This window comes from Sparus aurata, chromosome 24 (genome assembly GCF_900880675.1).
Source record: "Sparus aurata chromosome 24, fSpaAur1.1, whole genome shotgun sequence".
Lineage (NCBI taxonomy): Eukaryota > Metazoa > Chordata > Actinopteri > Spariformes > Sparidae > Sparus > Sparus aurata.
Window position 1 is genome coordinate 16,269,849 of NC_044210.1, and position 144,179 is coordinate 16,414,027.

Sequence of the window (144,179 nt, forward strand, 5' to 3'; positions counted from 1 at the left end):
GTGGACAAGGCCTTGCAGAGTTCAAATGGACATCTGGACTTGTTCCTTCGCTTCCTCCTGGGTCTTTCACTGCAGACCAATCAGTCTCTCCTGCAAGGTCTGCTGACACAGACAGGAAGTATCTCACAGACAAATCAGGAAACAGTCGGTTACATCAAGAAAAAGTTTGAAGAGACTCTGTCTCCTGAGAGAAGCATCAATCTGTTCCACTGCCTGAATGAACTGAACGATCGTTCTCTAGTGGAGGAGATCCAACAGTACCTGAGATCAGGACGTCTCTCCACAGATAAACTGTCTCCTGCTCAGTGGTCAGCTCTGGTCTTCATCTTACTGTCATCAGAAAAAGATCTGGATGTGTTTGACCTGAAGAAATACTCTGCTTCAGAGGAGGCTCTTCTGAGGCTGCTGCCAGTGGTCAAAGCCTCCAATAAAGTTCTGTAAGTGTTGAAGTTTCTTCAGAATGCAGTAAATGTGCTGTTATTGACCCAAATAGAAATAATTGTCTTGTTCTGCTGATTGTTCTTTATCCAGACTAAGTGACTGTAACCTCTCAGAGAGAAGCTGTGAAGCTTTGTCATCGGTTCTCAGCTCCCAGTCCTCTAGTCTGAGAGAGCTGGACCTGACTAACAACAACCTGCAGGATTCAGGATTGGAGCATTTGTCTGTTGGACTGGAGAGTCCACAATGTAGACTTGAAACTCTAAGGTCAGGTAGTTCACAGTTTGTCTCAAATTATGTTTGTATTTCTTTAATGTTTGAATTCAATTCTCTCTCTCATCTCAGAACTATTTTGTTTTGAAACCATACTACTTATTATTGTTTTATGTCTGTTTAATCCAGGTTTGTAAATGCTGTATCACATAATGTCTTTTTTCACTGTTCACGCTCCAGGCTGACTGTCTGTCACCTCTCAGAGAGAAGCTGTGAAGCTCTGTCCTCAGTTCTCAGCTCCCAGTCATCTAGTCTGAGAGAGCTGGACCTGAGTAACAACAACCTGAAGGATTCAGGAGTGAAGCATCTGTCTGTTGGCCTGGAGAGTCCACAATGTAGACTTGAAACTCTCAGGTCAGATAGTTCATAGTTGGTCTCAAATTATTTTTGTATTTCTTTAATGTTTGAATTCAATTCTCTCTCTCATATCAGAACTCTTATGTTTTGAAACCATGCTACTTATTATTGTTTCATGTCTGTTTAATCCAGATATAGTCTTGATTTTTCATATCTCCGACATATCAGAGCAAAACAGAAAGTAAGTTCACATGTGCTACAATGATATTATTAATAATGTTAATGTCTACTTTTACTGTTCATGCTTCAGGCTGAGTGTCTGTAACCTCTCAGAGAGAAGCTGTGGAGCTCTGTCCTCAGTTCTCAGCTCCCAGTCATCTAGTGTGAGAGAGCTGGACCTGAGTAACAACAACCTGCAGGATTCAGGAGTGAAGTTACTTTCTGCTGAACTGAAGAGTCCACACTGTGTCCTTGAAACTATCAGGTCAGGATTCATCATTTTATTTCATTATTTTATGTAACTTTACAATTGGAGCAGGTATTGATCATACTCCTTATATAATTCAATTGATTTAAGAGACCCGACATTTCCCCCATGAACAAGCAGTCAACACAGTGTTGAGAAAATACTGCCTTTTAACAGACAGAAACCTTGAGCAGAACCAGACTAAGTGGTTGGCCGCCATCTGACTCAACTGGATGGGTTGGGGGGGAGAGACAGAAGCCCCACTACACTGCCTCTTCAAAGCAGGAATCTTGTGTCAATATTCCACCTCACTGTAGGTGTGAAAGTAACAAAGGTGGAATGGGGGAACAGTTCCTTCCGCCTCTTATAATTATGTGATAAACGTTAAACACAGGTGTTCACTGAATTATCAGGACCCTCAGCTGATCTGTAATGTGTGTTGTTTTGTGTGTCTGCAGGCTGTCAGGCTGTCTGATCACAGAGGAAGGCTGTACTTCTCTGGCCTCAGCTCTGGACTCCAACCCCTCCCATCTGAGAGAGCTGGACCTGAGCTATAATCATCCAGGAGACTCAGGAGTGAAGCAGCTTTCTGCTCAACTGGAGGATCCAGGCTGGAGACTGGACACTCTCAGGTATGAAGAGTCCTGCTGCAGCCACAGACAGTCAGTAGCTCCATTCACAGTGCTGCGCCTCCACCTCTGTGAGAATTTTTCGGAGGCGGTGAGGGGTGAAATTTCGCTCCGGTGCTGATCAGCGCGTGGCGGTCCTTAGGACTGGGCGATAAACCGAAAGTTTACCGATACCGAAATGTACAACAATAACCGATGTCATTTTGGCCATGATTGTATATTCGGTGTCATAGGCATAACATCCACTAGGGACAGGGGACATGTTAGGTCCACTTGATTAATGTACCCCGGCGTTTACCGATGTGTTTATTTTACATTAATTTGATGGCAAACTCCGCCCGCTGATGCAACACCAGCTATGCCAGGTTACCCACTCTCGCTGAGAGTCGCGGACAGTTTGTGTAATGATGCTGCGTTCAAAGGCTGCAACAGGCCACTGTCTTCGGCCGGGCCGGTCCATTGATCAAACATTTGTGTTTTGTTTTTTATTCACTCCAAATAATGACTGTATTACCAGCTAGAAAACTCGCATCTCTCTCCTCCCTCCATTGTTGTTTGCATTTGTGTCTCTGCGCGGTCTGACACGTGAGTGTCCTCACGCTGGAAAATGTGACTTCTTGCGTACGTGACGTCACTCCCCGTGATGCAAGAAGAAAGCAAAAATATAATTTTTTTTACTAAGGAAAATGACAAAACTAGTAACACGTTACCGGCATCACTGATTGTGTAGCTTAAGTGCAACATGGAGCATGAAGATGTAAAGAAAAAAATAAAAACAGTAGAATTAACTTTGAGCAAGTTCGGAGGAAAGTCGTAGGCGTGAACCCATTTTAAACAAGTCGTGGACCGTGATGATAACATTTGTCCGCTTTGTCGAGTGCATTAAGTGCGGCACTTGTTGCATTATTCATTAAGATTTCTGTAGTTCAAACAACTCGCAATTGTAGTCGAGAACGTCAGTTATAACAGCCCACGTATTAAACTGTTGTCGGGTTTAAATCGGGCTCATAATTACATTCAGTGTGTCGGGCCGGGCTCGGGTCGGGCTTGATTCTAAGCTCTACTCGGGTCCAGCCGCGACTTTACTGAGGTTCACCCAGTGTGAGCAGCAGGAGGACGGTTAGCTCACCTTCCAGAGCTGCACTGAAGCACTGGAAACTGATTTAGGGACAAAATAATTGCAGTTCTTTCAATATCTTCCATGTCATGGGGCCCAGTGACTCCAGCAGCAGATTGTATTAGTAAACTGGACGAATGAGACACAGTTTTGTTTATTGTACTTTAGTGCTTCCTCTATTTTATATGAATATTAATATGCAGAAATCTTGATTTTTTCTTTTCTCAAAAGCTTCCATGTCATGTGACCCACTGACTTCTGAAACAGATTCTGTGTCTATCAAAAATATATAATGATAAAGAAAATAATGGTAAAAAAAGTTCTCTAATGCTCAAGAGGTTAACATATTATTAAGCAGCAATGTCAGCTTCTCCACTATTTTGTCTCATGTCTTAGATTCTGATTCTGAAGTCCTCAAAATGTTTATTTATTTACATCCAACCTCTTCCACCACCTGCAGTACAACAACGTGATTCAATTTGAAGAAATAAAAAAAGCGAGAAGCTTAGAATTTGTTTATAAGGGACTGTATATTTTAAACTTTTAAACTTGTTCAGTTGTTGTCATTTAAAGTAATCTGTGCTTTTCAGCTGTTCAATCGTGTGCTTATCAGTTGTTCTTAACTACTAAATAAATAATATAAATCTTAACTACAATGTGTGTGGGGGGGGGGTTACTTATTGTTCATTTATCGTTATCGAGGTGAGTTGCTCAATATATCGTGATATTGATTTGAGGCCATATCGCCCAGCCCTAGCGGTCCTTCACTCAACTAAATCAGGTCATTCATTCAACTAAATTAAGAGAAATGCCCACAAAGCAACGTTACAGGACCAAACAAAAGTAACGCAGTAACTGTAACTGTCTTTGGCAGCTTACATGAGGAAAAAAATACTGCAGTTATCCTCCCGTTTGTCTTCTCGTTCGTCCTCCCGGCTCTAAATCACAGTTCTGCCTGAAAACAGCGTTTGTCACTGTCAAAAATCTTAAACTCACCAAGTGTTTGTGTTGAAAAATAAATCTCTGCGGCAGTCAGCCCTCCAGACCGAGACTCAAGTGAACTTTCCCCCAGAAAACAGCCAACATCCCTGCTAGTGACAGAGTCTGGCAGCGTTGAGTTGACTGATGGTAATTACCTAATTATGTAGAGCGGAAAACTTAACTTTGTCACTTTCAAGGAAGTTTGATGGGTCATGATCTCAATCACTACACATTATAACAGCACCCATATGATTACAAGCTATCCGTGGGTTTAGATTGACAGAAGAACATTGTGGAAACACCTTGAAAACACACAGACGTCATCATCACGATGTGTTCCGTCACGCCTCTTTAGAAGCCGCAGCGTCGACTTTCTGTGTGAATTACACGTCAGTTCGTCTTTAAGGCGGAACTGCTTTACTCTCTGTGAACAACCAACAGCAGAGAATTGGTGAACCGCTGCTGTGGCGTTAATGCGTCTTCTCTGAGTGAAAGGGGCTAGTTTGAGACGCTGTATCTCGATTGTAGATGGTTCAGTATCGGAAAGTCTGCTTCGTTTACTCCACCTCCAGTTGTTCAGTTCAGTTCAGGAGAAAAGGCAGCATAGCTTGAAGCAAAGAGTTTTGATTGAAGAGAGGAAGATAATGAAAATAAATAGGGTTATCAAAACATTCACATTAAATCTACTTTCCACAACATCACTGCTGTGTTGTGATATTAATAATAACAATAGACCCTCTGTGTCAGATGTCTGATCAGAAAATACTGAACCTCAAATTCTGAATTTGAAAAAAAAATGTTGAACTTAAAGTGGTTCTGACATGGATCTGTATCAACACTGGAGTAATTATATTCTAGATCATCACTGACAAAACGATTTACAGACTGTAACAGTGACTGTGGCAGTAATCACTCTGAGCAGAGCAAGCTACTCAGAGCTTCTCCCAATGTTGCCCAACGACAACATAGTTTTTTTCGGGAGTACTGAAATACTCAGAGTCTCTCCCTATGTTGCCTGACGACAACATGGTTTGGTATAGAGAGACAGAGGCAGGGCGCAGGCCGTCGCATGTTAGTCCCCATCCCACCACCCACTTGCTTGCATGACCCATGACAGAGGAGAGGAGAACAGATAGAGGAAGAGTGTCCCCCAGGCACTCCTGTTACACCTTAATCCCTCCCATCAGCTAAGACACCAGGGTCACACCCAGCCCCCACTGGGGATTTGGCTGCATGCGTCTGGTGTGCAGAGCCCCAGGAGAGTCAGTTTAAAGTCAACAGAAGATATAAAACAGTCCAATAACAACGTTATATGACACGAGGTGGAACATTCCTGTCACATTACCATAACAGCAGCAGTGCATAGATTAATTTAAGATGGGCTCAGTGGTGCCGTCTTGGCTCCTGTCATGAGGAAACTGCTGCTCCAGCTGAGTTTGGGCTGTTTTGGGTAGTTATCATTATAACAGCCTGCAGGGGCAGGAAAGTTTCAGAGTTTTGCACCGCCTGCATAATCAAATGACAGAAGGTAAGAAAACATTCAGTGATCAATCATCTGCTCCATTGATTAACATGATATGTGACCTGTGCAGAGCTGCAGCTCTCTACAGTAGTTGGTGGACTTCTGGTTTAATGCTGTTGTAATTTACTTCAGCCTGGCTCGTAGCTGCTGACTCAGTTTCACTCTCAGCTGTTCTGGAGTCTGTCAAGATACTGCTGGTGGAAATCCAATCTTTCACGATGAGTTTTTGTTAAAATAAAAGTTTAAAAATAACTGCATCATGCAAGACTTTTGTTGTGAATAGTTTATAGGAAGTGTTAAATGCAGGAAGATGCCAAGACAACATTGCATGAGTGGACTTTTAATTTCTCTTCTGTGACAGCAAACAACACATTGTTTCAGTTACTAACTGAGTCTATCCACACACTTTATGTCCGACTAATAACAGTAGCACTTTACTGTGACTGCAGCAACGTAACAGATCTTATGAACTTGCTGTAAAGCTCAAACTGGACGAGACTTCTGCCTCACAACAATCACTGATCACGTTGGTCATTTCCTCCTGAAGCTAACGTCTGCAGCCATGAATAATAACTGTTACAGTAGCTAATCAGCCGAGATCTGAGGAGCTGCTGTCAACTCTGCTGTCCAACTCTGAGAGAGGTGTGTGCAGCAGAGTCAGTAAATGTTGGATCTTAAAGCTGCCATGTGAAAACTAGATTGTTGTAGACAAACGTGAAAGACGCTGCAGGATGGATACAGGTTTTGTTTGATGATGGAAAAGATGCAGCTTTTATTTTGCAGACTGCTGTAGTCTGATTATTGGAAGTACTTTCAGAGTAAAAGGGGAATTTAAATGATGAACAGTATACATATATATCCGTGTGCAGTGATATAGATCATTGAGGATGACGAACACTGAGATGCATCAAGAATCATTGACAGCTGAATCGTAATGGAATCATGAGGCCGGTGAATATTCACACCTCTAAAATGTTTGTTACATGAAGAATGCAAAAGTAAAATATAGTTTGTTTTCTAAAGTGCACATAGCACTCCTTCATCCTCCACCATTGATAGTGGCCTCATGTGTGTTAGCAGCATACTGAGGATACCATCAGTCAGAACAGCTGCTGGCTGTGGTGTCATGGGGCGTCCTTCCTCACAACGTAGTCACCATGTTGACTTGTTTCTTTGTCAAGTGACAGACACAATATTATATAATATCAGTTTGCATAGTAGCACAATTGACATGAAGCTCAGTGAACTCAGTACACGCCTTGTTGTTTTAGTTCATATCTGCTGATGTAAAGCGCAAATACAGATCAGGCCTGTACAGTAAAACACAAAAACAGAGCAGCACTTCCTCACAACATGTGAAAAGTAGAAACATATCAGAGAAACACATGTTAAACATGTAATAGATTACATGTTAAACATGTAATAGGTTACAAAGGGTTTGTTGAGCCAGTAGATGAAGAAACATGAACAGTCCTAGGGGAGAACCCAAAGAGCTGTGATCCAGCAGCAGTCTGTGTTCTGCTGCCACAAACTGAGGGACAGTGAGTGACAGTCAGCTGACAGTTGTTCATCTTATATGTGATGACACTTATTATTTAGTGTTGTGCTGTTATTGTCAGCTTTGGTTACAGTTATATCTATGTTGTGTTTCATCTACTGTACTAGTCTTTACACTACAATGTTCTTCTTCTTTTCTTGCTTTGGCCACATGTTTGTGTGACATTGTGCCAATAAAAACATTTTTGAATTTGGATTTCAATTAAACAAATGAAATGAAAGATAAATGTACATTGTGAATGCAGCCTGAGCCATGCACTGAGAATAAAAAGACATGTAATATATATTTTAACAGAACAGATGTGCTCAAGTTTGTATTGTTAAGAAATAAAGACTTCACTTCAGACGATCTCTGACTACGACATGAAATATTCTAAAACCTCCTCTGATGTCCTCCAGTGTCTCTGTCTGTACTGCAGCTAATTACCCACCAGGGGGCGACACTGATCCATCACAGACCTGAGAGCACAGACGGAAGCTGTTTCTGTCTTAAACGTTGGTTGTTAAATTGAAACCTGTAATATAGCCGGGCCCTAATCTTGTGTTTGCAGGAACAACAGGTTTACTAATGGATGAAGTTGATCAGATCAAAAAGTTAATCCTGTCCAAACTTTTGTCAGTCAGCCTGTCCAACAAACAAATCCTGCTGCTCATTAAAACACTGAACAATAAGTGACTAAAGGGACAGACACTACAGATCAGTGGAGACAGGTTCTGGGTTTGAAACCTTTACTAAGTCACCATGCCGAGTCTCCTTCACCTGTAGTGGCTCTGACCTGCTTTCTCTTCAGGCCTCAGTGATGTGGTGCTACCGGGCCATGTGAGATCAGCTCTGCACATCTTGGAGCTGTTTTCTTTGAAGACTTTAATATAAAGTGCTGTCACACTTTTGATGACTTGGCTCATACACTTTTCTTTTCTGTAACATTTGTAGTTTCTGTTGCCTCTGCACATTGTAACGTAAACCAGCTAATTCACGATGAAACTGGTCGGCAACCTTTTTTATAATTGATTTATTGGGTTAGTTGTTGTAGCCCTAAAACATTCTGTCATTGAATTCAAATTGACCACTGCACTTCTTTGAGTCCTCAACAACAAACCTGCCAAGTATTAAGTAGATTGGATGAACGGTTCTGGAGACATGTCAACCACAGACAGACAGAAAGAAAGACAGATTCCTGGCTTCATAGTCAGATGTTCCTCTGGTCACATCTTTTAATGGCATCAAACATGACATGAAGTTCTCCTCACAGTAACTATTACTGCTGTAATATACATCAGATATCAATCCAGCACCAAACTATAGTAACATAAACATGTCAACACATGAAACCATGAAACTGTTTCTATCACAAACAGGTTCAGTGACACTTGTGAGGTTCTGGAGGGAAACAGTCTGGGAGTCTCTGTCACTTGGTTCTGTGGCAGAGGTCGGGAACCAACGTCCAATGTTTTCTGATTGATTTATTACATATAAATTGTATTTGTTTCTTTGCACAGTAAAACAAAGCAGCAGAAACACAGCAAGAACAAAAAGCAGACTGTGCAGCTGAGATTCAGAAAAGCCCTCCAAGCTTCAAACAGGAATCGGACCTCAAAAGTTCTGGCGTCCAAATACAAAAGTCCTATAATATAGAAACATAAGCACAAGTTGACATTGGATCAAACAGCAAGCGTAAGGTCGCCCACAGGAAACAGCAACAACATCCAATAAAATAAAGATGAAGTGATAAATCCAACAGGAGGTTTGTGTGTGTTCTCAGATGTTGTCGTCCTCTTTCACACACACCAACATCCTGTGGCTCACTCTCAGTGTGTGAGGAGAGTGGCAGAGGTGAAGAGGTTCAGGGAGAACAGGGAGAAGCAGCCTGATGGACAGATTGTGTTTCTGTGTATGAGAGTCATGTCATGTCCATGTTTGCATGCTGAAAGAGGATGTGCTGCTCTGACCCCCCTCCTCCTTTCAGGGTGGAGCCTGCTGGAGTCCGATGGTTGACACCAGGTCTGTGGAGATGTGAGTGTCTTTTTACTGTCATTCATGAAAACACTGTGACATCACTCATTCACATCTGTGATGTCATCATCACACTGATGACACATTAATAACTGCAGCTGTGTTGTGTCTTTTTCTCTTCATCAGATTCCTGTGAGCTCACAGTCGACACAAACACAGTCAACAGAAGGATCAAACTGTCTGACAACAACAGGAAGATGACACTTGTGAAGGAGGATCAGTCATATCCTGATCATCCAGAGAGGTTTGACTGGTCTCAGCTGCTGTGTAGAACTGGTCTGACTGGTCGCTGTTACTGGGAGGTCGAGTGGAGAGGAGATGTTTCTATATCAGTGAGTTACAGAAGAATCAGAAGGAAAGGAAACAGTAAAGACTGTGTGTTTGGATACAATGATCAGTCCTGGCGTCTGAGGTGCTTTGATGATGGTCGTTACTCTGTCTGGCACAATAACAGAGAAACAGACATCTCCTCCTCCTCCTCCTCCTCTTCCTCCTCCTCCTCCTCCTCTGGTAGAGTAGCAGTGTATGTGGACTGTCCTGCTGGCACTCTGTCCTTCTACAGAGTCTCCTCTGACTCACTGATCCACCTCCACACCTTCAACACCACATTCACTGAACCTCTTTATCCTGGATTTGGGTTCTGGTCCAGTTCTGGTTCCTCAGTGCGTCTGTGTGGTGTTTAGTGTGCAGAGTCTCCTCCTGTCACAGAAACATTGTCAGTGCTGAACAGTTGAGTCTGTACAGGATCACAGTCACATCAATCTTTCAGCTTCTTGTCATAAATTCATCAGTCAACTTTGTACAAAATGATTCAAACTGATTGAAAAGATTCTTCATTTACATTTTAAACTTCTTCCATTAAATTGTGTAAATTGCGTTGACTTGTACTTTCTGTCATGTGTTGTTTTGAATTCTGGCTCTTGTTCCAATAAAATCCAGAACTATTAGTGAAATGTAAGAAACAGAAAACATTGACTCGTCTGCAGCTTTAATTGTAAAGAATCATTGTGAACAAAGTTGTAAATGGACAGTAAAATCTGATCAAATGTACTCGACACTCCACCTGAAACACTCTGACTTGTTTCATGTGTTTCTAATGATGAAACTAAAAGTTTGATGGTGTTGGTTAACACATGTAATTATGTCTGTAGTGACGTGATAAACTGCACAACATCTGTTCATTTCTGTCTGATTATTATATGAGAAGAAAACACATTTAAGTGACATTCATTGTGTTTCTCTCAGTGTTTTGTGGCTGTTGAAGTCCGGCTGTATTTTCAGGATGTTTGTTGGATTTGAATCTGGTCCGTCAAACTAAACAGCTGTGAGAAAAGTCTTTCTCTGACCCGGTTGGCTGAAGATGTTTGGAAGTCTGAGAGCCGGATGAAATACTGAAAAACTTTCAGAGATCACAAACTAAACTGTCCTGATGACGTTTTTAAACAAGTGCTGAAGAGATTTGAGCTCATGTTTGATGCTTCTGAACGTTGATGCTCAGAGCAAAGAGTCCAAAACTTGTACAAATTGTTCCTTTCTGTTTAAATCTGACTGTTTGTGAAACGATCAGCTGACGAGTTTATAATCAGACTGAAAGATGTCGCACAGCATCACTGAAATGTTTCTCCTCTGATAAAGTAGCTCAATATAAGAACATCAAATATTTACAATATTAATGAGGTAATAAGACAATTTTTTTTCCAACAGAACACTGTTTGAAGCCAGAGAGGTGGCAGGGTCCGCCACATATAAACACAGTGAAACAGTATAAAGTTTGTTTCTTTAGTTTATTGATCAGCTGATGAAGATCTTTGTCTGCTCGTTGTTGTTTCTTCCACTAAACTACAGACTGCTCCTTTAAACTTTCTTTCCTGGCATCAGAAATCCAGTGAAGAACAAAAACTTTGACTTGATTGTAGAAAATATCTGAAACAAGTATTATTCTGTCTGATTGCAGCACAGCGAGCACAACTTAAACTCCTCTTTTTATTTCATTATTCTGACTTGTTTCAGGATAAAAGACGTTTTTTTAAAACAGATTTTTAATATTCTTAAAGCTTAAACATGTTTTCTTTTAGAGAAGGAACAAATAAATAATAAAACCAAAACAGAATGAGTGTAAAAGTTTGCTGAGACATGAATTGATGGTGAAATGAAAGCAGGTGGCAGCACAGAATCAGTGGGACTCAGAGATCTTCTGTCCTGACGACTCTCATCAATCTGTATGTGACTCATTTGTTTAACACTCACATTCAATCATTCATTTTCTCTTCATTTCTTTTGTTAAACGCTTTAAGTTCTCACCAAATATGTTCAATGCTTCAATATGTGTGTGAATCAATAAGTCATGTAGTGATTATGGGTCGTTCCAACCAGCCAACTCACCCACAATCCAGAACTTTTCCTGCTTCTCCAGAACACTTCATGTAGAAACTTAAATGAACTGAATGTGATCGTGCAGCTGAACTCCAAATACTTTTTAACTTGTGGATTTTTTAACTTGGACTCTCTAAACTCAATTTCAGGATTTTGGTGAAATTTGAGACAAAACAACTATTTGGATTTTACAAGTTGTCATGAATTGAACAAAAGTTTCAACACAAATGTCTTTAAAAAGAATGTGTGACATGAGCTGGCAGGTCCTGGGTCAGTCGGTGTGGAGCGACCCGTATCTACAGAACATCTAAATATCTTATTTTACTCTGTCCTTTACTGATGTTCTGAAAATAACACGTGTCAACTTCAGTTTTTATATTTAAACACTTTCACCTGAAAAACATTCAGGACGTAAAATCAAACGTCTCTGAAGCTTTATTTAACAAGATGTGTGTCACTCAGATGTTGATGTTTCTGGTTGTTTTATGTGTTTTTATTATGATGAGAAGAAAAAAAAACCTGTGATCGTGTTCATGAACTCATCTGATGGTTTCCATGGTGACATAATAAACAGATGGATGTAAAAACAGGTTGTTTATCAGGATGTTTTATTACAGAAACAGAATATTAACAGCTGATTAGAATACAAAACAAACAAACAAGTCTGTATTATTATGTATATATTCATTAAACTGTCTCATTGTGCTGAAGTGGTGTTTTTCTACTGTTAACTTCATGTTATTTATTGTTTGAAGTGTTTTTTACCGTTCTGACAACAGATGTGACATGTTTAACCAGAGTTTGATCACTTTTACTTAGAAAATACTCAGGATGGAATGAAAGAGGTGGAAACCTTTTAGAAACAGGTGAGAATCATCAAAGATTGTATAGTCTGAGGGTCTCAGCAGGAAGTAGACGGAGCCGGAATGATCTCCTCTGTCAGTAGAAACACCTGGTTTCACCTTTTGGAAACAGGTGAGCATCATCAAAGATTGTCTAGAGTCTAGATGATCTTTGATGATGCTCACCTGTTTCTAAAAGGTTTCCATCTTTTCCCAGAGATGATAAAGAGCTCTGTGAGGAGCTGTTGTCTGTAACACCACTGAGACACATCGAGAGGAGAGGACATATATGCAGCAATAAAGGAGATGTTGAGACAGAGAGGTGTCGATCTGAACCAGGTGGTCTCATCACCACAGATGGAGCCCCTGCCATGGTGGGAAGAGAGAAGACGACCCTGATCTCAGAGCTCACCACCGTCTCATCCATCACACTGTTCTGTGCGCTGAAGTCATGAACAAGAGCAGCTCAAGAGTCAGACAGCAACACAGATTTCACTGTTTCTGCAAGATGAGCACAACATGGAGACGGTTGCTGTGTCGGCTGACATCACATCACACCTTCATGAGCTCAAGTTAAAGCTGCAGGACCGGAAACATTCAGTGGTTCATTGGATGACAGCTGCTGGATGTTTCCACAGGAAGCTGCACGTTTTCACAGCAGATGTTGAAGGAGAGTGAACACACTTCCCAAAGCTGCAGAACACACTCAGTCTGAGAGAGATGTTCCTCCCCGTGTTGACTTCATACACAAGCTGAGTGGAAACTTCAGTAAAAGCTTTGACAGCTTCAGCCTCGGGCAGCAGCTCCTCCTGCTGACCCACAATCCTCTCCTCATCACAGAACTTTTCACAGGAGGTGACACAGACGTTGAGGTGGGCTCATGTGGGATCTCTGCAGCTGGAGCTCATTGATCTGTGAGGAAGTGATGCATGAAGAGCATTTAGAGGCCACTGACCTGCTGCTTTCTGGCTGCTGCACACTGTTTTCATGGTCTAACCAAAGCAGCACTGCACACCTGGACCACGTTTGGACCCACTGACGGCTGTGAGTCGGCTTTTTCCACCGTCAACAATATGAAGAACAAGTCTGGTTCCAGGCTCACAGGTGAACACCTACAGATCTGCATGAGATCGGCAGCGACTCCATTCAGCCAAGATTGAAATCAGTGGCAGGACCATCACATGCCCATTCCTCTCAGGAAGACAAGTCAAAGAAAAGAAGCAGATATTCAAAGAGAAAAGGCTGTTTGCACTTTTTATTGACTGTTTTCTGAATATGTTGACGTGTTTTCACTTGAAATGTCTAATTGAAGTGTAAAAAAGGTTATTCTGAGCTCTGTTTTCACTTTTTATTGCTTTTATACTGAGGCCTCTGTTTTCTTTAACTTGAAATAAAGGCCTTAAATTCATTCGCCTGGAACGACTTCTATTTCTGGTAAAATATCTGGTTGATGACTGTACAAGTGTTGAACACTGAATGTGGGGAAGACTGTAAGACACAAGCTGGACTTTGTGAGGTTCAGACCTTTTACTGGGAGGAAATTTTAGTAACTTTAAAATCTTTGATTGATTGATTGAATCAATGAATTGAGGCATTGGAACTGGATTTGTTCAAAGAGAATCAGACTCCCCCACAGAAATGGTACATTCCGGGGGCGGGGCCACTGCAGTGCACCTGATCAGCCACCTGTAGCCTATAAAGCTGAGCTGCTGCCACACAGACAGTCTTTTGTTCCTCAGTGTGGCATTCGTAGTGATGTGTCTTCTGTGTCGAGTAGTCCAGGAAGATATTTGTGAAGCGCGTATCGAGGTTTGTTCGAAGCCTCACGAGCCGGCCGTACCACGTGACTGATTCAGGAACTGTTTCGTGGTTTTGGCGTTCAATTCGAAATTTAAGGGGCAACGAAATGCAATGGAGGTCCCCCGTTACCTCACATTTTGTGTACTTTCTGTTTTTTCTTTGCGATCTATTCGAGTGTCATTTGACTTTACGATGGAACCTGCGAGAAAGAAAAGATTTTCCCTGTCTGGGAACAATTTGAGCTGATCTCCCATAATAATGTATACACAGTAATGACTAAATGTGGCAACACAGCATATCCCTTGTTCTGATTTCTTTCTTCTCATGTCTGGTATTTTAAAAGGTGAAGTGTCTGTGTTCCAAAGAACTTGGATACAACAACACCTCCTCTATGCTGAGGCATTATGGGGTCTTACATGGGAACAAGGAGACCAACCAAGGTGGACCAAGCTCAGGTAAGACATTTTAGGATGCAATGATAAGACAGCATACAAACATACAACTACAACATTAATCTATATTTTAAATGTGACTAATGGCAACTGTAATTGAATACTGCATTTTTTGTCATCAGGAGTGAAGACTGATATGGATGAGGCATGGTCACCATGGTTACTGAGGATTCCCAGCCCTTCACTAATGTGGAGGACAAATGGTTCAGAAATCTTTGAACTGCTTGCCTCAGAAACTTCACATTTTTAAGTTTCCATCAGTATGAAAGTAATCTGGTGACAGTAGCGTGTATATCCACAGGCACACTGCAAACAGGAAGTTCTGATAACTAATTCAGCAAAGTTTAATTGAGCTCCTGAGATGTTCTGTGGACTACGACACTTCACCTGACTCTCCATCAGCACAGAGTTGAAAAGACGAGGACTGAATTCCTATTTAGTTGAATTTACCCTTTAATATCTGACAGCAGCTCTGGGTAGATACAGATGAGGATCATTTTAAACTCAGAAAAATAAGAACATGAACAAAAAGGAGAAAAATTAAAGCTTTCAACCCCCCTGATGATAATTCATGGAGCACTTTCCGAATCAAATCACACATAAAAAGAAAATATAAACGAGTAAAGTGACAGAAAACAGTGAAACAGGTCAAAGACATTTATTAAAGTGTGTTTTTGTGGGGGGCGCTAGTGAGCAGCGCATGGAGAAGACGTGCTTTCAGGGGCTCTTCCCTGCCAATATGTAAAATTATTATTCTGACAGTCTCGTACATAATTCTATCAGCCTCGGGAACAACTGTACACAGTAGTGGCCTAACCAGTTAAGTTTATGCAACGACATGCCGAGGAAGTCGTCAAAAAACGCCGAGCGGCCTCCACCATCCTCTGCTTCGTCTAGCGCTAATGCTAACAATGCTAGCGCTAATGCTAACAATGCTAGCGCTAGCCAGCCAGTTCATGACTCCAGCGACAGCGACACGGAGCTGTTGCCGTCAATATGGGAGAAAGTTTCCGACAAGATCCTGGGACACATGAACGGCAGGTTTGATAAACTAGAGCAAACACTTCAAGTAGTGCAGAGCTCTCAAAGGGAACTATTGGAGAAGGTTGAAACAGTGGAAGAACGAGTGCTGGACCATGAGAGCCGCATAACCTGCTTGGAGAAGGCAGTCTCTGGCCTGAAGGATGAAAACAACGTGCTCAGGCTAAAGGTGGAGGACCTCGAAGGCCGGTCGCGTCGCAACAATATCAAGATTATCGGCATTCCTGAACAGGAAGAGGGCGGTAAACCAACCGAATTCATCGAGGCATTAATCCCGAAGCTTTTTGGCAAAGACAGTTTTCAGTCACCGGTGGTTATCGACCGGGCGCACCGGACCCTGCGGCCGCCGCCCACAGCTGGAGCTAAGCCTCGCGCCATCATCGCCAGGGTCCACTTCTATCGGGAGAAGGAGCTCATACTTCGCCTCCGGAGGGAACGACAACTAGAGTACAAAGGCAACAAGGTGCTAATGTTCCCGGATTACACGCCTGAGGTGATGCGGCAGCGGCGTGAGTACACCGAGGCCCAGCGGATGCTACGGGAGCTAAAGGTGGAGCACAGCCTACTTTTCCCAGCGAGGCTCCGGATAAAGCACAAGGAGCGGTTCAAGGTCTTCAGAACACCGAGTGAGGCAATGACTTTTATCAACACTGACTTAGGCTGCGTTCACACTGCAGTTACAAGTGACCTGAATCCGATTTTTTCGCTCATATGTGACCCATATCTGATTTGCTTTTGACAGTGTGAACAGCACAAGTCACATTGAATCTGATATATTCTAATCAGATTCAGGCCACATTTAAATGTGGTACTGAATCGGATACGTATCGGATTTTTTTGAATGCGACCGCAATCTGAACAGCCAGGTCGCATTTAATGCGACTTTGACGTCATTCTGACCCGCGCTGCACTGTTTTGTAAATGAATGACAAATAAAGTTGATTACTTCCTACATCAGAGACTGCCGTCCGCACACCGGCCGCACTCACACAACTCATTGCTTTTTATTGCTAATAGGCCTATGTCACTATCTTCATTTATTATGAAGTATATTTTCGCTTGCAGCAAACACATTTAATCGTTTGTCTGATCTTTTTACACGCACTATCTGTGGTGCTGGAATCCCCACTTCCAGCCGCACTCTCACAACTCTGAAATAAACTGTGGCCCATGGGTGCGATCTGCCGGGGAATATACCTATGTATTTTTGATTCAATAAACATGAAATTGATTGTGTATCCATCTCTTAAAGCCATAGACGGATGATCATGACCACGGGCCTACACACGCAAACTGTGCGCACGCAAAGGCGCCGAAAGGCAAGGGCGCAAAGGCTGTTACATAATTACATTGAATGTAATAATGTCCGCAAACGTAATAAACCTCAAACACCTAATAATACTGACCGTGCGTGCAAAATCCAACTGCTGACCCTCCGCTCCGCTGTCACACAACGGATCCCCGTCCGCGCTCCCTCTCTCTTGCCCGAAAAATAATTTCCATGAAGAAAACATCGCCTGACATTTAAATTTAAATACCCCTTGACAGTACAAATCTCAAGAAATCTGGATGTTTTGCTCATTTGTAAACACAGCACTTAGAATCTAAAGGTTTATTAATTCAATTCATTTCAAATTCGCTTTATTGGCATGAATGCCACAACAACAATATTGCTCCAAGCACCAAGAACCACGAAAAGTATACCTAGCACAGCAAATAATAATAATAACAATAATAATAACAATAACAATAATAATAATAATAATAAAAATAATAATAATAATGGTAACTTTGAACATTATCACAATTAAGTTATCAATCTGCGATATAAACAAAATGCAAACATTACAGACTTCTAACCATTTTTCTAAAAGTGTCTGTTTTTTAATTGAGAATAGTTTTTATATAAATTACACAAAAGGAAAAGAAAATGTGATTTGTTTTACCTATTTCAGCCATAAGCGGTCATATTGACCGCACATAATTTCGCGGGATATCATTCATTGTCTCTCTTGTCTCTAACTTTGTTAGCGGTCTCCAGCTGTGCGACTGTAACACAACTTTATATGAGGAAGGACTAACACTAATACCCTTATTGATTGTTATTTCTTACACTTACAGAACTGTTTACGACTCGAAACAATGTTATTATATATGACGTTTCTGACCAAATTTCGCGGCTTCAAATGCATCAAATTCCCACATCCAGTTACGCAGGCAGCTGTCCAGGGTGCTGAACCAGGTGACAGACAAAGGCTGCACTCTGCATTCTGATGTTTGCTGGGCAGATCTGTCCCCCTTGCTTTCTCATCCACTCTGTTGTGGGAGATCTCCCACAGAGCAAAAGTAATACACATTTTTTCTCTCCCCGCTCGGCTCGAGCGCGGCTGAACTCTGGCTTGAGCCCACTTCACCCAGGCGCGAGCCTGCAGCCCCGCTCCTGCTGACAACAGACCGGGGGAGAAAACAGACATTCCTTTGCTCAGAACCCATATCAGGCTGTGTCTGAATATGTCCGAAGATCGGTATAACGCATTGGAGCAATTTTCATACAATTTCGGATATTTAGCATGATAAAGTAATTTCAATTCAACATAGCCATTTGTCCAGCTGAAGCATAATGAGCGTTATGTCATTAATATGAAGTAGGCTTGTTTTGCGGTTAATCAGCCACATGATCAGTTCGAACCCACAAAGGAAAAAAGGATAAATGCGCAGCCTCCGTTTCCTTTCTGAATGAGTCCGTTTGGAGTGTGGCGGGGTCTTTGAAAAAAGGGAAACACCGCCATTACGATGAATTTAAGTCTATGTTCGGAACAGCGGGGTTTCGGAAAGGCGGGGTGTAACCCTTACCGGTTGCCGTTGCCATGTTCGCTTCCATAAACAGCTGTTCTAGTAAAGTAAAGGCCACTGAAGCAGATTTCTGTAACTTTTTAGCTAATTTAAATGTTCCCCAATTACATAGTGCGGCGAGAGATGACTTAGATGCCCCATTTTCTGAAACTGACCTCTTGAATGCTATTCGAGCCTTCCCCTCTGGAAAAACATCCGGCCCAGATGGCTTTGGCTGTGAATTTTATAAACCATTTCGTGACAAAATAGTTCCACTCATGCAGAGAATGGTGAAAGATTCTATGAGAAATAAGACGCTCCCCAGTTCATTATATGAGGCAAATATCTCCTTGCTTTTGAAAGGGGGAAGGGAAGCGGTGGATCCTGCAAGTTACAGACCGGTTGCTCTCTTAAATTGTGATCTGAAAATAATAACTAAAGTTTTGGCTACAAAATTAGGTAGGCATATTTCCACAATTATACACCCTAATCAGACTGGATTTGTCCCAGGTCGGTTTTCTTTTAGTAACGTCCGTCTGCTTTTGAATACAATATATTCAGTACATGGGGAAAATACACAGGCTGCTATTTTATCTCTTGATGCCCAGAAGGCATTCGATCAGATCGAATGGCCTTACATGCTGAAGACTCTAAAGCAATTTGGATTTGGGGAAAGTTTTATTGAATGGGTGAAAATGATTTATCTTAAACCAGTATCCTCTATTCTCACTAATTCAGATAGGTCCCAACCCTTTGAGTTACAGCGGGGTGTAAGGCAGGGCGACCCTCTTTCTCCTCTTCTCTTTGATATTACCTTGGAACCACTTGCAATAGGTATAAGGGGTCACCCAGATATTCATGGTGTAAAGTTTGGTAATGTCGAAAGCCTTGTTAATCTGTATGCTGATGATTTATTGATCTGTTTATCAGACCCAGTGGTCTCAGTTCCCAACCTCCTGAATTATATAGAATCATTTGGTAAATTGTCTGGGTACACAATTAACTGGGACAAATGTGAGTTCATGCCATTGACTAACATGTGCCCTATTTTGGTGAAATCTTTGCCATTTAAATTGGTTTCTACCCATATTAATTACCTTGGCCTTAAGATTTCCAGAAACCCCAAACTCTTACTGAAATTGAATTTTTTGGATATGGTGGATAAACTAAAAGCTAATATTAAGAACTGGAAACTGCTCCCTCTCTCAATGATTGGCCGTATAAATGCCATTAAAATGGTTGCACTTCCAAGGTTCTTGTATCTTTTTCAAAACCTCCCTATTTATTTGCCATTACATTTTTTTAAACAACTAGATTCAGTTGTCCTGTCATTTGTTTGGGCAGATAAACCCCCTCGCATTTCTAAAGCCCATCTGCAGAAGAACGTAAAAAGCGGGGGTCTTGGTCTCCCGATTTTTAGGCATTATTACTGGGCTGCAAATGCAAGGGCTCTCATTTTCTGGCAGGGGGGTTCTCCTCATGATGACTGTTCCTCTCCGCTCTGGTTAAAAATTGAATCCATGTCTGTATCACAAACTTCGCTCCCAGCGTTGCTCTTTGCAATTGCACAGCCATCCCACAAGTTATTTGGTAACAATTTTGTTCTTAGCAATTCTTTGAAGATATTGAGTCAAATAAGAAAAGCCCTTGGATTACCAAATGTTTCATTAAATGCACCAATAGCGGGTAATCATTTGTTTAAACCAGGCTTGACGGATGGGGTGTTTCTGGACTGGAGAAAGAGAGGCCTACGTTGCATTTCTGATTTTTACATAGATAACAATTTTGCTTCTTTCCCTCTGCTCCAGGCTAGATATCACCTCCCTCAGTCACATTTTTATCGATATTTACAGGTCAGACATTTTGTAAGAGAACATGTTTCGGATTTCCCATTAAGACCACATAATTATAATTTTTATGATACATTTCTCTTACAACCAAACTCCAGGCATTTGATTTCCCGCTTTGTTACTGCTTTTGAGATGCCAGTGAGTACCAGTCATCTCAGGGATATATGGTCAAAAGAACTGGGAGTTCCACTGTCAGAGGAACTATGGGAGGAGGGCCTGTCCAGTATACAGAAGTGTTCTATAAACTCAAGATATCGCCTAATTCAATTTAAAGTCGTATATAGACTGCATTACTCCAAAACTAAACTTAATAGAATATTTGAATCAGTGTCTCCCATGTGTGATAGATGTAACAGAGCCGAAGGTTCACTCTCACATTTATTTTGGTATTGCCCAGTGCTGGACAGCTTTTGGAGCGACATATTCAATTGGTTCTCTACGCAATATAAAATAATTATTCAACCAGACTGTAACCTTGCTATTTTTGGTTCCTCTGAAAGGACATCGACCCTCCCTTCCCACTGTAAGCAGGCTCTCAAAACAGGCATGGTAGCAGCCAAAACATTAATTTTACTTAACTGGAAATCTCCATCATCCCCTTGCTTTAAGAGGTGGCTTAACGAAATGGTTTTTGTTTCAAGGATGGAACAGATTCGCCTTAGTAGAGGGAATGCACCTAAGCATTATGAGAAAACATGGAAACCATTTTTGGCCTTACTTGATGAGACCTAAATGACCAATAATATGAATCAGGCTGCTATGTGGTATTTGTAATTCATTCAGTTTCCTGTATTGTTTCTGTACTGACCAAGGCTTTGATTTTCCTCTCAGGGTAACAATGTCAGGTGTTGTATGTCCATTTTGTATGTAGGTTTTTGGTTTTTTTGGTTTTTTGTTTCCTTTCTCTGTCCTTTGTTTTTTGTAAAGAATTAAAAAAGTATAAATAAAATATTCAAAAAAAAAGTATGTTTTTGTGTCTTGTGGTGCTTCTCCTCTGCTCTGCTGCCCTTTAGCTCCCTCTTGTGGTGAATCTCGTGTCCTGCGCTCTCAGTCTGACAGCTCTGACTCTTCATCCAGCCCTGAACTGATCTTATAACAAAGCTGCTTTTATATTCAACATGACTAAGAAGTAGCTCATATTACAGTAGTTACTGTTTAATGTAGGCTGGTGCAAACTGACACGTTTTACAAGGAAATAAACATCCTAATGTTTTGCATTTTAAAGCCGAATTTACAAGAAGTCACCAGTGATTAAGGATTTGTCAAAATTATATTCAAGGATATTCATTGAAATGTGCCGTATTTAATAATGAATGGTGTCCACATCAGCTGTGAAAACATTCTGACCAACACATTCTACTCTTAATTGGAACTTCAATACCCAGAAATCCTCTGTGGTGACGTCACTAACAGTTTGACCATGTCAACCCCCAGACTCCCTTATGAAATCTCTCCATTTAGTGAGTTTTTGAGTTAGGAGACACTTTCTAACCTCCTGAAACGCTGTTTGTGACTGATTCTTCATTATTTGGGCCTTCTTGTAAATTCGGCATGTGTTAGCTCGTTGTGGGTCGTGCTGCAGCCCCCTCAGTCTAACAGGAAGACTCCCAGTCAGTCACACGCCTCTCTGGCTGTTTCCTCCTCACAGTTTACTTTCACTTTCTCTGACAGGTGTGTTGCAGATAGTTTTCTCCGTCTGATCCTCCAGCTGAAGGTAATGTAATGAATCTGACATGTTCGACTCGCTAACACAAGCTCTACTTTTCATTGTTACACCGGAAACAGCACAAAAAGTGAAGCTCGGTTGTTTATTTCTCGACGAACTCGTTTAAGTTTAAACTCGGGACGACGGAGGAGAAACAACAGCCGATAAGAATATCCGCCATTTTGTGCCGATACCTGCTTCGTTACTGAAACACAGCCAACACAGACTGACGACAGTTTAACTACCTTGGTTAAACATCTTTGAGTATTTAGAGTTTCACTGTAGAAGCTTAACTTCTTCTCATTATTCATATTATTACTCCGCGGTGTGTTACGTCATGTGACCTCAGACCTCAGCTACGTCACACAGGTGAAGCACACTCGCAACCATAAAGTAAACACGTGTTATGTTCGTGACATAGGTCTATATTATATATTATGGTATATTGTTGAGCTTGTAACACATTTAGTCACACATGAGGTTAAACTCAGATCGCTGCTCTTTGTATCAGAGTAAGATGACGAGCAGAATCTGTAAAAGATTCACTACATAAAAAACATGTTGGAAAACTCTTTTCTTACAAGCATTAATATTTTATTGATCACATATATGTATATATATAATATATTTTCACATAAACAAGAAATAATTTTTAGGCTCGACGTCGAGACATTTTTCTCCCTGAACTCAAAATGAATGCAGTTAATTTATCACATGCAGGTAAAATCATGTTAGATGTAATAACAGAAGCACACTAGCAAAGTATTGGTTGTCTATTAACAATAATAATAATAATAATAATAATAATAATAATAATAATGATAATAATAAAACATCAGTGTCTTTATTTTTCTTGATGTTTTTCTGACATTAGATACATTCAAGTGAAATATTTATGAACAAACTCAGATAGTTAATATGTTAATAAATAGAAACTATTAGAGTTTTAAATGATAGTTATCAGCAGAGGGGGATTGAAACTTAGTACATTTACTCAAATACTGTATTTAGGCTCTAATATTTCTTTTTATGCAACTTTATATTTCTACTCCACGACATTTTAAAGGCAAATATTTGTCTGACAGACTTTAATTCATAGTTAGTTTTCAGTTTCTCCCTCCTGTCCTGCCAAGTGAAGACTCTGTGTCGTTTGGTCTTTAAGATGTCAAAAGTTGTGGAGAACACTTGACAGTTTCTTAGAGCCAAACGTTGTTTAGAATAATAATTTAATTGGTGTGTGTGTTGCTGTGTAATCTTTGCTTCACACCTCTTGAATTTAGTCCATTAAACCACTGATAACCACTGACCAATCAGGAGCTGCGCTGTGTAATTCTGCAGCTCATCTTAGTTTTTAACATTTTCATTTTATTTGTTGAATGTTTCAAACATTTTGTCCTTTCTCTCTTTTTCAAAGGTCACTTTATACTTCTTCTTGTGAAATAATTGTTTTATGTTCAAATTTTCATGGTTGAAATGAATAATAGTCAATTAATGTTCAGTTGATGTGCAGATGAATGATTTGTGTTTCCTCTCCAGATGAAAGTGTGTGTGAGATGAGCAGCATGAATCAGTGTGAGGACAGAGAGGAGGGAGGCCCTCCCTCTAAAACCACTGGACCTGGACCTGGACCTGGAACTGAACCTGGACCTGAGCCCAGCTGTGTTTCCTTCAAGAGTGACCGGTCAAATCCTCGTCTCATTGATTTTAAAGATCAACCAGCTCCTGCTCTAAAGAGGTGAGCTGTTAATAACATTAATATGTGACTGATTCATGTTTTAACTGTGGAGAAAGATGTTTTTTGAAACCTGATGTTTATTTTCAGCTTCGTTCTTCTTCACTTAAATTTATCTTCTCACTTTAGAAAGCTGCCCAATAGAACCAGTCTTCAACTCTTCATTTCACTTTATTGAATTAGTTTGGTCCAATATTCTCTGAAGGTTTATTCCTGATGTTTTCCACTATTTTATGGACAGAAGCCTCTGTGTCTGAAGACTAGAAAGTGAATTAACATCTCTGGTGGTCTTCTTCTCTTTTCAACAGGGGACCAGCCTCTACTGGACCTGGACCTGGACCTGGACCTGGACCTGGACCTGGACCTGAGCCCAGCTGTGTTTCCTTCAAGAGTGACCAGTCAAAGGAGATTATTATTGGATTCAAACAAGAACATTCCTCAGACAGACAGTAAGTTGTTGTCATGTTGCTCTCTGTTGATGTTTGTCCTCATTAAATCCAGTCTGACCAGTTGTCCTGATTGTCTTCATGTTCTCAGAGTGATGATGGAGGTCAGAGCAGGATTAGTATTAAAGGACAGGTTCACATTTCTTCATGTCCGTCCCTAAACAACTCTGACAGGACAGTGTTCCTCCTGTGGACAAACAGCAGTGACTCACCTCCTGCTGAAATCTGAGTCCTGCTGCTGAGGAGAGGAAGGGCTGTGTGTTATATCTGACGTTACAAGGGCCCGACCCATCCGGACTTCATGGGCCCGGGACCGAAACCAATATGAAGAGTAAAAAACTCTGATAACTGATATATCGGCCGATTAGATATAAAGTATATAAAAACAAATAACCTATTTTCTGATCTCTTAGATATAGTTCGGACACTTGAGAAAAAGTTATGAATGAAGGCAGAACATTTTACTGTTTTACAATATTTATCAGATAACCAAAATAATAAACTGTTACGAATGTCTAAAGTTACGTGGAGCATTTTTAAACTCAGACATAAGTACTACAAGTCATGTCTACATTAATATAGCTTATTTTTACAAACTATGAATTCATTATTATCTTTATAATAAGGTCATTGTGTCGTTAATCTCCATAAAGCAACACACAAAATAGTCAAAATCAAGTTTGTACGACAGTCAGATTCAAATTTATTGCAGAAACAATTTAAACGAAAACAAAAAGACATAATGAATCATATTTTCATTCTCCAATGTTGGACTCTAGATTGAATACAAGTTTATTGAGACTCTTCACCAATTTGCACTGGGCAGTTAGCATCCAGCTAGCTTGTGTTAGCTGTGTGTTGCTGTCCTCAGTAATCGGACTGACTCTTGATTCACAGTGGGATCAGCAGTACGACCAACACTTTGATGTCAGAGGAAACCATCTGATTCAATGATGTCATCAACACTTTAACTCAAAGGACCTTCAGCTTGTGTCTCTGAGTGGACAGACACAATGTGACTTATTCTTCATGATTCCTCCACAGAGTCGACCAGGAGAGCTCAGAGGTTCCCAGAGGTCCGTCTGTCCAGCAGCATCAGACACACCTGGACTCCATATTTATGGTCTGTACATGAACAACAACTACTTTTACATCCAGTCTGGTCACAATAATCTCCATGCTGCACTTTACAGACCAGTGGTGAATCTGTCCAACATGGATTTGATGTTAAATGTTGTCATTCACATAATATTCTGTTTCAGCTGCTGGAGGAGAACATTGTGACTTTTGTGAAGAACGAGCTGAGGAAGATCCAGAAGGTTCTGAGGTCAAATTACCCAGAATGCTTAGAGAGTCAGAGGGAGGATGAGGAGGTGTTGGACGGTGAGGATGAAGAGCAGAGGAGGAGCAGCAGAGAGGCATTTCTGAAGATCACACTTCACTTCCTGAGGAGAATGAAGCAGGAGGAACTGGCTGACTGTCTGCAGAGCAGTAAGAGGATTTCTCTAAAGATTTAACATGATGGATCAATGAGACAATTTTTCTCAACAGATGGAGGACAAACATGGAAAATGTGTTTATATGTGCTACTTTAGGGGAAGGAAATTGTCATATTTCCTATAAATAACTTACTGAACTTTTTTTTTGTGTTTACTTAGGAAGTTATTCTGGAATTTGTCAGCGTAAGCTTAAATCTAACCTTCAGAAGAAGTTCCAGTGTGTGTTTGAGGGGATCGCTAAAGCAGGAAACCCAACCCTCCTGAATCAGATCTACACAGAGCTCTACATCACAGAGGGAGGGACTGCAGAGGTCAATGATGAACATGAGGTCAGACAGATTGAAACAGCATCCAGGAAACCACACAGACCAGAAACAACAGTCAGACAAGAAGACATCTTTAAACCCTCACCTGGAAGAGATGAACCAATCAGAACAGTGATGACAAAGGGAGTGGCTGGCATCGGGAAAACTGTCTTAACACAGAAGTTCACTCTGGACTGGGCTGAAGACAAAGACAACCAGGACATACAGTTCACATTTCCATTCACTTTCAGAGAGCTGAATGTGCTGAAAGAGAAAAAGTTCAGCTTGGTGGAACTTGTTCATCACTTCTTCACTGAAACCAAAGAAATCTGCCGGTTTGAAGAGTTCCAGGTTGTGTTCATCTTCGACGGTCTGGATGAGTGTCGACTTCCTCTGGACTTCCACAACACTGAGATCCTGACTGATGTTAGAGAGTCCACCTCAGTGGATGTGCTGCTGACAAACCTCATCAGGGGGAAACTGCTTCCCTCTGCTCGCCTCTGGATAACCACACGACCTGCAGCAGCCAATCAGATCCCTCCAGGGTGTGTTGACATGGTGACAGAGGTCAGAGGGTTCACTGACCCACAGAAGGAGGAGTACTTCAGGAAGAGATTCAGAGATTCAGAGCAGGCCAGCAGAATCATCTCCCATATCAAGACATCACGAAGCCTCCACATCATGTGCCACATCCCAGTCTTCTGCTGGATCACTGCTACAGTTCTGGAGGATGTGTTGAAGACCAGAGAGGGAGGAGAGCTGCCCAAGACCCTGACTGAGATGTACATCCACTTCCTGGTGGTTCAGGCCAAAGTGAAGAAGGTCAAGTTTGATGGAGGAGCTGAGATAGATCCACACTGGACTCCAGAGAGCAGGGAGATGATTGAGTCTCTGGGAAAACTGGCTTTTGATCAGCTGCAGAAAGGAAACCTGATCTTCTATGAATCAGACCTGACAGAGTGTGGAATCGATATCAGAGCAGCTTCAGTGTACTCAGGAGTGTTCACACAGATCTTTAAAGAGGAGAGAGGACTGTACCAGGACAAGGTGTTCTGCTTCATCCATCTGAGTGTTCAGGAGTTTCTGGCTGCTCTTCATGTCCATCTGACATTCATCAACTCTGGAGTCAATCTGCTCTCAGATGAAGAGCAGTCAACATCCTGGTGGTCTGAGGTTTTCACAGGAAAATCAACACGTTTCTACCAGAGTGCTGTGGACAAGGCCTTACAGAGTGCAAATGGACATCTGGACTTGTTCCTCCGCTTCCTCCTCGGTCTTTCACTACAGACCAATCAGTCTCTTCTACGAGGTCTGCAGACACAGACAGGAAGTAGCTCAAAAAACAATCAGGAAACACTCAAGTACATGAAGAAGAAGATCAGTGAGAATCTGTCTCCAGAGAGAAACATCAATCTGTTCCACTGTCTGAATGAACTGAACGATCGTTCTCTAGTGGAGGAGATCCAACAGCACCTGAGATCAGGAAGTCTTTCAACAGATAAACTGTCTCCTGCTCAGTGGTCAGCTCTGGGCTTCATCTTACTGTCATCAGATGAAGATCTGGACGTGTTTGACCTGAATAAATACTCTGCTTCAGAGGAGGCTCTTCTGAGGCTGCTGCCAGTGGTCAAAGCCTCCAACAAAGCTCTGTAAGTGTGGGGAAGTTTTTTCATAATGCAGTAAATGTGCTGTTATTGATCCAAATAGAAATAATTTTCTTGTTCCGCTCATTATTCTTTATCCAGACTGAGGGACTGTGACCTCTCAGAGAGAAGCTGTGATGCTCTGTCCTCAGTACTCAGCTCCCAGTCCTCTAGTCTGAGAGAGCTGGACCTGAGTAACAACAACCTGCAGGATTCAGGAGTAAAGCTACTTTCTGCTGAGCTGAAGAGTCCACACTGTGTCCTTGAAACTCTCAGGTAAGAATTCATTATTTTATGCCATTAGTTCATGTAACTTTACAGTTGGAGCAGGTCTTGATCATACTCATCATACTAATTCAATTTATTTAAGAGACCCAATATTTTCCTCATGAGTAAGCAGTTGTTACAGTGGCATGAAAAAACAGACTTTTAACAGGCATAAATCTCAAGCACAACCGGACTAAGTAGTGAGACGCCAGCTGTCTAAAGCCTGGTTCATGCTTCTGCGTCGCGGCGACGGCATAGCTACGTCGTCGACCCTACGCCGCCATTGAGCATTCGAAGTTCTGCGTCGAGGGAACGCGTTGTTCTGCAATTCACCGCCAAGCCACTAGGGGGGTGTGGCTGTGTCTTTGTTTGGTTTCGGGGGGTTCATATCGGATTCCTTGGATTTCTTCCGGTCAGACAGTAAACAATGGCAACTGAGATGGAGCGGGTGTTTTTGGAGTCTGCCTGGTCCATTTTTTCCGTGCTGCTCGTACCACAAAAACTTTAAAAATGGCGGTGTTGTTATACTGTTGACTGGAAAAGCAACTGCCGGAAATGACGTTCTGAGCGGACCAATCACAGTCCTTGCCGTTCGTGTCTCGACGCGTCGACGTGACGCATAGTCAGGATTTTTTGGAGGCGCATGAATATAATAAATATTAAACCCTTAAACACAGATGTGCACTGAATTATCAGGACTCTCAGCTGATCTGTGATGTGTGTTGTTTTGTGTGTCTGCAGGCTGTCAGGCTGTCTGATCACAGAGGAAGGCTGTACTTCTCTGGCCTCAGCTCTGGACTCCAACCCCTCCCATCTGAGAGAGCTGGACCTGAGCTACAATCATCCAGGAGACTCAGGAGTGAAGCAGCTTTCTGCTCGACTGGAGGATCCAGGCTGCAGACTGGACACTCTCAGGTATGAAGAGTCCTGCTGCAGCCACAGATAGTCAGTAGCCCAATTCACACTGCTGCGCTAATTCTCTGCCTCCGCCTCTGTGTGAATTTCTCAGAGGCGGCGAGGGGTGAAATTTTGCTCCGGCGCTGATCCGCCTCTGGAGGTAGTATCAGGGGCGCTTTATTGACAGACTGAACCAGTGTGAATAAGCCAGCTGTGCATATCGAGGGCGTGTCGGTCTGACAGTCTGATAACAACACAGGTCCTTCACTCAACTAAGTAAAGAGAAATGTCCCACAAACCAAAGTTACAGGACCAAACAAAAGCTGAGCAAGAAAATACAGCAGATACACGTGACTTCAGTGAATTGTCCCCCAGAAAACAGCCTCCGTCTCCGTTAGTGAGTCAGACAGCGTCGAGTTTACTGATGGAAATTATTTACTTATGTAATTGAGATCCTGACCCACCAAACATCCTTGAAAGTGACAAAGTTACGTCTTTCGCTCTAAATCACTACACGTTATAACAGCATCCATATGATTATAAACTATTCGTGGGTTTAGATTGACAGAATGAAAACGGGGAAACACCTTAAAAACACACAGACGTCATCATCATGATGTGTAGGTCACGCCTCTATAGGAGCCGCAGCGTCGGCTTTCTGTGTGAATTACACGTCAGTTTGTAATCAAGGCGGAGCTGCTTCACTCTGTGTGAGCGACCAACGGCAGAGAATTGGTGAACCGCTGCTGAGTTTGGGTAGTTATCATTATAACAGCCTGCAGGGGCAGGAAAGTTTCAGTGTTTTGCACCACCAGCTAAATAAAATGACAGAAGAAGACATTCTGTGATCAATCATCTGCTTCATTGATTAACATGATATGTGACCTGTGCAGAGCTGCAGCTCTCTACAGTAGTTGGTGGACCTCTGGTTTAATGCTGTTGTAATTTACTTCAGCCTGGCTCGTAGCTGCAGACTCAGTTTCACTCTCAGCTGTTCTGGAGTCTGTTAAAGTGCAGCTGGTGGAAATCCAATGTTTCCTGGTTTTGCTGCTTCAAAATAAAAAAGCTTTCAAATAACTACATAATGCAGGACCTTCATTTTGAAAGATTTATAGGAAGTGTTAAATGCAGGAAGATCGCGTGACAACGTTGCATGAATGGACTTTTAATTTATCTTCTGTGGCAGCAAACAACACATGGTTTCAGTCACTAACTGAGTCTATCCACACACTTTATGTCTGACTACAGTAATAACAGCAGCACTTTACTGTGACTGCAGCAACGTGCTCGTAGCTCTGTCACATACCAGAGAGACTCACTCCCTACCAACACAACACAGAGTAGTGTTTGTTGTTACAAGTTATAGAGCTGCAACTAACAACTATTTTCATAACCCATTAATCACATAAAATCACAAAAGCAGATGTTTTTGTTTTTTTTACATGTCCAGCATTTTATTAAAAGAATAAAACATTGCTGTTACATTTTCCTCTTTAGTCTTGTTCAGTTCACTTTCAAACAACTTACAAATTATAAAAGCAACATTAATGTATTAGAGGTGATGAAATGTCTCCATTATAAGATGCATCACGATGCAGAGACAGAGCATCATCAAGAGTCTGCAGCTCATGTTGATTGTTGATTGTTCGGCCCCAGTGTTGTATCTTAAAGCTGCCATGTGAAAACTAGATTATTGCAGACAAACGTGAAAGACGCTGCAGATGGATACAGCTTTGATTGAAAAGATGCAGCTTTTATTTTGTAGACTGCTGTAGTCTGATTATTGGAAGGACTTTCAGAATAAAAGATCATTAAGGTTTAGAGCCCGACAGATAAAGGATTTTTAAGGCCGATACCGATACAAATATTTGGTGATTTAAAATCCGATATTCCAATATATCGGCCAACATATATATATTTATATTTTTTAAAAATCCAGAAACACGTCACAAAACATAAACACATTTCTGTAACATTAGTTATTTGTAGTTACTTATGAGTCCTCACTGAAATAATATGATAATGCAGTTTAAAAATAAACTTGTTTGTTTTATTGTCACAACAGAACAGAGGACCATCAAAATATATTATAGGGTTTGTGACGTTGTAGAGCAGGGTGCACACACTGTTTTAACTTGTGATCTACTTTCAAAATGACCAGGTCGAAATGACCTACCTACATAAAAAATACTAAACATCTCTTTATTTATACATACACTGAGTATACTTTATATAACACAATGCATAACTGATATTGAGAGAGTAATGTTACCCTTGGTGCTGCACATAAACATTGACAGCAGTAATGCACATAGGTGACAAACAGCCGTCAATACTGCACAGTTTACACACCAGGAGCTGCTGCTGGTTTTCTCCTGAAAGTTTTTGAATGACTGAAAAATGTCCTCTCCCCACGTGTGTTCTTTCATGAGCAGTAATGTTAACAGCTCCTCTTTTACAGTCATATCTGTAAACATCATCTGAATAAAAATGCACATCAGGGCTGTATCGCTGGTGTCTGTAGACTCTATGCTATGCTAACAGCTGATCGACAAGGCTAATGGCTAATCAGCGGAGAGTCAGTGTCTTACTTTTTAACGGTTCGAAAGTGCCTCTCAACATTCTCCTCCTTCGGAATAGCGATGGTAGTTTGACAAATACGCATTTTTTTATATCCCTTCTTTTGTTGATATCAGTTCAAGCCGCTAACCAGGACACTTAGCTCGCTTGTGTTTTGCAGTAGCTAGCTCATTTGCATATACATAGTGACCCATGACCCGTGACGCGTGACCCTACAAGAAGAGATCTCAGATTGGCCGTCCTGTACGTCAATCAGGTGGCAAAGACTCGACCTGTTGTAGAGCGCCCTCTGGTGGATGTTAACACTCATTACATGGTTGGAGGGTGTTTCAACCGTTTATATTTTATTTTTCAAATATTAATTTATCTGCCATTATAAATGCCGAAACCGATAGTTTGGAAAATGCCCAATATGGGCCAATAATATCTGCCCGCTGATAAATTGGTCGGGCTCTATTGAGGATGACGAACAAGGAGATGCATCGAGAATCATCGACAGCTGAATCGTAATGGAATCTTGAGGCCACTGAAGATTCACGCCTCCAAACTGTTTGTTACATGAAGTTAGATATAGTTTTTTTTCTAAAGTGCACATAGCACTCCTTCATCCTCCACCATTGATAGTGGCCTCATGTGTGTTAGCAGCATACTGAGGATACCATCAGTCAGAACAGCTGCTGGCTGTGGTGTCACGGGGCGTCCTTCCTCACAACGTAGTCATCATGTCCCTTACACAACAAAAATATATTTCTCAATATATTATCTGACAGGATATTTCATGTGTATGCATATATTGTGAAATTTAGATATTAATATACCATAGCATATTATATAATGATATATTATATATATGTAATTCATATATTGCAATTTATGGGAAAATACTGCAATTATTGCCGTTTCCACATATTGAATAAATACATAGTTATACTATATAATATATTGTTATATATATTGAAATATGTCCCAAATTAGATATGAGATTATATATTGGAAGAGACATCGTAAATATATGTAAATATATATGTACAATTATATGAGATAATATACCTCAATGTACAAGATAATATAATCAGATCTATATGGGAACATGTCTCAGGGTTCGTACGGGTGCTTGAAATCCGTGAAAGTGCTTGAATTTAAATGTTGTGTTTTCAAGGTCTGAAAAGTGCTTGGATTTTAGTTTAGGTGCTTGAAAGTGCTTAAAACTCTGTTTCTTTCACAAAATTGAGATCAGATTTGATAGTTTGCTTATAACAAGGAGAAATAAAATCAGTAAGAGATCCGTATGTGGAGATGTTTCCTCCTGGGCTCCGCTGGGCCTCTCTGCTCCTCTCTGCGACCTGCCGGTCTGTGTGTGACCCCGCCCCGCCCCCTTCGAAGAGAGACGGCAGGAGATGACAAAATGCCGGGAGGCTCATGTGTTAACGAGCGTTGGCTTGAAAATGATAACTACAAACTATGGTTAAGATAAGGACCGAATAAAAGAGTGGCCTCATGCAAAGTCTGCAAAAGCGATTTGATGATTTGTGCAATGGGAGAGTCTGCGCTCCAGTCACATGAAATGTAAGTTAACTTAAGACTTTGAGTAACTAAGGCCAACGCTGCACGTTAACACTTTGTTTATGTTAACCGCTAACGTTTGCTAAATTAGCGTTTTTACAGACTAAATTATATAAAATGTAGGGTTGTCAAAGTTAACATGTTAATTATAGACATAAACTACTAAACTATAGAAAAAACGTACGCGTTAACGCATGTGATTAATATATTAATATGGGAACCATAATATGCTAAAGAATAATTAACGCACCATTAATCACGTTACGTGACCTCGTTAGGTTAGTGCTTGATTGTCTGTATGCAGTCTGTGGCCTGTGTGTCGTCACACATGCAGCCTGGTAGCAATAGAGAAGTATGGCTGAGGAGAAGGAGTGGAAGTGTGAAAAGGGAATGTTCACTTTTCTCAACTTTTCATTACTTACTTCTGTTAAAGTAAAATTAGATGGAAGCCAAGACTTCTTACAGATAGGTGACACATTTTGACAGTGTTGGGCAAGTTACTCCAAACATGTAATGCATTATTTATTTATTACTTGTTACTGTCATTTCAGTAACCTTATTACATTATAATATTACTGTGTAAACATTTGCACAGATTTTTCCTCCCCTGCTAATCTGGCGGTGTTGGCAAATTTGTATAAAAACAACACACCACTTAATTTTGGGTTTAAAATGCACTGTAACGTGCGTTACTGAGATTTGTACAGAGGAAAATATTACCTTTTTTTTTTTTTTGTAATGCCTTACATTACTGCGTTACAGCAAAAAGTTATGCACTTCAGTAATTGCATTACTTTTGTAACGTGTTACTCCCAACACTGCATTTTGAACATAAAAATGTATGTTAAAAAAGGAAATTACTGGGTGCTCTCAGGTCTCTCTTTGTCTCTGTGCAAGTGTGCCTGAAGAACGCCAAGTGGCTTCCCTCTTTTTTGGATAAAACTTTGTGTTCACCTTTAATTTCTAAACTTTTTGCTGTTATGAAACATAATTTTAGATGTTTTCAGCATAATACAATGTACATAATTGTGATTAAAAAGTGAAAAAAAATAAGTATGAGTTTATATGTTCCTGTAGATATGTATTTTACCCCAGCGATAAGGTGCTGGAAAAATGTGAAAATGACCCTTAAAAGTGCTTGAAAAGTGCTTGAATTTGACCTCTAAAAATGTGTACGAACTCTGATGTCTTAAATGTGTTGAAAAATATATTGATTTACATTAAATATATACATAATTATATTATATACTTTATACATGGTAAATATGAAATAATCTCATGTACAATGTCTATCATATATTTTAAAATGAAAATAATATATTGAATAATACATCAATATAGTTTACATCAACTGAATGAAGTTTATTTCAAAAGCAGCAGCTGAAAGGACATTTCCTCGAAAACACACAGAATATCATATCATAGTTCCAGGCAATAAAATCATTTTTTTTAAACATATTATATTTTTATGATATCCAATCGATGGCAACACAACAATAAATTAACAAAAACACTTCCAATAACATTTGCAATAGGACAACTGTCCATTATAATAAAACAGTCATCAGTGGAAAAAACAGGACAACAGTCCTTTAGTGCAGTGTCATGGACACATGCTAACATCAAGACCCGCTCTGATTGGCCAGCCTTGGCCAGTCCTTCACAGTTGTCCTTGGACTTTTTCTTCTCTTAGTGTCTTAACTCACAGATCCTTTTGTTTATGGCCGTCCGTATGTCTGGAATCTTCTTCCCTGGGTGTTGTTGAACAACTGCATCTGAAAAAGATAATAAAGTAAGAGAGACATCCACAATGTTAGCCTCTGATTGTTGCAAAAGTAAAGATGAGGTGGATACCAATACTGGTAATATTTTTCTTGTATGCCGAGTCCTCGCTCCTCAGTCGGTTTCCTGTAAATAGTTCAGTCTGAAATCAGAACTGGCTTCTCAAGGAACCAAAGTTCTCCAAGGGGCTTTTAGAGCGAGGAGGTTATACTTCTGTATCCACTTTAAGTTTTCCAGGAAGCATTGTGGTCAGTGAGAGCAGCTGTACTTTGCTATAGCCAAGCGTCTGCCTATGGGAGGTGAATTGGTGCTGGGATTTTAAAGGTACTACAGGGGATCCATTTTAATGCTGATAAGATATTTGATGGATTCTAACTAGATAGAGAAATTGCTTTATATCTAAAAGAATATCAAAGCTGTTAAAGCTTTTTATTCATCCATCTGTTTTGCTATTAGTTGTGTACATTTCAGTCCTACGGTGTTTGTTACCCTTTACCATTTACAGTAACTTAAGCAAAATATATTAATCCATTAAACATTTTTTTTACTGTCTTACTGAGTAAAGCTTTAAGCTTCTTGGGGTCCAGAGGCTGCGTCTCTCTGCAGATGGACCGACCTTGTTGACCCCTCCCGTCAGGTTGGACTTCAGTAGGACATCAGTGCTGAACAGGCCCAGCAGAAGGGTGCGGGCCTTTCCTTTCACTGTGGGTTGTGCTTTTGCAGTCTCCCAGCAATGAGCAGACACTCCGGTGGAGTCTCATTCCCTAGTTGCACTTAATTAATTGTAGGAAGGAAAGAAACACAGGAATAAAAACAAAGAAAATCACCAATGACAGAATGTTTTATGTTATTAATTGATCATTTCAAAACTGTACTTACTGATGTTGGTTTGGGAGATGTGGGTTAAGGAGGTGGTGATTGTAGAGCAACACTGGCCTCACATTCACTTTCACCTTGAAATGAGGGTCTTCACAGCTGCAAATAGTGATGGAATTTCTGGAAAATATGGCCCACCGAATTTACCACAACAGGACTCCAAACAAGTTGTAAACACATAACATGTAAACAAAAATAAACAAAATACACCTGCGCTCATTTTTGGTGTCTCAAAGTGTAACAAAATGTGTGAGGGGTTCTGAAGCTAGCTAGCTAATAGCTGTTAGTCACTTGGGTCCTGCTTCATTAGCTAACACTAACGTCAGCTGGCTAGCTAGAAGTTCGAATGAAGGACTCATGTGACTGATGGTCGCTAGCCAGCTAACATTAGCGGCCGTTAGCGCGCTAGCTAACGGCCACTAACGTAGCTAACGTTAGCAAACGTTAGCTAACAGCCGTTAGTCACGCTAGTCCTGCTTCATTTGAACTTTTAGCTAGCTAGCTAGCTAACGTTAGCTAACATGTCTGGAGACATGTGAACCACAGACGGACAGAAAGAAAGAGATTCCTGGCTTCATAGTCAGATGTTCCTCTGGTCACATCTGGACACATCATGTTCACCACAGCAGATTTCAGACTGAGAGACATTTTCTGTCATTGTTTCTGCTTTTAATGGCATCAAACATGACATGAAGTTCTCCTCACAGTAACTATTACTGCTGTAATATACATCAGATATCAATCCAGCACCAAACTATAGTAACATGAACATGTCAACACATGAAACCATGAAACTGTTTCTATCACAAACAGGTTCAGTGACACTTGTGAGGTTCTGGAGGGAAACAGTCTGGGAGTCTCTGTCACTTGGTTTTGTGGCAAAGGTCGGGAACCAACGTCCAATGTTTTCTGATTGATTTATTACGTATAAATTGTATTTGTTTCTTTGCTCAGTAAAACAAAGCAGCAGAAACACAGCAAGAACAAAAAGCAGACTGTGCAGCTGAGATTCAGAAAAGCCCTCCAAGCTTCAAACAGGAATCGGACCTCAAAAGTTCTGACGTCCAAATACAAAAGTCCTATAATATAGAAACATAAGCACAAGTTGACATTGGATCAAACAGCAAGCGTAAGGTCGCCCACAGGAAACAGCAACAAAATCCAATAAAATAAAGATGAAGTGATAAATCCAACAGGAGGTTTGTGTGTGTTCTCAGATGTTGTCATCCTCTTTCACACACACCAACATCCTGTGGCTCACTCTCAGTGTGTGAGGAGAGTGGCAGAGGTGAAGAGGTTCAGGGAGAACAGGGAGAAGCAGCCTGATGGACAGATTGTGTTTCTGTGTATGAGAGTCATGTCATGTCCATGTTTGCATGCTGAAAGAGGATGTGCTGCTCTGACCCCCCTCCTCCTTTCAGGGTGGAGCCTGCTGGAGTCCGATGGTTGACACCAGGTCTGAGGAAGTGTGAGTGTCTTTTTACTTTCAGTCATGAAAACACTGTGACATCACTCATTCACATCTGTGATGTCATCATCACACTGATGACACATTAATAACTGCAGCTGTGTTGTGTCTTTTTCTCTCCATCAGATTCCTGTGAGCTCACAGTCGACACAAACACAGTCGACAGATACATCAAACTGTCTGACAACAACAGGAAGATGATATATGTGAAGGAGGAGGTTCAGTCATATCCCGATCATCCAGAGAGGTTTGAGTCCTACTGGTGTCCTCAGCTGCTGTGTGGAACTGGTCTGACTGGTCGCTGTTACTGGGAGGTCGAGTGGAGAGGAGATGTTTCTATATCAGTGAGTTACAGAAGAATCAGAAGGAAAGGAGACAGTGAAGACTGTGTGTTTGGATTCAATGATCAGTCCTGGAGACTGTGGTGCTTTGATGATGGTAGTTACTCTGTCAGGCACAATAACAGAAGAACAGTCATCTCCTCCTCCTCCTCCTCCTCCTCCTCCTCCTCCTCCTCTGGTAGAGTAGCAGTGTATGTGGACTGTCCTGCTGGCACTCTGTCCTTCTACAGAGTCTCCTCTGACTCACTGATCCACCTCCACACCTTCAACAACACATTCACTGAACCTCTTTATCCTGGATTTGGACTCTACTGGTCTGGTTCCTCAGTGAGTCTGTGTGGTGTTTAGTGTGCAGAGTCTCCTCCTGTCACAGAAACATTGTCAGTGCTGAACAGTTGAGTCTGTACAGGATCACAGTCACATCAATCTTTCAGCTTCTTGTAATAAATTCATCAGTCAACTTTGTACAAAATGATTCAAACTGATTGAAAAGATTCTTCATTTACATTTTAAACTTCTTCCATTAAATTGTGTAAATTGTGTTGACTTGTACTTTCTGTCATGTGTTGTTTTGAATTCTGGCTCTTGTTCCAATAAAATCCAGAACTATTAGTGAAATGTAAGAAACAGAAAACATTGACTCGTCTGCAGCTTTAATTGTAAAGAATCATTGTGAACAAAGTTGTGAATGGACAGTAAAATCTGATCAAATGTACTCGACACTCCACCTGAAACACTCTGACTTGTTTCATGTGTTTCTAATAATGAAACTAAAAGTTTGATGGTGTTGGTTAACACATGTAATTATGTCTGTAGTGACGTGATAAACTGCACAACATCTGTTCATTTCTGTGTGATTATTATATGAGAAAAAAACACATTTTAAAAACAATCATTGTGTTTCTCTCAGTGTTTTGTGGCTGTTGAAGTCCGGCTGTATTTTCAGGACGTTTGTTGGATTTGAATCTCATCTGTGAAACTAAACAGCTGTGAGAAAAGTCTTTCTCTGTCTGACCCGGTGGCTCCACTTGTTACAGACCAGTTTTAAAGTCCAACAAGAACCACTTGATTATCAGTATATAGAGGGTTTTGTAGGTAAAGAGGAATAAAGTAGAGCAGGTATAGAAGATCCCCTACAGGATGATAGTTCCAATTTACACCAAGAGGATTCAGGAGATTTGAACCAGTAGCAAAGTTTACTGATGTGAGCAGCCCAATAGTAAGTTAGAAAATGAGGTAATGCAAGTCCTCCACTAAGTCTGCATCTCTGCAGTAAAGTTTAACGAACCCTCGGTGATTTCCCACCACAAATAAAAGAACAAATGATCTTATCCAGTGAGTCAGAGAAATATTTTGGCACAAAAGAGGAACTGACTGGAATAAAAATAGAAATGTTGGTAAAATATTCATTTTAACAACATTGATCTTGCCAATTAATGAAAGGGGGAGGTTACCCCATCTTTGAATATCAGATGTAATCTTTGAGATAATGGGAGTGAAATTAGCAGATGCAAGGCTCGACAAAGAACGAGTCACGTTAATCCCTCAGTTAGGGCTCTATGAAATCCGTTTTATTTTTTCCCAAATTCCGTTTTATTTTTTCCCAAATTCCGTTTTTTCCGTTTTAATTTTTGGGAATTCCGTTTTTTCCGTTTTAATTTTTGTGAATCCTGATTTACTCTTATTGTACTACCAAAAACAGTGTGTTTTTAATGTAAATAACTCAAATGTACACAAATTAAATAGAAATTACCTTAAATTAATTGAGGGGACAAACATATTTCCTCAATACTGTACCATACAGTACAGTAAAGTGCATCAAAAATATTTTGACTTCATCATGTCTTCATACAGTAGTATATTTTGTGTTTGTATGGGTTTCATTGAATAAAAACATGGTCAGCTCTCAGGCAGATCCAGAAAAGCCTCCCAGCCCAGGCAGAGTCAGCTAAGAAGGCTGTGGCTAACAGGGCCAGCTAGCTAACAGCAGCTACTGTTAGCAGCAGTTAACAGTCACTCTGGTATTATATGCCAATAATATGAATCGGACAGTGGCTAACAGTGGGGGGGGGGGGTGCGCGACCGCTCGTCAACGTCAGTCCGGGGGGGGGGGGGGAGAACCGCTCGTCAACGTCAGTCCGGGGGGGGGAGACACGGACGTACAGACAGCCGGTCATCAACTCCGTCAGCCGGGGGACGGACGGACGCTCATCGCCGTCAGCCGGGAGCTCCTAGCCGTCAACCGGGGGACGGACGGACGGACGGACGGACGGACGCTCGACACTGTCACGCGCGGAGTATAGCGGCGCTGACCGAGCGGTATAGCGGCGCAGCGCCGCTGTTCCACCGTCTGGGGAGAACCCTGGTTCACCTGACACATACAAGTCGTTCGGGAACTGCTCGGCTCTGTACTGAGGGGTAAATGTCAAGTTTCTCAGCTTTTTCGTGCAGTTTTCCCCAGACAAAAGTTCCTCTTCCACACGAGAACAACATTTCAGTGAAATTATGTCAAATTCCGCGATATTCCGTGTTAAAAAGCAGATTCCGTTTTAATCGGCCAATTCCGCGATTCCGTCCGCAATTCCGTGATCGCGGAAATCATAGGGCCCTACTCAGTATTTAAACCCTGATGGACTAAATTGAAAAGGTGAATCTGACTGTTGAAGATGACGTGCTGCAGTATTAATGGGAAAACACTCACTTTTCCCCAAATGTAATTTATAACCTGAAAAGGTGCCGAAGTTCTCCAGAAAACTTAAAAGAAATACTTAAAGCTGAGGCTTCACACAAATATATGATTTTTACTACAATAAACTTTATTTATACAGCAGCTTTAAACACAGAGTTTACAAAGTGCTCTGACAATCAAGCAGAATCAAGAACATTACAGAATAAACACTGAACAGAAAAAGGTAATGCAAATAAAGAGATGAATAAAAGAATGAGATCAATAAAGGACGATAAGACGACGACATCACATCACAGAAATGAAGAGCAGATTAAAAGATTCAGAGCAGTGTTGGGACCAGCAGATGAAGTCGTTCATTGTGGATTTCAAAATAGACTCTAATACACACATAAAGGAGTTGTTAAGGCTTTGGGTCAGAACGTCTTTCCCCACCACAGTCGTTGAGCCGATGTGATTCTGGTTCCTCTGGTTCACACTCCTCCCTTGATGGAAGGTTAACTCCCTCTCCACTCAGACCATGTGAACACTTCCTGACTGACCTCCTTAGTCCTTGGGAATGAAGTCAGCTCCTCAACCTCCATCCAGACACAGAGATAAGTTACATGACTTCCATCTTTCTGAAACACACAGTGAGGTCACAGGTAGTTTTTCCCCAGAAGATATTCTAGCCACTGTTCCCAGTCTCTGATGCATGACACCTTCATCAGTGCCCATCCCTCTGAAAGGGAGACCAGATCAGTCCAGGAGTGCCCCGCCTCCTCTCTGCACCTCCATGACAGTGATAACAGCTGTCCTGCCCCTGACACATTTGTGACGCCCTTCAGCAGCAAAACCTGCCTGAAGGACCAAATTTTAAATCTGCCAAAATAAGTCTGACTACCACTTAATGAGCATTGTAATCCAAGGAGTGAACACAAACACTGCTGGACACTCCAGAAATGACTCTATCATTGTAGGTGCCACTCTCTGCATCTCACCCTAACAAACTGATATCACTAACTTTCCTGTTCTCACTAACCCAGAGATTAACTGAGAAACAGGTATTTAGTGAATTCAGTGTCATAACTATAGTGTTTATCTGGGTTTTCCTTTTCTTTGTGTAACTTCTGATCTTGATGTTCTGTTCATGATTGTTGCTGAGCCAAGATGGAGACTAAGCCGATGCCCAGCTGGTTACTGAACTGCCCAGATGTTACCAATATTAATGAACTGACAGATGAACTCCTTAAAACTCTGGATTATACAAGTAGATTTGTGCTCTCAGGATCACATGTGAAGCAACATCCTGAGACCTGAGGGGGGATTTGTGGACTTCAAAAATGTGACTGACCAGGTCGTCAAAACTCAGAGAACTTCTCCTCACAGCAGCGATGCAAGATCCTGCTAGTATTCCAGATCAGTCAGCGGCAGAGCTGCGACGCAGAGCTGACCAGCTAACTACACAATCCAAAGAACAAGTTAGCACCGAGCTGCTATCCCTGCAAAGGAAAGGACGGCCAGTTTCCTCCACCTGCTGTTTTTCATCAGACTGCTGCTTTATCTTCACTGTTTCACTTCAGTTTCAGCACAAATGAACAATAAATGATAAATATTACAAATATGACTCGTTGTTTGCCAAATGATGAATCAAAACAGTCATTAAAGGATTAGAAGTGTTTCTCAGTAACTTCACATGTTGACACTGTAGTTCTATAAATCAGAAACACATTGAATGGACTCAGTTATGCCTGTTATTGAGCGACACAAACATTTTCTGAAAACAAATGAAAAGATGTAGAATTTGTGAGATTCTGACCAGTTTAGTGTAAAATCAACATTTGTTTCAAAAATCTCCTCAGAATGAGTTTTTGTCCTGAAACAGTCAGAAGAAGGCAGGTCGCTGTTTAAAATCAGGAAAAAATAAAGTCTCAATATTATTAATTCATTTTGTAATAGAAACAAAACACAGACTGTTTACAATCCCAGAGGGTTCACCCTGTTATAAGTCAGTGTAGCATCACAGTGGTTTTGAAGCTGTTATCTGAAGGTAAAGCAGTGACATGAAGTTACTTTAAGGCCTGAATTGCTTTCACACACAAACATCAGCTGGGAAACTGCCTGGTCTTTGAGCCAAGATGGCTGCCTGTGTGAGCAGGCAGAGAGAAGCTGTGGTTTGTCCTGGTGCTTTGAATGATGACACTGTGATAAGAAGGTGAGTTCAGTCTGATCTGAGGTCTGATGTGTTTCACAACAGTCAGGACTGTTATTAATGTGGAGGGGAAGGCAGCACAGGGTTGAGCACTAGGACCCAGCAGGCATCAGGGCGTGTACACAGAGTGTGAGAGCTCACCTGGGCTCCTCCTCCTGTGATGAAGCACACCTGAGAGACCGTCAGCAGCTGAGGACGGACTGTGTTTGCTCTCACCTGCTGCTTTCAGTCCTTTAAAGGTAAGATATGATTTAACTTTACAATAACATTCAGCTAACCAGCTAACATTCAGCTAACCAGCTAACATTCAGCTAACCAGCTAACATTGTGAGCAGAGTGAAGAACAACAGTGTTGACGTCCTGTCAAAGACGTCTCTGTGTGTCCGTCCTGTCTCCTAACTGCACTCTGTCGCTCAGAGGTGACAGTCTGACAGCCTGTAGCTTCAGCTGGAGATGGAAAAGCAGCCAGTTCACTACTGAGTCTAATAAGTCAACAACATAAACTCACTAAATGTCAAGAAAGGAAATATTTTGACTCCTACTTTCTATATAAACAGAAAAATCCAACCGTCCACCATCTGAACTCAAGTTTGTGTCTCTGACTGAACTGAGATCAGTTTAATCTGCTCGTTAACTCGTCGTCAAACTCACTTCATTGAAACTGGACCTGAACTGAATCACAGTCACAAACACTAACATGTAACTTTACTGTGTGGTTGATGAAGAGCTCAGGTGGATCAACAGCACAGCTCCATGTGTTGTTAGCTGATGAACACTGTTTACATATAACTTTGACTGTGACTTCATAGGATTGGATGTAAAATGACAGATGAGCTGTTTGGACATGTTGTTAATTTGGTTTAAAGGGTCAAGTGAATGTAAATCTTGTGAGAAATTACATAATTTTCCATTCAATGTGCTGTAAAGAACAGGAGCAGGATGTGAGAGGAGGAGGGGAGAACCCCGTTTAGGTGGAGTGTCATAAAGTCACATGATGGGCATTTCTCTCTACATGAGGTGTTACAGGAAGGTAGATAAGATGACATTTACTGTCCTAATAAAAGGGTCACTGTCCTGGGAACGACATGATCAACCCAAACCTCAGGTTGTTTTGGGAAGAGATGATGGATGACTGTTGTGAATGCAGGTAGCCCCCTCTGTGTTTTGTACTTAAGTCAGTAACATTCGGAGGACGGCAGAGAACACTCTTGTCTTCCCTCCATGCAGCATTTATTAAAGAGATTCATCACGCTGAGTCTAAAATAGAGACTTAGCAACTCTCTACCTCACAATAGAGAATGTCCACTACAAACTGCACTTTCACTGTAACAGCAGCCGTTCAAAGAATAAGATTCAACAGGATTTATGAACCTTTTTAAATTTTTTTCCAAAAATCAAACATTCAAATTAACTGTCCGACTTGTTTCTTATTCTCTTCAGAGGAGCTGAGCAGCACTGACGCCATTTTGAATGTCTGTTCCCTCGACCGTCACTGTGAAAACAACTGAAGTCAGAAGTGAAGTCGTGCAAACAAACCAAGGTAACAAGTTTTGTTTTGTGTCGTCTCTTGATCTGTTTGTTCTCCTGCCTGGTGACTCATTCAGGTGTTCTTTAATAACAATATTTTAGCTGGCGCCCTGTTGCATCGCAGTCAATTTCATAATCAACTTTCATACACTCACACAGAAACTGCATGTATGTATTCAAAATTGTATTTCTTTTAAGTCAAAAATATCACACCAAATAAAAACTGAAGAAAGAAAGTGATGAATTAAAAATACAATATGAATAAGGTATTGCACAAACATGTTAGATAATATTCTATGCTGAGGTAGAGGGACAGAAGCACCTGGTGCTGTGTCACTGGGCTGGAGGTGAAATATTTTAAAACTGCATCTGATCGTATATGTGACCACTGCATGTTACATTTTAATAACAAAAACAGATGCTTGGTGTGTGCTATACATAAGACAAATATTGACTAATAATTAAAATTTGATGAGATCCATTCAACTTCTTTGTCATTGTAATGAAATTCAGACTAACCAGAGTGCAAAAAGCAGTAAAGTACAGTGAAATGTATATATTTATAATGTTTACAACTACCCTATTACTTATAAAGGGGATGGAAAACTAATAGCATTTTAACTGACATACAAGCAGGAAAACAGCCAACAGGTTAAAATAACACCTGAACAGGCCTGACGTTAACTTTCCAAATGTCCCTGAAGAATTTAAGATGGAGTCAAATTAACTAATGTCGACTCGAGCTATTTACTGATTATTAAACAATGCTACCATCGTCCAAAGTAAGCTAGCAAGTTAGTGTGTTTCAGTGTTTTGGACCTTGTGATTCCACTACAGTATCAATAAATCTCTCTGTTGGTCTTGGGGTCAGCTCGCCTCTCGACCCCCTCACAGAGGGCAGGAACCCAGAAAAAACATCTGTCCATAAATTAATAGGCTCTGCTATGAAGTTATGTTGCTGTGGGTTATATAATATTTCAAAATAATAGTAGTAATAGCACTGGTAAAATGTTTTATTTATTATTATTTGCATTTTTTTCTCCCCCCGTTTGTGGAATTATTGAATACCTTCAGAATGTAAAAAGAACATTAATTCTGGTAGATATCTAGTTAAAAAACTCCAAACTCACAGAGTATTTGCAGTGTAGCTGTAGGACTTTACAGGCTCCTTCAGTTTAATTCTAGTTTTTACTTGTATTTTCTTTTTTCATTAAAATCCAAGAAACAAGTGAAGAAACAACAGTGTTGTTTTTGAGTCTCTGAGTCGACCGTCACTGTTAAATGTGAAGTGAAGTGAAGTCGTGCCAACAAACCAAGTCGACCTGTTTGTTGACTTGTCATCAGATGTGGAGGGCAGAGAACTTAAAACTATTCCAGCCTCTCCTCTTTGTTTAAACACTTCCTTCACTCAAACACAAACTGAAAGCAGGACGCCATTTTGTTTAAAGTCCACAAAAGTTCTTTCTCATGAAAACTGATTCTTTCCATCCAAACTTTACACACAGCTGTCATATATGTAGCAGGTAGATGGCAGCCGTTGGGTAAAATGTCCCTCGCCCATAGCCATACTTTACTTCCGGGTCTTAATTGACCAGCTGGGCATCATACATAAGCTGTGGCATGTCGATGCTCTCCCTCTCTTTTCCTCCTTGGTCCGTGACTGTGTCAGCGTGCGTCTGCGGTCCTTGTCCAGCGTGGTGCCGGCTTCTCCCCTCATCTCTGACGGTGTCGACGTGTGTGAGTCTGCGGTCCCTGTCCAGTTTGGTGCCGGCTTCTCCCCTCATCTCTGACGGTGTCGACGTGTGTGAGTCTGCGGTCCCTGTCCAGTTTGGTGCCGGCTTCTCCCCTCATCTCTGACGGTGTCGGCGTGTGTGTCTGCTGTCCTGGTCCAGCGTGGTGCCGGCTTCTCCCCTCATCTCTGACGGTGTCGACGTGTTTTGGTGTCGGCTTCTCCCCTCATCTCTGACGGTGTCGGCGTGTGTGTCTGCTGTCCTGGTCCAGCCTGCTGTCCTGGTCCAGCCTGCTGTCCTGGTCCAGCCTGCTGTCCTGGTCCAGCGTGGTGCGGGCTTCTCCCTTCGTCTCTGACGGTGACGGCGTGTGTGAGTCTGCTGTCCTGGTTCAGCGTGGTGCCAGCTTGTATGAAAAACTTTGCGGACGCTGTGAGTAGTGTATGGGGATTGCCACTGCTGTTTTGTTTTGCTTAGGTTTTGTTGAATTTAGTTTGTTTTGTGTGACTTGGTTGTGTAGTTTCTATGTAGGTTTTTCTTATTTGTTCTTTTTTTTGTATAAAGTTAATTCTTCTGGGTAGGGTTTATTTCTGCTTTTGTCCCAATTAATTTATTTCCTACCAAGGAGGAAAAGAAACTAACAGAGCTGCAATGTCTATTTGTGTTTTTATTGTATGAAGATTTAATGTGTTTCTCCGTCTGTGTGAGTGCTGTAGGGGCAGCGGCAAATGAGGCCGGCCGATGGTGGAGGGATTGGTGACAGTCTCTCACCTGTACTTCACACTCCTTCTGATTTTGTGTGCTTGATTTGCACGTCCCTCACGATTTATAGTTGATCCCTTTTTCTTGTTTGGTTTTGCTGTGTGCATGTGTGTAGGACACTGGAGTGGGGTGAGTACTCTGTCCCAGTGTAAATTGTCCCCCTGCTGTCTGCGGCCTCGGCCGCCCATCCTCAGTACACTCCTAGTCATTTCTTTTAACCGCTAGCTCTAATAAATTGTCTCTTAATATTGATGTGGGCAGCTCTGTAAATAAAATTGTAAATCTTGGTGGGAAACACCCTTGCCTCGGTCCATCATTTTTGTCGATCTGTATCAGTAAAAGAATCTGTGGCTTAATTGGGTGATTGAAGTATTTACAGTGCTGATAAGATTTTTAAGTAGATGGTGAAATCGCGGGCCTTGCCACGGTCCGGTCACATTCTGGCGTTGTTGGCAGGATACAGTGACTGTTTTGGTGGATTTTGAGACAAGGGTTTTGTGTTTTGTTTTTTTTTTTTTTTGGTTTTTGTTTACTTTCCCTCTCTCTTCTGCCTCTTGAGTTACACCAACTTAGTTTTTGATTTATTATATATATATATATTTTTTTTTTAGTTCAAAGCAAAACAGCAGTGTGCACATCGAGGGACCTGCCTGTTGCTGCCTCCCTGTGGGTCTTCCCAATCAAGTTTGAGTGCTCAAAGTGACTGTGTACCCTGACTCTTTTTTATCCTGGCCATGGCCACTGAGCTGCAGGAACTGAGGGACCTCGTCCAGCAGCTGCGGGCTGAAAAGGAGCAGCTATTGCAGGAGCAATTAGCAGCCGACTCTCTCCCTTCGGACTCCGACCCAGGTCGTCCCACTGATTCACAAAACTCTGTTTCCAATAACCCCCTCCCTATTGAACGGTTGTTTTATATACCTAGGGAGCGAAAATGTCCTACCTTTAGGGGAACGTCTGGTATCCCAGTAGAGGACTGGAATGAGGAGATGAGGGCGACCTTAAGGGCGAGACAGTTAAGACCAATTGATCAAGCTTATTTCATATATGACCATCTAGAGGGTGAGGCTAAAGATGAAATTAGATACCGGCCTAAGGCAGAGAGGGAGGACCCAGAGCGAATCTTTGCTATCCTCCAAGATCTGTATGGCTGCCCTAAATCTTATGTGTCTCTGCAGCAGAGTTTCTTTTCAAGAAGGCAGCTAGATGGAGAGTCACTCCAAGAGTTTTCCCATGCCTTGTGTTGCCTTGTTGAGAAAGTTGACCGTTGTGCCCCTAGAGGAATGCGTGTCTCCCCCACTCTGCTTAGAGACCAGTTTGTAGAGCATGTGTTTGACACTGATCTTCGACGGGAATTAAAGCGAGTCGTGCGTCAGCACCCAGATTACACCCTCTTAGATGTAAGAGCAGAGGCCATACGCTGGGAGCGGGAGGGCAGACCTGATGAGCCTCGGGGTAGGAGTTTTTCAGTCCCCTCTTTTAGCTCCATGCAGGTGTCTGAGAGCAGACCACCTAGTTCAAGTAATTTGGAGATGATGGAGTTGAAACAGATGCTACAAAAGCAACAAGAGCAGCTTAACCAGTTGACCCAGGGCCTTATGGCATTACAAGCATCTTCCAGACATCCTGTTAATCACAAACATCTAGACTCTGTTATATGTAGGCGTTGTCGTAAACCAGGTCACTATGCTCGAGAGTGCCATAGCCAACGTGTTGTTTCCCAAGTAGCCCAGCAGCCCAGGCCCCCACATCCCACCTCAGCAACCTCAGTGGCTCAGGATGTGGGAAACTTCTCCCCCCTGATGTGAAGAGCCAACCATCAGGAGGGGAGGATGCAGGCTCAGATGCACAAAAGTTAGATACTAAGACTATGGCCCTTAATCTAGTAGCCCCCTGCCCCAGGGTAAGAGTTAGCCTTGGAGGTGTACCTACTAGCCTTCTTCTAGACACAGGGTCTATGGTTACGACCATTTTTGAAAGTTTCTTCACGCAGCATTTTCAAAATGCTCCAAAGTCATGCTGCTGGCTTCAATTGCGTGCTGCTAACGGCCTTGAAATTCCCTATGTAGGCTATGTGGAGCTGGATGTTACTGTGCTTGGTAAGGTTGTACCACAGCGAGGTATTCTAGTCGTCAAAGATCCCCCAGGCCAAGCACCACCCTCAAACTTTCCTGGTGTTTTGGGCATGAATGTGATAAGGGAGTGCTACCACCAGTTGTTTAGTCAACATGGCTCTGAACTTTTTGATCTCCCGCTTGTGCAGCAGGCTCCCCCATCATGGCAGCAGGCTCTACAGCACTGCCACCAGACCCAGGCTCACGCAGCTCGAGTCACGAAAGGGTTGGTGCGGGTGAGAGGTAGGCGTCCCGTGACTATACCAGGGGGTACGGTTAAGTGGGTGACTGCTACGTGTGCTTCTCATTTTAGTGAGTCCTCAGGTGCTGCCTTGATTGAGCCCTTGGATGACAGTCAGTCCCTCCCTGAGTGTGTGCTCATCTCTCCAGCCATGGTCACCATCACTAATGGCACAGTGTATGTGCCAGTAGTAAATGTAGGAGAGGTAGATGTCCTGTTATACCCCCGCCACCCCATAGGGCTTTTGAGTCAGGCTCAGGTCATTAGCTTGCCAGAGGGAGTCTCCACTGTAAAGCAAAATGTGGGTGGGGTCATAGCTATGGTTTCAGCCCAAGAAGCCCAAGCCAGCTCAGTTAGACAGCACATTGAGTCAATAGATTTATCGACACTTTCGGAGGCCGATCAGGGAAAGGTTAGGTCCATGCTTCTTGAACATGAGACTGTGTTTGCAGCTTCTGACCTGGACCTTGGTTGCACTAATCTGGTGACGCATGACATCCCCCTGCTTGACAGTGTTCCCATTAGGCAGAGGTACAGGCGTATTCCCCCCTCTGACTATGATGAAGTTAGGGCCCACATACGTCAGTTGTTGGATAGTCAGGTCATAAGGGAAAGTTGTAGCCCCTATGCCTCCCCCATTGTCCTGGTGAGGAAAAAGGATGGCACCTTGAGATTGTGTGTAGACTACAGACTGTTGAATGGCAAAACACGAAAAGATGCCTTCCCCCTCCCACGGATTGAAGAGTCACTGGACGCCCTTTCAGGAGCACAGTGGTTCTCCACTATAGATTTGGCTAGTGGCTACCATCAGGTTCCAGTCACTGAGCAGGATAAAGTGAAGACTGCCTTTTGCACCCCTTTTGGCCTTTTTGAGTTTCAGAGGATGCCATTTGGTCTGTGTAATGCACCCAGCACGTTTCAACGACTGATGGAGCGAATGTTCGGAGACCAACACTGCCAGTCCCTGTTGCTCTATCTGGATGATGTCATTGTCTTTTCCTCCTCAGTAGATGAACACCTCAGTCGCCTGGATTTGGTTCTTGGGCGGTTCCAGAAGGAAGGATTAAAGGTCAAGCTCGAGAAATGCAACTTCCTCCGGCAGCAGGTGCAGTATTTGGGGCATGTAGTTGCTGCCTCAGGTGTCTCCACAGACCCCAGGAAGATTGCTGCGGTGGCTGACTGGGCCACCCCAGAAACTGTTGCAGACCTTAGGTCTTTTCTTGGGTTTGCCAGTTACTACAGACGTTTTGTCCAGGGTTTCGCCAAGCTGGCTGCTCCTCTCCACAAGGTGGTCGCTGAACTGGTTGGGAAGAAGAACCGTCGAGGAAAGGGGATTGCTCTGATGGATGCCTGGACCTCCCGATGTGAAGACAGTTTCAGAGAGCTCAAAGAAAGGTTGGTGTCATCACCCGTGCTTGCCTATGCTAACTTCAAACTGCCTTTTATTTTAGAGGTGGATGCCAGCCATGAAGGTCTGGGGGCAGTCCTTTCCCAGGAGCAGGATGGCCAGGTCCGACCCATTGCTTACGCCAGCCGGAGCCTCCACCCTGCTGAGAAGAATTACAGCTCTATGAAGCTTGAGTTCTTAGGCATGAAGTGGGCAATGACTCAAAAGTTTCGTGAGTATTTGCTGGGGCATAAGTGTGTGGTCTGGACAGACAACAATCCCCTCAGCCATCTGACCACAGCTAAATTGGGCGCTACTGAACAACGCTGGGTGGCAGAACTGGCAGTCTTTGACTACACTGTGCGATACCGTTCTGGGCGGAGCAACCAGAATGCAGACGCTTTGTCGAGGCAGCATCCACCGGGGGATGACACAGTAGCCAGTCTAGCGCGCCCTGGGACTCCGGTGCCAGAGATGGTCCACAAATGTGTTGTGGAAATTGATGTACCTGTCCAACATGCCATCTCTGCTGTCCCAGAACGTTCAACTGATGACCTGAAAGCACTGCAAGGAGCTGATCCAACTATAAGTGCCGTCCTCCCTTTCTTCCACCAACAGCGAATGCCAGGCAGAGCAGAAAGGCAGAGACTCCATCCTGCAGCACTGGGGTTGCTACGGCAGTGGGACCGACTCACTTCAAGTAATGGACTCCTGTACAGAGTTTTCCAACGACCTGATGGTGGGGAGTGTATCTACCAGCTTTTGCTTCCAGAGAGCCTGAGGGAAGAAGTATTCCAGCAACTGCACACTCACCACGGCCACCAGGGTGTCGAGCGCACTACAGAGCTGATCCGACAGAGGTGTTACTGGCCAGGTATGGGGGACATGATTAAAGTCTGGTGCCAGAAATGTGAGAGATGCAGTGTTGCTAAAAATACACAACCACGGGTTCGGGCTCCCATGGGCCATTTGCTGGCCTCTAGACCAAATGAGATTTTGGCTATTGACTTTTCATACTTGGAGCCTGCTCAAGACGGGAGGGAGCAAGTGTTGGTGCTGACTGATGTTTTCTCCAAGTTTACGCAGGTTTTTCCCACTAGAGATCAGCGGGCCTCAACGGTGGCAGAGATCCTGACCAAAGAGTGGTTCTATAAATATGGTGTCCCGACTCGGCTGCACTCTGATCAAGGCCGCAGTTTTGAGAGCAAAATAATTCACCAGTTGTGTCATCTGTATAGTATCACGAAGTCCAGGACCACCCCATATCACCCTCAAGGAAATGGCCAATGTGAGCGGTTCAACAGAACACTTCATGACCTCCTTCGCACACTGTCAGTTGAGCAGAAACATAGATGGCCAACATGTCTCCCACAGGTACTGTTTAGCTACAATACCACACCTCACCAAACTACAGGCCAGTCTCCCTTTTTGTTGATGTTTGGTCGGGAGCCCCAGCTGCCAATAGATTTTCTCTTAGGTCGTGTGGAAGAGCCCACCGCAGGGGACGTGTGTGACTGGGTTCGGGAGCATCAGCGGCGCCTGCAGGTGGCAGTGGGAAATGCCCGGGAACGGATGAGGCAAGCTGCTGCTCAACGAAAGGAGAGAGCAGACAGACAGGCCGAAGACAAGGTGTTACCGGTTGGACAACATGTCTACCTCCGCAATCATTCCCGAGGGCGGAATAAAATCCAGGATGCCTGGGCCCCTGAAGTCTTCCAGGTGGTGAAAGCTCCTGAGCCAGGAGGTGTAGTATATGCTGTTGCCCCAAAATGCAGACCAACAGAGGCACGTCATGTTCACCGTTCCCAGCTCAAACCCGTGCTTGGCCCTGGATCCCCTCCTGCCCTTGTAGTTAGGCCAAATACTCCAGCGACTAACTCGGACACAGAGGAGTGCCCCCGGTGGATGGTGGTCAGACATCTCCCTGAGTTAAGTAATCCTCAGCAAGCCAGAAGGCAGACTCCACCTGATGTTGGCCAACAGTTACCAGGAGCAGCCCAACCTGTGGCTTCTCCCAGTACCAGTTCCTGCCCAGTCTCTGGCCCTCCGGTGGTAAGGCGTACAGCTCGTGAAACGGCTGGTACACACTCAAATCCTCACAATCTGCCAGTGTCAATGGGGGGTAGGGCTAATGGGGTTGCAAGTTCCCAGGTAGTCGGTGCTAGTTCTGCTATAGCCATTTTTAGACCTTGGTCTTAATTGTCGGGTCGCCAATAAAAAAAACCTGGGGTAGAATGTAGCAGGTAGATGGCAGCCGTTGGGTAAAATGTCCCTCGCCCATAGCCATACTTTACTTCCGGGTCTTAATTGACCAGCTGGGCATCATACATAAGCTGTGGCATGTCGATGCTCTCCCTCTCTTTTCCTCCTTGGTCCGTGACTGTGTCAGCGTGCGTCTGCGGTCCTTGTCCAGCGTGGTGCCGGCTTCTCCCCTCATCTCTGACGGTGTCGACGTGTGTGAGTCTGCGGTCCCTGTCCAGTTTGGTGCCGGCTTCTCCCCTCATCTCTGACGGTGTCGACGTGTGTGAGTCTGCGGTCCCTGTCCAGTTTGGTGCCGGCTTCTCCCCTCATCTCTGACGGTGTCGGCGTGTGTGTCTGCTGTCCTGGTCCAGCGTGGTGCCGGCTTCTCCCCTCATCTCTGACGGTGTCGACGTGTTTTGGTGTCGGCTTCTCCCCTCATCTCTGACGGTGTCGGCGTGTGTGTCTGCTGTCCTGGTCCAGCGTGGTGCCGGCTTCTCCCCTCATCTCTGACGGTGTCGGCGTGTGTGGGCCTGCTGTCCTGGTCCAGCCTGCTGTCCTGGTCCAGCCTGCTGTCCTGGTCCAGCCTGCTGTCCTGGTCCAGCGTGGTGCGGGCTTCTCCCTTCGTCTCTGACGGTGACGGCGTGTGTGAGTCTGCTGTCCTGGTTCAGCGTGGTGCCAGCTTGTATGAAAAACTTTGCGGACGCTGTGAGTAGTGTATGGGGATTGCCACTGCTGTTTTGTTTTGCTTAGGTTTTGTTGAATTTAGTTTGTTTTGTGTGACTTGGTTGTGTAGTTTCTATGTAGGTTTTTCTTATTTGTTCTTTTTTTTGTATAAAGTTAATTCTTCTGGGTAGGGTTTATTTCTGCTTTTGTCCCAATTAATTTATTTCCTACCAAGGAGGAAAAGAAACTAACAGAGCTGCAATGTCTATTTGTGTTTTTATTGTATGAAGATTTAATGTGTTTCTCCGTCTGTGTGAGTGCTGTAGGGGCAGCGGCAAATGAGGCCGGCCGATGGTGGAGGGATTGGTGACAGTCTCTCACCTGTACTTCACACTCCTTCTGATTTTGTGTGCTTGATTTGCACGTCCCTCACGATTTATAGTTGATCCCTTTTTCTTGTTTGGTTTTGCTGTGTGCATGTGTGTAGGACACTGGAGTGGGGTGAGTACTCTGTCCCAGTGTAAATTGTCCCCCTGCTGTCTGCGGCCTCGGCCGCCCATCCTCAGTACACTCCTAGTCATTTCTTTTAACCGCTAGCTCTAATAAATTGTCTCTTAATATTGATGTGGGCAGCTCTGTAAATAAAATTGTAAATCTTGGTGGGAAACACCCTTGCCTCGGTCCATCATTTTTGTCGATCTGTATCAGTAAAAGAATCTGTGGCTTAATTGGGTGATTGAAGTATTTACAGTGCTGATAAGATTTTTAAGTAGATGGTGAAATCGCGGGCCTTGCCACGGTCCGGTCACATATAAATATGTGACAGCATAATTTAGACTCTGGTGTGATGGATTTTAAACAGCAACATCAAAATACTTGTGGCTTCATGAGGTCATGTCACATATTCACCTGTATAAAAACTAGGGATGTCCCGATCCGATCTGTAGGATCGGGATCGGAGCCGATCTGGGCATTTTTCCGCTGATCGGAATCGGCAGTTTTGAACGCGGACCCAAGCCCGATGTTTTTTTTTTTTTTTAACGTCAGAGCACAATTTGTGGCGGAACACAGACGCGCGCGTGGTGTTACTCTGTGAAAACCTGTGAATAAAGTGTCTGCCGTGTGGAAATAACGTCAATTAGAAAGCGAAAGCAGTCCAACGGCGACATGTAACATCTGCCATACGGCCGTTTCGCGGAGCTGCATTTTACTACTCATTTGATACAGCATATACAAAACAAAAACTCAAAGAATACAACGTGTTCACTCGAGAGTACAGGCAAGGAGACCAAAGCAGCAAACAGTCGCGGATACTTTCAGTTATGAGAAATATCCTCAGCGACATGTCCACAAATGTTACAGAGAGGGTCATCAAATTAATCGCTCTGGAAAACCAGCTCATCTCCGTAATAGGGGATCAGGGTTTTCTTCGTCACCTGGAGTTTTTGAATCCCCGGTATGCCCTACCATCTCTGCATTACATTTATTCCACTTTCGAGTTACAACGTGCCGGTATATGCGCACTAGTTTCGTGGGTCTCATACAGCAGAGCATGTAAAGCAGGCAATCCAGGAGATGCTGAACGCGTTAATAGACAAGCAACGTGTCCACGTCATTTTATGTGACAACGTAAAGTACATGAAATAAGCAAAGGATTATATGGAGGTACCAAGCGTGAGCTGCGTCTCACACACACTTCAGCTGGCTGTACACGAGGGTCTGCTGTCACAGTGCAGCATCACACACTCACCTGCTAACACAAGGAAGGTGGAGGCCAATGTTGTAATAGCATATGCAGAATAATTAAGAGCTATATTAAAGTATATACTTTGTTTCAACAAAATAATAAAAACCTATTAAGGAACAGCTTGGATGCAGGTACTTTTTTTCTTAATACAGCTGTATTATCTAGGAAAATATTAGTTAAGGCCAAGTATCGGATCGGGACTCGGTATCGGCAGATACTAAATATTAAAGGACTCGGATCGGGATCGGGGTAAAAAAAACCTGATCGGGACATCCCTAATAAAAACTGAGCTGCTGTTTTATTGTCACAGTCACTGTAGGTTTGTTTTGTCTCTAAATAGGCGACAGGGAGTGGACATTTGCATATTAGCTAAATATTTAGTTTCACCTGTGACATTTAGATTTAACATTTAGATTTAGATTTAACATTGACATTTTGTTTTTAGAAGAGAAGTTAATATAACAAAGTTCACCGTGTTTACTTAATCACTTTGTCCTTGTGTGCTTCGATTCGATCGTCACTGTGAAAACAGCCAGTTAAAACTGAACTGGTGCCAACAAACCAACCCAACCTGTTTGTTCAGATGAAGGTTTATTAATTTCTTAGTCTCTGTGTGCTGCCAGCTGCTGGTTTGAGGCGGTGTTGTTGAACGTAGCCTCCTCTTCTCTTCTTCCTCTGCCTGTCTGCTCTGATGCATCATTTAATCTGTCATGTGACTAAAGATATCACCAAGATGTAGTTGAGTAAAAAGTAGAATATTTGACTCCAAAATGTGGTAGACAGTCTATAAAGTGTTGATGAACGTATTGATCCTTATTTTACTGGATGACCTACATGTGATGACACGTGAAGTTCTGACTGCTGAAACAAAGACAGCAGAACTTCACATGTATCTGTAACCATGGCAACTGCTCAGCATCACTCTCATGTTTACTGCATTTTCTCCTTTTTAGCTCCTCGTCATGTTTCACATCAACTTTGTGCTGCGTTTAAAACAAAAATTTAAAATTAATGTTCATCAGCTTTTAACATTTAATCACACTTTTAACATATTGTTTTTTAAACATTTTTCTTCACAACTTTAACATATTTGTAAGATTTATTAATTTTTTTTTAAACATATGTCACTTTTTTCAAAATGTTTTTAACATGTTAGATTTATTAACATCTTTTAACATTTATGATTTTTTTAATATCATCTCAGATTTTTAACATGTTCATCAATTTTTTACACATTAATCAGATTTGTTTTTAATTTTTAGGATTTTTCTAAGATTTTGAACATTGTTTAACATTTAATCAGACTTTTAACATATTCATTAGTTGTTTTTCTTATTAATTTTTCTTTACAACTTTGTCATATTTGTAATTTGTAAGAACATATGTGACTTTTTTTAACATGTTAGATTTATTTACATCTTTTTTCTTCATTTATGAGTTTTTTTGAACATTTTCTCAGATTTTTAACTTACTTGTAAGATTTTGATTTTTTTTTACTTTAATCAGACTTTTAACATATTTCTGAGTTCTTTTGAACATTTGAGTTTTTTCAACATATTTATCAGATTTGTTACATTTATTTTAACATGTCAGATTTATCGAACATGTTTTTTAAGGTGCAATCTTCTTAACAAACTGCACATCGTCTTTTACTAAATAGATCAGTAATTAACCATCCTCATTGTTTCAGCACGTTTATGAGCAGCAGTGAACCAGCATGTACTTTAAAAGCTTCAATTTAGCCAGCAGGTTGAATGAGTCTGTTGCTGAAGCTGCTCTTTAGCATCCTGTCCTCCACCACCTCCTCCAGGGTGACAAGCTCAAGGCCAACAACAGACTCTGCCTTCTTAATGAGTTTATTCAGTCTATTTGCATCCTTTGCATTGATGCCCAAACCCCAGGTCACCACAGCGAAGAAGATGGTGCTCGCAAAAACAGACTGTTGAACATCTGGAGCATCTGGTTGCAGACTGTGACGGAACAGACGGATCAGGAGCTTCAGTGTTCAGCTTAGCAGGACTGACTGGTGAGAGAGAAGTTGCAGGCTGGAACATGAACTAATGTTTACTGCTCACTGTCATGGTGCTTCATCCTCTTCTGGTGACCAGATGTTCCTGATGAGATTAGACGACGAAGCAAAACCTCCATCAAAGTTTTAAACAATTACACCTGCATTCACATGAGGGGAAGATGTGTTGCATCATTTCTGGGGCCCAACACAACTTGAATAGTCAGAATGCAGCGTCGTTATTAGATCGCTGTGGGAGTGTAGCCGGTGAAATGAGAGTAGAAGTGGAGTTAGTTGGTCAGTGTTTGAACACAGAGTGGTTGTCACTGTGTAGCTCCACTTACTGATGACTGAAGGCAGCTTCTCCTGCCTGAATCAGCCTGTGGAGGAGGCCGAGACGAGCCGCCGCTCTCCTGCTGTGTGACGCACTAAACGCGGCTGCAGAGCAGCTGTTGGTGTCGGTGAATAATCTGTGGTTGTATTTACAGTCCAGGACTGATGAGGAGGCAGTAAGAGGACATCCAGGAGTCTGAAGCTTTATTTAATTAATACAAATATAACTTCATCACTGAGCAACAGTCAGCAGGAACACGTCGGCTCTCAGTGTTAGTACTTAAAGTGCCCGTTACGTTACTCGAGTATTTCTGCTCCTGATTACTTCTCAGAGGAAGAGATTCTAATTTTTACTTTGCAGATAAATGTTTTAAATAAACAACAGATGACCAGATTGACTCTTTTAGATTAAAAGATATCAGAGAAACGTGTGTGTTGACTCCACCACAGCGTCATGACATCATCTAGTGGACTGATCCAAGTCCAGCAGCTGATGTTCTGACAGGAGACGTGACGTCAGTGAGAGACGTCATAGCCTCTACAGACAAAACCCACCTGAACACACCTGAGACTTTCATATTTTATAATAACACAACAGGTTATTAGAACAATTTCGGCCTCTTGGTTAAATCAACTTGTCAGTATTTGTTTTTAATCAGATATTTAACACTCCAAGCTCCACAGAAAGTCTCCACAGTCATGTACAGAAAGAAAGTGACTGTTTTTATACCCTTTAAAATGTGATAATGTTTATGTAGAAATGACATCAATAAAATTAAAAGTAAATATTATAAAACATTATGAGAGATCGTTCTCTGGAGTCACTGGTGTTACTGTGTGACAAAAGTATTTTATTTTGAAATAAAACTCACACTGATGACATCACTTTCCTTCCTGCAGAGTTTAAATGTTAGAAGAGGAAGTCGACTTTCAGACAGTTTGGCCTTCAAGAGTGTTTCTGACCCAAAGGCTGATTTCAGTTGATGTGCAGATGAATGATTTGTGTTTCCTCTCCAGATGAAAGTGTGTATGAGATGAGCAGCATGAATCAGTGTGAGGACAGAGAGGAGGGAGGCCCTCCCTCTAAAACCACTGGACCTGGACCTGGACCTGGACCTGAACCTGGACCTGAGCCCAGCTATGTTTCAGTCAAGAGTCTCATTAATTTGTTTGATGGACAACCACCCCCTGCTGTAAAGAGGTGAGCTGTTAATAACATTAATATGTGACTGATTCCTGAAACCTGATGTTTATTTTCAGCTTCGTTCTTCTTCACTTAAATTTATATTCTCACTTTAGAAAGCTGCCCAATAGAACCAGTCTTCAACTCTTCTCTCTGGTGGTCTTCTTCTCTGTCCAACAGGAGACCAGCCTCTACTGGACCTGGACCTGGACCTGGACCTGGACCTGGACCTGGACCTGAGCCCAGCTGTGTGTCCTTCAAGAGTGACCGGTCAAAGAGTCATTTCACTGATTTTAAAGGACAACCAGCTCCTGCTGTAAAGAGGTGAGCTGTTAATAACATTAATATGTGACTGATTGATGTTTTAACTGTGGAGAAAGATGTTTTTTAAAACCTGATGCTTATTTTCTGCTTCGTTCTTCTTCACTTAAATTTAGAAAGCTGCCCAATAGAACCAGTCTTCAACTCTTCATTTCACTTTATTGAATTAGTTTGGTCCAATATTCTCTGAAGGTTTATTCCTGATGTTTTCCACTATTTTATGAACAGAAGCTTCTGTGTCTGAAGACTAGGGAAGTGAATTAACATCTCTGGTGGTCTTCTTCTCTGTCCAACAGGAGACCAGCCTCTACTGGACCTGGACCTGGACCTGGACCTGAACCTGGACCTGGTCCTGAGCCCAGCTGTGTGTCCTTCAAGAGTGACTGGTCAAAAGGTTGTCTCACTGATTTTAAAGGACAACCAGCTCCTACTGTAAAGAGGTGAGCTGTTACATTTGAATATACCTGATTCATGCTTTTAACACCAGATCCTGCTTGTCCCGATCAATGGGATTTTCCAAGTTGTTGTCATGTTGCTCTCTGTTGATGTTTGTCCTCATTAAATCCAGTCTGACCAGTTGTCCTGATGGTCTTCATGTTCTCAGAGTGATGATGGAGGTCAGAGCAGGATTAGTATTAAAGGACAGGTTCACATTTCTTCATGTCCGTCCCTAAACAACTCTGACAGGACAGAGTTCCCCCTGTGGACAAACAGCAGTGACTCACCTCCTACTGAAATCTGACCCTGCTGCTGAGGAGAGGAAGGGCTGTGTGTTATATCTGACGTTACAAAGGCTCGACCAATCCGGACTTCATGGGGCCGGTACTGAAACCCATTTGAAGGAGTAAAAAACTGTGATTACTGAAACATTGGTCGATTAGATATGAAAAATATGAAACCAAATAACGTATTTTCTGATCTCTTAGATATAGTTCAAACACTTGAGACAAAGATATGAAATGAAGACAGAACATTTTATTGTTTTAGAATATTTATTAAATATGCATAAATATTAAAGTTATACAAACAGGTCTAAAGTTACATGGAGCATTTTGAAACTCAGACTTTAAGTATATTTTCTTAGTGCAAGTCATGTCTGCATGAATATAGCTTATATTTACAAATGATGAATTTATTTAATTTCAGGTCACAAATCAGACAAATTAAATATCAAAATCAAGTTTGTACGAAAAACAAACCAGTAATTTAGTTTTTTGTTATCAGATTCAAAGTTTTGCAGACGCAGTGTCACTGATTCTTCATGATTCCTCCACAGAGTCGACCAGGAGAGCTCAGAGGTTCCCAGAGGTCCGTCTGTCCAGCAGCATCAGACACACCAGGACTCCATATTTATGGTCTGTGCATGAACAACAACTACTTTTACATCCAGTCTGTTCACAATAATCTCCATGCTGCACTTTACAGACCAGTGGTGAATCTGTCCAACATGGATCTGATGTTTGGCTCCATGATGTTAAACGTTGTCATTCACATAATATTCTGTTTCAGCTGCTGGAGGAGAACATTGTCACTTTTGTGAAGAACGAGCTGAAGAAGGTCCAAAAGTTTCTGAGTTCAGATTGCTCTGAATACTTAGAGAGTCAGAGTGAGGACGAGGAGGTGTTGGACGGTGAGGATGAAGAGCAGAGGAGGAGCAGCAGAGAGGCATTTCTGAAGATCACACTTCACTTCCTGAGGAGAATGAAGCAGGATGAGCTGGCTGACTGTCTGCAAAGCAGTAAGAGGATTTCTCTAAAGATTTAACACGATGGATCAATGAGACAATTTGTAATGTCTCAACAGATGGAGGAAAACATGGAAAACATGTTTATATGTGCTACTTTAGGGGAAGGAAATTGTCATATTTTCTTCATAAGTAACTTACTGAACTTTGTTGTTTTGTTCGTTTAGGAAGTTATTCCGGAATTTGTCAACATAAACTCAAATCTAACCTGCAGAAGAAGTTCCAGTGTGTGTTTGAGGGGATCGCTAAAGCAGGAACCCCAACCCTTCTGAATCAGATCTACACAGAGCTCTACATCACAGAGGGAGGGACTGCAGAGGTCAATGATGAACATGAGGTCAGACAGATTGAAACAGCATCCAGGAAACCAGACAGACCAGAAACAACAGTTGGACAAGAAGACATCTTTAAAGCCTCACCTGGAAGAGACGAACCAATCAGAACAGTGATGACGACGGGAGTGGCTGGCATCGGGAAAACAGTCTTAACACAGAAGTTCACTCTGGACTGGGGTGAAGACAAAGCCAACCAGGACATACAGTTCACATTCCCATTCACTTTCAGAGAGCTGAATGTGCTGAAAGAGAGAAAGTTCAGCTTGGTGGAACTTGTTCATCACTTCTTCACTGAAACCAAAGAAATCTGCAGGTTTGAAAATTTCCAGGTTGTGTTAATCTTTGACGGTCTGGAGGAGTGTCGACCTCCTCTGGACTTCCACAACACTGAGATCCTGACTGATGTTAGAGAGTCCACCTCAGTGGATGTGCTGCTGACAAACCTCATCAGGGGGAAACTGCTTCCCTCTGCTCGCCTCTGGATAACCACACGACCTGCAGCAGCCAATCAGATCCCTCCTTGGTTTGTTGACATGGTGACAGAGGTCAGAGGGTTGACTGACCCACAGAAGGAGGAGTACTTCAGGAAGAGATTCAGAGATGAGGAGCAGGCCAGCAGAATCATCTCCCACATGAAGACATCACGAAGCCTCCACATCATGTGCCACATCCCAGTCTTCTGCTGGATCACTGCTACAGTTCTGGAGGATGTGTTGAAGACCAGAGAGGGAGGAGAGCTGCCCAAGACCCTGACTGAGATGTACATCCACTTCCTGGTGGTTCAGGCCAAAGTGAAGAAGGTCAAGTATGATGGAGGAGCTGAGACAGACCCACACTGGACTCCAGGGAGCAGGGAGATGATCGAGTCTCTGGGAAAACTGGCTTTTGAGCAGCTGCAGGAAGGAAACCTGATCTTCTATGAATCAGACCTGACAGAGTGTGGCATCGATATCAGAGCAGCCTCAGTGTACTCAGGAGTGTTCACACAGATCTTTAAAGAGGAGGAAGTACTGTACCAGGACAAGGTGTTCTGCTTCATCCATCTGAGTGTTCAGGAGTTTCTGGCTGCTCTCCATGTCCATCTGACATTCATCAACTCTGGAGTCAATCTGTTGGTAGAAGAAAAAACAGCAGACCATCAATCTGCAGACACACATCTCTACCAGCGTGCTGTGGACGACGCCTTACAGAGTTCAAATGGACACCTGGACTTGTTCCTCCGCTTCCTCCTCGGTCTTTCGCTGCAGACCAATCAGTCTCTCCTACGAGGTCTGCAGACACAGACAGGTAGAAGCTCAAACAACAATCAGGAAACAGTCAAGTACATCAAGAAGAAGTTCAAAGAGACTCTGTCTCCTGAGAGAAGCATCAATCTGTTCCACTGTCTGAATGAACTGAACGATCGTTCTCTAGTGGAGGAGATCCAACAGTACCTGAGATCAGGATGTCTCTCCACAGATAAACTGTCTCCTGCTCAGTGGTCAGCTCTGGTCATCATCTTGCTGTCATCAGAAAAAGATCTTGACATGTTTGACCTAAAGAAATACTCTGCTTCAGATGAGGCTCTTCTGAGGCTGCTGCCAGTGGTCAAAGCCTCCAACAAAGCTCTGTAAGTGTCGATAAGTTTCTTCAGAATGCAGTAAATGTGCTGTTATTGACCCAAATAGAAATATTTTTCTTGTTCTGCTCATTATTCTTTATCCAGACTGAGTGGCTGTGACCTCTCAGAGAAAAGCTGTGAAGCTCTGTCCTCAGTTCTCAGCTCCCAGTCCTCTAGTCTGAGAGAGCTGGACCTGAGTAACAACAACCTGCAGGATTCAGGAGTGAAGCATCTGTCTGTTGGACTGAAGAGTCCACAATGTAAACTTGAAACTCTAAGGTGAGATAGTTCATAGTTTTTCTCAAGTGATTTTTGTATTTCTTTAATGTTTGAATTAAATTCTCTCTCTCATGTCAGAACTCGTATGTTTTGAAACCAGGCTACTTATTATTCTTTCATGTCTGTTTAAATCAGACTTAGTCTTGTTGATTTTTTTATGTCTCCGACGTATTAGAGTAAAACATAAAGCAAGTTCACATGTGCTACAATGTTATTATAAATAATGCAAATGTCTTTTTTTACTGTTCACGCTCCAGGCTGAGTGGCTGTAACCTCTCAGAGAGAAGCTGTGAAGCTATGTCCTCAGTTCTCAGCTCCCAGTCCTCTAGTCTGAGAGAGCTGGACCTGAGTAACAACAACCTGCAGGATTCAGGAGTGAAGCTACTTTCTGCTGAACTGAGGAGATCACACTGTGTCCTTGAAACTCTCAGGTCAGGATTCTTTATTTTGTTTCATTATTTTATTTAACTTAACTGTTGGAGCAGGTCTTGTTCATAAACCTAATATAATTCAATTGATTTAAGAGACCCAACATTTCCCCCATAAGCACGCACTCATCACACTGCCTTTTAACAGACAGAAACCTCGAGCAGAACCAGACTAAGTGGTGGACCACCATCTGTCTTAACTGGTTGGGTTGAGAGAGAGAGACAGAAGCCCCATTCACACTGCCTCTTCAAGGCAGGAGTCTTGAGTTGATATTCCACCAGTGTAGGTGTGAAAGTTACAAAGGTGGAATTGGGGGGGAGGTTTCATTCCGCTTCTGACAATAATTTTTTAAACGTTAAACCCTTAAACACAGATGTGCACTGAATTATCAGGACCCTCAGCTGATCTGTGTTGTGTGTTGTTTTGTGTGTCTGCAGGCTATCAGGCTGTCTGATCACAGAGGAAGGCTGTACTTCTCTGGCCTCAGCTCTGGACTCCAACCCCTCCCATCTGAGAGAGCTGGACCTGAGCTACAATCATCCAGGAGACTTGGGAGTGAAGCAGCTTTCTGCTCGACTGCAGGATCCAGGCTGGAGACTGGACACTCTCAGGTATGTAGAGTCCTGCTACAGCCACGGACAGTCATTAGCCCCATTCACAGTGCTGTGCCAATTCTCCGCCTCTGTGTGAATTTTTCGGAGGCTGTGAGGGGTGAAATTTAACTTCGGTGCTGATCGGCGCGTGTCGGTCCTTCACTCAACTAACTCAGGTCCTTCACTCAACTAAATAAAGAGAAATGTCCCATAAAGCAACGTTACAAGACCAAACAAAAGTTACGTACGGTAACCATCTCTGGCAGCTTATATGAGGAAAAAAATACTGCAGTTATACATGGAGAAGCATCTGTCCTCCTGTCTGTCGTATTGTCGTCCTCCCGGACTCTAAATCACATTTCTGCCTGAAAAACAGCGTCTGTCACCGACAAAAATCTTTAAAAAAAGTCGGTCAGCCCTCCAGACCGAGACTTAAGTGAACTTTCCTCCAGAAAACAGCCTCTGTCTCCGCGAGTGACAGAATCAGACAGCATCGAGTTTACTGATGGTAATTATCTTATCATGTAATTAAGAGCGAAAAATGTAACTTTGTCACTTTCAAGGATGTTTGGTGGGTCAGGATCTCAATCACTACACATTATAACAGCATCCAGATGATTATAAACTATCCACGGGTTTAGATTGACAGAAGGACATCGGGGAAACACCTTGAAAACACACAGACATCATCATCATGACGTGTACCGTCATGCCTTTTTAGAAGACGCAGCGCCAGCTTATGTGTGAGTTTTTAAGGCGGAGCTGCTTTACTCTCTGTGAACAACCAACAGCGGAGAATTGGCGAACCGCTGCTGTGGCGTTCATGCGTCTTCTCTGTGGGAAAGGGACTAGCGTGAGACTCTGTATCTCGATTGTAGATGGTTCAGGGTCTGGAGGTCTGCTTCGTTTACTCCACCTCCCGTTGTTCAGTTCAGTTCAGGAGAAAAGGCAGCATAGCTTGAAGCCAAGAGTTACAATTGAAGAGAGGAAAATAATAAAAACATATAAAGATCAGCAGAGGGTCATCAAAATATTAACATTAAATCTAATTTGCACCACGTCACTGCTGTGTTATGATATTAATAATAACAATAGACCCTCTGTGTCAGATGTCTGATCAGAAAATACTGAACCTCAAATTCAAAAGATTTCTGTGACACATAAATTAATTTAATCACTTAATGTAATAGAAACTGTAATCAGTGTTTTAGCCAGAGTGCTTGACTTTGAATTTAACATGGTTCTGATATGGATCTGTATCAACACTGGAGTAATTACATTCTAGATCATCACTGACAGTTTATTTGTGCCTCAGTGTGAAACGATTTATAGACTGTAACAACTGTCTGTTGCGTCAGTTTAAAGTGAACAGAATATATAAAACAGTCAATAATGTTCGATGACTCGGTGGAACCTTCCTGTCACATTACCATAACAGCAGCAGTGCATTGATTAATTTAAGATGGGCTCAGTGGTGACGTCTTGGCTCCTGTCATGAGGAAACTGCTGCTCCAGCTGAGTTTGGGCTGTTTTGGTAGTTATCATTATCACAGTCTGCAGGGGCAGGAAAGTTACAGTGTTCTGCACCGCCAGCAAAATCAAATGACAAAAGAAAAGAAACATCACAAGGTTTGCTGCATGATCAAACAACTGCTTGGGTGACACAAAACATGGGAGCCACCTGAAGAAAATCCATCAACTTCTTCCCAAGTATGTGGACGTACAGGGGCCGGTAATGATCGGTGCATTCTCTCCATTGTCCCAGTGCAGGTCAAATTTACAAAAGGAAATGAAATCATTCAGACATATGCAATTCTTTTGAAAACGATGGGACAGGAAAAGGTTGTTCCCACTTTTGCTGTGTCTGGAATTGAGGTTGCAGATCTTGCAGGAAAAAGTTTTTACCCTTTGCCTGAAGTTCTCACACAGAGGGAGATGCCAGTCACTCCAGACAACATTGTCACTGCTGCTGATTTGGAAAGGTGGCCTTATTTGTCCAAGGTTCACATCTATTCCATAAAGGCCAATGTGGACCTGCTGATAGGAACCAATGCTCCCAGGTTACTGCAACCATGGGAAGTGGTGAACAGTTGTGGATACAGTCCATACGCTATAAGAACAGTGTTGGGCTGGGTTATCAATGGGCCTTTAAATGGAGACTGCAGTAATAATGAAATGAAGCTTTCCTCTGTTGTGGTGAATCGGATTTCAGTGTCTAATTTGGAAATCATGCTGAACAATCAGTATAAGCATGATTTTAATGAACGGCCTTCAGAGGACAAAGAGATGTCTAGAGAAGACATGAAGTTCATGGAGATTTTGGAAACCTTTGCAACTCTACAGGAAGGAAGATACTGCCTTAAGTTGCCCTTCAAGAGACCAGATGCTCATCTGCCAAACAGCTTTAAGGTAGCAAAGAAAAGGATACTTGGACTCAGGAAAAGGTTTGTGAGTAACCCGGAATTTCATAGGGAATATTCAAGTTGTCTAAATGATGTCATTGAAAAGGGCTATGCAGAAAAGGTGCCTCTGTCACAAGGCAGACCAGGAAAAGTGTGGTACATACCCCACCACGGTGTCTATCATCTCAAAAAAGGTTATCTTCGAGTGGTGTTTGATAGTGGAGCCACATATCAAGGCACGTCATTGAACAGTGAACCATTGCAAGGGCCAAATCTTACCAGTTCACTGCTTGGAGTCCTCACTTGTTTCAGGCAGGAACCTGTGGCATGTATGGGTGACATCCAGGCGATGTTTTATCAGGTGAAGGTGGCAGAAGAAGACAGAGACTTCCTTGCGCTTTCTCTGGTGGCTGGATGGAGACCTCAGCAAAGAACTAGCAGGCTACAGGATGACAGTGAACATGTTTGGGGCCGTGTCCTCACCCAGTTGTGCTAGCTATGCGCTAAGGAAAACTGCTGATGATAATAGCTCTAATTTTTTCTGCAGAAACTGTTCAAGCTGTTAAACAAAACTTTTATGTGGATGACTGCCGAGTTTGAGCTCCAAGAAGGCAGCAAAGCAACGAGTCAAAGATCTCAGTTCTCTCTGTAAGAAAGGTGGATTTGTCGTGGGTGAGTAACAGTCGTTCAGTGCTCCAGAGCATTGCTGAAGATCAGAGGGCAAAGGATCTAAAAGAGCTTGATTTGGACAGAGACAAATTTCCCATTGAGAGAGCTTTGTGTCGAGTCAGACTCATTTAAGTTCAAGATGGAAGTCAAACAGCAGTCTCATACCCAGCTCTGTATATGATCCTCTGGGATTTCTGTCGCCAGTAACTCTGTCTGCTAAGATGCTAACAGGAGCTCTGCAGAAGAAATTGTAGGTGGGATGATGCAATACCACCAGACATCTTGCAGCAATGGGAAGTGTGGTTACAGGAGGCCAAGCTATTGTCATCATTTAAACCTGAATGCTGTTTAAAGCCAGAAAACTTTGGTGACCCCGTATGTAGCCAACTGCATCAGGCTGAAGAACTCCAGAGGTGAGGATCATGTTACATTCCTTTTGGGCAAAGCCAGAGTCACACCTTTAAAGGCTGTAACAATCCCAAAATTCGAATTGACTGCTGCCGTCCTAGCTGCCAGAGTGGATGCCATGCTAAAGGCTGAGCTTCAAATCCAGCTAGATGAGTCTGTGTTTTGGACGGACAGTACGTCAGTGTTGAAATACATCAATAATGAAGATAGGCGTTCCACACGTTTGTGGCAAATAGGATCTCAGCCATACAAGAAATCTCAAGCCCTGCTCAATGGAGGCACATGGGCACCAAAGACAATCCGGCCAATGCTGCATCGCGGGGGATGAAGGTGTCGGATTTTCTAAAAAATCAAAGCTGGCTGGAGGGACCCAGTTTTCTCTGGAAGTCTGAGGCAGATTGGCCAGTAAGTAATCATGATGTCAGGATGGATTCTGAGGATCCAGAGGTCAGGAAGGATGCCTATGTGAATGCCACTGTTTATGATGCACTGAATGCGACTGACCATCTCATTACTTTTCATGTTGGAGAAGACTTAAAGTGGCAGTGGCTTGGTTCCTGAGGTTGAAAGGTCATCTGTTGGAGCTCAGTCGTCAACGAAAGGCCTCTGGACCACAGACTGGTCAAGTGGGAGGAAAAAAGGCTAATGTTGAACAGCAGAGCAGTGTCCTGACACCAAAGGATTTGGAGGAGGCTGAACTAGCTGTCATTGGCTACTGTCAGCAGCAAAGGTTTGCAACTGAAATTTCCTCACTGTTGTCTGAGAAGCGTACAGTAAGCAGACAAAGTTCCATTTGCAAGCTGGATCCCATTGTGGAAAATTGACTCTTAAGAGTCGGAGGGAGATTAAGCAAAGGAGCGATGCCGTCAGAGGAAAAACATCCCCTCATCCTTTCTAAGGAGCAGCATATCTCCAAGCTTCTTCTCAGGAACATGCACCAACTGCTGGGACACAGTGGGCGAAATCATACACTATCTACACTCAGGAGGAAATACTGGATAACTAATGCCAATGCAGCTGTGAGGAAGATCATATCCCTGTGCAGTTATTGCAGACGCCTTAATGGCAGGGCCATGGAACAGAAGATGGCGGATCTTCCTAAGGAGAGAATTGTTCGAGATCTGCCTCCATTCACAAACATCGGAGTTGATTATTTTGGACCTGTGGGGATAAAAGACTTGCAAGAGGTGTGGAGTGTTATTTACCTGTATGGCAAGCCGAGCAGTTCATCTAGAGGTGGCAAACTCATTGGAAACAGATGCTTGCATTAATGCAATAAGACGCTTTATCAGCAGGAGAGGTCAAGTCATTCACATCAGATCAGACAATAAAACACATTTTATTGGCACTGAGAGAGAACTACGTGCGGCTGTTGGTGAGCTGAATCATGAGCGCATTCAAGGAGCTTTCATTTCAGCAGGAGTTAGATAGAGCTTCAATCCTCCAGCCGGGTCTCATCATGGCGTCATGGAGTTTGGGAACGCATGATACGCATAGTCAGGCGTGTTCTCAACTCAGTTTTACACCAGCAGACACTTGATGATGACGGGCTTCACACTGTTATGTGTGAGGTTGAAGCTATTCTTAATGATCATCCTATCACACAGCTGTCTGACGACCCAAACGACTTGGAAGCGCTCACTCCCAACCATCTTCTTCTTTTGAAGGGAAAACCAGCCTTACCACCGGGACTTTTCAAGTCTTCTGACATGTATGTGAAGTGGCGCTGGAGACAAGCGCAGTACATTTCAGATTTGTTTTGGAAGCGTTGGATCCGGGAATATCTTCTGTGAAGAAAGACAGAAGTGGAATCAGAGGTAACAGAGTCTGGCTGTTGGAGATGTTGTTGTCATTGTGGATCCCTCAGCCCCTCGTGGTTCCTGGTTTCTTGGGAAAGTGTTGGAGATTTTTCCTGATGCAAAAGGCATGGTGCGTTCTGTGAAGCTACAGACTTAAAATAGTGTTATTGAGAGACCTTTGACTAAACATTGTCTGATACAAGAAGTGTAAATTTAGCATTTTCATATACTCATATCATGCTCTTATTATTATTATCTATGTTGAATTGCCATGTCTGCCGGCCATGACAATTAGGGGCCGGAGTGTAAGAGCAGATTTATGTTAATTGTTGTGTGTCATGGTCTGACTGTGATTGGCGGGTCAGCCCATATAGTGTAGGAATCTTTGGGGGCTCGTCAGGTGTTTCCAACCGGAACAGGAAAAACAGTTTTTGACCGCTACGCTGCGCTGTGCAGTATGCTCCGTGCGGATGTGTGTGTGTAGGATTGTGTGATTTAAAGCATGAGATGTGAAATAAATGGACTTGTTTGCATCTTAACAGAAAGGCAGGACTCTTATTCATCCGTCATGGTAAAGTAAAAGCGCGTCAATTAGGTTTCCTGTTGAAATGCCTCAGTGGCTTAAAGCATTGGCTTAGCTTCTATAAGAGTCATGTCATGTCCATGTTTGCATGCTGAAAGAGGATGTGCTGCTCTGACCCCCCTCCTCCTTTCAGGGTGGAGCCTGCTGGAGTCCGATGGTTGACACCAGGTCTGAGGAAGTGTGAGTGTCTTTTTACTGTCATTCATCAAAACGCTGTGACATCACTCATCCACATCTGTGATGTCATCATCACACTGATGACACATTAATAACTGCAGCTGTGTTGTGTCTTTTTCTCTCCATCAGATTCCTGTGAGCTCACAGTCGACACAAACACAGTCAGCAGAAACATCAAACTGTCTGACAACAACAGGAAGATGACACATGTGAAGGAGGATCAGTCATATCCTGAACTGATCATCCAGAGAGGTTTGAGTCCTGGTGGCCTCAGCTGCTGTGTAGAACTGGTCTGACTGGTCGCTGTTACTGGGAGGTCGAGTGGAGAGGAGATGTTTATATATCAGTGAGTTACAGAAGAATCAGAAGGAAAGGAGGCAGTGAATCCTGTGCGTTTGGATTCAATGATCAGTCCTGGAGTCTGAGATGCTCTGATGATGGTCGTTACTCTGTCTGGCACAATAACAGAAGAACAGACATCTCCTCCTCCTCCTCCTCCTCCTCCTCCTCCTCCTCTGGTAGAGTAGCAGTGTATGTGGACTGTCCTGCTGGCACTCTGTCCTTCTACAGAGTCTCCTCTGACTCACTGATCCGCCTCCACACCTTCAACACCACATTCACTGAACCTCTTTATCCTGGATTTGGGCTCTTGTGGCCCAGTTCTGGTTCCTCCTCAGTGTGTCTGTGTGGTGTTTAGTGTGCAGAGTCTCCTCCTGTCACAGAAACATTGTCAGTGCTGAACAGTTGAGTCTGTACAGGATCACAGTCACATCAATCTTTCAGCTTCTTGTAATAAATTCATCAATCAACTTTGTACAAAATGATTCAAACTGATTGAAAAGATTCTTCATTTACATTCGAAACTTCTTCCATTAAATTGTGGATTAAATTGTGTTGACTTGTACTTTCTGTCATGTGTTGTTTTGAATTCTGGCTCTTGTTCCAATAAAATCCACAACTAATAGTGAAATGTAAGAAACAGAAAACATTGACTCGTCTGCAGCTTTAATTGTATCCAACCCATTAGCTGCTTTGAAGACTGAAGGTTGTAAGTTCAAACCTTGACTTAAAGTTGAAGGTGTCCACCTGTCTGATCAGCAGCTCAGGTAGACACTCTACAGCTCAGAGTTTGATCTCATGACACTCAGTGACTTTTGAAGTACAACACTTAGAAATGAAAACTTAAAAGTGCTCAGAGAAGAGATGTGTCAAATAAAAGTGTCTAAAACTCCTGACTCTTTATGAAGTTACAGCTCAGAAGAAGGGACTCTTTGGTTGTTCCATCCTGTTAGCTCAGCAGGTGAAACCAGGGTCGAAGTATACAGGTCATGGGTTCAAGTCTTGAATCATTTTCGGGTGTTGAGGTTCAAAAGAATGAAATCTGAAAGAAACAACGAGCAGCAGTGAGATCCAACTGCTCAGGCTGATAGAAGCCTGGTTTGAGTCTTGATTGAGTTTGGGGTTCGATTCTCTTAATCTTAGCTGTAGTCTTACTTGCCTGCTTAAATAGGGAGAATGAACAACAAAGGAAAAAGTAGAATTATACAAGTACCTCATCTCTCTATAAAAGCAAGGAATCTCTGTCTGTCTGTGTGTCTGTCTGTGTGTGTGTGTGTGTGTGTGTGTGTGTGTGTGTGTGTATTCCTCAAATATCTCTGCGGATCAGGATCAGACTGACCTGAGACTTACAACATGGCTGCTGTGTGGTTCAATGGTGTGCGACTTCGCATTTGTTTGGACTGCAATGATACTGTTAATAAATTATTTCATAAATGCTTTACAAATTCGTGAGCATTGTCCACCGGAGCCACCACAGTCACGTGCGCACCAGAGCCAATCACTGCAGAGCTCAAGCCCACAACATACCTGAAGAAACAAGCGGATTTATACCTGCAGCGGCGCGAGCTGGACCGGGATTTTGCCGGCGGTTCGGTCCCGTTCTGTTCTGTGCATCTAAACTGACTGCTGTGGATTAATGAGACTAAACGTGTCCGGACCGAGTCTGTTCGGGTCTGAGGAGATCCGGAGATGCGTGGACAACAAAGTGGAATCGGAATCTGTGGATGTTCGTGTGTAGCTAGCTGCTAGCCGCTAGCCAACCCTACATGAAAGTGTCCAAGCAGCAAGATTTGTAAAATTTGGCGTGTTTGGAGTGTGTAGTTAGTGTGTTATGTAGTGTTTGGTGTAGTGTGTTTGTAGTGGAGTCGTTTTTTTGTTTAATGAGTCAGAACAATGAGGAGACGGCTGAATGTGGAGCAGGCAGTGCAGCTCTTCATTCAGCTGGAAGGAGCACAGGCAGACCTGAGCATTGCCTGCATTTAAATGTAAATAGTTACATATAAATTGTTGTTTGCTAAAAATGTGCAAACATTTTAAAAATTTACGAAGTTATATTTGCATTATAAGTAATAAAAAATGTTTTTTAAACATATTTGTGCTTTTCAGAGTAAAAAAATCTAACTTTTTCCTACTCGGATTTTATGTTTTTTTGTGATTTTAGGTCCATTGTGTTAATACAGTATGTCAAAATGAAAAAAGAACTGTACAGTCACACATGTGAGGTTGGGCTGAAAATAATGACACCAAGTAAATAGCTTTTAAGGTGAAATATAATGGCAAAATCAAAAATAGTCAAAAACAGCCAATTATACCCTGGAATATCGGATTTCACAACAAACCTAAATATTCCTGATGTCCCACCTTCAAACACAGCCTCATTTGGCCATCCATAAAAAGCTACTTAACCTCCCACTTTTCTATAGGAACACATATTTCCTACGGGCAATGCACTAGTTTCCAATAATTCACAGGAGGCTTTGAACCTGTCCGGCTGGTGATCAGATCCCATCTGACTGTCCTCGCCGCTATCAGTCTGTCTCTGCAGTCCTTCTGATTCTCTCTGTTGTCGCCAAAGGAAATTGAGGGTTTTTTGACTCCAGCTTAACGAAGCATATCTCTCATCAGCAGCTCCAGCATCTTGGTGGCCCTCGGTCTTCCACTGTGGGGACTTTAATTGAATTTAAAGTGGGGACTTTAATTGAATTCAACCAAACTCTCACAAGGTAGATGTCCAGGTAGCTCAGTGGATTAGTGCACTGTCATGAAGTTCTGAGAGGGTTTGGTTCTTGGGTCAGTCTTAGTTTTGAATACCGCTCTTCAAATAAAACAGTCAAAAGCTCCTGACTCTTGCTGCTCAGAAGAACGAGTGAAAATCTCAAACATGAAAACATTCCCACAGCTCAGCCTGGATTTGATCCCTGGACTGTAGGTATCAACAGTAGTAGCATTTCATCCTGCTGAGCTATTTCTCTGCACAGTTGCATCAGTTCACAGAAGTTATAACATGAATAAATGTGCAGGAGAGCAATAATTTGTCTTTTTTACAATATAAAGATTAACAGAGGATTGAACCCAAAACCTCACAGTCTGAAGGCTGCAGTGTAACAAACATTTACAATCATGAAAACATAATTTCAGCCGTTGATCTTAAATTCTGCTTCCGTCTAGTGGTTTGTTGCTCCTGTGTAAAAAGGTGGAAACCTGGGCCCGTATTCACAAAGACTTTTATCTTAACGTTAGGAGTCCTCCTAAATCAGACTAAAAGTTTTTATGTAGGAGTCGTTTCTTAAAAGTAATTCACAAAGCCGCTCAGACCTACTTTTAGTTATGAAAACAGTGAACTCCTAAACTAGAAGTAACTCTCTGTTGCTATGGATGACGTCATTTTATAAGGACGCACTTAGAAGCGGTGACAACGGTGATTGGCTGTTGAGTGACAGGGCAGCCCATTGAAAAGTCATTTAGGCTACGCAATGCATGAAGTGAAAATAAGGAAGAAGCCTGCAAGCCCATGACAAAGCCTATGGAAAGATATTGGATAAAGAAATGTGTTTATGATGACAATGAAGTGCAACCCCCCCCCCCCCCCCCCCCCCCCCCCGAACAAAAACGCTTCAGACAAAAACTACAAATTAGAAGATTGCGATGAAAAACGTGAATTGCCAATAAAAGCGGAATTTGCCCGAAAAGCTGCGTCAAACCACTCTCCATTAACATTCGGGAATCGTGAGTTGATCCGGGCCATTTCGCAACAATGTCCAGTATATTGTAACATGCGTCAAAGACAATTTGTGTATTGATGGAATGCAACTTTTTCCCATTGACAAAAGCCCTATTCACATGGGACTAGTATAACCTGGGGACCGCCAGTAATTTGTAATAATTGCGGAGGTCATCTGTGCTCTTAATCCCGTGTGAATCTGCCATGTCCATAATTTGTAAAGTAAAAATTCCACTGCAAATTACCTATTATATTTCACCAAACAGGTCATGTGATAATATCAGTCCCGTGCGAATCGGCATCTCTGTGATTTGGGGTCGTTTTTTGTTTTTCTTACGGTTTTTTGTGTTTCCACCTTTTTTCTGCCTTTTTCCCGGTCCAGAATTATGGAGGCTGAGTTGGGAATTATAAATGAAAGTTTTGACAGCATTTTGGGTGCAAATTCAGGAGGCTCATCAGAAGAGCGAAATTTCGAAAGATGATTAGATGGATTACATGCATTGCAGCATGCGGTAAGGAACATTTTTCCATCTTTCAACAGGCTCACCAGTTATTATATTAAAAATATCCATATATAACAGTTGTGCTGCTCCAGCAAGGGTTTCGGTGCGATCGACCCGGGGGGATAATGTCAGTAAAACACAGACTTTGCTTATCCTGTGCGAATGCGCCGCACGAAACACGGACGTGGTGGGATAAATTCTAAATCACTTGAGGTCCCCAGGTAATACTAGTCCCGTGCGAAGAGCTGCATTTTCCCCGTAGCCAAATACCGGTGTGTATTTTAACTCTGGCGTTATTGGATTGTTTCGGTTGGTTGGGAACGTTATTGCGTCCCTCACCAACTCAACCACAACTTCAGACCCTTCACGGTCCATCCGACATCGTTTTAATAATTCCCTGTCACTTAGCATCTCCAAAACATTCGGCTGGGACCAGGTCTTAGCGAGTTAGGAGTCCTCTGGACTACTTCTAAGGTCTCCCAGACTTAGGTGCTACTTTTAGGCTTAAAATGTTTTGTGAATAACTCTTATTTTCAAAAATTAGGAGTCCTAAAGTTACGACTGACACGCCCATTATTTTTAGGAGTTGCTCCTAAATTCGCCTGTTAGGAGCTACTTTTAGCCTTAAGATTCTTTGTGAATATGGGCCCAGGTGTTTCTAAAAGGTTTCCACCTTCCACCACCTTTTCAGTGAAAGACAACCCTAAGACTATACAATCTTTGATGATGCTCACCTGTTTCTAAAAGGTGGGACTGTGCGTTTATTGTGTTTGTGTTGTTGATCCTGGAGAGACATGATCTCATTTTGGTTGTACTTCTCTTGTTGGTATAACTAAATGACAATAAAGCTTTGATTGATTGAAGCAAAGTGTCCAGAATGAAGAGCTAGATTTGTTCAAAGATAATCAAACCCCCCCGCCACACAAACACAGAAATGGTACATTTATTGGATGTGCAGCCAATCAAGCCACCTGTAGCCTATAAAGCCGAGCTGCTGCCACACAGACAGTCTGTTGTTCCTCAGTCTGGTGTGCGTACCTGCTCAGGTGAGTGATGTCGTGACTTGGTGTTGGTTGACGTGATGCTACTTTTAGGTTTGGACAAGTTCTGGGAGCTGCTGTTGGGTTGTGGATCACATGTGTTGCTCTATTTAATGATAATTATGGTAGACTGTCACTTATGATGCTGCTAAAGAGAACTTTGGTTAAATCAAATATAATTTACCATCATGAATTTCCTTTGTAAAGTCACCAGTCTGAGTTTGTTACTAAACATTTCTGTTTTCTTTTATAGGAAACCTAATGAACCATTTCCAAATCATCACGCTCAATCTTCAATAAAATAACTGAACAGAAACTTAAATCCTGAACTTTTGATTATAATAGTTCATCTATGGTGGTTAGTTTATCTGCACCGGCAAGTTTTTCAGGAGAGCTGAAGTCAGCCGATCCTCCTTTACAAGATTTCTTAGAAAAAAAAATCTTCTGAAAGTAGTTTCCTGACCTTTGACCTTATATCAAATCAACTCATTCATAGCTTAGTTCCTCGTTGTCTTTGCATCTTCTTCCTGATGCCTCATTCACCTCAAGATTATATATTCATGAGTTTTTTTAATACCAGACATCAACTGGACAGTCAACTCTAGTTGTGAACCATGTTTACAACTTTTTTGACCTTTATTTCACAATAATACACGCCTCACCTGTAGGGAGTGTTTTTCCTCTATAACAGGCTGACAGACGATTTAGTGTTAAATATATCTTTAATGTTTCCAAAATATCAATTTACATGTCAGTTTATGAATGATTAAGGTACAGACGGATGGCAGCAGTCCAGGGACAACTTTAATATAAATATAGAAAAAGATAACAATAGTTTTGCGTGTCGCTCCTCTTTGTCCTCACAGAACCTCAGATGAGTCAATTTCTTCTTCTGGTCCAGCAGCTTGTTGCTGTAGATCTGCCAGGTGTGCACCTGCACAGCAGAGAAGCCGAAGATGAGGCGATGCAGACAGCCAGGTCGCTGATGTTGTTGCGAGGCAGCGCCAAGAAGCAGAAGACTGTGGGGATGATGCTGAGCAGGTAAGGGTACACCCACTGGTAGGGAGAGGCTACCAGCTTGTGGGACACCAGGCTCAGCTGGCTTACTGTCACCTGAGAATGAAAAGACAACAGTCACAACAAGTACAAAATAAACTGTTTCAAGGTTTATGTCAATGTCTAAGGCCTGTGGTGTGCCGTCTGATTCTGTCTGCATTTAATTTGAGATGTTCAGGCGAAACACAGCCCTGCACGATGAAAAGAGGGGCGGACCCCGGGACCAGGAACTTTAAAACAAACTGCCCAGCTGACGCCTGAAGCAGTCCACTGGTGAAAAGGTAGAAGGTGTGAACAGATGAGGTGTTTGAAAACCATCCTTTAATGGGAACTAAGTTTTTATTTGCTAATTCTAGTTGTATAACAGTAAACTAACTTTGTTTCTTCTTCCAGGTGCATCAGATCCAGAAAGAATTCACCGTTATGTCTTTTTACACTAAAAACTTCATACCCATTAAACAATATTAACATTTAAACATGCTTAAAATGTAGAATGTCTAGAAGATGACACAGCTGCCTTTTTACAATAAAATGTAGTTCATCTGTGTTTGAACCCCTCGTCTTCTACGTGAACTATGACGAAGACTACTTGTCTGAAAAAAGCCTTTTTTCTTAATGTCATCTTGTGATTCTTTTTAAGCATGTTTAAATGTTTATTTTGTTTGCTTAATGGGTATGGAAGTTATTTGGTACTTGCAATGTCCAAAAACAGAAAACCTTTTTTCACATTTTACTAGAAGTCTTTGTTTTCCTGTGTTTGTGTTAGATTATAAATTGTTCATGAGCGTGTTCACACCAGACAAACTTTATTTGACTTCCTCTTAACAAAATATTACAATATTTTTGGATCACATTAAGCTAATTTTTTATTTCCATGAAATGCATCATACAAACTGCACAAACATTTCTGCTCAAAATCTGACTCAATTATTTTATTTCATGGATCTAAGACAGATACTAGTACTGGATGCTAAATCAAAGCAAAGGACAAACACTCATCTGCATTTCACTTGAGACACTTTTTAGGTTACAAAATTGGCAATCTGAAGATGTCAATTTGGGCTCTCCGAAACTGTAATGAGAGCATTTGTTGAGGGATGACACTGTAACAGCAAAAAGAACGGACGGTGCTGGAAGTTGCTGCCATCTGTGCCCGTCGCTCTCGGACCCGCTCCAGAAGCCATAGTGGGAATCTGAAAGCAGAACGCGACAAGTTTAACACAAATGTTACATGTTCAGACAAAAAGCAGCAGGAAAACTACTACAGACAAACAAGTGGTTCAAAGTTGGAAGCAAAGTGTGATAATGAAAATCAAGTCAAGGCAAATGTTTCTAACGATTTAATGCTTTGCATTCCATCGTCCAAAGTACAGCAAAAAAAGTAAAGAAAAAAACCCCCACAAAATTGCATGTCCACAGTTTGGAGAAATAAAGCACAAAATAATACACAAACTAAAGTTCAGGTCCAGACACCTGACATCCAGGTAGCTCAGTGTGTTGGAGGACTGTCATGAAGTTCTGAGATTGTGAGTTTGATCCTTGAGTCAGTCTGAGTTTTGAAGACACATCTTCAGATAAAAGAGTCAAAAGCAGGACCTTCAGGTCTCTGATGAGCTGGTCTGGAGGTTGTGAGTTGCAATCCTGAGTCTTTATAAAGTTGCTGCTCAGAAGAACGAGTGGGTTTGATTCTTGATTAATTATGTGAGTGTTGAGGTTTAAAAGAGTGAAATCCAACAGAAACACAGAGCTTCTATCAGCTTTGTTAGCTCAGGCTGGTAGAAGCCTGGTCAGCTTTTCTGAAGTTGTGGGTTCAATCCCTGGGTAATTCAGCTGATTTTTAAACCTGATGTCCACAAGAATAAAAAAGGGACAAACTTATTCAGGCCCACATCTGTTTGTTAAGAAAAAAGAGTGGTAGAAATACCCACAATCCTTTGCTGCAGTAAATAAAGAGCTGCCACACAGTTAAAGTAGTCAGTACAACAGCACAACTTCAGCAAACCTGTTTCTTCAACACGTATGAATGTATTGATTTGTTATTGGATCAGCACACACGAGATCAGATCAGATGAGATGATTGAAAACACGACACACGATCACTGAAATGTTTCTCCTCTGCTAAAGTAGCTGAATATAAAATTCTACTTGTATCATCATCATGTTGTCTCTGTCAGTGCGCTGGTGGAAAGTAATTGAGTACTTTTACTACAATTAGTCATCAAATGAATTTCTGTATTTTTAGAAATCTTCTAATATGTGTCCAGGTGAAATTGCAAATAATTAATATTGTTTTCATGCTGTATTAAAAGGAACCAGAACACATGAACTGACATGTAGTCTGTTGATTTGAGATGTGGACCTCCAGAACCTCGTTAGATTGTCCCGAACACATTTTAGATGCTTCCTGTGGTTGTTAACAATCATTTACAACAATCTGAGAACGTTTTTTTTACGACAGCAGAGGACAAACACGAACACCAACATGTTACAAGTCACATCAACAGCCAGGAGGCTAAGAGGGAGAGACAACCCCCAGACTCCTTTATGAAATCTCTCCATTTAGTGAGTTTTTGAGTTAGGAGACACTTTACAAACTCTGTGAAGCTGTTTGTGACTGATTCTTCATTATTTGGGCCTTCATGTAAATTCGGCATGTGTTAGCTCGTTGTGGGTCGTGCTGCAGCCCCCTCAGTCTAACAGGAAGACTCCCAGTCAGTCACACGCCTCTCTGGGTGTTTCCTCCTCAAAGTTTAGTTTCACTTTCTCTGACAGGTGTGTTGCAGATAGTTTTCTCCGTCTGAACCTCCAGCTGAAGGTAATGTAATGAATCTGACATGTTCGACTCGCTAACACAACCTCTACGTTTCATTGTTACACCGGCAACAGCACAAAAAGTAAAGCTTGGTTGTTTATTTTTCCAATCTCACGAGTTTAAACTCGGAGCGTCCGGACACACATCCGCCATTTTGTGTCTGCCTGAATCAGCCTGTGGAGGAGGCCGAGACGAGCCGCCGCTCTCCCGCTGTGTGACGCACTAAACGCGGCTGGAGAGCAGCTGTTGGTGTCGGTGAATAATCTGTGGTTGCATTTACAGTCCAGGACTGATGAGGAGGCAGTAAGAGGACATCCAGGAGTCTGAAGGTTTATTTAATTTATACAAATATAACTTCATCACTGAGCAACAGTCAGCAGGAACACGTCGGCTCTCAGTGTCAGTACTTAAAGTGCCCGTTACGTTACTATTTCTGCTCCTGATTACTTCTCAGAGGAAGAGATTCTAATTTTTACTTTGCAGATAAATGTTTTAAATAAACAACAGATGACCAGATTGACTCTTTTAGATTCAAAGATATCAGAGAAACGTGTGTGTTGACTCCGCCACAGCGTCATGACGTCATCTATTGGACTGATCCAAGTCCAGCAGCTGATGTTCTGACAGGAGAAGTGACGTCAGTGAGAGACGTCATAGCCTCTACAGACAAAACCCACCTGAACACACCTGAGACTTTCATATTTTATAATAACACAACAGGTTATTAGAACAATTTCTGCCTCTTGGTTAAATCAACTTGTCAGTATTTGTTTTTGATCAGTTATTTAACACTCCAAGCTCCACAGAAAGTCTCCAAAGTCATGTACAGAAGCAAAGTGACTGTTTTTATACCCTTTAAAATGTGATCATGTTTATGTAGAAATGGCATCAATAAAATTCAAAGTAAATATTATAAAACATATAATGAGAGATCGTCCTCTGGAGTCACTGGTGTTACTGTGTGACACAAGTCTTTCATTTTGAAATAAAACTCACACTGATGACATCATTTTCCTTCCTTCAGATCTGTGAAGACAGGTCCTGGATCAGTCCACTGTCTCTTTTCTGTCAGAAGACATTTTCACATTTGTCTCCAGATTTCACGTCACTGCTGTGAGCGACTTTATTAGTAGAGAACAGTAAAAAAACGGAATACAAATGATTTAATGATATGATTTAGTTTTGGTTTGATGTCCTGTAGCAGCCATTTAGTGAAATATGTATTAATAGAGTCAGTGAGTTGTGGAATAATGTGCTCTGAGTTTAAATGTTAAAAGAGGAAGTCGACTTTCAGACATTTTGTCCTTCAAGAGTGTTTCTGACCCAAAGGCTGATTTCAGTTGATGTGCAGATGAATGATTTGTGTTTCCTCTCCAGATGAAAGTGTGTGTGAGATGAGCAGCATGAATCAGTGTGAGGACAGAGAGGAGGGAGGCCCTCCCTCTAAAACCACTGGACCTGGACCTGGACCTGAACCTGGACCTGGACCTGGACCTGGACCTGGACCTGGACCTGGACCTGAGCCCAGCTGTGTTTCCTTCAAAAGTGACCGGTCAAAAGATCAGTTCATTAATTTTAAAGGACAACCAGCTCCTGCTGTAAAGAGGTGAGCTGTTAATAACATTAATATGTGACTGATTCATGTTTTAACTGTGGAGAAAGATGTTTTTTGAAACCTGATGTTTATTTTCAGCTTCGTTCTTCTTCACTTAAATTTATATTCTCACTTTAGAAAGCTGCCCAATAGAACCAGTCTTCAACTCTTAATTTCACTTTATTGAATTAGTTTGGTCCAATATTCTCTGAAGGTTTATTCCTGATGTTTTCCACTATTTTATGGACAGAAGCTTCTGTGTCTGAAGACTAGAAAGTGAATTAACATCTCTGGTGGTCTTCTTCTCTGTCCAACAGGAGACCAGCCTCTACTGGACCTGGACCTGGACCTGGACCTGGACCTGAACCTGGACCTGAGCCCAGCTGTGTTTCCCTCAAGAGTGACCGGTCAAAGGATGCAGTCATTAATTTTAAACAAGCACATTCCTCAGACAGACAGTAAGTTGTTGTCATGTTGCTCTCTGTTGATGTTTGTCCTCATTAAATCCAGTCTGACCAGTTGTCCTGATGGTCTTCATGTTCTCAGAGTGATGATGGAGGTCAGAGCAGGATTAGTATTAAAGGACAGGTTCACATTTCTTCATGTCCGTCCCTAAACAACTCTGACAGGACAGTGTCCCTCCTGTGAACACACAGCAGTGACTCACCTCCTGCTGAAATCTGACCCTGCTGCTGAGGAGAGGAAGGGCTGTGTGTTATATCTGATGTTACAAAGGCCCGACCCATCCGGACTTCATGGGGCCGGTACCAAAACCCATATTACGGAGTAAAAAACTCTGATAACTGATATATCCGCTGATTGGATATAAAATGTAAAAAAACAAATAACTCATTTTCTGATCTCTTAAATATAGTTCAAACACTTGAGACAAAGATATGAACTGAAGATGGAACATTTTACAGTTTTACAATATTTATTATATATGCAAAAATAATAAAGTTATACAAACAGGTCTAAAGTTACATGGAGCATTTTTAAACTCAGACTTTAAGTATTTTTTCTTACTACAAGTCGTGTTGACATGAATATTGCTTATATTTACAAATGATGAATTCATTAGTCTTTTTATATTTAGGCGGTTGTGTCATTAATCACCCAAAATCAACACACAAAATAGTCAATAAATGACTTTCGGGTCATAAATCAGACAAATTAAATATCAAAATCAAGTTTGTACGAAAAACAAACCAGTAATTTAGTTTTTTGGTATCTGATTCAAAGTTTTGCAGACGCAGTGTCATTGATTCTTCATGATTCCTCCACAGAGTCGACCAGGAGAGCTCAGAGGTTCCCAGAGGTCCGTCTGTCCAGCAGCATCAGACACACCTGGACTCCATATTTATGGTCTGTGCATGAACAACAACTACTTTTACATCCAGTCTGTTCACAATAATCTCCATGCTGCACTTTACAGACCAGTGGTGAATCTGTCCAACATGGATCTGATGTTAAATGTTGTCATTCACACAATATTCTGTTTCAGCTGCTGGAGGAGAACATTGTGACTTTTGTGAAGAACGAGCTGAAGAAGGTCCGGAAGGTTCTGAGTTCAGATTACCCAGAATGCTCAGAGAGTCAAAGTGATGATGAGGAGGTGTTGGACGGTGAGGATGAAGAGCAGAGGAGGAACAGCAGAGAGGCATTTCTGAAGATTACACTTCGCTTCCTGAGGAGAATGAAGCAGGAGGAGCTGGCTGACTGTCTGCAGAGCAGTAAGAGGATTTCTCTAAAGATTTAACATGTTGGATCAATGAGACAGTTTGTCTAAACAGATGGAGGAAAAACATGGAAAACATGTTTATATGTGCTACTTTAGGGGAAGGAAATTGTCATATGTTCTTCATAGATAACTTACTGAACTTTCTGTTGTGTTTATTTAGGAAGTTATTCTGGAATTTGTCAAGTTAAACTCAAATCTAACCTTCAGAAGAAGTTCCAGTGTGTGTTTGAGGGGATCGCTAAAGCAGGAAACCCAACCCTTCTGAATCAGATCTACACAGAGCTCTACATCACAGAGGGAGGGACTGCAGAGGTCAATGATGAACATGAGGTCAGACAGATTGAAACAGCATCCAGAAAACCACACAGACCAGAAACAACAGTCAGACAAGAGGACATCTTTAAAGCCTCACCTGGAAGAGATGAACCAATCAGAACAAGTGATGACAAAGGGAGTGGCTGGCATCGGGAAAACAGTCTTAACACAGAAGTTCACTCTGGACTGGGCTGAAGACAAAGACAACCAGGACATACAGTTCACATTTCCATTCACTTTCAGAGAGCTGAATGTGCTGAAAGAGAAAAAGTTCAGCTTGGTGGAACTTGTTCATCACTTCTTCATTGAAACCAAACAAGCAGGAATCTGCAGCTTTGAAGAGTTCCAGGTTGTGTTCATCTTTGACGGTCTGGATGAGTGTCGACTTCCTCTGGACTTCCACAACACTAAAATCCTGGCCGATGCCACAAAATCCACCTCAGTTAATGTGCTGCTGACAAACCTCATCAGAGGAAACCTGCTTCCCTCTGCTCGCATCTGGATAACCACACGACCTGCAGCAGCCAATCAGATCCCTCCTGGGTGTGTTGACATGGTGACAGAGGTCAGAGGGTTCACTGACCCACAGAAGGAGGAGTACTTCAGGAAGAGATTCAGAGATAAGGAGCAGACCAGCAGAATCATCTCCCACATCAAGACATCACGAAGCCTCCACATCATGTGCCACATCCCAGTCTTCTGCTGGATCACTGCTACAGTTCTGGAGGACGTGTTGAAGACCAGAGAGGGAGGAGAGCTGCCCAAGACCCTGACTGAGATGTACATCCACTTCCTGGTGGTTCAGGCCAAAGTGAAGAAGGTCAAGTATGATGGAGGAGCTGAGACAGATTCACACTGGACTCCAGAGAGCAGGAAGATGATTGAGTCTCTGGGAAAACTGGCTTTTGATCAGTTGCAGAAAGGAAACCTGATCTTCTATGAATCAGACCTGACAGAGTGTGGCATCGATATCAGAGCAGCCTCAGTGTACTCAGGAGTGTTCACACAGATCTTTAAAGAGGAGAGAGGACTGTACCAGGACAAGGTGTTCTGCTTCATCCATCTGAGTGTTCAGGAGTTTCTGGCTGCTCTTCATGTCCATCTGACGTTCATCAATTCTGGAGTCAATCTGCTGGCAGAGAACCAAACAACAGACCGTCAATCTGCAGAGACACATCTCTATCAGAGTGCTGTGGATGAGGCCTTACAGAGTACAAATGGACACCTTGACTTGTTCCTCCGCTTCCTCCTGGGTCTTTCACTGCAGACCAATCAGTCTCTTCTGCAAGGTCTGCAGACACAGACAGGAAATATCTCAGAGATAAATCAGGAAACAGTCAGTTACATCAAGAAGAAGTTCGAAGAGACTCTGTCTCCTGAGAGAAGCATCAATCTGTTCCACTGTCTGAATGAACTGAACGATCGTTCTCTAGTGGAGGAGATCCAACAGTCCCTGAGTTCAGGAAATCTCTCCACAGATAAACTGTCTCCTGCTCAGTGGTCAGCTCTGGTCTTCATCTTACTGTCATCAGAAAAAGATCTGGACGTGTTTGACCTGAAGAAATACTCTGCTTCAGAGGAGGCTCTTCTGAGGCTGCTGCCAGTGGTCAAAACCTCCAACAAAGCTCTGTAATTGTGGAGAAGTTGCTTTAGAATGCAGTAAATTTGCTGTTATTGACCCACATAGAAATAATTTTTTTGTTCTGCTCATTGTTCTTTATCCAGACTGAGTGGCTGTAACCTCTCAGAGAGAAGCTGTGAAGCTCTGTCCTCAGTTCTCAGCTCCCAGTCCTCTAGTCTGAGAGAGCTGGACCTGAGTAACAACAACCTGCAGGATTCAGGAGTGAAGCATCTGTCTGTTGGACTGAAGAGTCCACACTGTGGACTTGAAACTCTCAGGTCAGGATTCTTTATTTTATTTCATTATTTTATGTAACTTAACAATTGGAGCAGGTCTTGGTCACACTCCTAATATAATTCAATTTATTTAAAAGACCCAACATTTCCTCCATGGGTAAGCACTTGACACAGAGGTCAGAAAAAAAAAGCCTTTTAACAGGTAGAAACCTCGAGCAGAACCGGACAGAAGCCCCACTACACTGCCTCTTCAAGGCAGGAATCTTGCGTCCATATTCCACCTCACTGTAGGTGTGAAAGTTACGAAGGTGGAATGGGGGAACAGTTTCATTCTGCCTCTGATCCTACCGAGGTTGTAACAGAGCCACAACAGAGGTGAGACGACATCTGTGTGGACAGGAATGTGATGTTCTGACAGTGTTCAGAGTCTGACAACTTTTCAGATCCTTCACTCATCAAAGTAATAATACAAAACCAATGACACCGCTAATCTATATATATATTTAAAATGTGGGTCAGTCAGTCTATTCTGCACTAATCCTGACTTGCATATCTCAACAACCATTGGATGGGTTGTCATGTGGGTTTTGACATTCATGCTCCCCTCAGGATGAACTGTAATTACTTTGGTGATTGTCTCACTTTTCATCATCATTATTTTATGTACAATATGTTGGTTCATGACCAAATATTTGCAAACCTAATGGAATTTCCATCAGCTTCAGTTAGACTCTGTGTTCATTGCTGATTAGTAAATTATTGAAAACTAAGATGATGAATATAATAAATATTAAACCCTTAAACACAGATGTACACTGAATCATCAGGACCGTCAGCTGATGTGTGATGTGTGTTGTTTTGTGTGTCTGCAGGCTGTCAGGCTGTCTGATCTCAGAGGAAGGCTGTACTTCTCTGGCCTCAGCTCTGGACTCCAACCCCTCCCATCTGAGAGAGCTGGACCTGAGCTACAATCATCCAGGAGACTCAGGAGTGAAGCAGCTATCTGCTCGACTGAAGGATCCAGGCTGGAGACTGGACACTCTCAGGTATGTAGAGTCCTGCTGCAGCCACAGACAGTCAGTAGCCACATTCACACTGCACACTGCCAATTCTCCGCCGGAGGCTGAGAGGGGTGAAATTTAGCTCTGGCGCTGATCCGCCTCTGGAGGTAGTATCAGGGGCACTTTATTGACGAACTGAACCAGTGTGAATGAATAAGCCAGCTGTGCATATCGAGGGCGTGTCGGTCTGACAGTCTGATAACAACACAGGTCCTTCACTCAACTCAGTAAAGAGAAATGTCCCACAAACCAAAGTTACAGGACCAAACAAAAGCTGAGCAAGAAAATACAGCAGATCCACGTGACTTCAGTGAATTGTCCCCCAGAAAACAGCCTCCGTCCCCGTTAGTGAGTCAGACAGCGTCGAGTTTACTGATGGAAATTATTTACTTATGTAATTGAGATCCTGACCCACCAAACATCCTTGAAAGTGACAAAGTTAAGTTTTTCACTCTAAATCACTACACATTATAACAGCATCCATATAATTATAAACTATTCGTGGGTTTAGATTGACAGAATGAAAACGGGGAAACACCTTAAACACACACTGACGTCATCATCATGATGTGTAGGTCACGCCTCTATAGGAGCCGCAACGTCGGCTTTCTGTGTGAATTACACGTCAGTTTGTAATCGAGGCGGAGCTGCTTCACTCTGTGTGAGCGACCAACGGCAGAGAATTGGTGAACCGCTGCTGCGTTTGGGTAGTTATCATTATAACAGCCTGCAGGGGCAGGAAAGTTTCAGTGTTTTGCACCACCAGCTAAATCAAATGACAGAAGAAGACATTCAGTGATGAATCATCTGCTTCATTGATTAACATGATATGTGACCTGTGCAGAGCTGCAGCTCTCTACAGTAGTTGGTGGACCTCTGGTTTAATGCTGTTGTCATTTACTTCAGCCTGGCTCGTAGCTGCTGACTCAGTTTCACTCTCAGCTGTTCTGGAGTCTGTTAAAGTGCAGCTGGTGGAAATCCAATGTTTCCTGATTTTGCTGCTTCAAAATAAAAGCTTTCAAATAACTACATAATGCAGGACCTTCATTTTGAAAGATTTATAGGAAGTGTTGAATGCAGGAAGATGGCGTGACAACGTTGCATGAATGGACTTTTAATTTCTCTTCTGTGGCAGCAAACAACACATGGTTTCAGTCACTAACTGAGTCTATCCACACACTTTATGTCCGACTACAGTAATAACAGCAGCACTTTACTGTGACTGCAGCAACGTGCTCGTAGCTCTGTCACATACCAGGGGCCTGTTGCACAAAACTAGGATAAGGGATTAAGCCGGGATATCTTGGTTATCCTGGCTTAATTTATCCGTGATCCAGTTGCACAAAAGCGGGATGGGGTCCTACTGCTAGAGAAAGAAAAAAAATTCACAGACTTTGAGAATAAAGTCATAATATTGTAACCCGTTGTTTTAGAGGAGGAGAGTTGTTAAAATGAGGGCTGTGGAGCATTTAGTGGAATTGTGCTTCAGTATAGGTTTCACAAACAAGGAGATACTTAATCTTTTGGCACATCAGCATCACATTGTCATAAGTATCAGGACTTTAGAAAGAATATACAAGAAAATGCATCTTTTCCACAGAAAGAACCAGTCTCAAATGTATAACTTTTTCTTTCTTCCTCAGTGTGGCCCTAATACTCCGTCGTATAAAATACACATCTCATATAAATATAAATACACATCAAAGTGTAACATCATGTTCCTTTATTGAATTAGGATAAAGCAAAACAGGTAAACCATCAGCTCCTTTCAAAACTGAAGTCACACAGTGACTCTACAAGATGGAAAGCACAGAATCAAAGCATATTATACAACACAAGGATAAATACACATTCAAAGGTCTGTTTATAATACACCCCGCATGTCTGCACACTGAAATAAATGCACGACAAATCCATACACATCAAATGAACAGACAAATGAATGGATGCAGTAGCCTCCCTGCAAGCTTGTATTCACACAGTATACAGCAGAAATATAAGAGGCCAAATCAATTTAAATTAAATAAAAAAATTAAAAAAATACACAAATTCCTCTACCACTGCAGGACATATTTAACTTAAATTTAAAGCATGCCTACATGCCTTGTAGCAGAAAGGAACTTTTCTTTACGATGTGTCATCTTCTTGGAGCTGGGGGAGGAAAGGAGAATAATGATTAATACATTTGTGTTACAGTTAGCATACAGTGTGCATTGAAGGTATAACTCACCTCCCGCTCAAGTTTTTTTATTTCAAGGTCCAATTTTTCTAATTGTTCTTGTTTTTATTTCGGACTCCAGTGTAAGGTTTTCCATCTTTTTCTTCTTGTACTGCATGTCGCTTTGGTGTTGGGTGGTTGGCATACAACCCTCTGATAGCTTGTGAGTTCTGTAAAAACATGACAATAAGCACAGCGGGAATTTTGCACGATGGAGTGTCCTTCCATTAATACTCACTATGTTGCCAGGCTGGCTTACCCCCTGTTCAGCATCTGGGTTCTGTTACAGAAATGAGGTTGTGATTTTGTGTGGGCTCCAAATGATGACTCCTCACCATTGTAGACTGAATAGTACTTTCACAGGCTTGACATGATACCTCATGCCTTCTGGAATCCAGAGAGATGGTCTCCTCATCATCCTCATCGCCGTCATCTGCTGTTGCTGCTGCACTGGTACCTTCACCCGATCACATTTAATCAGATTCATATTGAAGCTAGTAGACAAGACATGCCAGGCCTACAGTAGCCTTTGATGGAGTACTCACTGGATCAGCATCGTCTGCTGCTTGTGCTGGTGGCTCTAACAGTGAGACAGTGCAGCCAGAAACTGCAAGGCAATAGGCAAACCAAAGTCAGACAGTCCAAATGGATTCAATATGAATGTGGTTGTGTCCCATGTAGAGATGGAAGAATATACCTTGTATGAAGCGTGTGGCATCTTGGGAGGGACATACGCTTGTCTCTGTCCCCCCAGGGATCCACTCCAGCACGGGCCTGCCTTTATTTAGTTCCAAGGCAATTTCCTCTGCTGGGGTGAGGTCAGCTTTTGGTGGCCCACCACCCGTGCCTTGTCTGTGGGTTTTCTTTTTCACAAAACCGTACAAACAATGTGTGAGCAAGCACCCTCTGGGTAAAATATATGCTTGTGCATTGTTAAGTGTTAGTCAGGGCCCTTACCGTTCTGCAGAATGTTCTTGTATTTGATTTTGACCTGCTGCCATGTCCGTTTTGGCCCAGTCATGTTTAATCTACACCACACACACACACCACACACACACACAGCAAACATAAGAAAAGAGAAACTTTATTTATCCCAAAAGGAAATTCAATTAAGTCAGTGAGCAAGCGACCTTGGGTCCTTTGATAGATAGATGAGCTAATAATAATAATAATAATAATAATAATAACTTTAATTTATATAGCGCTTTTCAAAGAGTTATACAGTCTGATGGAGTTTACACATTTACACAGTTTCACTCATATCTGCAGTCCATTTCAATTAAAAATTCAACTGATTGATAATCAGAGTACAACTGCGTTTTTGGAGATGTGAATTAACTATTTGGATTGTAATTGTGATGTTTCAGCGGAGCGGTGAGTGTGTAATTGTGCACTACTTATGCATTCAGGCGGTCAGCAATACTTTGCCACGCTTTTTCTCTTTGCTTTATCACTGTGGCGGTGTTTCATTTCTTTTTAATTATGTCTTTTACCTCCTCCTATGCCTCCATGAGGATTTCTGCCTCCGGCAGGGAAAAGTAAGCCGCTCTACTTGCCACAATGAAGTGAATCTGTGATCGGTGGCGGGGTCTATTTGAGGGAGCCGTGAGCGCGCACTTATCCAGGATTAGTTTCACCTGGCTTGATGAATCTGTGTCTGCTCATCCTGGCTTGGTCTTTGTGCAACCAATTAAGCTTGGACGCTCTTGTTTTGGATTCATTGAGCTCAGCTCAGTCACTTATCCTGGACGTCTTAATCCTACTTTTGTGCAACGGGCCCCAGAGAGACTCACTCCCTACCAACACAACACAGAGTAGTGTTTGTTGTCACAAGTTATAGAGCTGCAACTAACAACTATTTTCATAACCCATAAATCACATAAAAACACAAAAGCAGATGTTTTTTTTTTACATGTCCAGCATTTTATTAAAAGAATAAAACATTGCTGTTACATTTTCCTCTTTAGTCTTGTTCAGTTCACTTTCAAACAACTTACAAATTGTAAAAGCAACATAAATGTATTAGAGGTGATGAAATGTCTCCATTATAAGATGCATCACGATGCAGAGACAGAGCAACATCAAGAGTCTGCAGCTCATGTTGATTGTTGATTGTTCGGCCCCAGTGTTGTATCTTAAAGCTGCCATGTGAAAACTAGATTATTGCAGACAAACGTGAAAGACGCTGCAGATGGATACAGGTTTGATTGAAGAGATGCAGCTTTTATTTTGTAGACTGCTGGAGTCTGATTATTGGAAGGACTTTCAGAATAAAAGATCATTGAGGATTAAGGCCTGACCGATAAAGAATTTATATATATATCCAGAAACGTGTCACAAAACATAAACACATTTCTGTAACATTAGTTATTTGTAGTTACTTATGAGTCCTCAATGAAATAATATGATAATGCAGTTTAAAAATAAACTTGTTTGTTTTATTGTCACAACAGAACAGAGGACCATCAAAATATATTATAGGGTTTGTGGCGTTCTAAACACGAGTGTTGCCAACAGGGACGTTGTAGAGCAGGGTGCACACACTGTTTTAACTTGTGAGCTACTTTCAAAATGACCAGGTCGAAATGATCTACCTACATAAAAAATGCTAAACATCTCTTTATTTATACATACACTGAGTATACTTTATTTAACACAATGCATAACTGATATTGAGAGAGTAATCTAACCCTTGGTGCTGCACATAAACATTGACAGCAGTAATGCACATAGGTGACAAACAGCCATCAATACTGCACAGTTTACACACCAGGAGCTGCTGCTGGTTTTCTCCTCAAAGTCTTTGAATGACTGAAAAATGTCCTCTCCCCACGTGTGTTCTTTCATGAGCAGTAATGTTAACAGCTCCTCTTTTACAGTCATATCTGTAAACATCATCCAAATAAAAATGCACATCTGGGCTGTATCGCTGGTGTCTGTAGACACAGGCGGTGAATAATCCGAGGTTTGTTACCCTTTACCATTTACAATAACTTAAGCAAAATATATGAATCCATTAAACATTGTTTTTACTGTGTTACTGAGTAAAGCTTTAAGCTTCTTGGGGTCCAGAGGCTGCGTCTCTCTGCCGATGGACCGACTTTGTTGACCCCTCCCGTCAGGTTGGACTTCAGTAGGACATCAGTGCTGAACAGGCCCAGCAGAAGGGTGCGGGCCTTTCCTTTCACTGTGGGTTGTGATTTTACAGTCCCCCAAGAATGAGCAGACACTCCGGTGGAGTCTCATTCCCTAGTTGCACTTAATTAATTGTAGGAAGGAAAGAAACACAGGAATAAAAACAAAGAAAATCACAAGTGACAGAATGTTTTATGTTTTTAATTGATCATTTCAAAAATGTACTTACTGATGTTGGTTTGGAAGATGTGGGTTAAGGAGGTGGTGATTGTAGAGCAACACTGGCCTCATATTCACTTTCACCTTCATAGCCTGAGCTCTCTGTGACCTTATCTGAAATGAGAGTCTTCACAGCTGCAAAGAGTGATGGAATTTCTGGAAAATATGTCCCACTGAATTTACCACAACAGGACTCCAAACAAGTTGTAAACACATAACATGTAAACAAAAATAAGCAAAATACACCTGCGCTCATTTTTGGTGTCTCAAAGTGTAACAAAATGTGTGAGGGGTTCTGAAGTAGCTAGCTAGCTAACGGCCGTTAGTCACTTTAGTCCTGCTTCGTTAGCTAACGCTAACGTTAGCTAGCTAGCTAAAAGTCCAAATGAAGAAGGACTCATGTGACTCATGTTAGCTAGCCAGCTAACATGAGCGGCCGTTAGCTAGCGCGCTAATGGCCGCTCATGTTAGCTAACAGCCGTTAGTCACGCGAGTCCTGCTTCATTTGAACTTTTAGCTAGCTAGCTAACGTTAGCTAGCATGTCTGGAGACATGTGAACCACAGACAGACAGAAAGAAAGACAGATTCCTGGCTTCATAGTCAGATGTTCCTCTGGTCACATCTGGACACATCATGTTCACCACAGCAGATTTCAGACTGAGAGACATTTTCTGTCATTGTTTCTGCTTTTAATGGCATCAAACATGACATGAAGTTCTCCTCACAGTAACTATTACTGCTGTAATATACATCAGATATCAATCCAGCACCAAACTATAGTAACATGAACATGTCAACACATGAAACCATGAAACTGTTTCTATCACAAACAGGTTCAGTGACACTTGTGAGGTTCTGGAGGGAAACAGTCTGGGAGTCTCTGTCACTTGGTTTTGTGGCAGAGGTCGGGAACCAACGTCCAATGTTTTCTGATTGATTTATTACGTATAAATTGTATTTGTTTCTTTGCACAGTAAAACAAAGCAGCAGAAACACAGCAAGAACAAAAAGCAGACTGTGCAGCTGAGATTCAGAAAAGCCCTCCAAGCTTCAACAGGAATCGGACCTCAAAAGTTCTGACGTCCAAATACAAAAGTCCTATAATATAGAAACATAAGCACACGTTGACATTGGATCAAACAGCAAGCGTAAGGTCGCCCACAGGAAACAGCAACAACATCCAATAAAATAAAGATGAAGTGATAAATCCAACAGGAGGTTTGTGTGTGTTCTCAGATGTTGTGGTCCTCTTTCACACACACCAACATCCTGTGGCTCACTCTCAGTGTGTGAGGAGAGTGGCAGAGGTGAAGAGGTTCAGGGAGAACAGGGAGAAGCAGCCTGATGGACAGATTGTGTTTCTGTGTATGAGAGTCATGTCATGTCCATGTTTGCATGCTGAAAGAGGATGTGCTGCTCTGACCCCCCTCCTCCTTTCAGGGTGGAGCCTGCTGGAGTCCGATGGTTGACACCAGGTCTGAGGAAGTGTGAGTGTCTTTTTACTGTCATTCATGAAAACACTGTGACATCACTCATTCACATCTGTGATGTCATCATCACACTGATGACACATTAATAACTGCAGCTGTGTTGTGTCTTTTTCTCTCCATCAGATTCCTGTGAGCTCACAGTCGACACAAACACAGTCGACAGAAACATCAAACTGTCTGACAACAACAGGAAGATGACATATGTGGAGGAGGATCAGTCATATCCTGATCATCCAGAGAGGTTTGAGTCCTACTGTCCTCAGCTGCTGTGTAGAACTGGTCTGACTGGTCGCTGTTACTGGGAGGTCGAGTGGAGAGGAAGAGTTTCTATATCAGTGAGTTACAGAAGAATCAGAAGGAGAGGAGGCATTAAAGACCGTTGGTTTGGATACAATGATCAGTCCTGGCGTCTGAGGTGCTCTGATGGTCATTACTCTGTCTGTCACAATAAGAGAGAAACAGACATCTCCTCCTCCTCCTCCTCCTCCTCCTCCTCCTCCTCCTCTGGTAGAGTAGCAGTGTATGTGGACTGTCCTGCTGGCACTCTGTCCTTCTACAGAGTCTCCTCTGACTCACTGATCCACCTCCACACCTTCAACACCACATTCACTGAACCTCTTTATCCTGGATTTGGGTTCTTCAGGTCCAGTCCTGGTTCCTCAGTGTGTCTGTGTGGTGTTTAGTGTGCAGAGTCTCCTCCTGTCACAGAAACATTGTCAGTGCTGAACAGTTGAGTCTGTACAGGATCACAGTCACATCAATCTTTCAGCTTCTTGGAATAAATTCATCAGTCAACTTTGTACAAAATGATTCAAACTGATTGAAAAGATTCTTCATTTACATTTTAAACTTCTTCCATTAAATTGTGTAAATTGCGTTGACTTGTACTTTCTGTCATGTGTTGTTTTGAATTCTGGCTCTTGTTCCAATAAAATCCACAACTATTAGTGAAATGTAAGAAACAGAAAACATTGACTCGTCTGCAGCTTTAATTGTAAAGAATCATTGTGAACAAAGTTGTGAATGGACAGTAAAATCTGATCAAATGTACTCGACACTCCACCTGAAACACTCTGACTTGTTTCATGTGTTTCTAATAATGAAACTAAAAGTTTGATGGTGTTGGTTAACACATGTAATTATGTCTGTAGTGACGTGATAAACTGCACAACATCTGTTCATTTCTGTGTGATTATTATATGAGAAGAAAACACATTTGAATAACAATCATTGTGTTTCTCTCAGTGTTTTGTGGCTGTTGAAGTCCGGCTGTATTTTCAGGACGTTTGTTGGATTTGAATCTGGTCTGTGAAACTAAACAGCTGTGAGAAAAGTCTTTCTCTGTCTGAGCCGGTTGGCTGAAGATGTTTGGAAGTCTGAGAGCCGGATGAAATACTGAAACACTTTCAGAGATCACAAACTAAACTGTCCTGATGACGTTTTTAAACAAGTGCTGAAGAGATTTGAGCTCATGTTTGATGCTTCTGAACGTTGATGTTCAGAGCAAAGAGTCCAAAACTTGTACAAATTGTTCCTTTTTGTTTAAATCTGACTGTTTGTGAAACGATCAGCTGACGAGTTTATAATCAGACTGAAAGATGTCGCACAGCATCACTGAAATGTTTCTCCTCTGATAAAGTAGCTCAATATAAGAAAATCAAATATTTACAATATTAATGAGGTAATAAGACATTTTGTTCCAATAGAACACTGTTTGAAGCCAGAGAGGTGGCAGGGTCCGCCACATATAAACACAGTGAAACAGTATAAAGTTTGTTTATTTAGTTTGTTGATCAGCTGATGAAGATCTTTGTCTGCTCGTTGTTATTTCTTCAACTAAACTACAGACTGCTCCTTTAAACTTTCTTTCCTGGTATCAGAAATCGAGTGAAGAACAAAAACTTTGACTTGATTTTAGAAAAATATCTGAAACAAGTATTATTCTGTGTGATTGCAGCACAGCGAGCACAACTTAAACTCCTCTTTTTATTTCATTATTCTGACTTGTTTCAGGATAAAAGACTTTTTTAAAACAGATTTTTAATATTCTTAAAGCTTAAACATGTTTTCTTTTAGAGAAGGAACAAATAAATAATAAAAGCAAAACAGAATGAGTGTAAAAGTTTGCTGAGACATGAATTGATGATGAAATGAAAGCAGGTGGCAGCACAGAATCAGTGGGACTCAGAGATCTTCTGTCCTGACGACTCTCATCAATCTGTATGTGACTCATTTGTTTAACACTCACATTCAATCATTCATTTTCTCTTCATTTCTTTTGTTAAACACTTTAAGTTATCACCAAAAATGTTCAATGCTTCAACATGTGTGTGAATCAATAAGTCATGTAGTGATTATGGGTCGTTCCAACCAGCCAACTCACCCACAATCCAGAACTTTTCCCGCTTCTCCAGAACACTTCATGTAGAAACTTAAATGAACTGAATGTGATCGTGCAGCTGAACTCCAAATACTTTTTAACTTGTGGATTTTTGAATTTTGACTCTCTAAACTCAATTTCAGGATTTTGGTGAAATTTGAGACAAAACAACTATTTGGATTTTACAAGTTGTCATGAATTGATCCAAAGTTTCAGCACAAATGTCTTTAAAAAGAATGTGTGACATGAGCTGGCAGGTCCTGGGTCAGTCGGTGTGGAGCGACCCGTATCTACAGAACATCTAAATATCTTATTTTACTCTGTCGTTTACTGATGTTCTGAAAATAACACACGTGTCATACTTTCCATACGACTTCAGTTTTTATATTTAAACACTTTCACCTGAAAAACATTCAGGACGTAAAATCAAACGTCTCTGAAGCTTTATTTAACAAGATGTGTGTCACTCACATGTTGATGTTTCTGGTTGTTTTATGTGTTTTTATAATGATGAGAAGAAAAAAAAACCTGTGATCGTGTTCATAAACTCATCTGATGGTTTCCATGGTGACATAATAAACAGATGGATGTAAAAACAGGTTGTTTATCAGGATGTTTTATTACAAAAACTGAATATTAACAGCTGATTAGAATACAAAACAAAAAAGTCTGTATTATTATGTATATATTCATTAAAATGACTCATTTTGCTGATGTGGTGTTTTTCTACTGTTAACTTCATGTTATTTATTGTTCCGTTCTGACAACAGATGTGACACGTTTAACCAGAATTTGATCACTTTTACTTTGAAAATATCCAGGATGGAATGAAAGAGGTGGAAACCTTTTAGAAACAGGTGAGCATCGTCAAACATTGTATAGTCTGAGGGTCTTAGCAGGAAGTAGACGGAGCCGGAATGATCTCCTCTGTCAGTAGAAACACCTGGTTTCACCTTTTAGAAACAGGTGAGCATCATCAAAGATCGTCTAGAGTCTAGATGATCTTTGATGATGCTCACCTGTTTCTAAAATGTTTCCATCTTTTCCCAGAGATGATAAAGAGCTCTGTGAGGAGCTGTTGTCTGTAACACCACTGAGACACATCGAGAGGAGAGGACATATATGCAGCAATAAAGGAGATGTTGAGACAGAGAGGTGTCGATCTGAACCAGGTGGTCTCATCACCACAGATGGAGCCCCTGCCATGGTGGGAAGAGAGAAGACGACCCTGATCTCAGAGCTCACCACCGTCTCATCCATCACACTGTTCTGTGCGCTGAAGTCATGAACAAGAGCAGCTCAAGAGTCAGACAGCAACACAGATTTCACTGTTTCTGCAAGATGAGCACAACATGGAGACGGTTGCTGTGTCGGCTGACATCACATCACACCTTCATGAGCTCAAGTTAAAGCTGCAGGACCGGAAACATTCAGTGGTTCATTGGATGACAGCTGCTGGATGTTTCCACAGGAAGCTGCACATTTTCACAGCAGATGTTGAAAGAGAGTGAACACACTTCCCAAAGCTGCAGAACACACTCAGTCTGAGAGAGATGTTCCTCCCTGTGTTGACTTCATACACAAGCTGAGTGGAAACTTCAGTAAAAGCTTTGACAGCTTCAGCCTCGGGCAGCAGCTCCTCCTGCTGACCCACAATCCTCTCCTCATCACAGAACTTTTCACAGGAGGTGACACAGACGTTGAGGTGGGCTCATGTGGGATCTCTGCAGCTGGAGCTCATTGATCTGTGAGGAAGTGATGCATGAAGAGCATTTAGAGGCCACTGACCTGCTGCTTTCTGGCTGCTGCACACTGTTTTCATGGTCTAACCAAAGCAGCACTGCACACCTGGACCACGTTTGGACCCGCTGACGGCCGTGAGTCGGCTTTTTCCACCGTCAACAACATGAAGAACAAGTCTGGTTCCAGGCTCACAGGTGAACACCTACAGATCTGCATGAGAACGGCAGCGACTCCATTCAGCCAAGATTGAAATCAGTGGCAGGACCATCACATGCCCATTCCTCTCAGGAAGACAAGTCAAAGAAAAGAAGCAGATATTCAAAGAGAAAAGGCTGTTTGCACTTTTTATTGACTGTTTTCTGAATATGTTGACGTGTTTTCACTTGAAATGTCTAATTGAAGCATAAAAAAGGTTATTCTGAGCTCTGTTTTCACTTTTATTGCTTTTATACTGAGGCTTCTGTTTTCTTTAACTTGAAATAAAGGCCTTAAATTCATTCGCCTGGGACGACTTTTATTTCTGGTAAAATATCTGGTTGATGACTGTACAAGTGTTGAACATTGAATGTGGGGAAGAATGTAAGACACAAGCTGGACGTTGTGAGGTTCAGACCTTTTTCTGGGAGGAAATTTTGGTAACTTTAAAAGCTTTGATTGATTGATTGAATCAATGAATTGAGGCATTGGAACTGGATTTGTTCAAAGAGAATCAAACTCCCCCACAGAAATGGTACATTCCGGGGGCGGGGCCACTGCAGTGCACCTGATCAGCCACCTGTAGCCTATAAAGCTGAGCTGCTGCCACACAGACGGTCTTTTGTTCCTCAGTGTGACATTCGTAGTGATGTGTCTTCTGTGTCGAGTAGTCCAGGAAGATATTTGTGAAGCACGTATCGAGGCTTGTTCGAAGCCTCACGAGCCGGCCGTACCACGTGACTGATTCAGGGACTGTTTCGTGGTTTTGGCGTTCAATTCGAAATTTAAGGGGCAACAAAATGCAATGGAGGTCCCCCGTTACCTCACATTTTGTGTAGTTTGTTTTTTCTTTGCGATCTATTCGAATGTCATTAGACTTTACGATGGAACCTGCGAGAAAAAAGATTTTCCCTGTCTGGGAACAATTTGAGCTGATCTCCCATAATAATGTATGCACACAGTAATTACTAGTGTAATATAAATGTGGCAACACAGCATATCCCTTGTTCTGATCTCTTTCTTCTAATGTCTGGTATTTTAAAAGGTGAAGTGTCTGTGTTCCAAAGAACTTGGATACAGCAACACCTCCTCTATGCTGAGGCATTATGGGGCCTTACATGAGAACAAGGAGACCAACCAAGGTGGACCAAACTCAGGTAAGCCATTTTAGGATGCAATGATGAGACAGCATACAAACATACAACTACAGCATTAATTTATGTTTTAATTGTGACTAATTAATGACGTCTGTAATTGAATACTGCATTTTTTTGTCATCAGGAGGGAAGACTGATGTGGATGAGGCATGGTCACCATGGTTACTGAGGATTCCCAGCCCTTCACTAATGTGGAGGACAAATGGTTCAGAAATCTTATGAAAGCTTTGAACTCTACCCATGTTCTCCCCACAAGGCAGGTGCTCATGTGAGCACATGAAGCATTTTTCCCCATTTCCTAATATTTGCCATTACAAGAATGTTCTCTTTTCTTTAGACTTTGAAAGCTGTGGTCGAGGACAGATATAAGGAATCCAGGGACAAAGCCAAAGTCCTTGTGTCCCAGGCATCTGCAGTCAGCCTGACTTCAGATATGTGGACCTCATTTAATACTGATGCGTATCTGGCTGTGATTTGCTATTTTGTAGATGCAAGCACCTCATTACAATCTGTTGTTTTGGGGGTGCTGCATTTCCCTGAGGCCCACACTGTCGAGGATCTGGCTAGGATGAAAGCAGCACCTTCGTCAGAGTGGGGAATCACCCACAAAGTCACGTGCCTCGTGACTGATGGTGCAGCAAATAGGGTGCTTGTGCCAAGGAGCTCCGTTTGCATCACACAATTCGTGTGGCACATATGTTAAATCTATTGATTAAAAAGGCTCTTGGACAAAACACTGTGCTGTCTGACATCAGGGTAAAAGCAAGAAAGATGGTGGGCTATTTCAAGAGCAGCACCACTGCAAAGGTGAGTTCCTTTATTTCAGTGCTACATTCTAAATCACTCTGTTTTGTTTAAGTTGCTGCTGCAGTAGTGACACTTGAATTAATCACTTTTTGTTGGCAAATTTTATAGGAGAGGCTGACAAAGGTTCAGGAGCAAATGGGACGGCCTTCTCTAAAGCTCATTCAAGAGGTGGAAACACGTTGGAACACATTTGCTCCAGCGCGTTCACAAACTAAGGGAACCAGTAGGAGCGGCTCTGGCAGGTCTACGTATGGACATTGTCCCACTGACAACAGAACAGCAGGACATCATTGCAGAATCTCTGAAAGTGCTGTCCCGCTTCAACGATGCCACAGTGGAGCTGTCAGAGGAGAAGAGGGTGTCAGGATCGGAGTAATTCCAGTAATCGTCATCAAATTGTGTTATTGTAGGCCTGTTTAGTCACTTACAGCCTGTTTCTCTATCCTCGGTAGCAAACTGTGGCATCGGTTGGACGCCACAGTTGTGCAGAAGAGGACCACAAACGTCACAGCTGATGCAACAGAGGTCCAAAAATACCTTGAACCATCATTCTATCAGAAAAACAGACATTATGACTATATTATGTTTATTGGCATTATCATTTAAGCACAATTCAAGTCAAAGCTTCTTGCACCAAAGCCGTGAAGCTTCGGCCCAAGTGTGAACCAACTGGATGGAAAGCTTCAATGCTTCATGAAGCTTCATCTCGCCATCACTAGGCGTGCGTACCTGCTCAGGTGAATGATGTCATGACTTGGTGTTGGTGACGTGATGCTGCTTTAGGTTTGGACACATTCTGGGAGCTGCTGTTGGGTTCTGGATCACATGTGTTGGGCTGTTGGTCCACTGGGTCTCTATTTAATGATCATTATGGTTGACTGTCACTTCTGATGCACTTATGGTGCTGCTGAAGAGCACTTTGGTTAAATCAAAGGAGAATTTACCATCATGAATTTACTTTGTAAAGTCACCAGTGAGAGTTTGTTACTAATTATTTCTGTTTGTTTCTTTTATAGGAGACCACTCCTACTGAACTGTTTCCAAATCATCACGCTCAATCTTCAATAAAATAACTGAACAGAATCTGAAATCCTGAACTTCTGATTCTAATAGATCATCTATGGTGGGTTAGTTTATCTGCACAGGCAACAGTTTCTCAGGAGAGCTGAAGTCAGCCGATCCTCCGTCACAACATTTCTGAGACAACACAACAGGCTGAGGGGTAAATGAATTCAGAACCAGCTGACAGATGATCCAGTCTGATTTAAATGTACTTTTAATGTTTCCACAATAACAACTTCCATGTTACAGTTTCTGAATGATGAAAAGGCCAGGAGGATTAATGTACAGACGGACAGCAGCAGTCCAGGGACAATTCTAATATAAAAGTAGAAACATGTCACAAAGGAGCACAACAGTTTTGGGAGTGGCTCCTCTTTGTCCTCACAGAACCTCAGATGAGCTGATTTCTTCTTCTGGTCCTGTGTGCTGGTGAACCTCTGGTCCAGCAGCTTCTTGCTGTAGTAGATCTGCCAGGCGTGCAGCTGCACAGCGATAACCATCAGCAGGTACGTGGGACACCAGGCTCAGCTGGCTGACTGTCACAACAAGTAGAAAATAAACAGTTTGAAGGTTTGTGTCAGTTTCTACAGCCTGTAGTGTTTCTGTCTGATTCTGTCTGCATTTGATTTGTTTCAGACGTTCAGCAGAAACAGTCCTGCACGATGAGAAGAGGGGCGGACCCCGGGACCAGAACTTTAAAACCAGCTGCCGTCCAGCTGACGAGGCCTGAAAAATTAAAGCTTTTAACCCCCCTGATGATAATTCCTGGAGCACTTTCTGAATCAAATCACTCATAAAAAGAAAACAAACGAGCACAGTGACAGAAAACAGTGTGAAACAGGTCAAAGACATTTATTAAAGTATGTTTCTGTATCTTCTGGTGCTTCTCCTCTGCTCTGCTGCCCTTTAGCTCCCTCTTGTGGTGAATCTCGTGTCCTGCGCTCTCAGTCTGACAGCTCTGACTCTTCATCCAGCCCTGAACTGATCTTATAACAAAGCTGCTTTATATTCAACATGACTAAGAAGTAGCTCATATTACAGTAGTTACTGTTTAATGTATGCTGGTGGAAACTGACACGTTTTACAAAGAAATAAACATCCTCATGTTTTGCATTTTAAAGCCGAATTTACAAGAAGGCACCAATGATTTAGGATTTGTTGCAGCTGTTTCACAAATTCTATAAAGTTTCTCCTCACTCAACAACTCTTATAAATAGACGATTTGTTAAGGGAGTCTGGTTATATTGTATTTATAATCCTTGCCGAATTAACAAGTAGGTCCAGATAGTTAGGAATATGTGGAGAAAGCATTTTAAATTGAATTTATTTAATTGAATTCTGCTTCCATCTCGTGCTTCTTTGCTGCCATGTAAAAAGGTGGAAACCAGGTGAGCATCATCACAGATTGTAAAGTCTGAGGGTTTTCTGTTCCAGTGTGATAAAAACACATTTGTTTTTTATCACAGCAGCTAAATCACACAGACAAATATATTCAAGGATATTCATTGAAAATGTGCCGTATTTAATAATGAATGGTGTCCACATCAGCTGTGAAAACATTCTGACCAACACGTTCTACTCTTGATTGGAACTTCAATACCCAGAAATCCTCTGTGGTGACGTCACTAACAGTTTGAGCATGTCAACCCCCAGACTCCCTTATGAAATCTCTCCATTTAGTGAGTTTTTGAGTTGGGAGACACTTTATAAACTCCCTGAAACGCTGTTTGAGACTGATTCTTCATTATTTGGGCCTTCTTGTAAATTCGGCATGTGTTAGCTCGTTGTGGGTCGTGCTGCAGCCCCCTCAGTCTAACAGGAAGACTCCCAGTCAGTCACACGCCTCTCTGGCTGTTTCCTCCTCACAGTTTACTTTCACTTTCTCTGACAGTTGTGTTGCAGATAGTTTTCTCCGTCTGATCCTCCCGCTGAAGGTAATGTAATGAATCTGACATGTTAGACTCGCTAACACAAGCTCTACTTTTCATTGTTACACCGGAAACAGCACAAAAAGTGAAGCTCGGTTGTTTATTTCTCGACGAACTCGTTTAAGTTTAAACTCGGGACGACGGAGGAGAAACAACAGCCGATAAGAATATCCGCCATTTTGTGCCGATACCTGCTTACTTACTGAAACACAGCCAACACAGACTGACGACAGTTTAACTACCTTGGTTAAACATCTTTGAGTATTTAGAGTTTCACTGTAGAAGCTTAACTTCTTATCATTATTCATATTATTACTCCGCGGTGTGTTACGTCATGTGACCTCAGACCTCAGTTACGTCACACAGGTGAAGCACACAAGCAACCATAAAGTAAACAAGTGTAATGTTCGTGACATAGGTCTATATTATATATTATGTTATATTGTTGAGTTTGTAACACATTTAGTCACACATGAGGTTAAACTCAGATCGCTGCTCTTTGTATCAGAGTAAGATGACGAGCAGAATCTGAATATTGTCTTTATGACACAGACAGAGATTAATTTAACTGTTGCATCTTTGATGAATGAGTTGATTTGGAGGATCATTCAGAACAGAACTGAAACTGGACCTGAACTGAATCACAGTCACAAACACTAACATGTAACTTTACTGTGTGTTTGACGAGGTTCTAGTTAAAAACTCACAAAGTATCTGCAGCACAGCTGAAGGATTTTATAACACGAGTTGTTACCTGAATGTTTCTTCATGACAACTTGTGAGTTGTGTGTGAGTTGTTGTGTAGTGACCTCATAGAAACTAACAGTCAGTTAAAGTGATGTTGGTCTTTAAAAGTCACTAAAGCTGCTTTGTTTAACCAAAGTAACAACAACTGAACATGTATTTGACCTTTACACTCTCATTAAACACACAAGTCATCAGATTTCACTCATATGATTCATATGATGTGATCAATGTGTAACTCTAACAGCATCTTCAGGCGGCGCCGGTCCAAAGTCTCATTCACTGTGATGGTTGTGGTGCAGACAGTCGTGTCCATGTGAACGTCCAGCTGAAAGTAATGTTACACATTTAAAACGTTTGACTCATTAACACAAGCTGTCGTTAGCTTAGCAACACTCGAAACAGCAACAATCTGGACGTGAAATAATGTTTGTATTGAACCAATGAGCTGAAATGAATATTTAGAAGTGCAGCATTCATGTGACACTGATATGAAGCAGCCAATCAGAGGAGGAGCAGCTGATGTTCTGACAGGAGACATGATGGAAAGGCTGATTTCAGTTGATGTGCAGATGAATGATTTGTGTTTCCTCTCCAGATGAAAGTGTGTGTGAGTTGAGCAGCATGAATCAGTGTGAGGACAGAGAGGAGGGAGGCCCTCCCTCTAAAACCACTGGACCTGGACCTGAACCTGGACCTGAGCCTGGACCAGAACTTGAGCCCAGCTGTGTTTCCTTCAAGAGTGACTGGTCAAAAGGTCGTTACATAGATTTTAAGGAAGAAAAAAACCCTGCTGTAAAGAGGTGAGGTGTTAATAACATTGATATGTGACTGATTCATGTTTTAACTGTGGAGAAAGATGTTTTATGAAACCTGATGTTTATTATCAGCTTCGTTCTTCATCACTTAAATGTATCTTCTCACTTTAGAAAGCTGCCCAATAGAACCAGTCTTCAACTCTTCATTTCACTTTATTGAATTAGTTTGGTCCAATATTCTCTGAATGTTTATTCCTGATGTTTTCCACTATTTTATGGACAGAAGCTTCTGTGTCTGAAGACTAGAAAGTGAATTAACATCTCTGATGGTCTTCTTCTCTGTCCAACAGGAGACCAGCCTCTACTGGACCTGGACCTGGATCTGAACATGGACCTGAGCCCAGCTGTGTGTCCTTCAAGAGTGACCGGTCAAATGATCATGACATTCATTTTAAAGGACAACCAGCTCCTGCTGTAAAGAGGTGAGCTGTTAATAACATTAATATGTGACAGATTCATGTTTTATGTTTTTTATTCAGAGAAATTTGTATAAACTGAAACTTTTTTTCAGTACATTTATATTCTCACATGTGAAAGCTGCCCAGTAGAACCAGTCTTCATCTCTTCAGTCCAGTTTAACATTTGTCTGATGCCTGGTTGAGTGTAAAATTGTGATTTTATTCAGGCTAACAGATGCTAGCTGCTAACAAAGGATAATTGTGACTCCACTATGTTCCTCCATCAAGTCATCAAGTCTGGTTTTCAGTCATGTGACCACAGAAGTAAAAAAAAAAATCAAATTGTACGCGGGCAACACAAGTTCAATGTTCTCTCTTTGTTTGTTTTCTCGCTCTTTTTCTGTGTCTCATGAGTTCATCACAGCAGGGCGACGGTGCACAAAGTGAACAATTACTTTTAACGTCTTCATCATGTTTGACTTCATATAGTGTGTGTTTGTGAAACGTGCAGTAAAACAGTTTGTAGTTGTTATTCTCACTTTGATTCAGCTGATCTGAGCTCAGTCTCAGTTTTTGACAGTATGTGTTAGCAGCCGACTCCTCCTGTCTCTTCTTAATTTGTCCTCAACTTTTAAATTAGCTGCTGTAGTTGATCTGAAGTTCACAGACTTTCCATTCAAACACCTGTTCACAGCGAGCGTCCAAGTTTCTCTGATCAGATCCACTGGGAAGCTTTTAGATTGGGAGACGGGAACACTGACCTCCAGCTTGCAAAGGAACACACCATAAAGCCAGTGTTTTCCCCTCACTGTTTGTTGGTGTGTCAGTTTCGCTCCTGTGTGTCTCACCTGTTCTCCGGTGCTGTGTTGTACTTGTGTCTCACCTGTGTTTAGTTTTACACTTGTGGATTTCTGTTTTGTTTTCACTGCTGTACCTTTTGGATTTTTCTCTACCTGCCTTTTTGATTTGGGGGATTTCGCTTCAAGTAATAAACAGGAAATGCAGTAAAGAAGAGGTCGGACTCGAACTGCTGAACCACCTCAGCTCGGTATAGGAAGGAGAGAGGTTTTCCATGATAGCTTTCAGCTTCTCTCTCTTTCTCTGTCACAGCCTCCAGACAGTCCAGTTCCATCCCCACCACAGAGCTGGCCTTCCTGTCCAGCTTATTTAGTTTGTTTGTACCACAGCTGCTGATGCCACCTCCCCATCCACCACAACACAGATGACACTGAACCACAGACTGGTAGAACATCTGTAGAAGCCTAGTGCAAACATTGAAGGAGCTGAGCCTCCTCAGAAAGAACAGTCTGCTCTGTCCTTTCCTGTCGAAGGCTTCAGTGTTGTCTGACCAGTTCAGCTTGTTACTAAGTTGCATCCCAACGAAACATGGAGGTGTCAAGCATCTCCACCTCCTCCCCATTTATTACAACAGGGATGTGGATCTTCTTCCACATGACCTTCAGCTTGTGTTTGTCTCTGAGTGGACAGACACAATGTGACTGATTCTTCATGATTCCTCCACAGAGTCGACCAGGAGAGCTCAGAGGTTCCCAGAGGTCCGTCTGTCCAGCAGCATCAGACACACATGGACTCCATATTTATGGTCTGTACATGAACAACAACTACTTTTACATCCAGTCTGTTCACAATAATCTCCATGCTGCACTTTACAGACCAGTGGTGAATCTGTCCAACATGGATCTGATGTTAAATGTTGTCATTCACATAATATTCTGTTTCAGCTGCTGGAGGAGAACATTGTGACTTTTGTGAAGAACGAGCTGAAGAAGGTCCAGAAGGTTCTGAGTTCAGATTACCCAGAATGCTTAGAGAGTCAGAGGGAGGATGAGGAGGTGTTGGACGGTGAGGATGAAGAGCAGAGGAGGAGCAGCAGAGAGGCATTTCTGAAGATCACACTTCACTTCCTGAGGAGAATGAAGCAGGAGGAGCTGGCTGACTGTCTGCAGAGCAGTAAGAGGATTTCTCTAAAGATTTAACATGTTGGATCAATGAAACAATTACTGAAGTCTGATGATGAATCTGTTCATATATACAATCTTTGGGGGGGGGTTGACATATTTTCTGATCTTTTTTGCTGTGTGTTCATTTAGAACATCTTGCTGCAGTTTGTCGGCGTAAACTTAAATCTAACCTTCAGAAGAAGTTCCAGTGTGTGTTTGAGGGGATCGCTAAAGCAGGAAACCCAACCCTTCTGAATCAGATCTACACAGAGCTCTACATCACAGAGGGAGCGACTGCAGAGGTCAATGATGAACATGAGGTCAGACAGATTGAAACAGCATCCAGGAAACCACACAGAGCAGAAACAACAATCAGACAAGAAGACATCTTTAAAGCCTCACCTGGAAGAGATGAACCAATCAGAACAGTGATGACAAAGGGAGTGGCTGGCATCGGGAAAACAGTCTTAACACAGAAGTTCACTCTGGACTGGGCTGAAGACAAAGCCAACCAGGACATACAGTTCACATTTCCATTCACTATCAGAGAGCTGAATGTGCTGAAAGAGAAAAAGTTCAACTTGGTGGAACTTGTTCATCACTTCTTCACTGAAACCAAAGAAATCTGCAGCTTTGAAGAGTTCCAGGTTGTGTTCATCTTTGACGGTCTGGATGAGTGTCGACTTCCTCTGGACTTCCACAACACTGAGATCCTGACTGATGTTACAGAGTCCACCTCAGTGGATGTGCTGCTGACAAACCTCATCAGGGGGAAACTGCTTCCCTCTGCTCGCCTCTGGATAACCACACGACCTGCAGCAGCCAATCAGATCCCTCCTGGGTGTGTTGACATGGTGACAGAGGTCAGAGGGTTCACTGACCCACAGAAGGAGGAGTACTTCAAGAAGAGATTCAGAGATGAGGAGCAGGCCAGAAGAATCATCTCCCACATCAAGACATCACGAAGCCTCCACATCATGTGCCACATTCCAGTCTTCTGCTGGATCACTGCTACAGTTCTGGAGGATGTGTTGAAGACCAGAGAGGGAGGAGAGCTGCCCAAGACCCTGACTGAGATGTACATCCACTTCCTGGTGGTTCAGGCCAAAGTGAAGAAAGTCAAGTATGATGGAGGAGCTGAGACAGATCCACACTGGACTCCAGAGAGCAGGAAGATGATTGAGTCTCTGGGAAAACTGGCTTTTGATCAGCTGCAGAAAGGAAACCTGATCTTCTTTCAATCAGACCTGACAGAGTGTGGCATCGATATCAGAGCAGCCTCAGTGTACTCAGGAGTGTTCACACAGATCTTTAAAGAGGAGAGTGGACTGTACCAGGACAAGGTGTTCTGCTTCATCCATCTGAGTGTTCAGGAGTTTCTGGCTGCTCTTCATGTCCATCTGACATTCATCAACTCTGGAGTCAATCTGCTTGCAGAAGAAGAGCAGTGAACATCCCGGTTGTCTAAGGTGTTCAGAGGAAAATCAACACGTTTCTACCAGAGTGCTGTGAAGAAGGCATTACAGAGTCCAAATGGACATCTGGACTTGTTCCTCCGCTTCCTCCTCGGTCTTTCACTGCAGACCAATCAGAATCTCCTCCGAGGTCTGCAGACACAGACAGGAAGTAGCTCAAAAAACAATCAGGAAACAGTCAAGTACATGAAGAAGAAGATCAGTGAGAATCTGTCTCCAGAGAGAAGCATCAATCTGTTCCACTGTCTGAATGAACTGAACGATCGTTCTCTAGTGGAGGAGATCCAACAGTACCTGAGTTCAGGATATCTCTCCACAGATAAACTGTCTCCTGCTCAGTGGTCAGCTCTGGTCTTCATCTTGCTGTCATCAGAAAAAGATCTGGACGTGTTTGACCTGAAGAAATACTCTGCTTCAGAGAAGGCTCTTCTGAGGCTGCTGCCAGTGGTCAAAGCCTCCAAGAAAGCTCTGTAAGTGTGGAGAAGTTTTTTCAGAATGCAGTTATTGTGCTGTTGTTGACCTAAATAGAAATAATTTACTTCATTATTCTTTATCCAGACTGAGTGGCTCTAACCTCTCAGAGAGAAGCTGTGAAGCTCTGTCCTCAGTTCTCAGCTCCCGGTCCTCTAGTCTGAGAGAACTGGACCTGAGTAACAACAACCTGCAGGATTCAGGAGTGAAGCTATTTTCTGTTGGACTGGAGAGTCCACACTGTGTCCTTGAAACTCTGAGGTCAGATAGTCCATAGTTTGTCTGAAATTATTTTTGTATTTCTTTAATGTTTGAATTAAATTCTCTCTCTCTTGTCAGAACTCTTGTGTTTTGAAAGTATGCTGCTTATTATTGTTTCATGTCTGTTTAGTCCAGATTCAGTCTTGGTGATTTTTCATATCTCTGACATTTTAGAGTAAAACAGAAAGCAAGTTCACATGTGCTACAATGTTATTATAAATAATGTAAATGTCTTTTTTTACTGTTCACACTTCAGGCTGAGTGACTGTAACCTCTCAGAGAGAAGCTGTGAAGCTCTGTCCTCAGTTCTCAGCTCCCAGTCCTCTAGTCTGAGAGAGCTGGACCTGAACAACAACAACCTGCAGGATTCAGGAGTGAAGCATCTGTCTGTTGGACTGGAGAGTCCACAATGTGGACTTGAAACTCTCAGGTCAGATAGTCCATAGTTTGTTTCAAACTATTTTTGTATTTCTTTAATGTTTGAATTCAATTCTCTCTCTCATGTCAGAACTCTTGTGTTTTGAAAGTATGCTGCTTAATATTGTTTGATGTCTGTTTAGTCCAGATTTAGTATTGTTGATTTTTCATATCTCTGACATTTTAGAGTAAAACAGAAAGCAAGTTCACATGTGCTACAATGTTATTATAAATGATGTAAATGTCTTTTTTTACTGTTCACACTTCAGGCTTAGTGTCTGTGACGTCTCAGTGAGAAGCTGTGAAGCTCTGTCCTCAGTTCTCAGCTCCCAGTCCTCTAGTCTGAGAGAGCTGGACCTGAGTAACAACAACCTGCAGGATTCAGGAGTGAAGCTACTTTCTGTTGGACTGGAGAGTCCACACTGTGTCCTTGAAACTCTGAGGTCAGATAGTCCATATTTTGTCTCAGATTATTGTTGTATTTCTTTAATGTTTGAATAAAATTCTTTCTCTCAGGTCAGAACTCTTGTGTTTTGAAAGTATGCTGCTTAATATTGTTTGATGTCTGTTTAGTCCAGATTTAGTATTGTTGATTTTTCATATCTCTGACATTTTAGAGTAAAACAGAAAGCAAGTTCACATGTGCTATAATGTTATTATAAATGATGTAAATGTCTTTTTTTACTGTTCACACTTCAGGCTGAGTGTCTGTGACCTCTCAGAGAGAAGCTGTGAAGCTCTGTCCTCAGTTCTCAGCTCCCAGTCCTCTAGTCTGAGAGAGCTGGACCTGAGTAACAACAACCTGCAGGATTCAGGAGTGAAGCTACTTTCTGTTGAATTGAAGAGTCCACACTGTGTCCTTGAAACTCTGAGGTCAGGATTCTTTATTTTATTTCATTATTTTATGTAACTTAACAATTGGAGCAGGTCTTGGTCACACTCCTAATATAATTCAATTTATTTAAAAGACCCAACATTTCCCCCACAGTGTTGAGAAAGTACTGCCTTTTAACAGGCAGAAACCTTGAGCAAAACCGGACTTAGTGGTTGGCGCCATCTGTCTCAACTGGTTGGGTTGAGAGATAGACTTAGAAGCCCAATTCACACTGCCTCTTCAAGGCAGGATTCTTGATATCTCGATATTCCACCTCACTGTAGGTGTGAAAGTTACAAAGGTGGAATGGGGGGACCGTTTCATTCCACCTCTGACCCTCAAACAGAGGTAGAAACAGAGGTGAGACGACATCTGTGTGGACAGGAGTGTGATGTTCTGACAGTGTTCACAGTCTGACAACTTAACAGATCCTTCACTCATCAAAGTAATAAAACAAAACCAATGACACCCCTAATCTATGTATATATTTAAAATATCGGTCAGTCAGTCTATTCTGCACTAATCCTGACTTGCATTTATCAAAAACAATTGGATGGGTTGTCATGTGGATTCTGACATTCATGCTCCCCTCAGGATGAACTGTAATTGCTTCGGTGATCGTCTGACTTTTCATCTGATGCCATCATCAGGGCACCATTTTAATCCGTACAATATGTTGGTTCATGACCAAATATTTGCAAAACTAATGGCATATCCATCAGCTTCAGTTATACTCTGTGTTCAGTGCTAATTATTAATTTATTGAAAACTAAGACAATGTATATAATAAACGTTGAATCCCTTAAACACAGATGTGCACTGAATCATCAGGACTCTCAGCTGATGTGTGATGTGTGTTGTTTTGTGTGTCTGCAGGCTGTCAGGCTGTCTGATCACAGAGGAAGGCTGTACTTCTCTGGCCTCAGCTCTGGACTCCAACCCCTCCCATCTGAGAGAGCTGGACCTGAGCCACAATCATCCAGGTGACTCAGGAGTGAAGCAGCTTTCTGCTCGACTGGAGGATCCAGGCTGGAGACTGGACACTCTCAGGTATGTAGAGTCCTGCTGCAGCCACAGACAGTCAGTAGCCCCATTCACACTGCCACGCCAATTCTCCACCTCTGAGAATTTTTCAGAGGTGGCGAGGGGTGAAATTTCACTCCTGCGCTGATCGGCACATGTCCTTCATTCAACTATGAAGGCTCTCAGCTCCTCCAAACTGAGGCTGCGCTGATCGGTGGTTACGGAAGGGAACAGATTGACTACAGCTATGTAGAGAAAATTCACAACGCTTTACATCGCCGTCAGACCGCCCTTTCTTTTGGCACTACATTTTCTCAACCGTAGAACCTCCGTCTCCATATATATATGGAGGTTCCACGGTCTGTGTCTGAAATTGTCAAGTTTGTTTTCATCGAAAGTAAAGAGAGTTGCATGCATAATCCTCTTGTCTGGCCTCACACTGTATTTCGCTGCTCGCAGATCACCTGTTTCTAACGGAGTTCAGTGAAATTATCGAACGTTCTATCGAACATATTTTCTATTGATATTGATCACTTGTTTATCGCGATAGATATCCTTATTGTTTCATCGCCCAGCCCTACTATGAAGTGAAGTAGCTCGCTCCGTGTCAAAGCGTCTGCATCACAACATAAACCAACTAATCCGCGATGAAGCTGGTCGGCAACTATTTTTATAATTGATTTAATGGGTTAGTTGATGCAGCCCTAAAAACTTCTACTATCGAATTCAAGTTGAACACTGCACTTCTTTGAGTCCTCAGCAACAAACCTGCCAAGTATAAAGTAGATTGGATGAACGGTTCAGGAGACATGTGAACCACAGACAGACAGAAAGAAGGACAGATTCCTGGCTTCATATTCAGTTGTTCCTCTGGTCACATCTGGCAGTGTTTCCCATTAATTACTTAGACTGTGGCGGCCCGCCATGGTCTAATTTGTCCCGCCACAGTCTCAGAGTGAACCGAAAAAATTCTTACACTTCTCATAATAACATAAAAGATCTGTAACTTGGGTTTCGCGCTTCAGCAAAGCATCTCTCACTCCTGGTCAGTCGGCTCTGCCCGTTACCGTTACCAACTATAAAATGTAGCGCGTTACAAATTGAAGTTTCTCATTGAAGTCATCCGACTCGGCTCTCAGCCACCGGAGCAGCAGGGCTGCTTTATTTTTCTCCGGTGAGGCAGGAGGGAGGGGCGGGACAACCGCAGAGGTGATGATTGGCTCTCTAAGGTAGAGTGAGAGTTCGTAAGCCAATCACAGGCTGTGTTCGGTTTACACACAAACCACACAGCCTCGCACACACAAACTAGCAGAGGTGAGCTGCAGAAATGGTGAGTCCAGAGGGAAAGTTTACGTTTTCAAAGTGGAAGTACAGACACTACTTTAATCTCCTTTGTCCACGTCCGTTTTAAGCAACTCTAATCTAATGAAGCATCTCTCAACTGCACACGCTTCTACAACACTAGTGGCCAAAAACTCTGTTGTTGACACTGTTGATGATGACAGCAGGTGTGGCTAACGTGAGCTCCGCTAACACAGAAGGACACGGAGCCGTCCGAGCAGCTAAAGCTGGATGTTTCTGCTCCAGCTTCACTGAAACTTGTGACACAGACTGAACTGAATGCAATGATAGGCAGGTATGTTGTTGAGAACATGCTCCCGTTATCAACAGCTGACCCAGACTCCTTCATTGGCTAAATACCAGGGAGAGCAGGTGCCGGTCCACCATGCAGAAAGACATTTTCTAAATACATAGATGTAGAGTACATTAAAATCAATGCCAAGCTCAAAAGGGGAAGAAAAGAACGCAAGAGTTACTTTTCCTGGTAACTAATTACTTTTATATTGGAGTAATTCCGTTACTAACTCGGTTACTTTTTGGAAGAAGTAACTAGTAACTATAACTAATTACTGTTTAAAAGTAACGTGACCAACACTGGCTGTCTGTGTATCGTTGCCATGAATGGAATGTAGGGAGAGTTGTATAAATGTGTATTTTGGATGTTTTCTTTCCACTAGTCTGAAAGAAGACATGTTATGGAAACAAAATAGCCCAAAATGTTTTTGCCTGCCATTTCTCCCCTTAAGGCTGCAACTAATGATGAACTGATGATGTACCCTCCGAATCCATTTCATTTTTTATTACAATTTAGCTTACAGTTTAATTATTTATTAAAAAAATGAACTAATTCAACACAGGTCACCACTTTTGCTTTATTTCTTTGATGGCTCAGATGTATGCTGTAGTTGATTTTCTGTTTTCACCATTCGTATCTATACAACCAATGTGTTTGTGATTAAATTGCGTACAAGAGCACACAGTTCTTCATAGATCTAGCCTCTTAATTTTGCTTTCAAAGTGCACCAGATTGATGCATTTAACTTTAAAATGTTAAAAAGATCTTCCGGGGGAACATGGACCCCCGTACATCCACCCACCACAGTCTCACAAAATCCTGTGGGAAACACTGACATGTGAACCACAGACAGACAGAAAGAAAGACAGATTCCTGGCTTCGTAGTCAGATGTTCCTCTGGTCACATCTGGACACATCATGTTCACCACAGCAGATTTCAGACTAAGAGACATTTTCTGTCATTGTTTCTGCTTTTAATGGCATCAAACATGACATGAAGTTCTCCTCACAGTAACTATTACTGCTGTAATATACATCAGATATCAATCCAGCACCAAACTATAGTCACATGAACATGTCAACACATGAAACCATGAAACTGTTTCTATCACAAACAGGTTCAGTGACACTTGTGAGGTTCTGGAGGGAAACAGTCTGGGAGTCTCTGTCACTTGGTTTTGTGGCAGAGGTCGGGAACCAACGTCCAATGTTTTCTGATTGATTTATTACGTATAAATTGTATTTGTTTCTTTGCACAGTAAAACAAAGCAGCAGAAACACAGCAAGAACAAAAAGCAGACTGTGCAGCTGAGATTCAGAAAAGCCCTCCAAGCTTCAAACAGGAATCGGACCTCAAAAGTTCTGACGTCCAAATCCAAAAGTCCTATAATATAGAAACATAAGCACAAGTTGACATTGGATCAAACAGCAAGCGTAAGGTCGCCCACAGGAAACAGCAACAACATCCAGTAAAATAAAGATGAAGTGATAAATCCAACAGGAGGTTTGTGTGTGTTCTCAGATGTTGTGGTCCTCTTTCACACACACCAACATCCTGTGGCTCACTCTCAGTGTGTGAGGAGAGTGGCAGAGGTGAAGAGGTTCAGGGAGAACAGGGAGAAGCAGCCTGATGGACAGATTGTGTTTCTGTGTATGAGAGTCATGTCATGTCCATGTTTGCATGCTGAAAGAGGATGTGCTGCTCTGACCCCCCTCCTCCTTTCAGGGTGGAGCCTGCTGGAGTCCGATGGTTGACACCAGGTCCGTGGAGATGTGAGTGTCTTTTTACTGTCATTCATGAAAACACTGTGACATCACTCATTCACATCTGTGATGTCATCATCACACTGAAGACACATTAATAACTGCAGCTGTGTTGTGTCTTTTTCTCTCCATCAGATTCCTGTGAGCTCACAGTCGACACAAACACAGTCAGCAGAAACATCAAACTGTCTGACAACAACAGGAAGATGACACGTGTGGAGGAGGATCAGTCATATCCTGATCATCCAGAGAGGTTTGAGTCCTGGTGGCCTCAGCTGCTGTGTAGAACTGGTCTGACTGGTCGCTGTTACTGGGAGGTCGAGTGGAGAGGAAGTGTTTCTATATCAGTGAGTTACAGAAGAATCAGAAGGGAAGGAGGCATATTCAGAGAAAATGATGACTGTGTGTTTGGACGGAATGATCAGTCCTGGAGTCTGTGGTGCTCTGATGGTGGTCGTTACTCTGTCTGTCACAATAACAGACAAACAGACATCTCCTCCTCCTCCTCCTCCTCCTCCTCCTCCTCCTCCTCTGGTAGAGTAGCAGTGTATGTGGACTGTCCTGCTGGCACTCTGTCCTTCTACAGAGTCTCCTCTGACTCACTGATCCACCTCCACACCTTCAACACCACATTCACTGAACCTCTTTATCCTGGATTTGGACTCTCCTGGCCCAGTTCTGGTTCCTCAGTGAGTCTGTGTGGTGTTTAGTGTGCAGAGTCTCCTCCTGTCACAGAAACATTGTCAGTGCTGAACAGTTGAGTCTGTACAGGATCACAGTCACATCAATCTTTCAGCTTCTTGTAATAAATTCATCAGTCAACTTTGTACAAAATGATTCAAACTGATTGAAAAGATTCTTCATTTACATTTTAAACTTCTTCCATTAAATTGTGTAAATTGTGTTGACTTGTACTTTCTGTCATGTGTTGTTTTGAATTCTGACTCTTGTTCCAATAAAATCCGCAACTATTAGTGAAATGTAAGAAACAGAAAACATTGACTCGTCTGCAGCTTTAATTGTAAAGAATCATTGTGAACAAAGTTGTGAATGGACAGTAAAATCTGATCAAATGTACTCGACACTCCACCTGAAACACTCTGACTTGTTTCATGTGTTTCTAATGATGAAACCAAAAGTTTGATGGTGTTGGTTAACACATGTAATTATGTCCATAGTGACGTGATAAACTGCACAACATCTGTTCATTTCTGTGTGATTATTATATGAGAAGAAAACACATTTGAATGACAATCATTGTGTTTCTCAGTGTTTTGTGGCTGTTGAAGTCCGGCTGTATTTTCAGGATGTTTGTTGGATTTGAATCTGGTCCGTCAAACTAAACAGCTGTGAGAAAAGTCTTTCTCTGTCTGACCCGGTGGCTCCACTTGTTACAGACCAGTTTTAAAGTCCAACAGCAGGCGACAGACCGAAGAGCCGGAGACCAAATAGTCCACACAGAACCGACAAGCTGCCGACTCGACGGCTCAGTGAGCTGAAGAAGTTCTGTGAAGTTCTGAGGTCGTGGGTTCAAGCCTGGAGTCAGAACCAGTAAGAAAGGAAGGACGAGTATCTGATGACGTCGCTTCCACTGTTAAAGTTCTGAGTCCAAATCCTCGAGGTTTTCACACAATTATTTTGTGGTCAAAAGAAGTGAAATGCTCAAAGAAAGTGATTCATTTGAGACTGATTCATCAGCTCAGGATGGTAAAGTGATGCTGTGAAGTCTGGAGGTTGTGGGTTCAATCCCTGGGTAGCTCAGCTGATTTGTGCAAGCAGCCACATACCGGTTTGTTGACATCCGTGTCTTCCAGCAGTCCAAACTAGTTGATCCGTCGAGCATGCGCTTACTCCCTCAGTGGCAGAGAAGGAAACTTGAATTTTGCAGACAGAAAGGTATTCCAGCATTTTCGTTTTTCTGTTCATAACATACATGTTCATGTTACAGCCTGTCATGAGCCATGAGTTATGAGTCTATTCGCTCTGCACTGAGAGCTAGCTTGTCCGCGCATGATCACAGCTCGCACAGAGAGGGGACTTGTCAGTGGCGATCGAAGCTGTTTCCGAAATAGTCACGATGGAGAGCTTGTCTGATGTCGAAGTGGAAGACATCGACGACAAACCTTTTGAATTCGACGGTAGACCATATTTGTTTGAACCGGAGTATGCAGATGAGGAGTTACTTGCACTAGAGAACGAGAGAGCTCTGCTCTCTTCTCTGCAAGAAGACGGAGATGGAGCATGCGCATTAAGCTTGCTCTCTGTAAACAGATAGTAGACGGAGAAACCGAACACAAGAAGAAGAAAACCAAAATGGCTTGTACAAGGAAACCAGAATCGTTTGTGTGGACCGATAATGAGGTCAAACTGCTGCTGCGACTCGCACTCAACTACAAGGCGAGTAAGTTGCAAGAAACACGAAAACAAGCAGTAGTCCGCCATTGTTGTTGTTGTTATGAGACATCGCGGGGTTCAGAGGTCAGTGGCAAGAGGTCGAGGGGTTGGGCGATGGCGTCATCGTTTTGGAAAGTATGCTCGGATTCGCTGTCCACATGAAAACAGGAGAGCTGCGTTTTCAGATTTTACCACCATGAGACCCGGTTTCAAAAAAGTGCGTTTTCAGGATCCATGTGGACAATCGGCCAAAACGATGCAAACCATGTGCGTTTCCACAAGAGAGCGTTTCCGTCTGGATGGCCTCTCAGTGCAGAGCGAATAGACTCATGACAGGCTATTGTAAGGCTCATGGCTCATGACAGGCTATAACATGGACATGTACGTTATAAACAGAAAAACTAAAATGCTGGAATACCTTTCTGTCTGCAAAATTCAAGTTTCTGTCTCTGCCAGTGAGGGAGTAAGCGCATACTCGACGGATCAACTAGTTTGGACTACCGGAAGACAGGGATGTCAACAAACCGGTATGTGGCTGCTTGCACAAACACACTGTTTTAACCACTTTTTTATTCATTTTGAGTCATACATGCTACAGTTCTGTGTTGTAAGGTGTCTGCTGATGTTGCATAACTTTTGAGGTGAGATTTGAAGCATGTTAAGATGCTTAAAACACAGTGTAAAGTTCTGACCCCATGCTGCTAGCTGTCAATGCTAACTCACTGTTCAAGGAGCCCTGTAAGGGGTGGACCAAAAGTGTTTGCGTCTTTGCTACTGGCAAGTCAAGGGCAGCTTGAGTGATAAAGCTGCATGTTGAAATCGACCGAAGTTCTCCTTTAAAATGCAAATGCATTACAAAGCATTTTCACACATTTTAGTTTCAGGAACGTCTCAGTAACTGTAGGTTTGATTTTTTAAAGTATTTTTTCTGCCTTTATTGATACATTAGCTGAAGACTTAACAGTAAACAGAGAGACTTGCAGCGACCGGCCCGAGGCCGAGACTCAAACCCAGGTCCGCTGCAGCAAAGCCTCTAGATATGGTACACATGCTCTACCAACTGAACTAAGGGATGTCACTTACTTCAGCAATGACACTGGGTCACTTTGGGTCATTAATCACCAAAACAGGTTATTTTGGTTCTTACGATGCATCAAAACATTAATGAGAAACTGTGATATTGTTTGACTGGATAATGTTCATTGCATGCAGCAGACAAATAAAGTTGGAAGCAAAGTGTGATAATGAAAATCAAGTCAAGGCAAATGTTTCTGTTTAACCATTTAATGCTGTGCACCAACGTCCAAAGTTCAGCAAAAAAAAAGTAGAGAAAAAACAGAACAAACACAAAATTGCACGTCCACAGTTTGAAGACATAAAGCACAAAATAATACACAAACTGAAGCTCAGGTTCAGACACCTGATGTCCAGGTAGCTCTGTGTGTTGGAGGACTGTCATGAAATTCTGAGATTGTAAGTTTGATTCTTGAGTCAGTCTGAGTTTTGAAAACGGCTCTTGAGATAAAAGACTCAAAAGCAGGATGTTCAGGTAGCTGATGAGCTGGTCTTGAGGTTGTGGGAGCAGCGTGGTACTAGGACTGTAAGTTTTGAGATTGTGTGTTCAATTCTTGACAGATTTTTTGAGTGTTGAGATTCAAAAGAGTAAAATGTGAATGAAACACAAGCAATCTGTCACATTCAGTAGCTCAGGCTGATAGAGGTCTGGTTTACAATACTCTGTAAAGTCTGGAGGTTGTGGGTTCAATCCCTGGGTAGTTCAGCTGATTTTAAACCTGATGTCCACAAGAATAAAAAAGGGACAAACTTATTCAGGCCCACATCTGTTTGTTAAGAATAAGAAATCCTCTAATATGTGTCCAGGTGAAATTGCAATCAATATTGTTTCCATGCTGTATTAAAAGGAACCAGAACACATGAACTGACATGTAGTCTGTTGATTTGAGATGTGGACCTCCAGAACCTCGTTAGATTGTCCCGCACACATTTTAGATGCTTCCTGTGGTTGTTAACAATCATTTACAACTATTTGAGAACGTTTTCTTTGTGACAGCAGAGGACAAACACGAACACCAACATGTTACAATCACATCAACAGCCAGGAGGCGAAGAGGGAGAGACAACCCCCAGACTCCCTTATGAAATCTCTCCATTTAGTGAGTTTTTGAGTTATAAACTCTGTGAAGCTGTTTGTGACTGATTCTTCATTATTTGGGACTTCTTGTAAATTCGGCATGTGACTCCCAGTCAGTCACACGCTTCTCTGGGTGTTTCTTCCTCAAGTTTAGTTTCATTTCTCTATATTGGCCGTCTGAACCTCCAGCTGAAGGTAATGTAATGAATCTGACATGTTAGACTCGCTAACACAAGCTTTACTTTTCATTGTTACACAGGAAACAGCACAAAAAGTTAAGCTCGGTTGTTTATTTCTCCAAACTCACGAGTTTAAACTCGGAGCGTCCGGACACACACCTGTCGGAATCAGCCTGTGGAGGAGGCCGAGACGAGCCGCCGCTCTCCCGCTGTGTGACGCACTAAACGCGGCTGGAGAGCAGCTGTTGGTGTCGGTGAATAATCTGTGGTTGTATTTACAGTCCAGGACTGATGAGGAGGCAGTAAGAGGACATCCAGGAGTCTGAAGGTTTATTTAATTAATACAAATATAACTTCATCACTGAGCAACAGTCAGCAGGAACACGTCGGCTCTCAGTGTCAATACTTAAAGTGCCCGTTACGTTACTCGAGTATTTCTGCTCCTGATTACTTCTCAGAGGAAGAGATTCTAATTTTTACTTTGCAGATAAATGTTTTAAATAAACAACAGGTGACCAGATTGACTCTTTTAGATTAAAAGATATCAGAGAAACGTGTGTGTTGACTCCACCACAGCGTCATGACGTCATCTAGTGGACTGATCCAAGTCCAGCAGCTGATGTTCTGACAGGAGACGTGACGTCAGTGAGAGACGTCATAGCCTCTACAGCCAAAACCCACCTGAACACACCTGAGACTTCCATATTTTATAATAACACAACAGGTTATTAGAACAATTTCTGCCTCTGTTAAATCAACTTGTCAGTATTTGTTTTTAATCAGTTATTTAACACTCCAAGCTCCACAGAAAGTCTCCACAGTCATGTACAGAAGGACAGTGACTGTTTTTATACCCTTTAAAATGTGACAATGTTTATGTAAAAATGACATGAATAAAATTCAGACTAAATATTATAAAACATATAGATCGCCCTCTGGAGTCACTGGTGTTACTGTGTGACAAAAGTCTTTTATTTTGAAATACAACTCAGACTGATGACATCACTTTCCTCCCTGCAGATCTGTGAAGACAGGTCCTGGATCAGTCCACTGTCTCTTTTCTGTCAGAAGACATTTTCACATTTGTCTCCAGATTTCACGTCACTGCTGTGAGCGACTTTATTAGTAGAGAACAGTAAAAAACAGAATACAAACTGATTTAATGACATGATTTAGTTTTGGTTTGATGTCCTGTAGCAGCCATTTAGTGAAATATGTATTAATAGAGTCGGTGAGTTCTGGAATAATGTGCTCTGAGTTTAAATGTTAGAAGAGGAAGTCGACTTTCAGACATTTTGTCCTTCAAGAGTGTTTCTGACCCAAAGGCTGATTTCAGTTGATGTGCAGATGAATGATTTGTGTTTCCTCTCCAGATGAAAGTGTGTGTGAGTTGAGCAGCATGAATCAGTGTGAGGACAGAGAGGAGGGAGGCCCTCCCTCTAAAACCACTGGACCTGGACCTGAACCTGGACCTGAGCCCAGCTGTGTGTCCTTCAAGAGTGACTGGTCAAAAGGTCATCCCATTAATTTTAAAGGACAACCAGCTCCTGCTGTAAAGAGGTGAGCTGATAATAACATTAATATGTGACTGATTCATGTTTTAACTGTGGAGAAAGATGTTTTTTGAAACCTGATGTTTATTTTCAGCTTCGTTCTTCTTCACTTAAATTTATCATCTCACTTTAGAAAGCTGCCCAACAGAACCAGTCTTCAACTCTTCATTTCACTTTATTGAATTAGTTTGGTCCAATATTCTCTGAAGGTTTATTGCTGATGTTTTCCACTATTTTATGGACAGAAGCTTCTGTGTCTGAAGACTAGAACGTGAATTAACATCTCTGGTGGTCTTCTTCTCTGTCCAACAGGAGACCAGCCTCTACTGGACCTGGACCTGGACCTGGACCTGGACCTGGACCTGAGCCCAGCTGTGTGTCCTTCAAGAGTGACTGGTCAAAAGGTCATCCCATTAATTTTAAAGGACAACCACCTCCTGCTGTAAAGAGGTGAGCTGATAATAACATTAATATGTGACTGATTCATGTTTTAACTGTGGAGAAAGATGTTTTTTGAAACCTGATGTTTATTTTCAGCTTCGTTCTTCTTCACTTAAATTTATCTTCTCACTTTAGAAAGCTGCCCAACAGAACCAGTCTTCAACTCTTCATTTCACTTTATTGAATAAGTTTGGTCCAATATTCTCTGAAGGTTTATTCCTGATGTTTTCCACTATTTTATGGACAGAAGCTTCTGTGTCTGAAGACTAGAAAGTGAATTAACATCTCTGGTGGTCTTCTTCTCTGTCCAACAGGAGATCAGCCTCTACTGGACCTGAACAAGGACCTGGATCTGAGCCCAGCTGTGTGTCCTTCAAGAGTGACAAGTCAATAGATCACCTCACTGATTTTAAAGGACAACAACCTCCTGCTGTAAAGAGGTGAGCTGTTAATAACATGAAAATCTGACTGATTCCTGTTTTATGTTATTAATTCAGAGAAATTTGTTTAAACTTTTTGTTTTTTTCAGCATCGTTCTTCTTTAGTACATTTATATTCTCACATGTGAAAGCTGCCCAGTAGAACCAGTCTTCATCTCTTCAATCCAGTTTAACATTTGTCTGATGATTTAACCTCTTCATCATGTTTGACTTCATATAGTGTTTGTTTGTGAAACGTGCAGTAAAACAGTTTGTAGTTGTTATTCTCACTTTGATTCAGCTGATCTGAGCTCAGTCTCAGTCTTTGACAGTTTGTGTTAGCAGCCGACTCCTCCTGTCTTTTCTTAAAGTTTCCTGAACTGTTAAATCAGCTGCTGTAGTTGATCTGAAGTTCACAGACTTTCCAGTCAAACACCTGTTTGCAGCGAGTGTCCATGTTTCTCTGATCAGATCCACTGGGATGTTTTTAGATTGGAAGACAGGATTACTGACCTTCGGCTTGCAGAGGAATGCACCATGAAGCCAGTGTTTTCCTCTCACTGTTCTCTGATGTGTCAGTTTTGCTCCAGCCTCCAGACTGTCCAGTTCCATCCCCACCACAGAGCTTGCCTTCCTGTCCAGCTTATTCAGTTTGTTTGTACTACAGCTGCTGATGCTGCCTCCCCATCCACCACAACACAGATGACACTGAACCACAGACTGGTAGAACATCCGTAGCAGACTAGTGCAAAAATTGAAGGACCTGAGCCTCCTCAGAAAGAACAGCCTGCTCTGTCCTTTCCTCTGGAAGGCTTCAGTGTTGTCTGACCAGTTCAGCTTGTTATTCAGTTGCACCCTGACAAAACATGGAGGTGTCAAGCATCTCCACCTCCTCCCGTCTATTACAACAGGGATGTGGGGCTTCTTCCACATGACCTTCAGCTTGTGTTTGTCTCTGAGTGGACAGACACAATGTGACAGATTCTTCATGATTCCTCCACAGAGTCGACCAGGAGAGCTCAGAGGTTCCCAGAGGTCCGTCTGTCCAGCAGCATCAGACACACCTGGACTCCATATTTATGGTCTGTACATGAACAACAACTACTTTTACATCCAGTCTGTTCACAATAATCTCCATGCTGCACTTTACAGACCAGTGGTGAATCTGTCCAACATGGATCTGATGTTAAAAGTTGTCATTCATATAATATTCTGTTTCAGCTGCTGGAGGAGAACATTGTCACATTTGTGAAGAACGAGCTGAAGAAGGTCCAGAAGGTTCTGAGTTCAGATTACCCAGAATGCTCAGAGAGTCAGAGGGAGGATGAGGAGGTGTTGGACGGTGAGGATGAAGAGCAGAGGAGGAGCAGCAGAGAGGCATTTCTGAAGATCACACTTCAATTCCTGAGGAGAATGAAGCAGGAGGAGCTGGCTGAATGTCTGCAGAGCAGTAAGAGGATTTCTCTAAAAATTTAACATGATGGATCAATGAGACATTTACTGAAGTCTGATGATGATGAATCTGTTTATATATACAATCTTTAGTGGAAGGAAATTGTGTTATTGTCTTTGTAAATATCTTAATGATCCTATTTGTTGTGTGTTTATATAGAAAGTCATTCTGCAGTTTGTCAGCGTAAACTTAAATCTAACCTGAAGAAGAAGTTCCAGTGTGTGTTTGAGGGGATCGCTAAAGCAGGAAACCCAACCCTTCTGAATCAGATCTACACAGAGCTCTACATCACAGAGGGAGGGACTGCAGAGGTCAATGATGAACATGAGGTCAGACAGATTGAAACAGCATCCAGGAAACCACACAGACCAGAAACAACAGTCAGACAAGAAGACATCTTTAAAGCCTCACCTGGAAGAGATGAACCAATCAGAACAGTGATGACAAAGGGAGTGGCTGGCATCGGGAAAACAGTCTTAACACAGAAGTTCACTCTGGACTGGGCTGAAGACAAAGCCAACCAGGACATACAGTTCACATTTCCATTCACATTCAGAGAGCTGAATGTGCTGAAAGAGAAAAAGTTCAGCTTGGTGGAACTTGTTCATCACTTCTTCACTGAAACCAAAGAAATCTGCAGCTTTGAAGAGTTCCAGGTTGTGTTCATCTTTGACGGTCTGGATGAGTGTCGACTTCCTCTGGACTTCCACAACACTGAGAGCCTGACTGATGTTAGAGAGTCCACCTCAGTGGATGTGCTGCTGACAAACCTCATCAGGGGGAAACTGCTTCCCTCTGCTCGCCTCTGGATAACCACACGACCTGCAGCAGCCAATCAGATCCCTCCTGGGTGTGTTGACATGGTGACAGAGGTCGGAGGGTTCACTGACCCACAGAAGGAGGAGTACTTCAGGAAGAGATTCAGAGATGAGGAGCAGGCCAGCAGAATCATCTCCCACGTCAAGACATCACAAGGCCTCTACATCATGTGCCACATCCCAGTCTTCTGCTGGATCACTGCTACAGTTCTGGAGGATGTGTTGAAGACCAGAGAGGGAGGAGAGCTGCCCAAGACCCTGACTGAGATGTACATCCACTTCCTGGTGGTTCAAGCCAAAGTAAAGAAGGTCAAGTATGATGGAGGAGCTGAGACAGATCCACACTGGACTCCAGAGAGCAGGAAGATGATTGAGTCTCTGGGAAAACTGGCTTTTGATCAGCTGCAGAAAGGAAACCTGATCTTCTATGAATCAGACCTGACTGAGTGTGGCATCGATATCAGAGTAGCCTCAGTGTACTCAGGAGTGTTCACACAGATCTTTAAAGAGGAGAGTGGACTGTACCAGGACAAGGTGTTCTGCTTTGTCCACCTGAGTGTTCAGGAGTTTCTGGCTGCTCTTCATGTCCATCTGAAGTTCATCAATTCCGGAGTCAATCTGCTGGCACAGGAACAAACAACATACCGTCAATCTGCAGAGACACATTTCTATCAGAGTGCTGTGGACAAGGCCTTACAGAGTTCAAATGGATACCTGGACTTGTTCCTCCGCTTCCTCCTGGGCCTTTCACTGCAGACCAATCAGTCTCTCCTGCAAGGTCTGCTGACACAGACAGGAAGTATCTCAAAGACAAATCAGGAAACAGTCGGTTACATCAAGAAAAAGTTTGAAGAGACTCTGTCTCCTGAGAGAAGCATCAATCTGTTCCACTGCCTGAATGAACTGAACGATCGTTCTCTAGTGGAGGAGATCCAACAGTATCTGAGATCAGGACGTCTCTCCACAGATAAACTGTCTCCTGCTCAGTGGTCAGCTCTGGTCTTCATCTTACTGTCATCAGAAAAAGATCTGGACATGTTTGACCTGAAGAAATACTCTGCTTCAGAGGAGGCTCTTCTGAGGCTGCTGCCAGTGGTCAAAACCTCCAATAAAGTTCTGTAAGTGTTGAGAAGTGTTTTCAGAATGCAGTAAATATGCTGTTATTGACCCAAATAGAAATAATTGTCTTGTTCTGCTCATTATTCTTTATCCAGACTGAGTGACTGTAACCTCTCAGAGAGAAGCTGTGAAGCTCTGTCCTCAGTTCTCAGCTCCCAGTCCTCTAGTCTGAGAGAACTGGACCTGAGTAACAACAACCTGCAGGATTCAGGAGTGAAGCATCTGTCTGTTGGACTGGAGAGTCCACAATGTAGACTTGAAACTCTCAGGTCAGATAGTTCATAGTTTGTCTCAATTTGTTTTTGTATTTCTTTAATGTTTAATTTCAATTCTCTCTCTCATGTCAGAACTCTTACGTTTTGAAACCATGCTATTTATCATTGTTTCATGTCTGTTTATTCCAGATTTAGTTTTGTTGATTTCTGATATCTCTGACAAATTAGAGTAAAGCAGAAAGCAAATTCACATGTGCTGCAATGATATTATAATGTATTTTTTTACTGTTCACGCTCCAGGCTGTGTGTCTGTAACCTCTCAGAGAGAAGCTGTGAAGCTCTGTCCTCAGTTCTCAGCTCCCAGTCCTCTAGTCTGAGAGAGCTGGACCTGAGTAACAACAACCTGCAGGATTCAGGAGTGAAGCTACTTTCTGCTGAACTGAAGAGTCCACACTGTGTCCTTGAAACTCTTAGGTCAGGATTCATTATTTTATTTCATTATTTTATGTAACTTTAAAATTGGAGCAGGTCTTGATCATACTCCTAATATAATTCAATTGATTTAAGAGACCCAACATTTCCCCCATGAACAAGCAGTCAACACAGTGTTGAGAAAATACTGCCTTTTAACAGACAGAAACCTCGAGCAGAACCAGACTAAGTGGTTGGCCACCATCTGACTCAACTGGTTGGGCTGAGGGAGAGAGACAGAAGCCCCATTCACACTGCCTCTTCAAAGCAGGAATCTTGTGTCAATATTCCACCTCACTGTAGGTGTGAAAGTAACAAAGGTGGAACGGGGGAACAGTTCCTTCCACCTCTTATAATTATGTGATAAACGTTAAACCCTTAAACAAAGGTGTTCACTGAATTATCAGGACCCTCAGCTGATCTGTAATGTGTTATGATTTGTGTTTCTGCAGGCTGTCAGGCTGTCTGATCACAGAGGAAGGCTGTACTTCTCTGGCCTCAGCTCTGGACTCCAACCCCTCCCATCTGAGAGAGCTGGACCTGAGCTACAATCATCCAGGAGACTCAGGAGTGAAGCAGCTTTCTGCTCGACTGAAGGATCCAGGCTGGAGACTGGACACTCTCAGGTATGAAGAGTCCTGCTGCAGCCACAGACAGTCAGTAGCCCCATTCACAGTGCTGCGCCTCCACCTCTGTGAGAATTTTCGGAGGCGGTGAGGGGTGAAATTCTCCGGTGCTGATCGGCACGTGGCGGTCCTTAGGACTGGGCGATAAACCGAAAATTTACCGATACCGAAATTTACAACAATAACCAATGTCATTTTGGCCATGATTGTATATTCGGTGTCATAGGCATAACATCCACTAGGGACAGGGGACATGTTAGGTCCACTTGATTAATCTACCCCGGCGTATACCGATGTGTTAATTTTACATTAATTTGATGGCAAACTCCGCCCGCTGATGCAACACCAGCTATGCCAGGTTAGTAATGAAGTGGACCCACTCTCGCTGTGAGTCGCGGACAGTTTGTGTAATGATGCTGCGTTCAAAGGCTGCAACCGGCCACTGTCTTCGGCCGGGCCGGTTCATTGATCAAACTTTTGTGTTTTGTTTTTTATTCACTCCAAATAATGACTGTATTTCCAGCTAGAAAACTCGCATCTCTCTCCTCCCTCCATTGTTGTTTGCATTTGTGTCTCTACGCAGTCTGACACGCGAGTGTCCTCATGCTGGAAAACGTTACTTCTCGCGTACGTGACGTCACTCCCCGTGATGCAAGAAAAAAGCAAAAATATATTTTTTTTTCCTAAGGAAAATGACAAAACTAGTAACGCGTTACCGGCATCACTGACTGTGTAGCTTAAGTGCAACATGGAGCATGAAGATGTAAAGAAAAAAATAAAAACAGTAGAATTAACTTTGAGCAAGTTTGGAGGAAAGTCGGAGGTGTGGACCCATTTTAAACAAGTCGTGGACTGTGATAATAACATTTGTCGGCTTTGTCGAGTGCATTAAATGCGGCACTTGTTGCATTACTCATTAAGATTTCTGTAGTTCAAACAACTCGCAATTGTAGTCGAGAACGTCAGTTATAACAGCCCACATATTAAACTGTTGTCGGGTTTAAATCGGGCTCATAATTACATTCAGTGTGTCAGGCCGGGCTCGGGTCGGGCTTGATTCTAAGCTTTACTCGGGTCCAGCCGCGACTTTACTGAGGTTCACCCAGTGTGAGCAGCAGGAGGACGGTTAGCTCACCTCCCAGAACATGGCACTGAATCGCTGGAAACTGATTCAGGGACTGTCATCAAATTACTTAGCATAAATATATTAACACAAAATAATTGCAATTCTTTCAATATCTTCCATGTCATGCGGCCCAGTGACTCCAGCAGCAGATTGTATTAGTAAACTGGACGAATGAGACACAGGTCTTTTTATTGTACTTTAGTGCTTCCTCTATTTTATATGAATATTAATATGCAGATTTTTTTTTCTCAGTAGCTTCCATGTCATGTGACCCACTGACTTCTGAAACAGATTCTGTGTCTATCAAAAATATATGATGATAAAGAAGATAATGATAAAAAAAGTTCTCTAATGCTCAAAAGGTTAACATATTATTAAGCAGCAATGTCAACTTCTCCACTATTTTGTCTCATATCTTAGATTCTGATTCTGAAGTCCTCAAAATGTTTATTTATTTACATCCAGCCTCTTCCACCACCTGCACCTACAACAACGTGATTCAATTCGAGAAATAAAAAAAGCTCTCAGTGTGTGAGGAGAGTGGCAGAGGTGAAGAGGTTCAGGGAGAACAGGGAGAAGCAGCCTGATGGACAGATTGTGTTTCTGTGTATGAGAGTCATGTCATGTCCATGTTTGCATGCTGAAAGAGGATGTGCTGCTCTGACCCCCCTCCTCCTTTCAGGGTGGAGCCTGCTGGAGTCCGATGGTTGACACCAGGTCTGAGGAAGTGTGAGTGTCTTTTTACTTTCATTCATGAAAACACTGTGACATCACTCATTCACATCTGTGATGTCATCATCACACTGATGACACATTAATAACTGCAGCTGTGTTGTGTGTTTTTCTCTCCATCAGATTCCTGTGAGCTCACAATCGACACAAACACAGTCGACAGAAACATCAAACTGTCTGACAACAACAGGAAGATGACACGTGTGAAGGAGGATCAGTCATATCCTGATCATCCAGAGAGGTTTGAGTCCTGGTGTCCTCAGCTGCTGTGTAGAACTGGTCTGACTGGTCGCTGTTACTGGGAGGTCGAGTGGAGTGGAAGTGTTTCTATATCAGTGAGTTACAGAAGAATCAGAAGGAGAGGAGACATTAAAGACTGTGTGTTTGGACGGAATGATCAGTCCTGGCGTCTGAGGTGCTCTGATGATGGTTGTTACTCTGTCAGTCACAATAAGAGAGAAACACTCATCTCCTCCTCCTCCTCCTCCTCCTCCTCCTCCTTCTTCTCCTTCTTCTCCTCCTCCTCTGGTAGAGTAGCAGTGTATGTGGACTGTCCTGCTGGCACTCTGTCCTTCTACAGAGTCTCCTCTGACTCACTGATCCACCTCCACACCTTCAACACCACATTCACTGAACCTCTTTATCCTGGATTTGGTATCTGGTCCGGTTCTGGTTCCTCAGTGCGTCTGTGTGGTGTTTAGTGTGCAGAGTCTCCTCCTGTCACAGAAACATTGTCAGTGCTGAACAGTTGAGTCTGTACAGGATCACAGTCACATCAATCTTTCAGCTTCTTGTCATAAATTCATCAGTCAACTTTGTACAAAATGATTCAAACTGATTGAAAAGATTCTTCTTTTAAATTTTAAACTTCTTCCATTTAATTATGGAAATTGCGTTGACTTGTACTTTCTGTCATGTGATGTTTTGAATTCCGGCTCTTGTTCCAATAAAATCCAGAACTATTAGTGAAATGTAAGAAACAGAAAACATTGACTCGTCTGCAGCTTTAATTATAAAGAATCATTGTGAACAAAGTTGTGAATGGACAGTAAAATATGATCAAATGTGCTCGACACTCCACCTGAAACACTCTGACTTGTTTCATGTGTTTCTAATGATGAAACTAAAAGTTTGATGGTGTTGGTTAACACATGTAATTATGTCTGTAGTGATGTGATAAACTGCACAACATCTGTTCATTTCTGTGTGATTATTATATGAGAAGAAAACACATTTTAATGACAATCATTGTGTTTCTCTCAGTGTTTTGTGGCTGTTGAAGTCCGGCTGTATTTTCAGGACGTTTGTTGGATTTGAATCTGGTCCGTCAAACTAAACATCTGTGAGAAAAGTCTTTCTCTGTCTGAGCCGGTTGGCTGAAGATGTTTGGAAGTCTGAGAGCCGGATGAAATACTGAAACACTTTCAAACTAAACTGTCCTCATGAAGTTTTTAAACAAGTGCTGAAGAGATTTGAGCTCATGTTTGATGCTTCTGAACGTTGATGTTCAGAGCAAAGAGTCCAAAACTTGTACAAATTGTTCCTTTTTGTTTAAATCTGACTTTGTTTGTGAAACGATCAGCTGACGAGTTTATAATCAGACTGAAAGATGTCGCACAGCATCACTGAAATGTTTCTCCTCTGCTAAAGTAGCTCAATATAAGAACATCAAATATTTATAATATTAATGAGGTAATAAGACAATTTTTTTTTCCAACAGAACACTGTTTGAAGCCAGAGAGGTGGCAGGGTCCGCCACATATAAACACAGTGTAACAGTATAAAGTTTGTTTATTTAGTTTGTTGATCAGCTGATGAAGATCTTTGTCTGCTTGTTGTTTCTTCAACTAAATTACAAACTGCTCCTTTAAACTTTCTTTCCTGGCATCAGAAATCGAGTGAAGAACAAAAACTTTGACTTGATTTTAGAAAATATCTGAAACAAGTATTATTCTGTCTGATTGCAGCACAGCGAGCACAACTTAAACTCCTCTTTTTATTTTATTATTCTGACTTGTTTCAGGATAAAAGACGTTTTTTAAAACAGATTTTTAATAGTCTTGAAGCTTAAACATGTTTTCTTTTAGAGAAGGAACAAATAAATAATAAAAGCAAAACAGAATGAGTGTAAAAGTTTGCTGAGACATGAATTGATGATGAAATGAAAGCAGGTGGCAGCACAGAATCAGTGGGACTCAGAGATCTTCTGTCCTGACGACTCTCATCAATCTGTATGTGACTCATTTGTTTAACACTCACATTCAATCATTCATTTTCTCTTCAGTTCTTTTGTTAAACGCTTTAAGTTCTCACCAAATCTGTTCAATGCTTCAACATGTGTGTGAATCAATAAGTCATGTAGTGATTATGGGTCGTTCCAACCAGCCAACTCACCCACAATCCAGAACTTTTCCTGCTTCTCCAGAACACTTCATGTAGAAACTTAAATGAACTGAATGTGATCGTGCAGCTGAACTCCAAATACTTTTTAACTTGTGGATTTTTCAACTTTGACTCTTTAAACTCAATTTCAGGATTTTGGTTAAATTTGAGACAAAACAACTATTTGGATTTTACAAGTTGTCATGAATTGAACCAAAGTTTCAACACAAATGTCTTTAAAAGAATGTGTGACATGAGCTGGCAGGTCCTGGGTCAGTCGTTGTGGAGCGACCCGTATCTACAGAACATCTAAATATCTTATTTCACTCTGTCGTTTACTGATGTTCTGAAAATAACACGTGTCATACTTTCCACACGACTTCAGTTTTTATATTTCAACACTTTCACCTGAAAAACATTCAGGACGTAAAATCAAACGTCTCTGAAGCTTTATTTAACAAGATGTGTGTCACTCACATGTTGATGCTTCTGGTTGTTTTATGTGTTTTTATAATGATGAGAAGAAAAAAAAAAACCTGTGATCGTGTTCATAAACTCATCTGATGGTTTCCATGGTGACATAATAAACAGATGGATGTAAAAACAGGTTGTTTATCAGGATGTTTTATTACAAAAACTGAATATTAACAGCTGATTAGAATACAAAACAAACAAACAAGTCTGTATTATCATGTATATATTCATTAAAATGTCTCATTGTGCTGATGTGGTGTTTTTCTACTGTTAACTTCATGTTATTTATTGTTTTAAGTGTTTCTGCCGTTCTGACAACAGATGTGACACGTTCAACCAGAGTTTGATCACTTTTACTTTGAAAATACTCAGGATAGAAGAATGAAAGAGATGGAAACTTTTTAGAAACAGGTGAGCATCATCAAAGATTGTATAGTCTGAGGGTCTTAGCAGGAAGTAGACGGAGCCGGAATGATCTCCTCTGTCAGTAGAAACACCTGGTTTCACCTTTTAGAAACAGGTGAGCATCATCAAAGATCATCTGGAGTCTAGATGATCTTTGATGATGCTCACCTGTTTCTAAAAGGTTTCCATCTTTTCCCAGAGATGATAAAGAGCTCTGTGAGGAGCTGTTGTCTGTAACACCACTGAGACACATCGAGAGGAGAGGACATATATGCAGCAATAAAGGAGATGTTGAGACAGAGAGGTGTCGATCTGAACCAGGTGGTCTCATCACCACAGATGGAGCCCCTGCCATGGTGGGAAGAGAGAAGACGACCCTGATCTCAGAGCTCACCACCGTCTCATCCATCACACTGTTCTGTGCGCTGAAGTCATGAACAAGAGCAGCTCAAGAGTCAGACAGCAACACAGATTTCACTGTTTCTGCAAGATGAGCACAACATGGAGACGGTTGCTGTGTCGGCTGACATCACATCACACCTTCATGAGCTCAAGTTAAAGCTGCAGGACCGGAAACATTCAGTGGTTCATTGGATGAAAGCTGTCAGATGTTTCCACAGGAAGCTGCACATTTTCACAGCAGATGTTGAAAGAGAGTGAACACACTTCCCAAAGCTGCAGAACACACTCAGTCTGAGAGAGATGTTCCTCTCTGTGTTGACTTCATACACAAGCTGAGTGGAAACTTCAGTAAAAGCTTTGACAGCTTCAGCCTCGGGCAGCAGCTCCTCCTGCTGACCCACAATCCTCTCCTCATCACAGAACTTTACACGGGAGGTGACACAGACGTTGAGGTGGGCTCATGTGGGATCTCTGCAGCTGGAGCTCATTGATCTGTGAGGAAGTGATGCATGAAGAGCATTTAGAGGCCACTGACCTGCTGCTTTCTGGCTGCTGCACACTGTTTTCATGGTCTAACCAAAGCAGCACTGCACACCTGGACCACGTTTGGACCCACTGACGGCTGTGAGTCGGCTTTTTCCACCGTCAACAACATGAAGAACAAGTCTGGTTCCAGGCTCACAGGTGAACACCTACAGATCTGCATGAGAACGGCAGCGACTCCATTCAGCCAAGATTGAAATCAGTGGCAGAACCATCACATGCCCATTCCTCTCAGGAAGACAAGTCCAAGAAAAGAAGCAGATATTCAAAGAGAAAAGGCTGTCTGCACTTTTTATTGACTGTTTTCTGAATATGATGACGTGTTTTCACTTGAAATGTGTAATTGAAGTGTAAAAAAGGTTATTCTGAGTTCTGTTTTCACTTTTTATTGATTTTATACTGAGGCCTCTGTTTTCTTTAACTTGAAATAAAGGCCTTAAATTAATTTGCCTGGGACGACTTTGGGATAACACTGAATGTGGGGAAGACTGTAAGACACAAGCTGGACTTTGTGAGGTTCAGACCTTTTACTGGGAGGAAATTTTAGTAACTTTAAAATCTTTGATTGATTGATTGAATCAATGAATTGAGGTGTTGGAACTAGATTTGTTCAAAGAGAATCAGACTCCCCCACAGAAATGGTACATTCCGGGGGCGGGGCCACTGCAGTGCACCTGATCAGCCACCTGTAGCCTATAAAGCTGAGCTGCTGCCACACAGACGGTCTTTTGTTCCTCAGTGTGACATTCGTAGTGATGTGTCCTCTGTGTCGAGTAGTCCAGGAAGATATTTGTGAAGCACGTATCGAGGTTTGTTCAAAGCCTCACGAGCCGGCCGTACCACGTGACTGATTCAGGGACTGTTTTGTGGTTTTGGCGTTCAATTTGAAATTTAAGGGGCAACGAAATGCAATGCAAATGTCAACCCCCAGACTCCCTTATGAAATCTCTCCATTTAGTGAGTTTTTGAGTTAGGAGACACTTTATAAACTCCCTGAAACGCTGTTTGTGACTGATTCTTCATTATTTGGGCCTTCTTGTAAATTCGGCATGTGTTAGCTCGTTGTGGGTCGTGCTGCAGCCCCCTCAGTCTAACAGGAAGACTCCCAGTCAGTCACACGCCTCTCTGGCTGTTTCCTCCTCACAGTTTACTTTCACTTTCTCTGACAGGTGTGTTGCGCACCTGTATTGGCCGTCCGAACCTCCAGGTGAAGGTAATGTAATGAATCTGACATGTTCGACTCGCTAACACAAGCTCTACTTTTCATTGTTACACCGGAAACAGCACAAAAAGTGAAGCTCGTTGTTTATTTCTCGACGAACTCGTTTAAGTTTAAACTCGGGACGACGGCGGAGAAACAACTGCCGATAAAAACATCCACCATTGTGTGCTGATACTTGCTTACTTACTGAAACACAGCCAACACAGACTGACGACAGTTTAACTACCTTGGTTAAGCATCTTTGAGTATTTAGAGTTTCACTGTAGAAGCTTAACTTCTTATCATTATTCATATTATTACTCCGCGGTGTGTTACGTCATGTGACCTCAGACCTCAGCTACGTCACACAGGTGAAGCACACTCGCAACCATAAAGTAAACAAGTGTAATGTTCGTGAAATAGGTCTATATTATATATTATATGATATTGTTGAGCTTGTAACATATTTAGTAGTCACACATGAGGTTAAACTCAGATCGCTGCTCTTTGTATCAGAGTAAGATGACGAGCAGAATCTGTAAAAGATTCACTACATAAAAAACATGTTGGACAACTCTTTTCTTACAAGCATTAATATTTTATTGATCACATATATATGAATATATGTAATATATTTTCACATAAACAAGAAATAATTTTTAGGCTCGATATCGAGACACTTTTCTCCCTGAACTCAAAATGAATGCAGTTAATTTATCACATGCGGGTAAAATCACGTTCGATGTAATAACAGAAGCACACTAGCAAAGTGTTGGTTGTCTATTAACAACAACAATAATAATAATAATAATAATAATAATAATAATAATAATAATAATAATAATAATAATAATAATAATAATAAAAAAAATAAAACATCAGTGTCTTTATTTTTCTTGATGTAATTCTGACATTAAATACATTCAAATGAAATATTTATGAACAAACTCAGACAACAGTAAATATGTTAATAAATAGAAACTATTAGAGTTTTAAATGATTATTATCAACAGAGGTGGATTGAAACTTAGTACATTTACTCAAATACTGTATTTAGGCTCTAATATTTCTTTTTATGCAACTTTATATTTCTACTCCACAACATTTTAAAGACAAATATTTGTCTGACAGACTGTAATTGATAGTGTCTGTCTCTGTGCCATTTGGTCTTTAAGATGTCAAAAGTTGTGGAGAACACTTGACAGTTTCTTAGAGCCAAACGTTGTTTAGAATAATAATTTCATTGGTGTGTGTGTGTTGCTGTGTAATCTTTGCTTCACACCTCTTGAATTTAGTCCATTAAACCACTGATAACCACTGACCAATCAGGAGCTGTGCTGTGTAATTCTGCAGCTCATCTTAGTTTTTAACATTTTCATTTTATTTGTTGACTGTGTCAAACATTTTGTCCTTTCTCTCTTTTTCAAAGGTCACTTTATACTTCTTGTTGTGAAATAATTGTTTTATGTTCAAATTTTCATGGTTGAAATGAATAATAGTCAATTAATGTTCAGTTGATGTGCAGATGAATGATTTGTATTTCCTCTCCAGATGAAAGTGTGTGTGAGTTGAGCAGCATGAATCAGTGTGAGGACAGAGAGGAGGGAGGCCCTCCCTCTAAAACCACTGGACCTGGACCTGGACCTGAACCAGGACCTGGACCTGAACCTGGATCTGAACCTGGACCTGAGCCCAGCTGTGTTTCCTTCAAGAGTGACAAGTCAATAGATCTTCCCATTGATTTTAAAGGAGAACCAGCTCCTGCTGTAAAGAGGTGAGCTGTTAATAACATTAATATGTGACTGATTCATGTTTTAACTGTGGAGAAAGATGTTTTTTGAAACCTGATGTTTATTTTCAGCTTTGTTCTTCTTCACTTAAATGTATCTTCTCACTTTAGAAAGCTGCCCAATAGAACCAGTCTTCAACTCTTCATTTCACTTTATTGAATTAGTTTGGTCTAATATTCTCTGAAGGTTTATTCCTGATGTTTTCCACTATTTTATGGACAGAAGCTTCTGTGTCTGAAGACAAGAAAGTGAATTAACGTCTCTGGTGGTCTTCTTCTCTGTCCAACAGGAGACCAGACTCTACTGGACCTGAACCTGAACCAGGACCTGAGCCCAGCTGTGTTTCCTTCAAGAGTGACCAGTCAAAGGAGATTATCATTGAATTCAAACAAGTACATTCCTCAGACAGACAGTAAGTTGTTGTCCTGTTGCTCTCTGTTGATGTTTGTCCTCATTAAATCCAGTCTGACCAGTTGTCCTGATGGTCTTCATGTTCTCAGAGTGATGATGGAGGTCAGAGCAGGATTAGTATTAAAGGACAGGTTCACATTTCTTCATGTCCGTCCCTAAACAACTCTGACAGGACAGTGTTCCTCCTGTGGACAAACAGCAGTGACTCACCTCCTGCTGAAATCTGACCCTGCTGCTGAGGAGAGGAAGGGCTGTGTGTTATATCTGATGTTACAAGGGCCCGACCCATCCGGACTTCATGGTGCCGGTACCAAAACCCATATTAAGGAGTAAAAAACTCTGATAACTGATATATCCGCTGATTAGATATAAAATATAGAAAAACAAATAACTTATTTTCTGATCTCTTAAATATAGTTTAAACACTTGAGACAAAGATATGAACTGAAGGCAGAACATTTTACTGTTTTACAATATTTATTAAATACGCAAAAATAATAAAGTTTTACAAATATGTCTAAAATCACATGGAGCATTTTAAAACTCAGACTTTAAATATTTTTTCTTCCCACAAGTCATGTTGACATGAATATAGCTTATATTTACAAATGATGAATTTACTAGTTGCTTTGTATTTAGGCCGTTGTGTCGTTAATCACTTAAAATCAACCCACAAAATATTCAATAAATGACTTTCAGGTAACACAAATCAGACAAAATAAATTTCAGAATAGAGTTTGTATGAAAAACAAACCAGTAATTTAGTTTTTTGGTATCAGATTCAAAGTTTTGCAGACACAATGTGACTGATTCTTCATGATTCCTCCACAGAGTCGACCAGGAGAGCTCAGAGGTTCCCAGAGGTCCGTCTGTCCAGCAGCATCAGACACACCTGGACTCCATATTTATGGTCTGTACATGAACAACAACTACTTTTACATCCAGTCTGTTCACAATAATCTCCATGCTGCACTTTACAGACCAGTGGTGAATCTGTCCAACATGGATCTGATGTTAAATGTTGTCATTCACATAATATTCTGTTTCAGCTGCTGGAGGAGAACATTGTGACTTTTGTGAAAAACGAGCTGAAGAAGATCCAGAAGGTTCTGAGTTCAGATTACCCAGAATGCTCAGAGAGTCAGAGGGAGGATGAGGAGATGTTGGACGGTGAGGATGAAGAGCGGAGGAGGAGCAGCAGAGAGGCATTTCTGAAGATCACACTTCACTTCCTGAGGAGAATGAAGCAGGAGGAGCTGACTGAACGTCTGCAGAGCAGTAAGAGGATTTCTCTAAAGATTTAACATGATGGATCATTGAGACAATTTCTAATGTCTCAACAAATGGAGGAAAAACATGGAAAACATGTTTATATGTGCTATTTTAGGGGAAGGAAATTGTCATATTTTCTTTATAAATGTCTTGATCGTTTTTGTTCTGTGTTCATTTAGAACATCTTGCTGCAGTTTATCAGCATAAACTTAAATCTAACCTTCAGAAGAAGTTCCAGTGTGTGTTTGAGGGGATCGCTAAAGCAGGAAACCCAACCCTTCTGAATCAGATCTACACAGAGCTCTACATCACAGAGGGAGGGACTGCAGAGGTCAATGATGAACATGAGGTCAGACAGATTGAAACATCATCCAGGAAACCAGACAGACCAGAAACAACAATCAGAGAAGAAGAAATCTTTAAAGCCTCACCTGGAAGAGATGAACCAATCAGAACAGTGATGACAAAGGGAGTGGCTGGCATCGGGAAAACAGTCTTAACACAGAAGTTCACTCTGGACTGGGCTGAAGACAAAGCCAACCAGGACATACAGTTCACATTTCCATTCACTTTCAGAGAGCTGAATGTGCTGAAAGAGAAAAAGTTCAGCTTGGTGGAACTTGTTCATCACTTCTTCACTGAAACCAAAGAAATCTGCAGCTTTGAAGAGTTCCAGGTTGTGTTCATCTTTGACGGTCTGGATGAGTGTCGACTTCCTCTGGACTTCCACAACACTGACATCCTGACTGATGTTAGAGAGTCCACCTCAGTGGATGTGCTGCTGACAAACCTCATCAGGGGAAAACTGCTTCCCTCTGCTCGCCTCTGGATAACCACACGACCTGCAGCAGCCAATCAGATCCCTCCTGAGTGTGTTGACATGGTGACAGAGGTCAGAGGGTTCAATGACCCACAGAAGGAGGAGTACTTCAGGAAGAGATTCAAAGACAAGAAGCAGGCCAGCAGAATCATCTCCCACATCAAGACATCACGAAGCCTCCACATCATGTGCCACATCCCAGTCTTCTGCTGGATCACTGCTACAGTTCTGGAGGATGTGTTGAAGACCAGAGAGGGAGGAGAGCTGCCCAAGACCCTGACTGAGATGTACATCCACTTCCTGGTGGTTCAGTCCAAAGTGAAGAAGGTCAAGTATGATGGAGGAGCTGAGACAGATCCACACTGGACTCCAGAGAGCAGGAAGATGATTGAGTCTCTGGGAAAACTGGCTTTTGATCAGCTGCAGAAAGGAAACCTGATCTTCTATGAATCAGACCTGAAAGACTGTAGCATCGATATCACAGCAGCCTCAGTGTACTCAGGTGTGTTCACACAGATCTTTAAAGAGGAGAGAGGACTGTACCAGGACAAGGTGTTCTGCTTCATCCACCTGAGTGTTCAGGAGTTTCTGGCTGCTCTTCATGTCCATCTGACGTTCATCAACTCTGGAGTCAATCTGCTGTCAGAAGAAGAGCAGTCAACATCCAGGTGGTCTGAGGTGTTCGTAGGTAAATCAGCACATTTCTGCCAGAGTGCTGTGGACAAGGCCTTACAGAGTGCAAATGGACACCTGGACTTGTTCCTCCGCTTCCTCCTCGGTTTTTCACTGCAGACCAATCAGTCTCTTCTACAAGGTTTGCAGACACAGACAGGAAGTAGCTCAAAAAACAATCAGGAAACAGTCAAGTACATGAAGAAGAAGTTCAAAAAGAATCTGTCTCCAGAGAGAAGCATCAATCTGTTCCACTGTTTGAATGAATTGAACGATCGTTCTCTAGTGGAGGAGATCCAACAGTACCTGAGTTCAGGATGTCTCTCCACAGATAAACTGTCTCCTGCTCAGTGGTCAGCTCTGGTCTTCATCTTACTGTCATCAGAAGAAGATCTGGACGTGTTTGACCTGAAGAAATACTCTGCTTCAGAGGAGGCTCTTCTGAGGCTGCTGCCAGTGGTCAAAGCCTCCAACAAAGCTCTGTAAGTGTGGAGACGTTTTTTCAGAATGCAGTAAATGTGCTGTTATTGAACCAAATACAAATAATTTTCTTCATTATTCTTTGTCAAGACTAAGTGTCTCTATCCTCTCAGAAAGAAACCCTGCTACTTATTATTGTTTAATGTCTGTTTAATCCAGATTTAGTTTTGTTGATTCTTCATATATCTGAGATAGTAGAGTAAAACAAAAAGCAAGTTTGCATGTGCTACAATGATATCATAAATACTGTATCACCTGATGTCTTTTTTACTGTTCACGCTCCAGGTTGAGTGACTGTGACCTCTCAGAGAGAAGCTGTGAAGCTCTGTCCTCAGTTCTCAGCTCCCAGTCCTCTAGTCTGAGAGAGCTGGACCTGAGTAACAACAACCTGCAGGATTCAGGTGTGAAGCTACTTTCTGCTGAACTGAAGAGTCCACACTGTGTCCTTGAAACTCTCAGGTCAGGATTCATTATTTTATGTCATTAGTTCATGTACTTTACAATTGGAGCAGGTCTTGATCATACTCCTAATATAATTCAATTTATTTAAGAGACCAAACATTTTCCTCATGAGCAAGCAGTTGTTACAGTGGCATGAAAAAAACTGACTTTTAACAGGCAGAAATCTCAAGCACAACCGGACTAAGTAGTGAGATGCCATCTGTCCAACTGGTTGGGTTGAGACAGAGAAACTATTCACACTGTCTCTTCAAGGCAGGAATCTTGCATCGATATTCCACCAGTGTAGGTGTGAAAGTAACAAAGGTGGAATGGGGAAACAGTTTCATTCCACCTCTGATCCTACAGAGGTTGTAACAGAGCCACAACAGAGGTGAGACAACATCTGTGTGGACGGGAGTGTGATGTTCTGATAGTATGTTCTTGTCTGACAACTTACCATAATATATATATTTAAATATATGCTTTCCTCAGGATGAACTGTAATTTCTTTTCTTGCCATCATCAGGTCATCATTTTAACCTGTACAATATGTTGGTTCATGGCCAAATATTTGCAAAACTAATGGCATTTCCATCAGCTTCAGTTATATTCAACGTTTAGTGATGATTATTGAAAACTAAGATAATGAATATGATAAATGTTAAACCCTTAAACGCAGATGTGCACTTAATTATCAGGACTCTCAGCTGATATGCGATGTGTGTTGTTTTGTGTGTCTGCAGGCTGTCAGGCTGTCTGATCACAGAGGAAGGCTGTACTTCTCTGGCCTCAGCTCTGGACTCCAACCCCTCCCATCTGAGAGAGCTGGACCTGAGCTACAATCATCCAGGAGACTCAGGAGTGAAGCAGCTATCTGCTCGACTGGAGGATCCAGGCTGGAGACTGGCCACTCTCAGGTATGTAGAGTCCTGCTGCAGCCACAGACAGTCAGTAGCCCCATTCACACTGCACACTGCCAATTCTCCACCTCTGTGTGAATTTCTCAGAGGCGGCGAGGGGTGAAATTTTGCTCCGGCGCTGATCCGCCTCTGGAGGTAGTATCAGGGGCGCTTTATTGGCGAACTGAACCAGTGTGAATGAATAAGTCATCTGTGCATATCGAGGGCGTGTCGGTCTGACAGTCTGATAACAACACCGGTCCTTCACTCAACTAAGTAAAGAGAAATGTTCCACAAACCAAAGTTACAGGACCAAACAAAAGCTGAGCAAAGAAATACAGCAGATCCACGTGATTTCAGTGAATTTTCCCTCAGAAAACAGCCTCCGTCCCCGTTAGTGAGTCAGACAGCGTCGGGTTTACTGATGGAAATTATTTACTTATGTAATTGAGATCCTGATCCACCAAACATCCTTGAAAGTGACAAAGTTACATTTTTAGCTCTAAATCACTACACATTATAGCAGCATCCATATGATTATAAACTATTCGTGGGTTTAGATTGACAGAATGAAAACGGGGAAACACCTTAAAAACACACAGACGTCATCATGATGTGTAGGTCACGCCTCTATAGGAGCCGCAGCGTCGGCTTTCTGTGTGAATTACACGTCAGTTTGTAATCAAGGCGGAGCTGTTTCACTCTGTGTGAGCGACCAACGGCAGAGAATTGATGAACCGCTTCTGCGTTTGGGTAGTTATCATTATAACAGCCTGCAGGGGCAGGAAAGTTTCAGTGTTTTGCACCACCAGCTAAATCAAATGACAGAAGAAGACATTCTGTGATCAATCATCTGCTCCATTGATTAACATGATATGTGACCTGTGCAGAGCTGCAGCTCTCTACAGCAGTTGGTGGACCTCTGGTTTAATGCTGTTGTAATTTACTTCAGCCTGGCTCGTAGCTGCTGACTCAGTTTCACTCTCAGCTGTTCTGGAGTCTGTTTAGGTTCTGCTGATGGAAATCCAATGTTTCCTGAATTTGCTGCTTCAAAATAAAAGCTTTCAAATAACAACTACATAATGCAGGACCTTCATTTTGAAAGATTTATAGGAAGTGTTGAATGCAGGAAGATGGCATGCCAACGTTGCATGAATGGACTTTGGATCAAACAGCAAGCGTAAGGTCGCCCACAGGAAACAGCAACAACATCCAATAAAATAAAGATGAAGTGATAAATCCAACAGGAGGTTTGTGTGTGTTCTCAGATGTTGTCGTCCTCTTTCACACACACCAACATCCTGTGGCTCACTCTCAGTGTGTGAGGAGAGTGGCAGAGGTGAAGAGGTTCAGGGAGAACAGGGAGAAGCAGCCTGATGGACAGATTGTGTTTCTGTGTATGAGAGTCATGTCATGTCCATGTTTGCATGCTGAAAGAGGATGTGCTGCTCTGACCCCCCTCCTCCTTTCAGGGTGGAGCCTGCTGGAGTCCGATGGTTGACACCAGGTCCGTGGAGATGTGAGTGTCTTTTTACTTTCATTCATGAAAACACTGTGACATCACTCATTCACATCTGTGATGTCATCATCACACTGATGACACATTAATAACTGCAGCTGTGTTGTGTCTTTTTCTCTTCATCAGATTCCTGTGAGCTCACAGTCGACACAAACACAGTCAGCAGATACATCAAACTGTCTGACAACAACAGGAAGATGACACTTGTGGAGGAGGATCAGTCATATCCTGATCATCCAGAGAGGTTTGAGTCCTGGTGTCATCAGCTGCTGTGTAGAACTGGTCTGACTGGTCGCTGTTACTGGGAGGTCGAGTGGAGCGGAAGTGTTTCTATATCAGTGAGTTACAGAAGAATCAGAAGGAAAGGAGGCAGTACAGACTGTGTGTTTGGAGAGAATGATCAGTCCTGGAGTCTGTGGTGCTCTGATGATGGTCGTTACTCTGTCTGGCACAATAACAGACAAACAGACATCTCCTCCTCCTCCTTCTTCTCCTCCTCTGGTAGAGTAGCAGTGTATGTGGACTGTCCTGCTGGCACTCTGTCCTTCTACAGAGTCTCCTCTGACTCACTGATCCACCTCCACACCTTCAACACCACATTCACTGAACCTCTTTATCCTGGATTTGGACTCTGGTACAGGTCCAGTTCTGGTTCCTCAGTGTGTCTGTGTGGTGTTTAGTGTGCAGAGTCTCCTCCTGTCACAGAAACATTGTCAGTGCTGAACAGTTGAGTCTGTACAGGATCACAGTCACATCAATCTTTCAGCTTCTTGTCATAAATTCATCAGTCAACTTTGTACAAAATGATTCAAACTGATTGAAAAGATTCTTCATTTACATTTTAAACTTCTTCCATTAAATTGTGTAAATTGTGTTGACTTGTACTTTCTGTCATGTGTTGTTTTGAATTCCGGCTCTTGTTCCAATAAAATCCACAACTATTAGTGAAATGTAAGAAACAGAAAACATTGACTCGTCTGCAGCTTTAATTGTAAAGAATCATTGTGAACAAAGTTGTGAATGGACAGTAAAATCTGATCAAATGTACTCGACATTCCACCTGAAACACACTGACTTGTTTCATGTGTTTCTAATGATGAAACTAAAAGTTTGATGGTGTTGGTTAACACATGTAATTATGTCCGTAGGGACGTGATAAACTGCACAACATCTGTTCATTTCTGTGTGATTATTATATGAGAAGAAAACACATTTTAATGACAATCATTGTGTTTCTCTCAGTGTTTTGTGGCTGTTGAAGTCCGGCTGTATTTTCAGGATGTTTGTTGGATTTGAATCTCGTCTGTGAAACTAAACAGCTGTGAGAAAAGTCTTTCTCTGTCTGAGCCGGTGGCTCCACTTGTTACAGAGCAGTTTTAAAGTCCAACAGCAGGCGACGGACTGAAGAGCCGGAGACCAAATAGTCCACACAGAACCGACAAGCTGCCGACTCGACGGCTCAGTGAGCTGAAGAAGTTCTGTGAAGTTCTGAGGTCGTGGGTTCAAGCCTGGAGTCAGAACCAGTAAGAAAGGAAGGACGAGTATGTGATGACGTCGCTTTCGCTGTTAAAGTTCTGAGTCCAATTCCTCAAGGTTTTCACACAATTATTTTTTGGTCAAAAGAAGTGAAATGCTCAAAGAAAGTGATTCATTTAAGACTGATTCATTAGCTCAGGATGGTGAAGTGATGCTGTGAAGTCTGGAGGTTGTGGGTTCAATCCCTGGGTAGTTCAGCTGATTTTAAACCAATGCCAAACTTATTCAGGCCCACATCTGTTTGTTAAGAATAAAGAGTGGTAGAAATACCCACAATCCTTTGCTGCAGTAAATAACTGCAGTTGAAATAAAACAGCGTGGTGGCAGCATTAATAAAAGACTTCCTGCTGATTTAAAAGATGTCAGTGATTGTGCCGCCTCAGAACACCACTGAACATTTCCCTCATTTGATTCCAGGACGACAAACAGTGAAATGTGTGCAGTGAAATGTAACAGACTGAGATATATACAGACTGAACAGTGTGATATGAGCTCACTGGATACACAACAGCTGTGGTTTCTTTTCACCAGCAGAGGGCGACAACGTCCTCCAACTCCAGCAGAATAATGCTGAATAAAGAGCCAGAGAAAACACATATTACTGGTTATTTATGCAATACAAAAGGTACAACAGTAACAGGCAGACATTCAATCAGGTAGTACCTCTAACTGAGTGAAATAAGAAATAAAGGGTTGCCATTTCTGGAAAAATTTGACTGTACATCCTCTCAACGTGTATTTAATTTTCTCAAGTTTTAAAAAACATGTCTTTGAGCCACCAGGAGATAGAAGGATATTTAACAGACTTCCAATGCAACAATAAGGAACGTCTTGCTAGTAAGGATGTGAAAGCTATAATGTCCTTTTGTGTAGAGTTAAGTGCAAGTGAGGGGTCAGGAATCCCAAATATAAAAATCAGAGGACAAGATTGTAGATTTACCCCAAGAACAGTGGACATGATAGTAAAATAACCCGCCCAGAAACCTTTCAGACCAGGACAAAGAAAAGACATGTGTCTAAGGTGACAAGGAGAGCCATCTTCCACTTCCAGATGCAGTTTAGACAGTCTAGACTTAGAGAAATGCTCCCTGTACAAGACCTTAAATTGGATAAGTCCAAGACCAGCACAAGAGGAGGTAGATCGTATCCTCTCTATGGCCTGTTCCCAGGACTCTTCCTGTATTTGCATTCCTAGTTCCTCTTCCCATGTACGCTTAAGTTTAGCATTTGAGTGATCGCTAAAAGCCAAGATAATATCATACAACTTTGAGATGATTCCTCTGT

General features: G+C 42.2%; 2 protein-coding genes, 3 long non-coding RNA genes and 1 pseudogene across 8 annotated transcripts in view; 5 read left to right on the plus strand and 1 right to left on the minus strand.

Annotated features, from left to right (window-relative positions):
• LOC115577231 (NLR family CARD domain-containing protein 3-like) overlaps positions 1-9,929 on the plus strand; it is a gene marked incomplete at both ends in the record, with an annotated part of 13,784 nt that extends 3,855 nt beyond the window's left edge. The window contains 5 exons of the mRNA XM_030410210.1: positions 1-437; positions 532-705; positions 1,933-2,106; positions 9,248-9,294; positions 9,421-9,929. The exon at positions 1-437 is cut by the window's left edge and continues 1,340 nt beyond it. Coding sequence (XP_030266070.1) covers positions 1-437; positions 532-705; positions 1,933-2,106; positions 9,248-9,294; positions 9,421-9,929 — 1,341 coding nt within the window. The remainder of the gene's footprint in view (positions 438-531; positions 706-1,932; positions 2,107-9,247; positions 9,295-9,420) is intronic.
• Positions 9,930-15,599: 5,670 nt separating this feature from the next.
• On the plus strand, positions 15,600-85,750 carry LOC115576509 (NACHT, LRR and PYD domains-containing protein 12-like; the record flags this gene model as incomplete). Its single annotated transcript, XM_030409047.1, has 8 exons — positions 15,600-16,433; positions 25,639-25,858; positions 26,026-27,820; positions 27,917-28,090; positions 62,501-62,674; positions 62,932-63,105; positions 84,581-84,754; positions 85,585-85,750. Coding segments are annotated over exons 1-8 (3,711 nt in total), but the record flags the coding sequence as incomplete, so codon positions are not given.
• On the minus strand, positions 34,471-35,626 carry LOC115577248 (uncharacterized). The gene is made up of 2 exons (XR_003983054.1): positions 35,460-35,626; positions 34,471-34,896 (listed from the first exon to the last, which is right to left on the minus strand). It is a non-coding gene; the product is annotated as an uncharacterized LOC115577248 (long non-coding RNA).
• LOC115577244 (uncharacterized) lies at positions 75,294-77,297 on the plus strand. Of its 3 annotated transcripts, none has more exons than XR_003983047.1 (4): positions 75,294-75,343; positions 76,242-76,378; positions 76,564-76,681; positions 76,787-77,297. It is a non-coding gene; the product is annotated as an uncharacterized LOC115577244 (long non-coding RNA). The 3 variants fall into 3 exon arrangements; XR_003983046.1 differs by having other exon boundaries at positions 75,300-75,343; positions 76,204-76,378; XR_003983048.1 differs by having other exon boundaries at positions 75,319-75,343; positions 76,239-76,378.
• A 13,212-nt stretch (positions 85,751-98,962) lies between the features above and the next one.
• LOC115577252 (uncharacterized) lies at positions 98,963-100,907 on the plus strand. Of its 2 annotated transcripts, XR_003983059.1 has the most exons (5): positions 98,963-99,118; positions 99,227-99,855; positions 100,135-100,340; positions 100,430-100,686; positions 100,817-100,907. It is a non-coding gene; the product is annotated as an uncharacterized LOC115577252 (long non-coding RNA). The 2 variants fall into 2 exon arrangements; XR_003983058.1 differs by having other exon boundaries at positions 100,135-100,686.
• A 4,689-nt stretch (positions 100,908-105,596) lies between these two features.
• LOC115576510 (NACHT, LRR and PYD domains-containing protein 3-like) lies at positions 105,597-121,007 on the plus strand (annotated as a pseudogene).
• Positions 121,008-144,179: the final 23,172 nt, after the last annotated feature.